Raw genomic sequence first — 144,179 nt, forward strand, 5'->3', positions numbered from 1 at the left:
CATACTGTAAACTCTTGATCAGAGAAAGTATGAGCACAATTATCATAATCTAATCCAGTTCACTTTAAATAAACCTCTTCCTGAATAGGATTTATAGACCTTAGGCTGGTTGCACAAGCTGGACGTACACCCGGTCGTAAGACTAAGCTTAAAGGGATAGTTCACCCAGAAATAAAAATTTGATGTTTATCTGCTTAACCCCAGGGCATCCAAGATGTAGGTGACTTTGTTTCTTTAGTAGAACACAAATGATGATTTTTAACTCCAACCGTTGCAGTCTATCAGCCGTATAATTTGTGTAAATGGGAACACAATCTATAAGAGTAAAAAAAACACAACAGATAAATCCAAATTAAACCCTGCGACTCGTGACAACACATTGATGTCACAAAACAATCGGTTTGTGCAAGAAAACGAACAGTATTTATATAATTTTTTACCTCTAAAACACCACTATGTCCAACTGCCTTGAGCAGCCGGTTGGTGAGGTCAAAAAACGTGTTCTGATGACAGAAGCGATCTCTCACGCTTTGCTTCAATGAGTGCAAGACATTACTTCCGTTATCACAGCACGTTCAGACCTCACTAACCGGATGTGGAGGGCAGTTGGACATAGTGGTGTTTTAGAGGTAAAAAATTATATAAATACTGTTCGGTTTCTCGCACAAACCAATCGTTATATGTGTAAAATTAATACCTGTTGCACCATCTGGGCGTAGCACATGTCTGAGACTAAATCTTACGCCTGGTCAAAGGTAGGTGTAAAGTGAGAAGTCTTGACTTGTTTCCATGGTGAAAATAAAGATAAATAAAAATGTTGAGATGATGGCGCGTCTGGTATACAGGCTACATAATCAGCGGGTTTTCCGGTGTAAAAGAGTAATGAGAGACCGGACCAATCCGCTAGATGCTAGATGTATAGAGACAGAAAGGTTTATTTTCAGCAGGTTGCATATACTTTCCGAATAGCTCAATAATTTTTCTTGTTTCACAATCTGAGTAATCTTTTTTTTCGGCTCAGCAATCATTTTTTATCTATTTGTTGGAGCCAATAAATTCAAATTGATAACCATAGTAACGAGAACAGCGTCTCAACTAACAGTGCTTTAGAACATGTCGGTGTGTACGCGCATCGTCTACGCTAAGCGTACCTGCGCCTAGTCGTAGTTTTAGATGGTGCAACAGGTGTAAATATTCATCAGAAAGCTGGACGTAACTAAGTCCAGCGTAGAGCTTACACCCAACTTTTTTATGTCCAGCTGGTGCAACCAACCCCTGATGCTCTGACAACTCTGAGAAAAGATGAAAACAAGGATTGAGTCTAATCATCATGAGTTCAATCCAGATCACTCAGAAATATATTAGGAATGAAAGAAGGAAAACTGTAAGCTGAACTCTGAAATCAGTCCAGATGAATCACATCATTACTGTAAATGTCAGAATTGCTGGAGTTTCTTTGTTCAGTGGTTCATGCTGCTCGTCCTGATCTAGAAAGTATCCTGACATGATAAACCATGTTTTTCTACATGAACTGTGGTAATACCATGCTCTGAATTCATCATGTAGTGTTGTGGAGAATAATGTCAGTGTTTTCTTCCTATATCTGTCATGTGATCGTCCCGCTGCTGCTCTCAGTGCTGTAATGAACACAAATAATTCAATATATTAATATACTTCACTTTCATCAGAGCAGAGAGAGTCAATGATGAAGTGTTTCAATAGAGGACGTCAAACACTCTCATGAGCTTCTGCATCGAGCAGCACATTCATAGACGAGCGACCTATGCAAGTTATAGATGACCTTTCATCTTCCTGAAAGATGAGCCAATCTATCTCGATTATGACCTGTGAGTATTTCTACATTAAATAAAAACCTACTGTTTCTGCAAGACTTAATTTAATTTCTGTCTTTGTTCTGTTTTTGTCCTATTGTCTAAGACATGCACTAACATGTATTTTAAACTTGTAACCCACATTTGTATTTGAATATTAATACTGTAATATCAGGTATAAATGGTTTCTACACCCAAACATTATTAGACAGAATCTCACACTCTTTCATTAGTAGTTATTAAAATTGTCTTGGGTGTATACAGACAGAACGTGTGAATAGGACTTTTATTTTGGTCTGGTTTTGTGACGTCATAAAGCGGCGCCGTGCTCCTGCATCTGTTGTGATTCGGCTGGAGAAAGGTTTGATTCTCTTTTACACATTTAAAGTTTTTTAATCAATTCAAACTGTTCAGTCAATTTATTTTTTACAAGTTATGTACAGTTAATTAACCATTCTTGAATGTAACGTTGCAGTGCTTTATTTAACACTGAGCGCTTATTTTTGGTAGTAAATCCCACTTTTGAGTAACAGAAAATGAGCGTCTTGAATCAGTTAAACACCGCAATCTGACGTTACAAGTAAATGAACGAGAACAACAAACACAATGTGTAATGGCAGCTTTTACAAACCAACAACAAATGTTTTCATAAAAGTGTAATTTATTAAATGTGATGTAAGAATAGTTGAATACGAAATATAAATAATAAATATTCATTTTATATATATCATGGGCGTCTCAGTAGGATAAGAAAATAATCCATATTACATATAAAACCACCACAAATATTATAAATTATGACATTTAAAAGAGAGCAAATTGTGCGATAAATCCAAATTCAGTTTGACTGAACAAATGATGTCGTCAATGGGAAGACTAATTAAAAAGTAAGTAAACAGATCACCTAGTTATATATCACCACTTTATGTCACGTTAAAATCAAACTTGAAATGGACTGAAAGCTTGATGTCTGCAGTGTTTTTAGTGCAATCAGCTTGGTGAAATTAATAATACATCTTTGTGTCTGTGACAGACGGTGTTTACAGAGCATGACTGATGATCCGAAATAGCCTATTGTTCTTTTTATAATTTGACTATTAAAAAGAAAAACATCAATACACAAATAAAATATATCGTTTAAATTATTATTGTCTTTAGTTATTATTTTGGAATGAATATAGAAATGCTTAAAACACTAACTTGATGAGATTGACTTGGTTTTGATAAATTGAACATTACATTGTTAATGTAAAATTACAAAATAGAATTGTCTTTGGTTTCTTTTTTGATGTAATGTAATGTTCATTTAACAAGAAAGATGTGTCAACGTTAAGACTAATGCATGAATTCACATTGATTCATAAATAAAAAATGTGCCGCCTCATTTCAAAACGCCACTGGTATATATGATATATATAACATTTTAATCAGGTGATTTAAGTCCATTAACTTACTCTGACTGACTCTCTTGCCAGCGATTGAGACGCACTTATTTAGTTTGGAATTATTTTTCTTCCTGTTAATTATTTCTAAACAGGACAAACACAGCAAACCTCCTGTTGAAGTAACTAAGATATATGTGACACTATTATAAAGATGGAGTTTATTAAAGAGGAGAGTGAAGACATGAGGATTGAAGCAACATTCACAGTGAAACAAGAAGAAACTGAGGAACAAACAGGTTGGTTTCATTTTCAAAACATTGTCATTTCATCCTTATCATCAATATGATAATTGTACATGTTCATACCATGATCTACCGCCATATAATTACCCCTAGAAACAAAGAAACAGAAAGCAATATGGGTCTTCCTCAGATGTAACGTTTGTTCAGGGGTTGGAGGAATAACATGCTTTGCGGTCAAAAAAGGTGCTCTCATGTAGCCTACACAGGAAGGGAAACCACTTCAACGAGACATTGAATTAAATCACAGCTTTTGTCTCAATCAGCTGTTCTGCATAAATAGGCAACTGGCCCTGATAATGATAACATACTGCTTGTTACATTTCAGTGAATAATTTTTTGTCAAGGAATTACTCTCTCTACCTGTTGCTCTGGTCATCACAAACACCCGCTTATAGGGCTGTCGCGATAACCGCAATATTGTTATACCGTGTTATTGACGAGCCAACTGCAATATTTGCAAGTTTTCTATTTTTTGAAAGGTTATGACCTTCTCGTTTTACACTTCATGCATGTGTACTAAATAATAAAGGTGCCCTAGAATCAAAAATTGAATTGAATAACAAGAGTTCAGTACATGGAAAAGACATAAATTGAGTTTCAAACTCCATTGTTTCCTCCTCCTTATATAAATCTCATTTGTTTAAAAGACCTCCGAAGAACAGGCGAATCTCAACATAACACCGACTATTATGTAACAGTCGGGATCATTAATATGTACACCCCCAATATTTGCATATGCCAGCTCATGTTCAAGGCATTAGACAAGGGCCGGACGTCTGGATGTGCACAGCTGAATCATCAGACTAGGTAAGCAAGCAATAACAACAGCGAAAAATGGCAGATGGAGCAATAATAACTGACATGATCCATGATATCATGATATTTTTAGTGATATTTGTAAATTGTCTTTCTAAATGTTTCGTTAGCATGTTGCTAATGTATTGTTAAATGTGGTTAAAATTACCATTGTTTCTTACTGTTTTCATGGAGACAAGAGCCGTCGCTATTTTCATTTTTAAACACTTGCAGTCTGTATAATTCATAAACACAACTTTATAAATCTCTCCAACAGTGTGCATTAGCCGTTAGCCATGGATCACAGCCTCAAACTCATTCAGAATCAAATGTAAACATCCAAATAAATACTATACTCACATAATCCGATGCATGCATGCAGCAGGCATGACGAACATCTTGTAAAGATCCATTTGAGGGTTATATTAGCTGTGTGAACTTTGTAAATGCACTGTATAACTGCACTTATAGTCGAGAGTTTGAGGGGCAGGGAGCGTGCGATTTAAAGGGGCCGCAGCATGAATCGATGCATAGTTAATGATGCCCCAAAATAGGCAGTTAAAAAAATTCTATGCGATATTTTGAGCTGAAACTTCACAGACACATTCAGGGGACACCTTAGACTTATATTACATCTTTTGAAAAGACGTTCTACGGCACCTTAAATTAATAATGATAGCATAATGTGTACCATGGTGATTTGTACAGAGGCTCCGTAGATTTGCACTAAACAAGCCTAAACAGACAGTGAATGTAAGAGAGATCGACTGCGTGCATGCGATTACTTGCATCTGTCCTTCAGGCCGAGACACATTTGTGAAAAAAGGTTGTCCTCTCCAACGATAGGAATCTCTCCCTTAGCATCAGTGCGTTACTAGTCAGCTGTGCCTTATAAAGTGGAGTTCAAATTATTTCAACAGCTTGTTTCATTACATCTATCTTTAATTGAATCAGCATTTTGTGTAGTTGAATAAATGGTTTAAAGACTCAAAGACAGACCCTTGCCGCCACCTTGTGGCACAACAATGTAACTGAACTGACTGTCAGCCCGTCTAGAACGTGCAGAGCCACTCGAAAATACCGCAAGGGAAATTCTTACAGCACCTGCTGAAGATTATGTATTAATGCTCTACTTCTATTCCTGCATTTTCCAAATGTGCAATGTTTGAATATTCTGCCAATTTTGAACCTAGTATAAGTGAATTTTTATAGCAACATAAAATGGACTGTTGAATATTGTTGTTTTCAAACTTAGTTGATATGAAAACATGTATGTACACAATAAGTGGATTGTATCAAATGATTAATTTAAATGTAAGTTCATAGTAGTTAAGGCCACTTATTATAAAGTGGGACCAAAAAGAGAAAGGAAAAAAAAAACATTCAATAATAAGAGCATCAATAATAAGAGATTAAACATTTTTCTGATAACAATAAATGGTGATACATACAGTATTACAGAAGTAATACTTACAGAAGTGAGTACACCCCTCACATTTTTGTAAATATTTTATTATATTTTTCCTGTGACAAGACTAAAGAAATGACACTTTGCTACAATGTAAAGTAGTGAGTGTACAGCGGGTGTGCGTCATAAGCTGCAGGCTCTTTGATCGCCCCCCTGGAGGCTGGATGCAGTACAGGTCATAAACCTGCATCAATGCAAACGAATGGGACTTGAGTCAAAACATAAAAATAAATTACGCTTCAAATAAAAATTTCCAAAAAGATGGTTTTGGTCATTTAATGTACTTGTTATCATGCTGATATATTCAATTGTTAATTTTTGTGATAAGTTTAGTTTAGAAACAGGACATGTCGTCATGATTGACCGTTTTGACTGATCGCTTCTCTGAGGACTGTCGGAGCTTCGAGGGGAGACTGAAGATATATCTGACTATTAATTTTCGATGTCTGTGTTATTTCACACAGACAAAATGAGTTGTTTAGCATTAAATTGTACATTAAACTGTACTAACCAACCTCCAGGATCTGACGGACACTGAACTTTTTTCGAAAACGTTAAATGTTGGCTTTTTAAGCTAATTAATAAATGTTATTAGTTAAGATAACACGCCTAACGTTAGCCATGACGGGAAAAAGCAGGTGATTGTTATCTGGCAGTTACTAATTATTTTTATGGGTATAAAATAATAATTAGCAGGACAAAACTAATGATAGCCTACTTTAATTGCTGTAGACAGTGCTCTATAATTAATCGATCTCCTGTAACGTTAGTTCAACTTGATTTAAATTGGAAGGACTGTTTCTGACATTTTAGAGTTGTTTCTAGTGGCTTATTATATTGAGTTTATCTACTGAATTTTTGAGTTTCAAAAATATTATTGCTCTAGAAACAGAACAGCCTATTATTTTATAGGTAGAATTTTAAATTGTGTTTAATTTAAAATACATCAATGATGACGCAGTCGTCTGGGAGGAAGTTTGATACAGCGGCTCCGGGCTCCATTAACGATTCCTTCTACACATGCTCAGGCTCCAAACTGACGTTTTTGTGTAACATGTCAACGCCAGGCATGTGACGGTATCAAATTTTCATGTTGCGATTAATTGCTGAAGCTTTTATCATACGGTATTATCACGATATTGAAATAATTTGCACAAAAAAAGGTGTTGTCATAGTACAACAGGTTTTTTATCTTTTTTTGTAATAACAAAAATAACTAAATGTTTAAATAAAGTCAAATTTTCAAACAGATTAAAGTGCAAAAGAATTAGGCTATTAAGAACAACAGGTTACACTTTACAATAAGATCTCATTATTTAATGCATTAACTAAGACTGAGCAATAGCTACATTTGTTACAGAAAGTATTATATTTTGTTAATGTTAGTTAAGAAACACAACTGATTGTTAGTTTTATCTTAGGTTCATTAAATAAGTTCTTTTGATTTTAGTAATGTTATTAAACAGTAACTAAGAAATTAATGCTTTATACGTATTTTTCATTGTAAGTTTGGTAATAATTAATTCTTTAAGTTTTACTGAACAATAACAAATTATCAGAACATTTCTAATCATTAGGGCATGTTGAGGTCCAGATTAAAATATATGTTTGAGGCATTTTAAAAACTTCACCAGCGCAGTTGCTTTGTTTGTGGTGTTTCCAGGGTAACCGTTGCATTCTGCTGTTCAATCAGCGCCCTCTGCTGTCAGAGAGTGAACGCGCACTTTCATTCAGCGCGTCTCCTTCACTCGTTCCGCCATGTGCTTCTCATGCATGTTGGGCTTGTTTACATCTGAGCGCGTGTTCTTTTGACGCAGAATACAGCGGTGTTGTGCATTTTATACGGATTATGGGGAAAGTATTCTTAAATGCATTATAAGAATTGTAATAATTGGTAATAAATTATTATTTACGGTATTTTGAAATGCCCACGATAACAATATCGTGCATATTCATTATCACGATATATCGCATTACCAAATATTGGCACAAGTCTAGTCATTGCCCATCGTTGTACATTTTACATTCAGTTTATTACAATGGAAAGTGTAATGAAACGGGACTCATGGTAAGATCCATCTGCAAGCTTTATTACAAAAGTAAGCGTGGTCGTACAGGCTGGGTCAAAGCAGGGGCAAACAGGAACAGCAAGGGATAGGCTGGATCGTGGTCAGGATACAGGCAATGGGTCAGGGCTGGCAGATAAACGTAAATCCAAAACAGAGCAAAGGGTCCAAAGGGCTGGCAGTAGAGTATCGTAAACGAGGAACAGACAGGATCAGAAACAGGAAGACAGACAAGACTCAGGAACGCTCAGAAATGTAACAACAGTTAACAAGACTTCGCCGTGAGGTGGTGTGAGTGAAAGTCCTTTATAGTCCTGTTAACGTACTGCAGCTGGGTGTGGTGATTAGTGATAGTGATTGGTGGAGTGAGTGCAGGTGATTGGCAGAGAGGATTATGGGTAATGTAGTCCGGGAAGTGACAGGAGCAGATGGTGATCGTGACATAATGTCCCCCTCCCGGAAGGTGCGTCCTTGTGACGTAAATGGAACAGCTAGGGAGGGGGGGTGGGTGCATTGGGGACTAGTATGCAGACAGGAACAGGGTCCCCAATGCAGGTTCCAGGGCAGCCACGGTGGATCAGGTGCCACGGGTAACCATGTCGGGTCAGTTGCTACGGGCGGCCATGGTGGGTCAGGTGCCACGGGCAGCCAGGGCAGGTCTGGAGTGTCAGGAATCCACGGTTGATCAGGCGGATCGGAGCGCCACGGTAGGTCAGGTGGTTCAGGCAACCATGGCAGGTCTGGTGGCTCAGGCAGCCACGGCAGGTCAGGTGGTTCAGGCAACCACGGCAGGTCCGGTGGCTTGGGCAGCCACAGCGAGACAGAGTCCGTAAATGACCACGGTGGGTCAGAGTCCATAAATGGCCATAAAGAGTTATAGTCCTTAAACGGCCATAGCAGTTCAGAGGCAGTTGCTGGCCGTGGCCGGGCAGGGTTCCCACCCACAAGCTCCCCACACTTAGGCATACTGCCCCCCCCCCAAAAAAGTTCTTGGGGATTTCAACGGGGTCCGTAGTGGGTTCGTGGGAAAGGAGTTTGGGTGGCGCCGACAGGGCAAGGCGTTTGGGCGGCACCGGCAGGGCAAGACACTTGAATGGCGCTGACAAAGCAAAGAGCTTGGGCGGCGCTGGCAGGGCTAGGAGCTTGGGCGGTGCTGGCAGGGCTAGGAGCTAGGGAGGTGCTGGCAGAGCACGACGCTTGGGCGGAGCAGAAGAGACCTCTGGAGTGGTCTCCGGGCCCACAACGGGCTCTGGGAAGGCCTCCGAGCCCTGACAGATGAAAGGAGCCTTCTTTCTCTTACGTGGACGAAGCGGCGGCTCTGTGTTCACCTCCGCGGTGGGCACTGCAGCGAGCTCATGGGCTGAAGCGGATTCAGGAACGGACTCACTGGCTCGAGCGGACTCAACAGCTGGAACGACCCCTACGTCCACAGACACCGAAGGGGCGGCCATCTTGCCCATAGGCACTGGCAAAGCAGCCATCTTGTCCAGGACGCTTGAGTGCGTTGCAACCGGCGAACTTGAATGCGTTGCAACCGGCGAATTCGAGTGCGTTGCAGTCGGCGAATTCGAGTGCGTTGCAACTGGTGAATTCGAGAGCGAAGCGTCCGGCTGGCTTGAGAGCGAAGTGTCCGGCTGGCTTGGATGCGAAGTGGCCGGCTGAGGCTTAGGAATGCCAACTGCTCGTGTTGAAGTCAGTGGGGGATCAGCCACACTGGAACGCAACCCTCTCCACTCTTTGACTGATCTAGAGACGTGACGTGGCTCTGGGCAATCAACGAAGGCGTGACGTTGCTCTGGGCGATCAGCGGAGACGTGGCGTTGCTCTGGGCGATCAGCGGATGCGCGACTTGTGGTTGCGGCCACCATTTTGTGCGTGTTCTCTGGCATGGCAGCCATTACGGGATTCACCGTGGTGTCGGAATTCTCCGCGACACCCACAGTAAAAGTCGAACCAACTGCAAGCAGGGCAAAGTCCAGGAATTCCATGAACGATCCACGGGGACCATTGGTAAGTAGATAGGTCTTCAATTGTTCATTTAATCCGTAACCAAAGAAGTCAATGAGGGCACAGTCCGGCAGATCAGATAAATAAGCTATATCCAGAAAGTTCTGAATGTGCACCTCGAGGGTACGGGTACCTTGGCGGAGGCTGACCAGTTGTATTGTTGGGTCCATGCTGAGACTGGTAAACGCTCACCGAAGCTGCTGGATCTGGGTGTGGCGAAGCCTTCTGTAATGAAACGGGACTCATGGTAAGATCCATCTGCAAGCTTTGTTACAAAAGTAAGCGTGGTCGTACAGGCAGGGTCAAAGCAGGGGCAAACAGGAACAGCAAGGGCTAGGCAGAATCGTGGTCAGGATACAGGCAATGGGTCAGGGCTGGCAGATAACAAACGTAAATCCAAAACAGAGCAAAGGGTCCAAAGGGCTGGCAGTAGAGTATTGTAAACGAGGAACAGACAGGATCAGAAACAGGAAGACAGACAAGACTCAGGAACGCTCAGAAATGTAACAACAGTTAACAAGACTTCACCGTGAGGTGGTGTGAGTGAAAGTCCTTTATAGTCCTGTTAACGTACTGCAGCAGGGTGTGGTGATTAGTGATAGTGATTGGTGGAGTGAGTGCAGGTGATTGGCAGAGAGGATTATGGGTAATGTAGTCCGGGAAGTGACAAAGAAGCAGCGTCACGGCGTCCATCTTTATTTTTTTTTTTACAGTCTACGGTGTACAGCTTGTATAACAGTGTCAATTTGTTGTCCTCTCAAAATAACTCAACACACAACCATTAATGGCTAAACTGCTGGGCACAAAAGTCAGTACACCCCTAAGTATAAATTTCCAAATTGGGCCTAATTAACCATTTTCTCTCCCTGGTGTCATGTGACTCGTTAGTTTTACAAAGTTTCAGGTGTGTTAAATTTGGTGTTATTGCTCTCACTCTCTCATACTGGTCACTGGACGTTCAACATGGCACCTCATGGCAAAGAACTCTCTGAGGATCTGAAAAAAAAGAATTGTTGCTCTACATAAAGATGGCGTAGGCTTTCAGTTTGCTGAAGACAAGCAGACTAAGGACTTGATTTACTGGAACCATGTCCTGTGGTCTAATGAGACCATGAGTGCTGCCGGCACTGGGGAGCTACAGTTCATTGAGGGAATCATGAATGCCAACATGTACTGTCAAATACTTAAGCAGAGTATGATCTAACGTATTGGATTCCAACATAACGACCCCAAACACACCTCCAAGAAGACCACTGCCTTGCTAAAGAAGCTGAGGGCAAAGGTGATGGAGTGGCCAAGCATGTATCCAGACCTAAACCATATTGAGCATCTGTGGAGCGTCCTCAAATGAAAGGTGGAGGAGCGCAAGGTCTCTAACATCCACCAGCTCCATGATGTCATCATGGAGGAGTGGAAGAGGACTCCATTGGCAACCTGTGAAGCAAAAATGACCAATCGTTTTGCTAGATGAGACCCTTATTCCTCATCTGGTATCGTTTAAAACCCTTTGAAGCTGCACTGAAACTATAATTTTGGAAAATGTTATTTGAAAGTGAACTAATCCATTTAGGTAGTGTTGGAAAATAATGGTGGCCACACAAAATATTGACACTTTTTTTTGGGCCCAATTTGGACATTTTCACTTAAGGTGTACTCACTCTTGTGGCCAGTGGTTTAGACATTAATGGCTGTGTTTTGAGTTATTTTAGTGGACAGCAAATTGACAGTGTTATACAAGATGTACACTCACTACTTTACATTGTAGCAAAGTGTCATTTCTTCAGTGTTGTCACATGAAAAGATATAACATATTTACAAAAATGTGAGGGGTGTACTCACTTCTGTGAGATACTGTATGTTGGTTATTTTTATATCATTGTTTTGTATTTTTTTCTTCTTTTTTTGTCCTGCTGTGCTCGCTTGCAGTTGATTTTGATGCTTAACATATTAACATTTGGATGTCTGTTGCTTTATGGCATTAAATGGGTGTTAACATTTCTTTCTTTTTTGCCTCAGACCTGATGGCACTGAAAGAGGAGAATGAAGCACTAAATGAAATGGAAGAGAGAGATCAATTTAACAATCATCATGATTTCATTACTGGAGAAAAATCTTTTAGTCGCTCACAGATTGAAAACACTTCCTCAAGAAAAACAGCTCAAAAGGCTGGTACTAGAACTCATTTTATCTGCCAACAGTGTGGAAAGAGTTTCAGTACAACAGGAAACCTTGAATTCCACATGAAGTTTCACAGTAGAGAGAAGCATTACACCTGCTCTCAGTGTGGAAAGAGTTTCAATCATGAAGAACACTTTCAAGGCCACATAAGAATTCACATTATAGAGACGTCACTCACCTGTCAACAGTGTGGAAAAAGTTTCACACGAAAAAGGAACCGTGACAGGCATATGAACATTCACTCTGGAGAGAACTCCTACACATGCCTTGAGTGTGGAAAAAGTTTCAAACGTAAAGAACACTTTGAAAACCACAAAAGAATTCACACTGGAGAGAAGCCATTTGCCTGCCAACAGTGTGGAAAAAGTTTCAGACTAAAAAAGGACCTTGACAGGCACATGAATATTCACACAGGGGAGAACCCCTACACATGCCTTCAGTGTGGAAAAAGTTTCAGACAAAAAAGGAACCATGCCAGGCACATGATTATTCACTCTGGAGAGAACCCCTACAAATGCCTTCAGTGTGGAAAGAGTTTCCAACAGAAAGGACACTTTGAAGACCATAAAAGAATTCACACTAGAGTTAAACCATTCCTCTGACAACAGTGTTGAAAGAGTTTCAATATGAAAGGAAACCTTAAATTTCACATAAGACTTCACTCCTGGGAAAAAAACCCTACACGTGCCCTCAGTGTGGAAATTGTTGCAATCAGATAGGACTAGGGTTGGGAACTGAAAACCGGCTCTCATCTGGAACCAGTATTGTTTTAAGCCTGTGTGCACTGATGCACAAGATGTCTGTGATAGCATAAAATAATAGCTTAGCACATTTAACTGTGTAATGCATTCAGGTGACACATCAGATGATTTTTATAAGTCAAACATACAACAGAACAGCAGTTTGAGTAGCCACAGAGACATTGCACAACTTCAATGTTTTCATCCTCACTAATTTTGCACTCAAATTGAAATTGAAAAAGCTTAAGTTTTTGGGTATTAAGATTTGTATGCCTTATAAGATTACCATTGCCCCAAAGTAAACAGATGAAGAAGACATGGCTCTTGAGGAAGTTTTATTCGTCCACATTCTTCACAACTTCCCATTCTTTTCTCCTCTTATCGCTAGTAAAGACTTGACTGTGGACCTAACAAAATGGTGCCCCCCATTGTCCAAATATGTCATGGATTTTTTTAAATGACGTAAATCTTATTTACATTATTGCTTGTTACAATGAGAGGATTTGCAAGCATGCAGAATTCAGTCAGAATCCACTCACTTTTTTTTCAAAAACAGTTTTCCAATATTTTTATTATTGAGAAAACTGATCCTAGAACAGCAGTTATATCTTTTAAGTGCAATCAGAAGCAAATAGAAGCTTGTTTACTGCTACAGAATACATTTTTTTTAAAAAGATAATTGCTTTTTATCTCACAGTTCTGACATTTTCTCGCAATTGCAAGTTTATCTCAAAATTCTGACTTCATAACATGCAATTGGGACTGGATCTTAACTGTAAAATATCAAGCCAAATCATCTGCTCATACTTTAAACTCTTGATCAGTGAAAATATAAGCACAATTATCATAATCTAATCCAGTTCACTTTAAATAAACCTCTTCCTGAACAGGATTTACAGACCTTGGGCTGGTTGCACAAGCTGGACGTACACCCAGTTGTAAGACTAAGCTTAAAGGGATAGTTCACCAAGAAATGAAAATTTGATGTTTATCTGCTTACCCCCAGGGCATCCAAGATGTAGTTGACTGTTTCTTCAGTAGAACACAAATGATGATTTTTAACTCTAACCGTTGCAGCCTGTAAGCCATATAATTTGTGTAAATGAGAACTCCATTCAGACAAATCCAAATTAAACCCTGCGGCTCGTGACGACACATTGATGTCCTAAGACACAAAACGATCGGTTTGTGCGAGAAAACGAACAGTATTTATATTGTTTTTTACCTCTAAAACACCACTATGTCCAACTGCCTTGAGCAGCCGGTTGGTGAGGTCAGAAAACACGTCCTGATGACAGAAGTGATCTCTCGCACTTTGCTTCAATGAGCGCCAGACATCACTTCCACTGTCAGAGCACGTTCAGACCTCACTAACCGGATGTGGAGGGCAGTTGGACATAGTGGTGTTTTAAAGGTAAAAATTATATAAATACTATTCGGTTTCTCGCACAAACCGATCATTATATGCATAGAATTAATACCTGTTGCACCATCTGGGCGTAGCACACATCTGAGACTAAATCTTACGCCTAGTCAAAGGTAGGTGTAAAGTGAGAAGTCTTGACTTGTTTCCATGGTGAAAATAAAGATAAATAAAAATGTTGAGATGATAGCGCGTCTTCCGGGTTTTCCGGTGTAAAAGAGTAATGAGAGACCGGACCAATCCGCTAGATGCTAGATGTATAGAATTTATTGAAAGGTTTATTGGTTTAATTTCAGCAGGTTGCATATACTTACCGAATAGCTCAATAATTTTTCTTGTTTCACAATCTGAGTAATATTTTTTCGGCTCAGCAATCTTTTTTTATCTATTTGTTGGAGCCAATAAATTCAAATTGATAACCATAGTAACGCGAACAGCGTCTCAACTAACAGTGCTTTAGAACATGTCGGTGTGTACGCGCATCGTCTACGCTAAGCGTACCTGCACCTAGTCGTAGTTTTAGATGGTGCAACAGGTGTAAATATTCATCAGAAAGCTGGACGTAACTAAGTCCAGCGTAGAGCTTACACCCAACTTTTTTTTACGTCCAGCTGCTGCAACCAACCCCTGATGCTCTGACAACTCTGAGAAAAGATGAAAACAAGGATTGAGTCAAATCATCATGAGTTCAATCCAGATCACTCAGAAATATATTAGGAATGAAAGAAGGAAAACTGTAAGCTGAACTCTGAACTCAGTCCAGATGAATCACATCATTACTGTAAATGTCAGAATTGCTGGAGTTTCTGTTCAGTGGTTCATGCTGCTTGAAAGTATCCTGACATGATAAACCATGTTTTTCTACATGAACTGTGGTAATGCCATGCTCTGAATTCATCATTTAGTGTTGTGGAGAATAATGTCAGTGTTTTTCTTCCTATATCTGTCATGTGATCGTCCCGCTGCTGCTCTCAGTGCTGTAATGAACACAAATAATTCAATATATTACAGTTTTTCTCCATTGGTTTGACTCATTTCTTGAAACAGAAATTACATTCTCAAAACAACATGGACAAACCTCCAAACCACTTGGCAATTGTTCACAACAGAATTGATTTTCTCATTCATTTCATCAAAATTGCAAATGTCTAAGTACATGTCTCAGTGTCTCAGTACATCTTTGCAAATGATTAAGTACAGGTAGCCTACATTTAGCACAATTTCCAAGTGAATAGATCTTGTTGATCTAAACCGATTGTTGATTCTCAGTCTAATGGTTGTTCACTCCAAAACGTGTCAGCGTCATTTCATTGTATAAGTCGTCACATGCACAATAGTCTGTTCAATTGTCAAAATTAGTCAAGAACATAATACCATGAATACCATATATGAATCCTTGGAATATTTGATAAATTTATTACAGCAATTAACAGTCAGGAGAAACTAGAACTTGACTAACATGTAAAATGTAAGTCAGTTTCTGGTTGCCCATCACAACCTTTTTACAATTAAGCAGTGGTTATCAAAATTTTTTGGCTTCAGTACCCACTTTACCTGATTTGTGTATCCAGGTAATCCAGGTATGAAAGTATTTGATTTATCTGACTTCAACATTTTGCCTAAAAACTGCAATTATCATTATAATCCTTATTTTGAAGTATATAACATACAAAAAGAAAAAGGGTCAAAGAGCTGCAATTAGTGCCTCTCATGTAAATCTATCTAATACTGTGGGTTTTACTGTAACATTTCAGTAAGTCTAGTCATTGATGATTTCCCCCTCCCCTTTCTGTCAAATACCCCCTGTAGTACCTCTGCTTAGGGGTACATGTACGCCAGGTTTGGAACCACTGGAGTAGTGGCCAGTAGTATATTGAACTTGTGGAGAACATAGAACATTCCTATGTAATTGTCTGTAACTGTAGCGTATGACTCTTCTGTATGACGGATTTGATGTTTTATTTTTTAACGCTATTGTAGAGAATAATGGCATTGGAAGGAAACAAGCGACCAGTGAAGAACTGTTGTTTGTGAAACTCCAGCTTTATTTACAGCACTGTAGGCTGCGTATAATTTTCATTGTTTTTTGTTTGTGTTTTTACATTACAGTATATTATGCTGTATACATTTTATTTTTGTGAATGATAATGGTTACAATTTCCTTGGCAGTATGAGTGCAGTGTGTGATGTCAAACCTTGGAGGCTATCTTACCCTAAAATCCTATTTCTTTTTTTCAGTTTTATACACAATTGTATTCTGTTAGCTAGACAAAAAAACAGTACAGTAACCATTGTCAATGAAGGACTGGACTAAGACTGAAAGGTGGACATGAGGGATATTTCACTGGTCCTCTGCCATAGTGACAAAACATCTAAACATTTTGACTTGCAGTGCTTACACAATGCCAAAGGGACGAAGCATTTTGGGGGCACTGACTGTTTAAATGAGAAGGAAATTTAATTTTGACACATGAGTGAACAGTTTTGGGAAAGGTATGAGCTTTTGCAAGTAAGCTATAGTGTTGTGCTGAACTGTAAGATGATCTTAGAGTTTTGAGAATGTAATTTCTGTTTCAAGAAATGAGCCAAACCAATAGAGAAAAACTGTAATATACTTAACTTTCATCAGAGCAGAGAGAGTCAATGATGAAGTGTTTCAATAGAGGGCGTCAAACACTCTCATGAGCTTCTGCATCGAGCAGCACATTCATAGACGAGCGACCTATGCAAGTTATAGATGACCTTTCATCTTCCTGAAAGATGAGCCAATCTATCTCGATTATGACCTTGTCAGTATTTCTACATTAAATAAAAACCTACTGTTCCTGCAAGGCTTAATTTAATTTCTGTCTCTGTTCTGTTTTTGTCCTATTGTCTAAGACATGCACTAACATGTATTTTAAACTTGTAACCCACATTTGTATTTGAATATTAATACTGTAATATCAGGTATAAATGGTTTCTACACCCAATCATTATTAGACAGAATCTCACACCCTTTCATTAGTAGTTATTAAAATTGTCTTGGGTGTATACAGACAGAAGCGTGTGAATGGGACTTTTATTTTGGTTTGGTTTTGTGACGTCATAAAGCGGCGCCGTGCTCCTGCATCTGTTGTGATTCGGCTGGAGAAAGGTTTGATTTTTTTTTTAACACATTTAAAGTTTTTAAATCAATTCAAACTGTTCAGTCAATTTATTTTTTACAAGTTATGTACAGTTAATTAACCATTCTTGAATGTAACGTTGCAGTGCTTTATTTAACATTGAGCGCTTATTTTTGGTAGTAAATCCCACTTGATTAACAGAAAATGAGCGTTTTGAATCAGTTAAACACCGCAATCTGACGTTACAAGTAAATGAACGAGAACAACAAACACAATGTGTAATGGCAGCTTTTACAAACCAACAACAAATGTTTTCATAAAAGTGTAATTTATTAAATGTGATGTATGAATAGTTGAATACGAAATACAAATAATAAATATTCATTTTATATATATCATGGGCGTCTCAGTAGGATAAGAAAATAATCCATATTACATATAAAACCACCACAAATATTATAAATTATGACATTAAAAAGAGAGCAGATTGTGCGATAAATCCCGCCTCTTGTTTACATGTGCGTTCACCCAGTTAAATATCACCGCTTTATGTCACGTTAAAATCAATACACAAATAAAATATATCGTTTAAATTATTATTGTCTTTAGTTATTATTTTGGAATGAATGTAGAAATGCTTAAAACACTAACTTGATGAGATTGACTTGGTTTTGATAAATTGAACATTACATTGTTAATGTAAAATTACAAAATAGAATTGTCTTTGGTTTCTTTTTTGATGTAATGTAAAGTAATGTTCATTTAACAAGAAAGATGTGTCAACGTTAAGACTAATGCATGAATTCACATTGATTCATAAATAAAAAATGTGCCGCCTCATTTCAGAACACCACTGGTATATATGATATATATAACATTTTAATCAGGTGATTTAAGTCCATTAACTTACTCTGACTGACTCTCTTGCCAGCGATTGAGACGCACTTATTTAGTTTGGAATTATTTTTCTTCCTGTTAATTATTCCTAAACAGGACAAACACAGAAAACCTCCTGTTGAAGTAACTAGGATATATGTGACACTATTATAAAGATGGAGTTTATTAAAGAGGAGAGTGAAGACATGAGGATTGAAGCAACATTCACAGTGAAACAAGAAGAAACTGAGGAACAAACAGGTTGGTTTCATTTTCAGAACATTGTCATTTCATCCTTATCATCAATGTGATAATTGTACATGTTCATACCATGATCTACCGCCATATTGTAAACCCTAAAAACAAAGCAACAGAAAGCAATATGGGTCTTCCTCAGATGTAACGTTTGTTCAGGGGTTGGGGGAATAACATGCTTTGCTGTCGAAAATGTAGCCTACACAGGAAGGGAAACCACTTCAACAAGACATTGAATTAAATGTAAACACAGCTTTTGTCTCAATCAGCTGTTCTGCATAAATAGGCAACTGGCCCTGGTAATGATAACATACTGCTTGTTACATTTCAGTGAATCAGTTTTTGTGAAGGAATTACTCTCTACCTGTTGCTCTGGTCATCACAAACACCCGCTTATAGGGCTGTCGCGATAACCGCAATATTGTTATACCGTGTTATTGACGAGCCAACTGCAATATTTGCAAGTTTTCTATTTTTTTAAAGGTTATGACCTTCTCGTTTTACACTTCATGCATGTGTACTAAATATTAAATAAGTTAATAATGATAGCATAATGTGTACCATGGTGATTTTGCACTAAATAAGCCTAAACAGACAGTGAATGTGAGAGAGATCGACTGAGTGCATGCGATTACTTGCATCTGTCCTTCAGGCTGAGACATATTTGTGAAAAAAGGTTGTCCTCTCCAAGGATAGGAATCTCTCCTTTAGCATCAGTGTGTTATTAGTCAGCTGTGCCTTATAAAGTGGCGCTCAAAGTTCAAATTATTTCAACAGTTTGTTTCATTACATCTATCTTTAAATGAATCAGCATTTTGTGTAGTTGAATAAATGGTTTAAAGACTCAAGGACAGTCCCTTGCCGCCACCTTGTGGCACAACAATGTAACTGAACTGACTGTCAGCCTGTCTAGAACGTGCAGAGCCACTCGAAAATACCGCAAGGGAAATTCTTACAGCAGCTGGAGATTATGTATTAATGCTCTACTTCTATTCCTGCATTTTCCAAATGTGCAATGTTTGAATATTCTGCCAATTTTGAACCTAGTATAAGTGAATTTTTATAGCAAAATAAAATGGACTGTTGAATATTGTTGTTTTCAAATTTAGTTGATATGAACTTAGTAGATGTTGAAAATGACATCTGTAAAATGAATATGAATTGTTGATTTTTTTGTTTATGAAATTGTGTAAAATGTTTTCAGTAGAAATATTCATAGCCTAAATAAACAGCCATGTAGAATTTCAGCCTCCAAAAATGCAAGCACTGATAATTCAATGCATTTTTTGTGCAATTCAACAGGCTCAACATGCTATTGTGTTTCAAAGACATCTGTCATTATCAGATGGCATAAGCATATCATTTGTAACTGCATCAAGCAGTTTCTATGCAATGATGGAGCTTAAAGGTCCTGTTTTTCATGGTTTTTTGAAGCTTTGATTGTGTTTATAGTGTGCAATATAACATGTGTTGATGTTTCGCGTGTAAAAAAACACAGTATTTTTCACATACTTTACTTATCTGTATACCGCTGTTTCCACTGTCATAAAAACGGGCTGATGACTTCCTTGTTCTATGAAGTCCCTCCTTCAGAAATACGTAACGAGTTCTGATTGTGCCAGCGGTTCCTGTGTTGTGATTCGACAGCAGTTTAGCGCATCTTGCCCGGAAAGGTCACGCCTCTTACCATAACGTGGAGATGCACGCGCTCAGTGTTATTGTAATCATGTCTTTAATTTTACCCTATCAATTTGAGCCGGAATCAGACCCGGTGATTGGACTGCGGGATGAAAATAACAGCGTTTCGACGACATGGCGACAAACACACTCTACAAACGCAACTCTTGTGTATTCCTGTGGGCGGAGGTTAGTCAAAAAACTGTTTTAGTGACGTCATTAAAGAAGGAAGTAGAGGGATGTAGTCCAAACTGGCCATTCGATGTAGGCGACTTCTGTTAAATAAAATATCTCGCTTGGCATTGAACTTGAGCTTTACAATTTTACAGATTTTATTTATACTCTAACAACAACATTACACACTAACTAAAGTTTGAAACATGGGATCACGAAGAACGGGACCTTTAAATCCTGAATGGAATTTATCACAAATACCACTTCTCTGAAAAAAAGGGCCCCACTTTATATTAAGTGGCCTCAACTACTATGTACTTACATCAAAAAATAAGTACAATGTACTTATTGGGTTCATATTGAATTGTAAAACACTTTTGCTTCTTTTGAGGTGGGATACGGGTGAGGTTAGGGAAAGCTTTGGTGGTATGGGTAGGTTTAAGGGTAGGGGTAAGGTGTAAGGGATGGGTCAACAGTGTAATTATGAATGTAATTACAGAAATTAATTACAGATGTAATTACATGCAGGTGTTTTTAAAATATAAGTACAATGTAAAAATAAGTGGATTGTATCAAATGATTAATTTAAATGTAAGTTCATAGTAGTTAAGGCCACTTAATATAAAGTGGGACCAAAAAAAGAAAGAAAAAAAACATTCAATAATAAGAGCATCAATAATAAGAGATTAAACATTTTTCTGATAACAATAAATGGTGATACATACAGTATTACAGAAGTAATACTTACAGAAGTGAGTACACCCCTCACATTTTTGTAAATATTTTATTATATTTTTCCTGTGACAAGACTAAAGAAATGACACTTAGCTACAATGTAAAGTAGTGAGTGTACAGCGGGTGTGCGTCATAAGCTGCAGGCTCTTTGATCGCCCCCTGGAGGCTGGATGCAGTACAGGTCATAAACCTGCGTCAATGCAAACGAATGGGACTTGAGTCAAAACATAAAAATAAATTACACTTCAAATAAAAATTTCCGAAAGATGGTTTTGGTCATTTAATGTACTTGTTATCATGCTGATATATTCAATTGTTAATTTTTGTGATAAGTTAAGTTTAGAAACGGGACGTGTCGTCATGATTGACCGTTTTGACTGACAGCTTCTCTGAGGACTGTCGGAGCTTCGAGGGGAGACTGAAGATATATCTATTAATTTTCGATGTCTGTGTTATTTCACACAGACAAAATGAGTTGTTTAGCATTAAATTGTACATTAAACTGTACTAACCAACCTCCAGGATCTGACGGATCACTGACCTTTTTTCGGAAACGTTAAATGTTGGCTTTTTAAGCTAATTAATAAATGTTATTAGTTAAGATAACACGCCTAACGTTAGCCATGACGGGAAAAAGCAGGTGATTGTTATCTGGCAGTTACTAAATATTTTTATGGGTATAAAATAATAATTAGCAGGACAAAACTAATGATAGCCTACTTTAATTGCTGTAGACAGTGCTCTATAATTAATCGATCTCCTGTAACGTTAGTTCAACTTGATTTAAAATGGAAGGACTGTTTCTGACATTTTAGAGTTGTTTCTAGTGGCTTATTATATTGAGTTTATCTACTGAATTTTTGAGTTTCAAAAATATTATTGCTCTAGAAACAGAACAGCCTGTTATTTTATAGGTAGAATTTTAAATTGTGTTTAATTTAAAATACATCAATGATGACGCAGTCGTCTGGGAGGAAGTTTGATACAGCGGCTCTGGGCTCCATTAACGATTCCTTCTACACATGCTCAGGCTCCAAACTGACGTTTTTGCGTAACATGTCAACGCCATCCATGTGACGGTATAAAATTTTCATGTTGCGCTTTTATCACGGTATACGGTATTATCACGTACCAAGTATCAAGTGTTGTCACAGTACAACAGGTTTAAGAATTCTTTTTGTAATAACAAAAATAACTCTGAATGTTTAAATACAATAATACTATACACAAAAAAGTGCAAAAGAATTAGGCTATAAAGAACAACAGGTTACACTTTACAATAAGATCTCATTATTTAAAGCATTAACTAAGACTGAGCAATAGCTACATTTGTTACAGAAAGTATTATATTTTGTTAATGTTAGTTAATAAATACAACTGATCATTGTTAGTTTTATCTCAGGTCCATTAAATAAGTTCTTTTGATTTTAGTAATGTTATTAAACAGTAACTAAGAAATTAATGCTTTATACGTATTTTTCATTGTCAGTTTGGTAATAATGAATTCTTTAAATTTTACTGAACAATAACAAATTATCAGAACATTTCTAATCATTAGGGCATGTTGTAGTCCAGATTAAAATATATGTTTGAGGCATTTTAAAAACTTCACTAGCGCATTTGTTTTGTTTATGGAGTTTCTGGGGTAACCGTTGCACTCTGCTGTTCCATCAGCGCCCTCTGCTGTCAGAGAGTGAACGCGCACTTTCATTCAGCGCGTGTCCTTCACTCGTTCCGCCATGTGCTTCTCATGCATGTTGGGCTTGTTTACATCTGAGCGCGTGTTCTTTTGACGCAGAATACAGCGGTGTTGTGCATTTTATACGGATTATGGGGAAAGTATTCTTAAATGCATTATAAAAATTGCAATAATTGGTGATAAATAATTATTTACGGTATTTTGCAATGCCCACGATAACAATATCGTGCATATTCATTATCACGATATATCGCATTAACGAATATCGGCACAAGTCTAGTCAACGCCCATTGTTGAACATTTTACATTCAGTTCATTACAATGGAAAGAAGAAGCATCACGGCGTCCATCTTTTTTCTTTCTTTTTTTACAGGTATGTTGTACAGCTTGTATGACAGTGTCAATTTGTTGTCCTCTCAAAATAACACACAGCCATTAATGACTAAACTGCTGGGCACAAAAGTCAGTACACCCCTAAGTATAAATTTCCAAATTGGGCCTAATTAACCATTTTCTCTCCCTGGTGTTATGTGACTTGTTAGTTTTACAAAGTTTCAGGTGTGTTAAATTTGGTGTTATTGCTCTCACTCTCTCAAACTGGTCACTGGATGTTCAACATGGCACCTCATGGCAAAGAACTCTCTGAGGATCTGAAAAAAAAGAATTGTTGCTCTACATAAAGATGGCGTAGGCTTTCAGTTTGCTGAAGACAAGCAGACTAAGACCATGAGTGCTGCCGGCACTGGGGAGCTACAGTTCATTGAGGGAATCATGAATGCCAACATGTACTGTCAAATACTTAAGCAGAGTATGATCTAACGTATTGGATTCCAACATAACGACCCCAAACACACCTCCAAGAAGACCACTGCCTTGCTAAAGAAGCTGAGGGCAAAGGTGATGGAGTGGCCAGGCATGTATCCAGACCTAAACCCTATTGAGCATCTGTGGAGCATCCTCAAACGAAAGGTGGAGGAGCGCCAAAAGTGAGTAAACCTTATGGGTTTACTCACTTTTGTGGCCAGCGGTTTAGACATTAGTGGCTGTGTGTTGAGTTATTTTGAGGGGACAGCAAATTGACAGTGTTATAAAGCTGTACACTCACTACTTTACATTGTAGCAAAGTGTCATTTCTTCAGTGTTGTCACATGAAAAGATATAAAATATTTACAAAAATGCGAGGGGTGTACTCACTTCTGTGAGATACTGTATGTTGGTTATTTTTATATCATTGTTTTGTTTTGTTTTTTCTTCTTTTTTTGTTCTGCTGTGCTCGCTTGCAGTTGATTTTGATGCTTAACATATTAACATTTGGATGTCTGTTGCTTTATGGCATTAAACGGGTGTTAACTTTTTTCTTTCTTTTTTGCCTCAGACCTGATGGCACTGAAAGAGGAGAATGAAGCACTAAATGAAGAGAGAGATCAATTTAACAATCATCATGATTTCATTACTGGAGGAAAATCTTTTAGTTACTCACAGATTGAAAACACTTCCTCAAGAAAAATAGCTCAAAAGGCTGGTACTAGAACTCATTTTATCTGCCAACAGTGTGGAAAGAGTTTCAGTACAACAGGAAACCTTGAATTCCACATGAAGTTTCACAGTAGAGAGAAGCATTACACCTGCTCTCAGTGTGGAAAGAGTTTCAATCATGAAGAACACTTTCAAGACCACATAAAAATTCACATTATAGAGACGTCACTCACCTGTCAACAGTGTGGAAAAAGTTTCAAACGAAAACAGAACCGTGACAGGCATATGAACATTCACTCTGGAGAGAAGCCCTACACATGCCTTCAGTGTGGAAAGAGTTTCATTCAGAAAGGACACTTTGAAGACCACATAAGAATTCACACTGGAGAGAAGCCGTTCGCCTGCCAACAGTGTGGAAAAAGTTTCAGGCTAAAAAATGTCCTTGACAGGCACATGAATATTCACACAAGAGAGAACCCCTACACATGCCTTCAGTGTGGAAAGAGTTTCAATCGTAAAGATCACTTTCAAGACCACATAAGAATTCACACTGGAGAGAAGCCGTTCACCTGCCAACAGTGTGGAAAAAGTTTCAGACAAAAAAGGAACCATGCCAGGCACATGATTATTCACTCTGGAGAAAAACCCTACAAATGCCTTCAGTGTGGAAAGAGTTTCCGACAGAAAGGACACTTTGAAGACCATAAAAGAATTCACACTAGAGTTAAGCCATTCCTCTGACAACAGTGTTGAAAGAGTTTCAATATGAAAGGAAACCTTAAATTTCACATGAGACTTCACTCCTGGAAGAAACCCTACACGTGCCCTCAGTGTGGAAATTGTTGCAATCAGATAGGACTAGGGTTGGGAACTGAAAACTGGCTCTTATCTGGAACCAGTATTGTTTTAAGCTTGTGTGCACTGATGCACAAGATGTCTGTGATAGCATAAAATAGTAGCTTAGCACGTTTAACCGTGTAATGCATTCAGGTGACACATCAGATGATTTTTATACGTCAAACATACAACAGAACAGCAGTTTGAGTAGCCACAGAGACATTGCACAACTTCAATGTTTTCATCCTCACTAATTTTGCACTACAAATTGAAATTGAAAAAGCTTAAGTTTTAGGGTATTAAGACTTGTATGCCTTATAAGATTACCATTGACCCAAAGTAAACAGATGAAGAAGACATGGCTCTTGAGGAAGTTTTATTTGTCCACATTCTTCACAACTTCCCATTCTTTTCTCCTCTTATCGCTAGTAAAGACTTGAATCACTTCTCTTGTTGCCCAACGACTGAGAATTACGACTAAAAGCGCTGCACAATGTGGCATCATATATTATATTCCAAGTTGTGTTGTGGTAAAAATAACAACAGGATAGTGTCAGTAGCTCACTGAGAGCAGCCGCTTGACGTCATTGACGTGGAACGCACTGTGGACCTAACAAAATGGTGCCCTCCATTGTCCAAATATGTCATGGATTTTTTTTAAATAACGTAAATCTTATTTTCATTATTGCTTGTTACAATGAGAGGATTCGCAAGCGTGCAGAATTCAGTCAGAATCCAGTCACTTTTTTTTTTCAAAAACAGTTTTCCAATATTTTTTGTTATTGAGAAAACTGATCCAAGAACAGCAGTTATGTCTTTTAAGTGCAATCAGAAGCAAATAGAAGCTTGTTTACTGCTACAGAATACATTTTTTAAAAAAAGATAATAACTGTGCTTTATATCTCACAGTTCTGACATTTTCTCGCAATTTCAAGTTTATCTCAAAATTCTGACTTCATAACATGCAATCGGGACTGGGTCTTAACTGTGTAAAATATCAAGCCAAATCATCTGCTCATACTGTAAACTCTTGATCAGTGAAAGTATGAGCACAATTATCATAATCTTATCCAGTTCACTTTAAATAAACTTCTTCCTGAACAGGATTTACAGACCTTGGGCTGGTTGCACAAGCTGGACGTACACCCGGTCGTAAGACTAAGCTTAAAGGGATAGTTCACCAAGAAATGAAAATTTGATGTTTATCTGTTTACCCCCAGGGCATCCAAGATGTAGTTGACTGTTTCTTCAGTAGAACACAAATGATGATTTTTAACTCCAACCGTTGCAGCCTGTCAGCCATATAATTTGTGTAAATGAGAACTCCATTTATAAGAGTAAAAAAAAAAACACAACAGACAAATCCAAATTAAACCCTGCAGCTCGTGACGACACATTGATGTCCTAAGACACAAAACGATCGGTTTGTGCGAGAAAACGAACAGTATTTATATTATTTTTTACCTCTAAAACACCACTATGTCCAACTGCCTTGAGCAGCCGGTTGGTGAGGTCAGAAAACACGTCCTGATGACAGAAGTGATCCCTCGCACTTTGCTTCAATGAGCGCCAGACATCACTTCCACTGTCAGAGCACGTTCAGACCTCACTAACCGGATGTGGAGGGCAGTTGGACATAGTGGTGTTTTAGAGGTAAAAAATTATATAAATACTGTTCGGTTTCTTTCAAACCGATCATTATATGCATAGAATTAATACCTGTTGCACCATCTGGGCGTAGCACACGTCTGAGACTAAATCTTACGCCTAGTCAAAGGTAGGTGTAAAGTGAGAAGTCTTGACTTGTTTCCATGGTGAAAATAAAGACAAATAAAAATGTTGAGATGATGGCGCGTCTGGTATACAGGCTACATGATCAGCGGGTTTTCCGGTGTAAAAGAGTAATGAGAGACCGGACCAATCCGCTAGATGCTAGATGTATAGAATTGATTGAAAGGTTTATTGGTTTAATTTCAGCAGGTTGCATATACTTACCGAATAGCTCAATCATTTTTCTTGTTTCACAATCTGAGTAATCTTTTTTTCGGCTCAGCAATCATTTTTTATCTATTTGTTGGAGCCAATAAATTCAAATTGATAACCATAGTAACGCGAACAGTGTCTCAACTAACAGTGCTTTAGAACATGTCAGCGTGTACGAGAATCGTCTACACTAAGCGTACCTGCGCCTAGTTGTAGTTTTAGATGGTGCAACAGGTGTAAATATTCATCAGAAAGCTGGACGTAACTAAGTCCAGCGTAGAGCTTACACTCAACTTTGTTTTACGTCCAGCTGCTGCAACCAACCCCTGATGCTCTGACAACATCATGAGTTCAATCCAGATCACTCAGAAATATATGAGGAATGAAAGAAGGAAAACTGTAAGCTGAACTCTGAAATCAGTCCCGATGAATCACATCATTACTGTAAATGTCAGAATTGTTGGAGTTTCTTTGTTCAGTGGTTCATGCTGCTCGTCCTGATCTAGAAAGTATCCTGACATGATAAACCATGTTTTTCTACATGAACTGTGGTAATACCATGCTCTGAATTCATCATGTAGTGTTGTGGAGAATAATATCAGTGTTTTCTTCCTATATCTGTCATGTGATCGTCCCGCTGTTGCTCTCAGTGCTGTAATGAACACAAATAATTCAATATATTAATATACTTCACTTTCATCAGAGCAAAGAGAGTCAATGATGAAGTGTTTCAATAGAGGACGTCAAACACTCTCATGAGCTTCTGCATCGAGCAGCACGTTCATAGACGAGCGACCTATGCAAGTTATAGATGACCTTTCATCTTCCTGAAAGATGAGCCAATCTATCTCGATTATGACCTGTGAGTATTTCTACATTAAATAAAAACCTACTGTTCCTGCAAGACTTAATTTAATTTCTGTCTTTGTTCTGTTTTTGTCCTATGGTCTAAGACATGCATTTACATGTATTTTAAACTTGTAACCCACATTTGTATTTGAATATTAATACTGTAATATCAGGTATAAATGGTTTCTACACCCAAACATTATTAGACAGAATCTCACACCCTTTCATTAGTAGTTATTAAAATTGTCTTGGGTGTATAGGCCTATTTAATGTTTGTAAACATTCGGGATGCGCGCGCATCATGGTTGCAGAAAACCCGGGAGTGATAACCAGTATGACTAGAGAGTTACGACGAAGCGGTTCAAAGTAGTTAAGATTTAGAAACATTATAGCATATTTTGATTTTTCTTTTTTAAATGTTGTCGGCATATCACAGCAGCTTCACCCAGCGATAAGCACTGTTATTTAAAAAAAATAACATTACCGAGTGGGATACAGCTTACGGATCCGTTTGCTATAGCACCTTGTCAGTGGTTAAATGACGAAATGAAATGGCCAAGCATCCAGTGGCCAGAGATATATATTTACCTGATTGACCCCTCAAGTGTAAAGCCTATACTCAGGAGAAGCTAAAAGCGTATAAGTCTCTTGATGCGTACAACTTTGTTTTTTGTTTTGTTTTTGTTTAAGTCACGAATTAAAAGAATAAAAAGCTAATTTCGAGTTTATATCTCACAATTCTGACTTTTATTTTTCGCAAATCTGAGTTTATATCTCACATTTCTTACAAAGAAAAACAAAATTGTGAGATAGGCTATACGTTATTCTGTCTTTTCTGAATTGCAATTTATCCTGCAATTCTGACTTTTTCCCCCTCAGAATTGTGAAATAAACTCACAATTGCGAGTAATAAAGTCTGAACTGGGAGTAATAAACATGCAAATGCAAGAAAAAAGTCAGAATTGTGAAATTAAAATTGTAGACTGTTTAAAAGTTATCTATGTGAAATGTTATAGGTTTAAATATTATTTCAATGCTGTAACTGCTATGTATGTATGCCCTCTGAACTGCATATGTGAATATTATGTAGACTTTCTGTTTACATCAAATTCCTGCTTTAATAGTAGACTAAACCTTGCAGGTGTCATCAGTACAGTCTGTGAAACGTCTCCGTTTAGCTTCAAATGACGTTTTCAACGATGGTTTTCTTTAAAAATGAAGACTATATTTTTTGCATTCCGATTCCAACATCCAGAGGCACAACAAAACATTTTTCTCTTATTCTGTGGATTTTGCACATTTTCCTCCAATTGCTACCTATATTTTTCTGCAACCACTATGCGCGCGCAGCTGCAAGTGACGTCTGCTCCAAAGTGGTCTATACAGACCCTGCCAACACACCCATGTGGGGCCCATAAGGGTTGGATATGGGCTGGTGAGTGCCAGTTAATTTTGTCCGGGGGTTCCATGGTGGCCCCATGTGGGCAAGCCCAGATGGGCTGAAGTTGGGCTTCACATGGGCCCTAGCTAAAACCCACACGGGCAACCCATGTTTCTCCCATCTGGGGCCCACACTACCTGGGCCCCATGTGGGCTGATCATGGGCCCCTGCTATTCTACCTAAGGGTAATAACCATTATTATTATGGGCTAACAAATTCATTTTTTGTGATTTATTTTACAGTCAGCCCATACAGTTCTTTAACCTGTGTTCAATTTTTTTTACACAGCCAATATTACCGGGTCTGGTGGACCCACCTAATTTTTAGGCTTTTAAATCAATACAGCCATAACAATTCATGTAAAAAATACTTAACAGATAGCTCAATTACCAACAATATATACATCATGGTTCATATACGCCATTTACCCCTGTGAGATCACATTTATGATTGTTTTCATTTTTTGTGAGAAACCAAGGAAATTCAATTAAAAAAACAACACAAAAAAAAACAAATAGAAAAGATTTTATCATTATTAGTGATTATAACTTAATCAGAATAGGTGAAAGTGCTTGAAAGTAATAATTTTGTAACTTTGTGTGGGAATAGCAGGTGCAGAAAGACAACATTCCCGCACACAGACATCTACGCTCAGACACGCACACATACAGGTGCTCAAACACACACAGAGATGCAGACACTTAGACACACACGCATACACAGCCGGCCCAGTTAGAAGGAGAACACAGTTAAGTTTCATAGCACCTACAATTACACTCAGGTCCAGTAGACCCGAACACCTCATATGTAATAGTTGTGTGTGTGTGTGGGGGGAGGGGTGTACTGTGTGAAGTCATTGAAAAGAAGTTATTTTTTATGTTCTTCACCGAAAATGAGCCAAGGCCAATGAGTTTGTGTTAAAAGAAAAATATGCTATTATTTCTTCTAACAACCTTTAAAACGGGTCCCACAGACCCAAACACCTTGGGTTAAACAAGCTAAAATGACAACGAGACCAGTAATACAATTAATGAACTTTTTATTTAAGTAAAATTAAGAAAAACATTTTGAAAAAAATTGATGAACCCGAAGCCTGAAGTCCTTATTGAGGGGTTGGCTGTCGGGCCTGTCTATTCCCCCCCGGTCCCTAGCACCAATGAGCCACTTGGAGACCGCCTTCTCTGCATCTTTACGTGTGATTTGGCTGGTCATGGCGTTTTTCTTTAAGCCTCCTGCAAGAAACAAATATAACGGTCACTTACTTTATATGTGCCAACACAACTCTCAGCCAGGACTGTAAAGACAACTATGTAAAGAAAAGTGCTATATAAATTAAGATTATTATTAGAACTAGACACATACTCTTAAACATACAAGTTAGGCAACTGAGAGACATGTGCGAACACACTGCTCAACAAGCGCTCCATACACAAATAATGTTTACAACGTTGGGGTATTGTGACACCTTTAAAGGTGTCACAATCAGCTAACAATGACCTGGCGGTCCGCCAGCACTTTTCGGGCGGCACAAAGTCAGCGGCTAGACATGGTAGGACCATCGACAGCACACCATCGGCAAGCCGACCAATCTGAAAATGCAGATGGTCTGACAGCGGTTTTTGGGTGGCACGCCACCAGTGGTTTGCCACTGCTGGACCACCGTTGGTACACCAGTGGCAAACTGATAGTCTGTCCAGTTTCTTCACAATTGTCCCACTATCACGTGCTGGGGTAGCATTTTGCGCCTAAGATCGGGTCATAAAACTACAAGATGAGTTTTAAATTCATGATTTAATATTAATGAGGTTATGTAATGTTTTAATTCTAGATGTTTATTTAAGTAAATACTGCATGACTATGACGTGTTTTAACGCGTGCGCGCGCTGAACATTTGAACCATTTTTAAACACTGGAGCGGCGCAGAGTTGCCATGGAAATGGAGAAACAACAACTGACAAGCAGCAAAAACAGCAGTCTCTCGCTGTTGTTTTCACTTCTTTCAGGTGAGTTTAGTAGCTAAAAATCACACAAATACAAACAACTGTTCTTGACACTTCTACAACATGTAATTGACATACTTCTGTTGAATATTTACTTTATAGAAACAATTTAGTGTCTTCGAAAAACTCTGTTAGCATCTCCGTTAGCATACCTCTTCTGAAAACGGGATGCTTGCTAACTCTATCGATTGATTTGATTATGATAGTATAGGCTTTAAATCACATCTTTATATATGTAGATGAGAGGATTTGATAGTTTTGTAAAGGTTTTTCTGTCAATGGGTGATTAGAATCTGGCTAATTTATAACATTTGTAGCCTACTGTTAGTCTGTGACGTAACTTGCATGAAGCACAATTTTTCAAAAGTGTTTTGAGCTCTTAGGGTAAACAAATATTGATAAACTTTGTTCTTTGATTTCAGGGGAAGCTCTGAAAATTTCAACATTTCTGAAGGAAGCTGCTGACAGGAGGAGGAAACACAGGCGAGTAGAGGAAACTTGCCAAATATCTCCATATCCATTTTTTCCCACAATATTTTTCACCTATACCATGCATCTATTTTATTTTTTAGAACTACTTTCTTATTTTCTCTAATTTACATTTTTTATTTATTTCATTTGTTTTTAGAAGGCTTTGCCATCCAAATGTAAGTGACACTGTATGAGCAATATTTAATAAATAAGTAAACCTAAAAACATAAATTCTGTTTTCTGTGTATTCTTTTTTTCTGCTGTAGCTTCTTTTCTTTTAATTAAACCTGACATTGTATAATAATATTGTTGGCTCTGTGACAAATTGTTTGTTCCTAGATACTTCCCTGCTGATGCCTTGCACCATAGTGTTGGAGCAGACTATTTTAACCATGAAAACATGGTTAAAATAGTCAACATGACTACAGTGGTACAAAAAGTATTCTCGTCGCTTCTTAACAATAAGATTGAACCGCTGAGTCACGTTGACTATTCTAACTACGTTTTTAACTATCTTTTTGGATGTCAAAAGGTGCAATGACTTTGCTGCCTATGTGTGGATAAAAATAAAAATTTAAGATAAAAATATCTTAATTTGTGTTCCAAAGATTAATGAAGGTCTTACAGGTGTGGAACGACAAGGGTAAATAATTAATGACAGAAATTTAATTTTTGGGTGAACTAACCCTTTAAGCCTTGTCTGTAAAACGGGGCAAGTGTCTTAAAAGGAAAGTTTGCTTGACAGTTTTGCTGACAAATAAACAGGGATCTCTCTATGGAAGCTTGTTTCATCACTAAATAAAAAAAAGGTAATTGTAGGGCTGCGTGATTTATTGCACAATATCGCACAACTATGTGGTTTTTTTTTTTTGTTTTTTTTTTCAAACCATGGTTCTACTGTTGTAACATTGCAGTAATACTAGAGTAAAAGTATGGTTATCATGACTAGTAACCATAGGTTTTGAAACCATGTGCTTGGTAGTTATGCTTTTACAATGACAATAATAGATAAACCATAGCTGTAGTAAAACCATTTTGTTTTTACTGCAAATGCTATGGTAAAACCAAGGTTAATTTAGAAATAAACGTGAATTTAAAGGGTTAGTTCACCCAAAAATGAAAATTATGTCATTAATGACTCACCCTCATGTTCCACACCTGTAAGACCTTCGTTCATCTTCGGAACACAGTTTAAATATTTAAGATTTAGTCTGAGAGCTTTCTGTCCCTCCATTGAAAGTGTTTGTACGGTAGACTGTCCATATCCAGAAAGGTAATAAAAACATCATCAAAGTAGTCCATGTGACATCAGTGGGTTAGTTAGAATTTTTTGAAGCATCGAAAATACATTTTGGTCCAAAAATAACAAAAACTACGACTTTATTCAGCATTGTCTTCTCTTCCGGGTCTGTTGACAAGTGACGCTGCTTCTTCTTTCCTGTTTTACGGCGGTTGGCATCCAGCTTATTGGTGGCATTCATCACTCAATTTATTATTACCCATCATTTTAATTTTTATCTTTTAATTATAATAACACATTGTAAGGTCTGATCACGCTCTGATAACGGCAGTGATGACTCGCGCATATACTTCATCATTTGATGCTATGACAGTGAAGAGCATGACTAAGATCATTATCAGAGCGCAGTATGTCGGGAGATGGAGTGGGTCTAGACATCAAAGTTTTGTTACTGCCCTCTGTCAGCAGCGTATCTGGAGAGAAGGGGGTGAACGCACCAATGACCAACCACCAACCGCCGTCAGAAAGAAGCCGTCACTTGTCAACGAAGAGAAGACAATCGAGTGATGAATGCAGTTGGACATAGTGATGTATTAGAGGTAAAAAATGATATAAATACTGTTCGGTTTCTCACACAAACCGATCGTTTTGTGTCTAAGGACATCAATGTGTCGTCACGCCGCAGGGTTTAATTTGGATTTGTCTGTCGTGTTTTATTTACTCTTATAGTCCAAGTTCCCGCTGACTTGCATTATACCACTGACAGACGGCAGCGGTTGCAGTTAAAAATCTTAATTTGTGTTCTACTGAAGAAACAAAGTCACCTACATCTTGGATGCACTGGGAGTAAGCAGATAAACATCAAATTTTCATTTTTGGGTGAACTATCCCTTTAATGCTCCTAATTTACTTGACTAATATTCACGTTGGATAAAAACATGTATGTATTTATTTAATCTGTTCATTGAACATGTATTTAAAAATAAATTTGCAATTGCTATTGAGAGTGATGTACATTGATTCATTATAGTGTGGAAGGACAGTGGTAATATAAGTAACTGATTATAAACCGTGGACCGACTGCGGGCCGCCAGAAAACCTTTATTATAAACCAGCGGCGTGATAGCGGACCACCATCAGAAAAGTGGCGGGAAAACGCCAGTGGCCCGCTGGTCTGATGTTAGCTGGATAGTATCGGTACAACTTAAAACATTATCCACATGCACACCTACCATAAATTACTTCATATAGTTTTAAGGCCTTGAACTCCCTCTTCCCGTTTCGGCCCACAAAGTTGTACTGCCTGGATAGGCCATGGTCTAGGAGGAAGGTCATCATCCTTCTTGTGGCCTCGTCAACAGTTGCCCCCCCTATGTCAGTCACAGCTGCAACCTGAAGGGGAACAAATGCAATACAAAGCAAAATTATCTACAGTATAATGCTCACTGGAGTACACAACTAAACATGAAAGAACTTCCAGAAGCATGGGTGTGAGCACACCTGGGAAGTTTCAGATCAAATTCGCTGCTAGCCTCCCAATAAAATTTAATTGAGTTGCACTACGCTAGACTTAACATACATACCAGTTCGGACATGAAGTTTGGGTTTGCCAGTTTTTCCTCCATGATTTCCACATCCCTAACTGTCTTTAGGGGAAAACCCTCTGGGGTAGAAGAGACGGTGGTTCTGATGTTGTCACGCTGTTGTACAAGCATTTGTAGCATCCTCCCTTGGATTTTTTGTGTCTCTTTCATCTCCTCAAGGAGAGTTAAGATGCGAACAAACATGATGTCCCTGATTTGTCTTTGAGGAGTTTCTGGTGACATGGTGACGTGGTGATGGGTTGAAACATCGGGCAAACTAAGGTTACCCAGAGGGGGTGGAAGTGTAGGCCTAGCAGATGGAGGCAGTGGAGGTGAAGACCTGAGGTTGAATGGAGGCCGTGGAGGTGTTGGCACAGATCTGAGGGTTGATGGAGCCGGTGGAGGTGTTGGCACAGATCTGAGGGTTGATGGAGCCGGTGGAGGTGTCAGCACAGATCTGAGTGTTGATGGAGCCAGTGGAGGTGTCGGCACAGATCTGAGGGTTGATGGAGCCGGTGGAGGTGTTGGCACAGATCTGAGGGTTGATGGAGCCGGTGGAGGTGTCAGCACAGATCTGAGTGTTGATGGAGCCAGTGGAGGTGTCGGCACAGATCTGAGGGTGGATGGAACCGGTGCGCTGTATAAAAAAAAAAAAAAAAAAAAAAACAATTTTGAAATGACTAATTTTGTTGTGTTGGTTCAGCAAAAATCCACACTGTAAAAATCTTGTACAACAAAAAAAATCTTTATATATATATATATATATATATATATATATATATATATATATATATATATAAAATTTAAATTCTTAAGTACTTCTGTATCCTATAGACACAAAATGTTGAATTGGCCCAACTATAAAAGATTTGCTACAGAATAGTTTTCTCCAGAAAACAAATAATGTCAAGTTGACTCAACTAAACGTTTTTGTTGTTTGTGTCACAGACAACTTATTTTCAGTTTGTATGACTGTTATTTACAAAAGTTAAGTCAACAATAAAAAGCTAAGGGAAATTAGTACTAAGATTTTTTTTGTTGTACAACCTTACTTTTTTTTTTTTTTTTAGTGGAGATGATGACCTGAGGGTGGATGGAGGTGTAGGCCTGATGGGGCTGCCGGACCAATTGTCATCATCATCCTCATCCTCACTGGACAAAATCACTCGCCTAGAAATGTACAATATACAAGCACAATCAATGAGTTTAAGTCAGGGGTAGGCAAGTTCGGTCCTAGAGAGCCGCTGTCCTGCAGAGTTTAGCTCCAACCCTGAGAAAAAAAAAAAAAAAAAAACTTCACCTGCCTATAGCCTTAGTAATCCTGAAGAGCTTGATTAGCTTGTTCAGGTGTGTTTGATTAAGGTTGGAGCTAAACTCCGCAGGACAGCGGCTCTCTAGGACCGAACTTGCCTACCCCTAGTTTAAGTATTTTCAAAACAGTTGGTTTAAAAAAAAAAAAAAAATGTATACATTTTGGACAACAGGTGACTCTACACACAGGGTTCGTACATATTTCCACCAGAGAATTTCCATGACTGATCTATATACAGTATGACTACACTCTAGATGCCAGAGAGACCCTCACATTGATCCTTAACATCTGTTCCAACACCCCATGCTCCCTTCAGGCATGCACACATCCATTTGTATACATCTCTTTTCCCCCCAAAACATGTGATTGTTACTTTTATTAACTGATTACATTTATTTATTATTTATTTGTTAATCGTGTATCTGTTGTCTACCTCCCTCGTTTTGACAGCTTTGAGACAAATATACTTAACAAAACTTCCACAAAACATGTCCTTCCTGTGTCATTGGGAAATTTTTCACCATCCATTTATCATCATCCATCACAATTTTTCATCATCCATTTAGTAGTAGTGATTCAAATAGCCTCACCTCTTTCTGCGCTTCCCCCTTCCCATATTCTCTGCAGAATCGGACTCAGTTGGTACATCTGTGTTCTGTTCATACTCAACTAATTTTGTTCGGGCAATTTCATATGTTGCTGTGGGAGACAGAGTGGCAATTAGTTTAATTCAGAGCAAATTTGAACAATCAACAGTGAACTCATGTCAGATAATATCATACACATGGACACTTTACCAATTTTTCTCTTGACAGTCAACTTGTATGTCGCCCAGTCAGTGTGAGGGTCCTGTTGCTCTATGACCGCCTTTGCCATGTTCATCCTTGCTGGTGGCCAGTAGCATTCATCCTCCTCAGGCCCGATAAACCATTTGGTCGGTATAACTGCCAATCCTCCACCATTTATAAATTCAACAATTGCGAAAGGTAACATGCTTAAAGAAAAACAAAATACATACATAAAAACACATAAATTCGTAACTTAAAAAAAAAAAAGAAGAAAAAAAAAGCGCACTAGTGCAGGAGTGGTAATGCCACATATCCAGCCTTAAATGGCAACAACACCATTTTTGTTTTTATCTCCTCCACAGGTAACAGCTGCAACTGTTCAGATAAATTGAAAACAAAAAGAATTCCAAGACGTGATGAGTCCATTGGATAGGTGAAAAAGGATTTGGCAGTTTCAAAGAAATTACACAGGACTTTAACAGTTCCAGAATGTGACAAAATGTTCCGCACAATAAGAATCCTTCCCCCTACAGAAAAACAGTCATCGCCACGAGAGGAGGAGATCAGTGTCTGTCCATCATTGTAACGCCTGTATTGTTCCCATGTTGCAATTGAATTAATCATTGGTCCAAAATAGTGGAGCTGTTTAAGTGGGCTGAAAACTGATGTGGTCTTTTGGCTTGCCACTTTCTGTTTCTCATGGATCCGCCTGACGAGTTGTTGGACAGGGTTTTGAGGTCGACGGACAAGTTTTTTCAGTTTACCTAAAAATGTCTCAAAGGGAAAAGCTGAAACACTATCCAACGGGCCGAATTTTCGTGCATCTTGAGCTAGGTGGATCAATGAATGCATGTTATAGCTGACAAATTCAGTGCCATAAATTGCAGCAAAATCTGTTACAAAGAGTTTCAAAATCTCCTCAGCATAGTCACAATTGTCAGGAGAACATAAGGCAGGACTCAGAAGAATTCTCATAGATACAGACAGAAGTAAAAAGTTTCTGTACATTCTACTGGGTATATTATTGAGGAGAACAACAGGGCCAGTGTAAAGTAAAAATTGCCGAAGCTCTGTAGCTTTCCATGTGCTGAATTCAAACAAGGACCGTGGTTTCCTTGCAAAATTGCTAGGTAAATATTGCCTGATAGAAACCAAATATGCTGACATTACAACAAAAAACTTCATAGATTGCCTGCATTTCAGCGGCCCTTTCAACCATAGAAATATTAATTTGCGCATTGCCCCCAAGCACACAAGGTGCATATAATCTAACACAAAACTGGTAACTAAACCTATACCCAGATCATTTAGGGGGGATGCTGACAGTTGGTGCTGTTGATAGCCTTGCCTACCAAATTGCTCATCTGTCCTGACCTCTGCTGATATTTCAGGATAAACCACCTTCCCATTAATGTACTGGCCTTTTTGATTGCACCTCTCACACCCATAATAGCCTGTATGTCCTTTTGTGCATTTAAGAAAGGCACGAGCAGGTGCATCACAAATAAAAGCATCTGGTAATGGCACCCTGAAATGTACACCATTGTACACAATACCACTCTGAGAAACGGCTTTCATATCTACAATGAATTCTTGTAAATATTCTTGAACATTTGCGGGTTTGGACGCACCCGAGTACACTCCAATTACAAACACACTACACCCTGGAATTTCCTTAATCCTACCCAGAATAGGCCACAGACTCTTACTAGAGCTACGGAATAAGGGCAATCCATCAATGTTAATTCGAAGTGTGAGAGTATCAGTCACATTCGCTAAATGTCCTAAAGATGTTAGTTCAGCTATGAGAGCATTTTCAATTCCAAAGTGGTAGTAGGACCCCCCAGCCATATTCGCCACATTGCAAGATCTGTCAGTAGACATAAGAGTTCTGCCATCCATTGGGATATCAAGGCCCTTCTTCCTTAGAATTTTAAGAAGGGCAGACAGCGCTGTTTGTGGTATGTTGAATTCTGCAGCCCACTCTGCAAGCCCATGTGAATCATCATCATCATAATCTTCCAAATCAGAACATTCATCTCCATGCAAATCACAGTCACTATCACAACCAGGCACCCAGTTTTCAGAATCCAAATCATCGAATGAGGAAATGTTACAATCATAAAAAATATCTGAAGAATTTTCATCTTCTAAATCATTTGATGTATTCTCAAAGCAGTTCTGATCAGAAGCATCGTAGAAAGTGTCCGTGGAATCTTCTCTTTCAGTATGTTCTAAATCATCCAGTGGGTATTCCTTTTCAGAATCATGTGCCAACAAATCATCAATCATATCAGACTCCTTTTCAAGGAGACGCAAATGTTCCTCCACTTTTGCTGATATTTTCCTTCTTTTAGTTCTTTCTGAACACTCCATTATTTCTATAAAAAAAAAAAAAAAAAAAAGCATTTAGTTTTTAGCTATGATTACAGGGGATTGGGAATGACAAACTCTAGAGTACAATTGCAAATAATATAGTTTGCTGAAGCTGGTATGAATGTGACTGTTCTTCTAGTATCCTTCAATGTGATCAGCTCACAATTTTTTTTTTAAATATTGAGATGTAACGTTAGCCTACCATCTCTCTCGTTCTGAAGTGTTGCGCTCACATCCAGCACTTATCTCAGCCAGTTTTTGCATCCCCTGGCCACGCACTCAGGGACGTCCGCGTTTGGTCCGCTTTTTAACGTTCGCTGGCGGACGTTCGCCGGACGTTCGGGGGACGTCCGCGTTTGGTCCGCTTTGTAACGTTCGCTGACGGACGTTCGGAGGACATTCAAGTCCTTGCCAATTTGCGAAAGTCCTACTGACGTCCCTCATCTGGTATTTCCATAACAACACTTGTAAAAAAAAAAAAACAGCGTTGCCTTTTATCAACAGACCTTACACCTTGAAACTCAGACAAAGGGCAAATGAAACTAAACCTACTGGATTTAAAGGAGGTTGTGTTCCTTAAAAATCCCTTTAAACATGATAATGGATTTACAGAAACCATGATTGTTTTGTTGTGCAGGTTGATATTATGGTTTTACTTCAAGTAAAAATAGTAGTTGAATTCTGGTCATTCTACAGAAAAGTCCACTTTTGGTATGACAAAATGTCTTAAAATGTATTTCTTTTTCTAACGTTTAAACTTAGACCACATTATTATATTACACATTGACTTTATGAATACAAATGACAGCTTTATGATTTATTATTATTATTATTATCATTTTGTGCATTTAAAGACAGCATGTACCATTTTTTTTTGTCACTGGTGTTACCATACTTCTCTGGCATTTTAAACATTTTTATGAAATGATATTTCTCAATTTTTTTTCAGCACATGCAGTCAGAGTTACAGAAAAAAAGATAATGAAAAAAATAAGGAGATTATGTGTTTTTTTTTTCAATCAGGTTAGTTAAAAGTGATTGAATTATGCTAATTTAATTATGCATGTATTTGCTATAACAATGGAAATATTTGAAAAACAGTCATAAACAAGTAATGCAATCCTTTACATCTTAATTCTTGAGTTTAGCAGAATTCAATGAATGTAAAAGTATTATCATGTCACATATGACACATTTTATTTAATGAGACAGACAAAAAACAGTAACAACAGTGACACAATGAATCACCAGTGACAGATACGACCAAAGATAGCCTACTTATTCTTCAACTATAATCAAGGAGAGGAGACTAAATTTTTTGCATTTTTTATAGAATCAAAGACTTTTCATTGACACTTAGTGAAAGCAGTCAGTAAAAGATCATAAACAACATTTTAAAAATGTCTGTAAAATACGCTGTCCGTAATGTCGCTGTTTCTCAGCTTCTCAGTTTAGCCAAATACCCTCAATTTAGCCATATCTGACCAAAGGAGGATTAACAATAGGAAAAAAAGTTAGAATCACATTATTTAGTGCTATTTTATGCAAAATAACTAAATAAATAGCTTTGAATAAAGTTTTTTTTTCTATAAACAACACCAGTGACAGTAACACCAGTGACATTTTTCATGAAAAATGTTGTCAATCATGGTATATTCACTAAATTAAGTAGTTTAATCCATTTGTATTCTAGTTTTTTAAAATTCCCTAATAATAAAGTAGGTCACACCAGTGACTTCAACTAAAAGCTTCATATGAAATTATGATTTTCTAATTAAAATTTCTGATAACTGAAAAGAGATAGTGGTCTTTCCATGTGTCTTTCTTCGTGGATCTTCAGGAAATAGGAAGAAGGTAGTCAATTGATGTCAACAGTGTGATTTTTATTTCAAAATAAGAGATTTTTGTTAAAGGTAACACCAGTGACACAACACCAGGGTTTTTTTATATATATTTTATAATATTTATTCAGCATTTGTTTTTGTTTTTTTATGTCATTTACATAATATATTTGACAGTTATGCATACATTATTGTATTTAAACCCTGTTGCTGAGCTCAAAATAAAGCACTTTCCCACATGACTGTGGGGACGAGCACTTCTGTGGTGTTTGGAATTTTTATAATTAAAAAACAAATACTGCCACATTGATGCGCAAGAAGGTTTAATTGTTCAAATATTGTTTCATATTAAAATATAAAAAAAAAAAATTTTCAATATAAAAAAAAAGTGTTTTCAAGTGTAATATTTCTGTAAAGGGACAGAAAAGTTGACTTTTCTGTAGAATGACCCATTCATTGTAAAATGAAGCAGTAACTTCAACCTACTACTAACTAATTAAAGATGTCATCAGATCATGTGTGCTTTCAGCAGTTATCATTTTAAACATCAAAATCATGATGCCCCCCAACAGCAGGCTACTGAATATAAGATGTGGGATAATATAAGAATGGGACATTTTATCCAAGTCATCTCAATGGTAAAAAGTGTCCCAATCACCCTGAACTGGAGCTCTAAAATAATGTTATTGACTTCAACTGATGAATGCAGCCAAAGAAAAGATGAAGAATGGAAAAGCACTTTGCTGGCAAAGAAATTGGAAAATAACACAGGTAAGACAATTCCTATACCCATAAATACCTGTCAAACATGGTTTTATTAAAGAAAAGTTATTTAAAAAAATTACTTTAATTTTTACACATAAGAAAGGTATAGCATGTGGCAAAAAGTGTAATATAGCCACACTGTGAGATACAAGCAAGTGACGATCGAGTGACGTCATTCTTTAGGTTACGCGCATGTATCCATGGCAACGCTCGGCTGCGTCGACAGTTAACGGTCCTGCCGGTGATTTTCTCAGATGAGGCCTTGAGTTTTCTCTTTCGTCGGTCGAAAAGGTATTTTAAATTTTAGTTTAGCAGACATTAGCTACCATAACCACTGTTTATCTTGTAAAGTTTAAATTATATGACAAGATTACATTTACAAACGCTTGCTGAAGTTGTTGTCCGTCGCGGCTGACCGTTACGGCCTATTTTCAAATGTACGCTAATCTTGGTCTCACGAATCCAAATTGTCAGTAACAAATGTTTCTTAATAGACAAACGATACCTGAAACATTATTGAATGTGTTCATTTTGTCGTTTTAGGTTAGAAGCCATCGAAAAAACTGCCATCGGACTACGTACCACAGCTGACAACGAGAGACGCGCGTGCACAACTGCATAACACACACACGGAAAGAGCACAACAATTATGAAACTGCTCATTTATTATAAATAAATAAATGTATTTTTCTCCTTACAACTTGTTTGTGTTCTTTTGTTAACCTAGAAGTAAAATAAAAAAACAATAAGAGGACTTAATCGAAAGTCCCCTAAACGTCCCGAATGGCCGCTGAACGTCCTGTGAACGTCCCCGTGAACGTCCGGAGGACGTCTTTGCGGACGTCCCCGGGACAGCCAGAGGACCCTACACATGGACGTTCGGGGGACGTTCGCAGAGGCCATTCAGGGGACGTTCTGGGGACCTTTTTTTGTTAGCTGGGGGGAAAAAAATCCTATAGTATATATGTTGAAAAATCCAATGAAATATCTGCGTTATTTAAAAAATCCATTATATATTTGGACAATGGGCAGCACCATTTTGTTTGTGTTCTAGGGCGATGGCGTAGAATGGTTGCACTCCGTAATCAAATGGCGCTACCGTAGCTATTTTTACCACAACAAGTAGAAAAATGTTTCAGAGTTAAAAAAAACAAAACAATTAATTGCTTTGTAATTGCATTTAAAACACACTCAAACACACGTGCACACAAACTCTCTCTCTCTCTCTCTCTCACACACATCCCAACAGATGGGCGCGAGCACACACACACACACACACACACACACTGTGCAGGCACACACACAAGCTCAATCAGCTGAAATGTTATATACGTGGATGTGTGTGTGTGTTGACTTGCCTAATCTGTCACCTGGTTCCGATTCGGCAGGCCAGCACTCTCCAAGGCTGAATCCGAAATCGCCCCCTAAACCCTCATTCACGATTCCCTACTTAATTTCACTACAGTTCACTTGAAGGAGTGAATGAAAACAAGTGCGTGAAATCAGACGGCTGTTGAGCGTATTGGCTGTACACTCGTTATTGCGGTGCAATGGGGGATTGAATGAGTGCACTCAAACATGTCCGCTATGGTTTCGGACACCACTTCAAATGGCTGTCCCCTCAAACAGTGCCCTATTTAAGGGTATAGGGCAGCGATTTCAGAGCAGTCTGTCAGGTGTGTGTGTGTGTGCTCGTGCCGATCTGTTTGTGTGTATGTGTGATTGAGTGTGTTTTAAATGCAATTACAAAGCAATTAATTGGTTTTAACTCTGAAACATTTTTCTACTTGTTGTGGTAAAAATAGCTACGGTAGCGCCAGTTGATTACCGAGTGCAACCATTCTACGCCATCACCCTAGAACACAAACAAAATGGCGCCGCCCATTGTCCAAATATATAATGGATTTTTTAAATAACACAGATCTTTCATGGGTTTTCTACTACATATTTCAGTAAGAAACATAATTTATGTTATATTAAGCCATATAAGTCTTAACACCAGGGGATCCCTTTAAAAAAAATTGCCATGTTTTATCAATAGCCTGAAAATTTTTGCGATTTTTTTTTTTTTAAACAGTAAAATTACCTACAACTCAGGATAGGAATGATATATCAACAAATCCCTCTAGACAAGCTTTCAGAATATATTTCAGTATAAGACTGAGGCCCCGTCCACACGGAGACGCGTTTCAGTGAAACCGCACAAATTTTTTATCGGATAGGCGTTTCGTCCACACGGATCCGGCGTTTTCGAAAGGTGAAACCGGTATTTTTTGAAACCGGGTCCCAGAGTGGAAAAATTTGAAAACGCCGGCTTGGCGTTGTCGTGTGGACGGGGCAATCCGTATATTTTCTGAAACGATGATGTCATCACCCCACGTGTCGACCCTAGTCAGACGCGCTAACACCACAAAACAGCACCAACAACAGCAATAGCAGACTCTACATGTTTGTGTTCGTGCTGCAGAAGCTACTGAACCAAAATAAAGTGTTATTTCTAAGCTTTGCTAAAGTTTGTATTCAGCGCGCAAGGTTTATGCGCATGCTCCAAGTCTTCTTTGCTGCTTTAAGTGCATTTCTGCGGCAGAATTACAGCGCCACATAATGGTCTGGCATGTATACTACATCGTTTTGAGTCGTTTCAGTGGTTTCGTGTGGACGCAGATATTTTTTGAGACGAGGAAAAAAAAAGATCGGTTTAGGGTAAGCTCCGGCTTCGTGTGGACGTAGCCTGAAAAAGCTGGTGCTTGTAGGTGCTACTGAAGTGGATAAATCTGACTCTGAGTGTGAGAAAAAAAACTCATTTTGAGAAAATGGCCTTTAAAGTTTTATATTGTACAATTTCATACATTTCTATTGACACCCACAACCTACAAACAAAATATATTAAATTAATTAATATCAGTAAGTGTATAATATTTAAAACGCATTTAAATAAATGAATAAACTATTAATAGCAATAGAAGATAACTACTTCTCTTGTCAGAGAAGAGTCAACATTTTTTGAGTGCAGTTCACACCCACAAAATTGTCTGAATGCACCACGTGCAACATGGATAATCCAGGATTCCCACATAGCAAACTGACATAGAATCAACGTAGAAACGACGTTTCTCGTGACATCGAAACGATGTTGTTCTCCGACGTTGATCCGGCATCAGTTTGCTCATCGGGTAATGTTGAATCAACGTCAGACACTCCATTCAAATCTAACGGAAAATCGACGCAATTGGTTTGCTTACCTAACGTCGAAACGATGTTGATTTCAGCTGAGTGAAACGACGTTGTAGATCAACACGAATTCAACATGAAATCGATCTAACTGGTTTGCTTACCCAACGTTGATGTTGATTTCATTTGGGTGAAATAACTCTATACAATTAACACATTTTCTACTTATTTTAAAAATCTCAAACACTTAATACTAAAAGATAAGCCTGTTTACAAAATAATCACACATCACATTCAGTTAACATTGCTTTAAAGGGCACCTATTATGCAAAATTCACTTTTACATGGTGTTTGACCATAAATGTGTGTTGGCAGTGTGTGAGCAAAACCACCCTAGAATGAGAAAAATCCACCCAGTGGTTTTTTTACAATCTCAATAATTCATAAGCACTGTCTCAGAACGCCCTGTTCTAAGATTGCGCTCACTGTGACGTAGAATTGCGCTAAGCCCCACCCACGTGGTTTGACTGACAATCTGGTTTTGGCATAGACCCCGACCTCGGTGATCTGTCAACCATCCTCCATTGTTTCAACGACAGCCGGTAATGTCTCCTAAGAAACATAAGTGTTCTGTTGTGGGATGTAATAATGAACATAGTAGTTTTCACTTACTTCCGACATCAGAGCCACTGAAAACGCAGTGGATGGATTTTATTTACGAAGGAAAGGCGGCACTCAAAATTCCAAAATACGTTTATGTTTGCGCGAATCATTTTTTGACTGACTGTTTTGAGAACGAGGGTCAATTCAAAGCAGGTCTTGCTTCAAAGTTAATCCTCAAGTGTGGATCGTTGCCTACTGTTCGCGATCCAACGTCACCTCCAGAAGAATAAGTGTATTTAATGTTTTTTGAAGCAAATAGTCATTTCAGTCGATGTCAGCCAATTCAATAACAAATGCGTCTAAAGTTGTTGTCGTCGTCGTAGAATGTCTGTGTATATAATTTAAACCTTGTTTGTATAGTGTGTATCCACACGTATATATATACAGCTATGGAAAAAATTAAGAGACCACTCCAAGTTCAGAAATCAATGTTAAGTGGTCTCTTATTTTTTTCCATAGCTGTATATATATATATTTAAAGATATTGTATTAAAAACTGTGTATGTTTACTTAGCAAACGTTATCACAGTATTTGTGTTTGTAGTTTCAAAAAAATTGCGCGAACGTTATCACAGTGTGTGTGTGTGTGTTGCACATCCATAATTGCAAAGGGGGCGCGATTAAAACTCTATAAGTACATAAATGTATCAAATAACCATTCAGAGACGTCCTGCTCCATTCTCAATTGTGTTTCTTCTGCCGGAGTCTCTTCATCATCTGGGTCTGATTCCGGTTCAAACATGTACGACTGAATGCCATTCAAAACAGCGGGTCTCTCACTCTCAGCCATTCTGCTTCTACTGACTGTTTATTGCCATAGGTATGCAAGTTACGCCCTCATCCAAAGGCAGGGCGGGGATATGCAGCTCATTTATATTTAAGGTGGTACACACCAAAACAGCTCTTTTTAAAACAGGCCCCAAAAATGACATTTTCAAATGGTTATAATAAATTAACTGTGGGGTATTTTGTGCTGAAACTTCACAAATACATTCTGGGGACACCCAAGACCAATATTACATCTTGTAAAAAGGGGCATAATAGGTGCCCTTTAATATTTACAAAATACAGTTACAAATAGCCTACATCGTTAGAGCATACAAACCTTCTATACAAGACTAACATAGAAAAGGCATTTACACTCAAATACACACAAAGAGGTATACAAGTTAATTATTAGCTATTATAAATAGTCTCAAGCTACAAATTAAAAGCAATATTTACTCAAGTTTAAAACTGGTCATGTGCTTTTGTACCAAATGTGTTATTTTTATTGGAGCACAAAAGGAGATCATCAAGAGACTGACAGCCTGAGTCAGAATACACCATCAGTTTCTTTTCTTGCTGTGACTGAGACTTTACGACTCTCTCCTTTTGTTCAACAAAAATAAAGACATATGGGTCAGTAGATGATTTATAAAAAATCTTACCCTTAAAAATGGAGGACAGAAGAATATAGACGATGAATTGGTTTTCCTTTGCAATTAAAATGTAAGTTCCTTGCTCTTGTAACAGGAATGTAAACTCATCAGGGGTGAAAGGGTGACAAAGATGTAACCCACAATTTCAATACAATGGACAATAAAATATATATTTTTAATTACTTTTTTAATTTCAAGGTTTATGAATATTTAAATTTATTTCATAATTATTATTGACATTTATATCAAAATTACAATATTTCATATTTATCTAAATGTAAACCAGTGTCAATTCATGAAGTGCCCCAATGATTTAACAGATTCACTCCTGTAATTGGATAAATGCGAATGTCACTCCTGAAAATTTGCAGTGCAGGTGGTTCTCTAGCAGCGTAAAAATAAAACTGTGAATACAGAAAGCAATATTTATTATAATATTGCTCATTTATTATAAGTCTATAGCCCCCAGCTGTTAGAATAGCGACTCAGTTATGCACATGCTGTATTGTATCTGGCATTATTGTAGTGAAACAATATTTAGTAGACAATATTTCAGTGAAGTCATCAAAATGTTTTAGGAGTTGAAAACTTAGTTCCTTTCTCTCTCAAAAACACAACACAACAGTTACACCTTTTAAATTTCAGAGTGTCTATTTACATAAAGTGCAAATAGCATCCCTTGTTAGCAAACGCTATTTACACTAGCTTTTGGGCCACTTAAGTTTTAAAAAAGAAGCACAGAAGGCAACGTCTTCAGTCACACAGCAGTAGCGAGTAGGGAGTTCTGGCTTTTGATGCAGGTTCAAATCTGCCTTTTGCTAAGCTCACATTTATTTTCAATAAAAATGAAAATAATGTTCTAACAGTGGAAATAAACTGAACGAGTGTTTAATTATATTAAAAGTGTTTATTGGGTAGGGTTAGGAGAAGGTGTAGGGAGGGTTTTATTCTACCAATAAGGCAGCATCCATTTAATCATTTTAATAAATACAATCATTTACACTCTATATTATTGCATCCTGTTAATGTACAAAAATACTGAGGTGCAAATAGTATCTGCCAATATTAAGTAGGCCTATATATAGCATCTATTTACTCTTATTACAAATAACTGATACTTTACATGGTGTAAATAGAATCTATCTCTATTTTCACCTAGTGTAAGAAAATGTGCTATTGTCACTTAGTGCAAATAGCCGCTGCCTTTAAATTTTTCTCATTGCAGGTGCACTAAACCTACTCTACAAATCACAAATTAAGAAACTCATAGGCTCAATTTTTTTGTAGATCAGTAAAACTTTGGCCAATCATGCACATTTCTTAGTGTATGATTTTGTGAATCACCTACACTGTTTGGCTATTCTCATGTGGTAACATTAAAGAAATATTAAGTGCTAACTACAAACAAACAAACAAACAAAAACAGTTTGTAATAAAAAAAAAACATCATACATAAAAGAGACTTGTATCCCTTTAATATAGACTAAAATATTGAATGTCAAATAGTAGCATTTATAATAAATATTTAGCTACTGTTCATTTCTTGCCAAAACCATACTTCTACAGTGCATGTAATTTCAGGGTGGTGCAGTGTTGATTACTGATTGATTAATAATGACAAGATCAGATTGTCAGATTGTATATCTTTACATTTTGAATATATTACTGTTTGTTAAAATTTGAATTCATGTTAATAAAAAAGATGCTGCAAAGTGTGACATATCAGGACTGTTACAGTGTCCGAAGAACACGGCTTAAATGTGAGCATATTAATTTCTTAATTTGTGAAATAGGATTTGTGCACCTCCAATAAAGAATCTGAAAAGGTGTAACAGCTGTTTTTGTAACTGGAGAAAAAAAGTTTGCAACTTTTAAAAATTCTTTAAACTTTTTTAATAAAAAAAATAAATAATAATTTACTGATGTTTGACTATTCTTTAAAATTAGAAATCCCACTGTCACAGGTGCTCAGTTTTGCTATAGTAATACCCTCACAGAACATGGTAGTAATCAGCCATCCATTTAAAAGCAGAGGTCATTGTGGTTTACTGTTGGTACATCTGTCCAGGCCAACATCTGATGTCCTGATGCCTTCAACTGGGGATCCCTGAGATCCTGCAATAGAAATAGTACAGATCAAAATCATACATCATACATAGCCATTACAAAGTATCTCATCTGGTAACACAAATTATTCAAACTTTTTCAAAGACACTAAATCATTTCTTTTAAGTAAATATTCAACAGAAGTGTGTCAGTTACACTTAAGAAAAGTGTCAGGAACAGTTTTATATATTATGTGTGTGATTTTATGGACTAAACTTACCTAAAATCAGTGAAAACAACAGCGAGACTCAGATCCGCTACAGCATTTGAAAGCGATTCTAACGTTCAACGCGCACGCGCATTAAAACACGTCACAGTCATGCAGCATTTACAAACATAAACATACAGAATTATAACATTACATACAATTATTAAATCATGAATTTAAAATGCATTTTGTAGTTCTATCGACCCATTGTGCAAAATGAGAAAGTGAAACTTTAAAAGAACTTCTTTATATTTTTGGAAAACGTGCTTGGAGTATTTTTATACCAACACTTTACTTTTGTTATATATATATATATATATATATATATATATATATATATATATTTATAAAGCCAGTTTTTTGTGCTTTTCAGATTCTCTTTAACTGTAAAAAATAAATAAAATAAATGTACAATATATTAGATTTTATCATGTCCACTACAATGGGCACCAGGACGGAAGCAACAACAACAACAACAAAAAAACATATTTTAACCATACAGTATTATGAGCTAGAGTTCAAACACAGTATGTGTACTAGCGTTGAAGATTTTGATTATAACACATACTGAAACAATGAGCAATGGCAATCAGAATGAAAAAATGTAAGATAGGATGGAGTCTCAAAAAAGATTTTGATTCTTTTTGTTGGTCGAGTGGGTGAATTGAAGTATATGTACTTGCTGGTTTTGATAAATATGTGTTTGTGTGATTGATTGCATATAGCATCCAGGCATCAGTGTGTGTGTGTGTGTGTGTGTGTGTGTGTGTGTGTGTGTTGCTTTGTGTACACTCATAGTCATTTCACATTCGTTGTTTCACAATATTGTCTCTTGTTAAAAACTATACATAACATGATTCATGAATAGGCTATATTTTTTAAATATATTTTTACATATGTACACAGGCCTATTTATGCATGTAACATGAAGATCAATTTTTAAGCTTTATGTTCTATGCATTTTTACATTTTTAAAATATAAACAGTATATATATATATATATATATATATATATATATATATATATATATATATATATATGTGGTAGATTTTTCCCTACGCACCTGACTTAAACCTGGGTGTCCCTGACACCATAAAACCAATAAATTTATACTCTACTGAGCGTACTTCAGTACCTGTTCGAGTCGGCCGACGTCTCGGCCTGTTTTGGGGGCCTATCACCTGATACTAAGCTCTTTAGTGCTCCCACCGGCACTATCACCTGATAATAAGCTCTTTAGTGCTCCTCACCACTAAACACTATCACTATAGTATGGAAAGAGTTCTCTAGTGCTTAGTTGTTTGCTGCAGCCTAAAAACCAGACAGACTCCAGTCTATGCCTCAGAATATGCTTTAATCACGGCCGGAGAGTTCTCATCATTCCAGAGAATCTCTCTCCGAACAAAGGAATACAACAGGTTTTATAGGATTTCAGGTACACTTCATAGTCAGCATGGCATGATCTATTACTCATTATCATCAGTCTCAATATGATTAGTTTAGATTTAAGAAAAACATCTCAGTTCCTCTGTCCCGCTTACTGCCGGAGTAAATTTAGATTAGAACAACTGAATCACAGGATCATCAAAAAATATCACTGGGTTAATAGTTCAGATTACTCAATAGGTCAAAACAACCTCTCAAAGACTATTTTTTATCCCCAGAAGGATGCTGTCTAGCCAGCACAGCAGAATGTTTCTGAATCACAACACTCAGTCCTAGTGACTGTTTCTCTATTTCTAATTTAGATTATTGTTATTATTAGGCCTGTAGAAGAAAAGAAATGTTAGTTCATTATTAATTAGTTCAAAAATTCCATCACAATATATATATATATATATATATATATATATATATATATATATATATATATATATACAGCTCTGGAAAAAATTAAGAGACCACTTAATATTGATTTCTGAACTTTTTTCCAGAGCTGTATATATATATATATATATGAAGACTTCAGATGCAAAAGCCTCTAAATGCCATCTGAAATTTTCTTCTAAAATGAGCATTTTTATCAAGCTTATATGTTTATGTTCAGTTATTTTTACTTTAATGGCAATGAAAAGGATCTATTAATTGCCATTCAAGTGAAATTACTGAACCTACGAGCTTGATAAAAATTTCAGACGGTAGCTACTTAGTGGCTTTTGCATCTTAAGTCTTCATATTAACAGTGTTTCACATATATGTTGCATTCATGGTTTTCATTAACGCTCCTTCTTGTGTGTTTTAAGACCTGCCGATACCGTTTGAGCAATCTTCGGTAGGCTATGCTTTCATTTAATTTTAAAATGGATGCATCGGACAAGAAATCACGGAAACTTTGAGGACTGCTCATTTTATCAGTGTCAGAGTAAGAGCCTGCTAGATTTTGCTGCTCATTTATGTGGATTTATTATAAATAACCACTGCTATAAACTTTTTTAATTTACTTAAATAGGGTTTTTATAACGAATTAAAATTATATCAGTAAATAAGTCAAAAGACATGCACGTCCTAATAGTGCGCGCAATGTCCGATTCCTCTAACCAAGTTTCAACATATATTAGACGTTATGATTTCGATCATATGCGTCGGTGTAGCTATCTGTTGATGAAACAACCTCATTTCGACATTGAATCGATGTCATATTTTCGACGTAAAAACGTTCTGATGTACCGATCAAATAGTGAATGTTGAATCAACATTGAAATTTGATCGGCGACTGATACTGATCTTTACAACCAAAAATAAACGTTGAATCGACGTCCATTTGCTATCTGGGAATATTGCCAAAGAATTTTGATTTGATGCATCTTGTATTTAATGACTTGTTAATAGTTGTTTTGCAGTTTTCTGTACACAGCATAACCAGTGTTGCCAAGTCCGTGGTTTTCCTGTGGAATTTTAACACTGTTGCTGCAATTTGTGTTTCCATGTCCGTGGGTTGAAACAACCCCAAATAACATGATATTTAGCCCCTGGAATGCAAATTTTACTGGATAACCCCACCAAAAATGTGGATTTTCCTCTTCGGAACACCCCCTCTGAAATGCTATTGGGTTAGTTTTTGCCTAGTTTTGAGTAGCAATTGGGCAGGTTTTGTTGTGAAAACCTGGCAACCCTGAGCGTAACACATGTGTTGCCAGTTAACTCAATCAGTTATTTGGAGTTTCTTTGTTGTAGTCTTAAAAAATATTAAATGAATAGTTTCACAAATAACACGTGATCATTCAGTATCACTCAACTAACATCAAAGATAGTAATACTCAAAATTAAAAAAAAAAAAAAAAAAACTCAATTCACCACACGGGTTCACTATAACAGCGTATAATCTCCAAACTCGGATTTCACAGAAATATTAAAACAAAAACTTTAATAAACTAAAATAAAGTGTAAATTTTTACAAATTTTCTCAAATTACAAATGTTAGGGCACACATCCAGGGTGAAACAACATACTCCAGAGCCACACAAACACGGTAGTGGCACCCTACACAAACACAAAACCCACTGTCAGCATTTTCATTGCATTAATTGAAATACCAATCTATAAAAATCAAATATAACATGTTCATGATCTTATGCACATCATTCTCACACGTTATGCACATGAACATCACATTGAACACTTACCGAATTCTGTTTTACAGAGAACTCGTAAGACCCCTCAATTGACCCTTCGCTAAGCCACGCCCGAAAACCGCCACAGGCCAATCGTGGTTTAGCAACAGTTACTAGGCACGGGAGGTCTGTCAAGCTTTCGAGCGAGGGAACATGCCGAAGCGTTGTGCATATGGATTGTGTAAATCTGTTACCCGGTATCCTAAAAGTTTGGACGGGGTGGTGGTGGAATTTTTTCCCTTCCCGAAACCTAAAACCCAAAGGGAGAAATGCCGGTGTTCTGACAATTTGTGCTACCGTCAAATTTTGCTACCTCCTATTGAAACAGTAGGTAACGTTAGCAAAATCTGACAGCGAAAAATGCTAACGTTACCTATCAGATTGTGCTTCCAGTGTGATATTAACGTGGTTTATGGCTTTATTAACATCTACACCTACCCCAACACTAAACCTACCCTTACAATAATGCAAATACAGTAATTTTGTGTTATTTATCATGACAACAATGATGTAATTGATGTGCACACATGCAGGTAGGACAATCTGACGGGTAGGTTAGCTATAGCTAACTTAGCACATCGTTGCTCGGAAATAATGACCGTTCTTTGTTCATAATGCATAAATATGAACGTAAAATAAGATGACTAAAGGCAAGACGGAGTAACGTTAGCCTGGCGTGCTAAAAATATAAGCGGGAGAATATGTTATCATTGCAAAGTGGTCAGTCTAATGTCTTGTTTATTTCCCAAAACTTATAAGCTTATAAGCTGTTTGATTTATAATTATTAGGTTATTTTTACACATTTCACTTAACCTGCTGTGGATGAACAAAGCTTTTCCTCATTTTGTGTTTCCCATTTGAATGGTCAGCGTATGAGGCGGCTGCTGCTTGTGCTAGGAGCTTTAGCTTCATTATTATCTAAATTATTTTATAATCGGTTGCATTTTATGTCGTGGATATATCCCTTGAATGCATACTGCTGTCCCTTTTGTCTTGCTCTCTCAGATATTTCACCTGTTCGCCAAAAATGACTTATTATCTCCTTGAAAATGTCTGACACCGGTGCATACATACTGTAAATGACTTGCCAGACTGGAAAGCTTGACAGGCGTAGCAACAGTAACTAAGGAGGGCGGGGCTTAGCGAAGGGTCCAATGCACACAATCTTTGACAATCTCGAATCCTAACAGTAAAACATACATTACATAAACAGGGTGAAATGAGGACTATTACATCAAATTAAACGATTAACATCACATTCACTCACACAAATCATGGATTTTCTCCAGGATTGGTCTCATGTACTGCTTAGCCGTCTGTCTCAATATCGCACACTTAGCGCGTCATCAGCGGCCGATCTCTTAAAGGGGAAGTACTGGTGGGAGGTTTATTTTCTAATACCACCCTGTTACACATGTACACATTAGAAAATCATGAATGTAGGGATGAACACATAGCACTATCAGTTGCAGTAGATGACAGTGATGAATGAGGCTGAATCCAGCTTCTTATTCGCAGCTTCTTATTGACGCTATCCGGTCCACCTTAAAAGACGCGACGCTTCCGCGTTTGTAGCTTCTTATTCACGCTCTGTTTAGGGACAGTGCAGTTTTTCTGTTTTCTGCTTTTTGTGTCTATTTTCAGAATTAAAGGAAAATAAACTATTATGAAATGCAAATAGCACTGATATATCAGCGAAAATATGCTGCAAAAATGTAAAGGCACTTAAAATATAATTATTGAAGGACCGTGTGGTTTTTCTCTTATTCACGCTTTTTATGCTATATTGTCTATTTTTAGAAAAAAAGAATAAACTATTCTGAAATGTAAATAACACCGAAATATCTGTGAAAATTACTGTACAATTACAAAGGTATATAAAAACAATTACATCATTCTTTTTGCACGACATCATTTGAATGCATTAATGAATCAATTGAATAAAAAATTTATTCATGCAAATATTACAGATTTCAATATCACAAGGTAACTAGAGACTATCAGCTCCAGCTCCAGCTCCAGCTTGGATCCAGCCTGTTATGAAGACTTCAGATGAAGGACTCCAGAACATCAAACATGGATGATTATACAAAATGATCATGTTATCATTGCTTTGCATGCACACTACTTTTGCTTAAAAGAAGTAATATCTTAATATCTTAATAAAAGAAGTAATATCTTAATATCTTGTACGTTCTGATATCATCTCATAAAAGAAGACTATTGTGTACTTAAATTACCTTTCAGGGTGCGTTAAAACTTGCACTGGGCATTATTCCCAATGTACTTGAATGTCACCATGCACATTTTCAGACATTTTACTGTAGCATTATTAAGTTATGGACCCATGATTTTGACAAATGTGACAATACATTTACAGGAGAAATTGGACTTTTGGCCCAGTTGGAGGCGTTATATCTCAGCTGCCTTTAAGGGTGCGTTCAAAGTTGCACTTGGGCCTTATTCCAAGTACACTTGACTGTCACCATGCACATTTTCAGACATTTTTACTGTAGCATTTTAAAGTTATGGACCCATGAATTTGACAAATGTGACAATACAGTAACAGGAGAAATTGCACTTTTGGCCCAATTGGAGGCGCTATATCTCAGCTGTCTTTAAGGGTGCGTTCAAATTTGCACTGGGGCCTTATTCGAAGTGCACTTGACTGTCACCATGCACATTTTCAGATATTTTTACTGTAGCATTTTAAAGTTATGGACCCATGAATTTGACAAATGTGACAACACATTTACAGGAGAAATTGCACTTTTGGCCCAATTGGAGGCGCTATATCTCAGCTGTCTTTATGGGTGCGTTAAAAGTTGCTCTGGGGCGTTATTCCAAGTGCACTTGACTGTCACCATGCACATTTTCAGACATTTTTACTGTAGCATTATTAAGTTATGGACCCATGATTTTGACAAATGTGACAATACATTTACAGGACAAATTGCACTTTTGGCCCAGTTGGAGGCACTATATCTCAGCTGCCTTTAAGGGTGCGTTCAAAGTTGCACTGGGGACTTATTCCAAGTACACTTGACTGTCTCCATGCACATATTCAGACATTTTTACTGTAGCATTTTAAAGTTATGAACCCATGAATTTGACAAATGTGACAAAAGTTTCATGAGAAATTGCACTTTTGGCCCAATTGGAGGCACTATATCTCAGCTGTCTTTATGGGTGCGTTAAAAGTTGCTCTGGGGCCTTATTCCAAGTACACTTGACTGTCTCCATGCACATTTTCAGACATTTTTACTGTAGCATTTTAAAGTTATGGACCCATGAATTTGACAAATGTGACAATACAGTAACAGGACAAATTGCACTTTTGGCCCAGTTGGAGGCCCTATATCTCAGTTGCCTTTAAGGGTGCGTTCAAAGTTGCACTGGGGCCTTATTCCAAGTACACTTGACTGTCTCCATGCACATTTTCAGACATTTTTACTGTAGCATTTTAAAGTTATGAACCCATGAATTTAACAAATGTGACAAAAGTTTCATGAGAAATTGCACTTTTGGCCCAATTGGAGGCGCTATATCTCAGCTGCCTTTAAGGGTGCGTTAAAAGTTGCACTGGGGCCTTATTCCAAGTACACTTGACTGTCTCCATGCACATTTTCAGACATTTTTACTGTATCATTTTAAAGTTATGGACCCATGAATTTGACAAATGTGACAATACAGTAACAGGACAAATTGCACTTTTGGCCCAGTTGGAGGCCCTATATCTCAGCTGCCTTTAAAGGTGCGTTCAAAGTTGCACTGGGGCCTTATTCCAAGTACACTTGACTGTCACCATGCACATTTCCAGACATTTTTACTGTAGCATTTTAAAGTTATGAACCCATGAATTTGACAAATGTGACAAAAGTTTCATGAGAAATTGCACTTTTGGCCCAGTTGGAGGCGCTATATCTCAGCTGCCTTTAAGGGTGCGTTCAAAGTTGCACTTGGGCCTTATTCCAAGTACACTTGACTTACACAATAGTCTTCTTTTATGAGATGATATCAGAACGTACAAGATATTAAGATATTACTTCTTTTATTAAGATATTAAGATATTACTTCTTTTAAGCAAAAGTAGTGTGCATGCAAAGCAATGATAACATGATCATTTTGTATAATCATCCATGTTTGATGTTCTGGAGTCCTTCATCTGAAGTCTTCATAAAAGGCTGGATCCAAGCTGGAGCTGGAGCTGATAGTCTCTAGTTACCTTGTGATATTGAAATCTGTAATATTTGCTTGAATAAATTTTTTATTCAATTGATTCATTAATGCATTCAAATGATGACGTGCAAAAAGAATGATGTAATTGTTTTTATATACCTTTGTAATTGTACAGTAATTTTCACAGATATTTCGGTGTTATTTACATTTCAGAATAGTTTATTCTTTTTTTCTAAAAATAGACAATATAGCATAAAAAGCGTGAATAAGAGAAAAACCACACGGTCCTTCAAGTTGAGCTGATGACACGTTCAATAAACAAAGAATACTATAATTATATTTTAAGTTCCTTTATATTTTTGCAGCATATTTTCACTGATATATCAGTGCTATTTGCATTTCAAAATATTTTATTTTCCTTTAATTCTGAAAATAGACACAAAAAGCAGAAAACAGAAAAACCGCACTGTCCCTAAACTGAGCGTGAATAAGAAGCTACAAACGCGGAAGCGTCGCGTTTTTTAAGGTGGACCGGATAGCGTCAATAAGAAGCTGCGAATAAGAAGCTGGATTCAGCCTCCTCAGTGATGACCACATTGACTTCAGCAGGTAAGTCACCAAATTCAACGTGCCAGTTGACTTGCTGGCCGATGTCCCAGAATGTAGTGGAACCGGCCCAGGATTTTTTTTTCAGTAGAAAAGTGAAGCCCGGTTCCAAATTGGGTCCCGGCTCCGGCTCCAGCACCAGCTAAAGTGGAAAAGCATTATTGCAATAAAATAATTAACTACAAGCACAACTAAGCAATATAATAACAAAATCTTTAACATTTTTTTTATAATATTTGAATAAAGGGTAATGTCAATCTTTTGGCCACTACTGTATTTAAATATAATTTTATTGAAAAATGTTCATCCCTAATATAAACCATTTAGGAGACACCCTTGTACAAATGTAATTATAAATGATGAACATGAGGAATATGGTGAAGGGGGTACATATTTTTTGAGCTATATATATATATATATATATATATATATATATATATATAGCTCAAAAAATACTATAAAGACTATATATATTTTTCTTTTTTTCCTAATCCACCCGAGTGTATTACAGAGCCCCTAAAGGGAAGGGACATTGGACACAAATTTGGGATGGGAGGAAAAAATATTTTTCAAAGCTTTTGTGTTCCCTTCCAAAACTTCCAAAAAGAGCTTTCTCTCTCAAAACCTGTTGTGAGATATGACAAACACTTCCTGTTTAATTTCCCGCTGGGAGTGGTTCAGAAAGCTCTGTACATTCACAATGGAGCAGTTTGTTGTTTTATTTTGAACTTGGACTCAAATAAAAGAAAATGCTTTTATTATAGGGATCACTGTTCTCCCACCATTCTGAAAACAAAACATTGAACAACTAAACAAAATAACAAGTAATTTACTTGAGGGTTCTGTCCAAATGTTTTTTATAAATATCTAAAATGTTATAAATGCGTATGGGCCTATATTTAAAAAAAATATTCATTTAAATGAATTTGTTGTTTTAAAGAAATGAATTGTTGAAATTTTAACAGTTGCTAGTCCCCACCTACTGATGTAATAATGTAATAGATACAATCTTTATTTGAAGCATAACATTAGTTTCAATTACTCATTTTGACGCAGCTGCCACAACATCAGTGTTTATATCTGGATGATAAACTTTTATTACAATACTTTTGTTACTGAGGTTTGCAATGCAGAAATAACTACTGTTTGTGAAGCGGTTTCAGACATATTGCTTGCCACTGCTCTCTTTGGCAGTGGCAGTGCAAAAGTTTAAATAGGCTATTCCAGTTTGATCATAATTTAATAGATATAACGGAATCACTATCATTTATGAATAGGGTCGCATATGAGTTTTAATTGAGATTGCAATCTTGCATACATATGGGTCTATAACCTGTTCTTTTTGTATGTAACCCGATGAACCTGATGATGATGTGCACTGAATATCTGTTTGGACATTTATTGGGAGTGTTTTTTTGTTGTTGTTGTTGTTGTTGTTGTTGTTGTTTTCTCCAGCATTTGTTTCCAGGTCTGAATTTATTTATAAAAATGTATATATTTTCAAAATTATTTATTTTATTTCATTTATGAAAACCCCACTTCATATTAGCTATATTTAATATTTAACCTCTCTTCTGTAACAGTGAATATATAGTTATTTGAGAGTTGCAGGTCACTACATTGTCTGCAAGTGCATTAAATCTATAGAATACAATTCTATGAGAATACTACAAATATGAGACATTTGCTATGGTTGTATATTTAGTCCCCTCATTTTAAGTATTTAGGGAATAATGATCTGACCCTGATCTACATAGTCTTAAATCAGAATATATATATTTTTACATATATTTCAACACAATTAATACGTATGACCATGTTAACTCTAAGATATTTTGTTTGTTTAGATAAATCGTTCAGAGGAATTTGACCTATAATATGATGCAGATAGACTAGGTTAATTATATGTACTGTAGCCTACAAGTCATCCAAGCGCCCCATTCTGAGCTAATTCTATGAAAAATTGTCAAAGAATTCCAGGTGTAATTCACTCTCAGCCAATAAGATTCCATGTAGAATTTCAAAAGCGTAAGCATGTTAAATATTTCATGATTCATAAGGTTCATAAGGTATTAATGTCAGTATAATATATGAATAACAATAGTAATTTCTTTGCCATTGTGATGTATATCTGAGCGAAACAGCTTCTGGAACAAGAACAAATGTAGGCCAGGGCATAGTTTTTGACTGCGGTCAAGTGGGCCGCGCGTCGAAAATACATGGTCAAGCCAGCCGCACTTTTTTTTTTGGTTTGCGCGTCTATTCCTGCACTTACGGTATGGGTGCTGGAAACGGTCTAAATGCATTTAAAGACGGCAGTTTCCTTTATACTCTTGCAGTTAACCGTAAAAAGGGCAATAACATAAAGAGACATCAGATAAGTTATGTATTGCTTTTTCCCCCATCTTATTGTGACTCAATTTTTTTTTTATATAAAAAAAAGACTTTTATTTTCGAATTTGTTCTTTGTATATGTGCTATACATCATATGTTAATGTTAATATTAATGGTAATTATTATGAATCATTTATTAATTTGATTTTTTAAATTATTTTTTTTATTATTGATTTTAATGTTTTATAAATATTATACATTAATTATTATACATTATGAATATTAATTAATGTTAATATGAGTTTTATACATAATTTAATAATTTTATTACTTTTTTTGTTGTAATGTTTAATATTCGTTTATTGTTCTACATTATTAATGTTAACATTAATCTTTATAGTAATGTTAATTAATATTGATCATTAATTTTACTATAAACTAAATTACTTAAATTTTTGATTTTAGTGTTTTTATATATACAATAATTATTTAAACATTATTTATTAATTTTAATGTTAATTATCAGACATGCTTAATGTAAATTGTTTTATTTTTATATATAAAACATACATACATCAAAAATAAAAATTGTAAAAAGTACCTTCATAGGTTAGCTCATTCTGTCAACTGATATTTATTCAGGGTCACCCTGGCTATTACTGTACTAATTTTCATATCATTTTACTGTACAGTTTGCGAGAAAAGTAAAGTCAAACTCACCCACAATATCCATTTTCAAACACTCATAAAAAAAATTCTTTACATATTTGCTCATTCTGTCAACTGATATTTATTAAGTGTTACTCTGGCAATTACTGTACTCATTTTCGTATCATTTTACTGTACAGTATGGGAGAAAATTAAAGTCAAACTCACCTATAATATAAAAGTGCATTCAAGCACTTGCACTGTAGCCCATATTCAAACACTCATAAAAATCTTTTCTTTTATAGGTTAGCTAATTCTGTCAACTGATATTTATTCAGGGTCACCCTGAATATTACTGTGCTCATTTTCATATAATTTTACTGTACAGTTTGGGAGAAAATTTAAGTCAAACTCACCTATAATATCAAAGTGCATTCAAGCACTTGCACTGTAGCCCATATTCAAACCCTCATAAAAATCTTTTCTTTATAGGTTAGCTCATTCTGTCATCTGATATTTATTCAGGGTCACCCTGGATATTACTGTGCTCATTTTCATATAATTTTACTGTACAGTTTGGGAGAAAATTAATGTTAAACTCACCTATAATATCAAAGTGCATTCAAGCACTTGCACTGTAGCCCATATTCAAACACTCATAAAAATCTTTTTTATATAGGTTAGCTCATTCTGTCAACTTATATTTATTCAGCACACTGTTACTGCTCATTTTCTATCATTCTGTACAGTTTGGGAGAAAATTAAAGTCAACCATATTCAAAGTGCACAAGATCATAGCCCAATTCAAACACTCTAAAAATTTTTCTTTATAGGTTAGCTCATTCTGTCAACTGATATGTTATTCAGGGTCACCCTGGATATTACTGTACTTATTTTCATATCATTTTACTGTACAGTTTGGGAGAAAATTCATGTTAAACTCACCCACAATATCAAAGTACATTAAGCACTTTGCACCATGGCCCATTTTCAAACACTCATAAAAATATTTTTTTTTATAGGTTAGCTCAGTTTGTTAACTGATATTTATTCAGGGTCACCCTGGCTATTACTGTACTCTTTTTCATATCATTTTACTGTACAGTTTGGGAGAAAATTAAAGTCAAACTCACCTCCACTATCAAAGTGCATTTTAGCACTTGCACTGTGGTCCATTTTCAAACACTCATAAAAAATCTTTTCTTTATAGGTTAGCTCATTCTGTCAACTGATATTTATTCAAGGTCACCCTGGCTATTACTGTACTCATTGTCATATTTACTGTATAGTTTGGGAGAATAATAAAGGCAAACTCACTCCAAAAAGTGCATTCTTAAACCGCATGTATTTATTAAAAATCAAATAATTTAAAAAAATCAAAAAAAAAAAAAAAAAAAAAAGTTTCACACTTGGGAAAAATATCTTGATTTCTTTTAAGTTAGAACATAAATAGTGATCTGTATTTCAGTCTTTACAGAACTTTACTTTTTTAAATAAAACAAACAAAAACAATAGAAAAATAAATGTAAAATAAAAATAAATTAAATGGACGTTAAAATACTGCAGTACTTTACAAAAGTAAAAATAAATTAAAAATATTCCTAAAATAAAAAAAAAATATTCTTCTTATTGCACTCTTTCAGGTAATAAAGATTTCTTCTTATTGCACTCTTTCAGGGTTCCATCCAATGTGGCATTTCTTAAAATTTGTTTTAAGAAATGCAGCATCATATAATGTCCATCATTGGCATGTGGCACATTGCCAGACCTGATCATTACCAATTACAATTCTTGGTATATGTACGCATGTAGGGTGATACCACTGCTGGCATTTGGAGCACTGTACCATGAGCTCCTTGTAATGAGCTGTTCGGCAAACACAGTAAACTGGTACTTTAGTTTTGGTCACGTTTGCCTCAGCTTCACCCTCTCGAGTCTTCATGCTAAATGTGATGCTCTGTTTCGTTAATGATGAATACAGCTGTGCCCTGAGCCTGCCCTCATTAAACATGCACAGCTCTGGTGGATGACCCTTGCAAAGAGCATATGCAAATGCTATTGAAAACAGGCCACAGTTGCTGAAATTTGACTGCTGCTGCACAGCTGGCTGCAGGACATCAAAATGGTCTGACTGTGGCCTCACCATCCAGGACAGTGTTTGAAGGGTTCTTGGGTCCAGAGGGGCACTTTTACTGTCATACACAGAGAGCTGATTTTCATCACAAAATATATTGCTAACTGTGATCCAGTGGTTTTGCCGAATGTGCAATATCTGCACAAATTTTTTTTTGTGGTGTTCCCACAATCCCTCCATTTGCAATGGCACTAAAGGGCAGAACTGACTGAAACCCATCAATGTGCTCATTTTCCTTTGCCATGATGTAGCCGGCCAGGTCGATGACATCAGAGGTCAACCAGAAATCTTGGTGAAGGATTTGTTGCAGCATGCTTACTTTTGGTGGCCTGGATAGTCTTCTTGGAGCAGTTATTTCTGAAGGATTTAACTGGTTCCAGATTGGCCCCTCAATTTTTGACTGTCTTCTCCTGATGTTCTTCACTGGACTTTTCTATAAATATAGAAGATACAATTCATTACTTAAAATTTTCATGCAACTTACAATTCAAAATTGATGCTATGTAAACATAACATATTTTAACTGTTTAATGTTGTGTGTGATCTTAGTCTATTAAGTGTCTTTTTAACATGGCACAGCAGTGTCAGTGTTAAGTTTGGATCAGGACCTTCTAGAAAACCACAAGATAAATGTGAGGGCCCATGACATTAAAATAAGTCATAATCATGAAATAATAAACCATGTAATACAATTATGCCATAGTATTAAAGCATAAATTCAATTGTTATTTTAATTATTCAAATTATTTCACCTTTCTCTGTTTTTCAGTCTGCTCAGGTGTTTTGGGCTCCACACACATTTGATCAGCATTATCACCTTGCCTCTCTGTCTGTGATGTGAAATGGTGACATTAATGAACATAGCAAATATGCTTCCCTATAACCAATTTGACAGTAAACAATCATACAATTTTTTTTTCTTAGCAAGCTGTGAATGTTGTTTTAAGAGATTATATTGTAAGACATGACAGTTCAAATGCATGTATCGACACAACTTGCTGACAATGTCTTGAAAGGCTATACTGGTATCATAGTTACACCATTCACTTGCCACCTGATCAATTACAGTCTTTTATTTCAGATCTGAAAGATATTTAGAAAAAAATACCTGATTTTGGATCTCAACTTCTTGTTTTTCCTCATGTACTTTTGGGGGTGCCTTCGAAGACTTCTCCTGACAAACACACACACACACACACATTTTTATTTATATGATTTGTAGCATATACATCATTGATTTTAAACAAATAATTGTAAATAACACAGCAAATTCTTCTAGACTCGTAACAGTTCATTATTATTATCATCATTATTATTATTATTATTATTATTATACCCTCTAATTAAGAGTACCTTGCTTCTCACATGTTTGAATGGCAGACCCTTCACTAGTGGAGAAACGTATACTCCTTTACGTTTTTGACTTTTCTTTTTCCACTGTACATTTCCACTCGAAATGACTGGAAGAGATGTAGTATATGCACATGTAACAGACATTTTTTTCTATTTTTAAGAAATTTTTACTCAAGCATTTATGGGACATTATATTGACAATGTTTTGTAAAAGGTACAAATACCAAAAATATTTCCTTACTTTCTTTCTTTCTTGATCTTTCTGTGTCTTCATATTCACGGAGCTGTGCATCATGCATCCTTTGATATATCTTCACAAAGTCATCCAGGCGTGTGAGTCTCCTTCTCTGGAACCTAATTTTTTTGAGGTCCCACTGACTTTTTTCCATAATGGCCTGAGTTCGATTGTCTAGAGTAAAGTTCTGAATAAAAAAAAAAAAAAAAAAAAAGTTATTTCAGGCAACATATTAATGCACAAATTAACTTTTTTATCAGTGAAACATTTTTACCTGTTTATTGGACTGACTGACTTCTTTATAAATCTTGCTGAAATGCTGGTATGCTGAGCCTGTACCATGACGGCCAATATCGCCTAAAGCATTACGAGATAGTAAAATGAGATTATAATAGTACTATATATATATATATATATATATATATATATATATATATATATATATATATATATATATAATTACACTTTTACACTTTACACTTTTTTTTTTAATTATCAACAATAATAAGTTTAGAAAAGACTCATAAAACCTACCTAGCATCAGACCAGACCACAGAGTTGCATGCGGGAGGAAATACTTGGCCAATCTTGCAATGAATGCTGGTGCATGATAATTGTTTTCTTCGCCATCAAGGTCAAGAGGTGCTCTCTCTATCACCTGCTGGAAGTGGCTCTGGAGAGGTGTGTTTCCCACATCATTCTTGAAAGAAAAGTTTTTCATTTTATCCAATTAAATTCTAAAGTTTATGTACTAGCACACTACGTTCTGTAATTTGACATAGTATTTGTTTCAAACATAAATAAAAATGTGTCTATGATTTTGTAAGAAATTAAACATTTATGCACATGTACTAAATATAGGTAATTATACTCATGTAAATAAACAGAAGGAATTAATAATTCAGCATCAAACTGTGGATCAGCTACTCCTAGAAGCATTAAGCAAGAGGTAGGGAGCATCCTGAATAAAATATTTGGTAACACTTTAAAAATAAGGTTCGTTTATTAACATTAGTTAATGTATTAAGGAACATGAACTTACCATGAGCAATACATGTGTTACTGTATTTACTAATCTTCATTAACATTAGTTAATGAAAATAAAGTTGTATAATTTGTTGTTAGTTCACAGTGCATTAATTAATTTTAAAAGTCCACCAACAATATTTTAATAATGTGTGAATAATAATGAAATTAACATTAACAAAGATTAATAAATGCTGTATAAGTGCAGTTTATTGATAGTTCATGTTAACTAATGTAGTTAACTAATGTTAACAAATAAACCTTAACTGTCATGTCTTGTCTTCAGGTATATGATGTAAGACACACATGCTTGTGAATGCAATGTCCTCAAAAATAATCCACAGCAGGTCAAGGCAGAGATTACAGACCATACTGCATGGCTGTGTGCTGTCAACATTCTATATGAATAAAAGTCACACTGTGTTGACTACCTTGTAGTCTTCAGCAACAATGTTTTGTTCCTCAACTTCCAGTGTTCCTATTTGTTGCATAAGCACTAGTAAGTTGTTGTAATGCTTCGCCACATTGTCGCCACCGCAGGGACTACAAAACACCACTGTGGCACTGAGAAGCACCTCATCCATCTGCTTCAGATTTGTTGAACATGCAAGTAGCCCGAATGTGTGCATTCCAAGCTTGTAATTTTTTTGCATACTAAAATTACATCAAGAAAAGGCAAAATTAGTTAATTTTATTTCATAATGCATTATTAACTACACTCCCTTCCCAAAAATACCTACTGTTTTTTGCACAGATCCTTTGCATTTTTTATTATGTGGCTTAAGCATCTATGAATGATGGGAAGATCAAACTTTTCTGCCTGGTATTGGCCAGTGATGACTTCAAAATACTTCTGCAGAAGATCCTCCAGACTTAGTTTGCAGAATGTAAAAGAAATAGAATTTAGAAGTACAAGGGAGCCATCACAAATGATCATAATTGGCCTTTTGACTGCTTTTTTCCCATACAGCTTGATCATGTCCGTTTGAAAAGCCTGCAAAAAGTATGTGACAGATGCTGTGGTGTGGTCACAAGTTAGGTAGGTTGCAACTGGAAGAGGAGATGCCCCCTTGGAAAGATTACGCACAACTAATTCATACACATAGTATGGTGGACTTGTGGAGCTTCCTTTTTGAATTATGCTTCCAGTTGCATCCAGATAGACAATGTCGTCCTTGCACCTTTTGTAAAACACTGACAGTGTTTTCTTTGACCACAGCATTATGCCCTTTGGGTGCATCATGACCCTCTGCAGGACTTCACTGTCTGAGCCCTTCTTTTCATTTATTAATATTTGGAGACTCAGAAGTTCATTTGAATGAGGTCTTTTAAGTTGTCTTTGGCTCCATGCTATAGTTTTCAGAACCTCTTTTGTTGGTGCTTCATCTCTGCACCCAGACTGCATCACCTTCTCTGGGAGTTTTTGCATGGAATCCAAATACACACTTCTGGGTAGTTTGGTTTCCAGAGTTTCTCCAACAGATGTACGTGAATCTGCACGCACTGGCCTCCTTTTTAGTTCAGTGGTACTGTGGCACACATCTCCTCCTGTGAATTGCACAGCTGCCTTCAGGGTGACCTCATCTGTGACTTCCACAGTAACATTAATGGAGCAGTCTTCAAACCGGCAGTAGCCTGTACATTTGAATTGTGTACCTGTGCCTTGGATTGCTCATCCTTTTTGCAGAATATGTGCATACTTTACAGACGTTTCATGTGAAGAATTGACTCAATCCACAAGCAGTCAAACAGCGCAACTGACAGAAATCTGTGTTAAAGTACTTAAAAAAAATAATAAAAAAAGTCGCTATAGTATAGCCTATTAATCGATGCACTAACGGGTCCCAGGTCATCACAGAAAAAAAGTGATTGACAGCTTGTGAAAGCCAATCACATTCTTGGAAAGGTGACTATCTGTCATACACAGTAAAAGTTGCTTAAAAACATGCACAACAGTAAACTAAATAAATGACTGAAATTAAATTATACTAAACTTAACAGAAACATATTTATAGCCTACTGTAAATTAAAATATGTAAGTTTCAAAACAATGTTAAGAAAGCTAATAAAGTAAGGAAAGATATTTTATATTAAAATAAAACAATTGACCTAAACTAATTTGACTCTTGCACCCTGTAAAATACCCAGATGGAAATGCATAACTTTAGATCAAAAAGATATTAAAAATATTATAGTTTGCTATTATTATTATTTCAGTGTGAATAGCAGAAAACAGTCATGCTCATGTTTTGATTGAAAAACATAATTTATTTTTTTGAGTTTTCATGTTTTTTTATTGAGCCAAAAGCTTGTAACCAGTGATCCTCATTGCTTTGCAGAACTCCTTGGTGTCATTCTGCAACAGCCTCTGCTCCAGCTTACTCCTGTAATATTTTAATGATAAAAATAATACATTTTAGTAAAAGGCACATTTCAAGACTTAAAAAAGATAGGCCTATCTTACAAAAGTAGACTGGTTAACAGAAGACTGTAGTACAACCTAATGCAATTTAAACGAGTTTTATAAAGACTGAATTACAGAAAGATGGTGATACATAATACCTGGTGATAGGTATTATGTAACCTGTGTTATGACATTTCCCAACAGATACAAATGCAAATGTGTAATTTTTTTAGCAATAAAACAAAAACATAATATGAGAATATGATTGTATTAGGTGTGTGCAGTAGTGTGCAGCAGAGAGTCAATAATTGTCCTCAGGAGCTGTAGCCACAGCACACACTTTTGTGCAGTCTTGTGGGTTATAAATGAGTACAACAGCATGCTGAAAGTGTTGTTGTTCTTCAAGATGCACATAGTTGTTTCCTGAAATAACAAAAGAAAAAAAATTATAAAACTGTGATCACATTCAAAGAAGACATGACACTGCATCACTTTTATTTTTCTTTGTGTTATTAACTGTCTTTCCTTATGTGATCGGTCACTTGTTGTATCTAAATTTTCATTTAAATAGATAAAGTTAATACTATAATACCATATAAAACTGTAATGATTCAGTCAATGATGAGGAGATGTGAGGAATTCCAGCTGAGCAGATTTATTTAATAGACTGAAGATTAAGGTCAACTTAATAAAACAGCTTTGCAGGCATAATCAACATAAATAAACAGAACTGACAACCAGAGACTAAACTGTTAGGCTATAAAAACGTAGACATAAGAAACTAAGCTGAAGAAATTAGTACCCATGGCCACAAATAAGGCGTTCTCAAATGAATTATGAACTTAATCAGTTCTCAGCATTAAAAACGTTTTCACTACATTAAATGGCAATAAGATGTAAAATGCAAAAAAGACTATTTGTGTATTGTGTATTGTTGATATGAAAATGAGTACAGTAATAGCCAGGGTGACCCTGAATAAATATCAGTTGACAGAATGAGCTAACCTATAAAAAAAAGATTTTTTATGAGTGTTTGAATATGGGCCACAGTGCAAGTGCTAAAATGTACTTTGATATTATGGGTGAGTTTGACTTTAATTGTCTCCCAAACTGTACAATAAAATAATATGAAAATAAGTACAGTAATAGCCAGTGTGACTCTGAATAAATATCAGTTGACAGAATGAGCTAACCTATAAAGAAAAGATTTTTATGAGTGTTTGAAAATGGACCACGGTGCAAGTGCTAAAATGCATTTTGATATTGTGGGTGAGTTTGACTTTAAATTTCTCCCAAACTGTACAGTAAAATGGTATGAAAATAAATACAGTAATAGCCAGTGTGACTCTGAATAAATATCAGTTGACAGAATGAGCTAACCTATAAAGAAAAGATTTTTATGAGTGTTTGAATATGGGCTACAGTGCAAGTGCTTGAATGCACTTTGATATTATGGGTGAGTTTGACTTTAATTTTCTCCCAAACTGTAAAGTAAAATGATATGAAAATAAGTACAGTAATAGCCAGGGTGACCCTGAATAAATATAAGTTGACAGAATGAGCTAACCTATACAAAAAAGATTTTTATGAGTGTTTGAAAATGGACCACGGTGCAAGTGCTAAAATGCATTTTGATATTGTGGGTGAGTTTGACTTTAATTTTCTCCCAAACTGTACAGTAAAATGATATGAAAATAAGTACAGTAATAGCCAGTGTGACCCTGAATAAATATCAGTTGACAGAATGAGCTAACCTATACAAAAAAGATGTTTATGAGTGTTTGAAAATGGACCATGGTGCAAGTGCTAAAATGCATTTTGATATTGTGGGTGAGTTTGACTTTAATTTTCTCCCAAACTGTACAGTAAAATGATATGAAAATAAGTACAGTAATAGCCAGCGTGACCCTGAATAAATATCAGTTGACAGAATGAGCTAACCTATAAAGAAAAGATTTTTATTAGTGTTTGAAAATGGACCATGGTGCAAGTGCTAAAATGTACTTTGATATTGTGGGTGAGTTTAACATTAATTTTCTCCCAAACTGTAAAGTAAAATGATATGAAAATGAGTACAGTAATAGCCAGGGTGACCCTGAATAAATATCAGTTGACAAAATGAGCTAACCTATAAAGGTACTAATTACAATATATATATATATATATATATATATATATATATATATATATATATATACATTAATATTAACATTAATTAATATTCATACTATATAATAATTACTGCATAATATACATAAAACATTAAAATTAATAAATGGTTCATAATAATTACCATTACTATTAACATTAACATTAATATATGATGTATAGCATATACAAACATTAAATTACAATAAAATAAAGTCTTTTTTTTATATAAAAATAACTTATCTGATGTCTCTTTATGTTATTGCCCTTTTTACGGTTAACTGCAGGAGTATAAAGGAAACTGCCGTCTTTAAATGCATTTAGACCGTTTCCAGCACCCATACCGTAAGTGCAGGAATAGACACGCAAACTAAAAAAAAAGTGCGGCTGGCTTGACCGTGTATTTTCGACGCGCGGCCCACTTGACCGCAGTTGATTTTGTCCATGGGGAACTGATTGGATGGTTGTGGTTTGCTATTGGTGGATCTCATGTGAGTGACAGGTTCCCCCTGCCCTCATTCCAGAAAACACATAATCAGAGAGGAGATGTTGCTGCAAGAGGAAGGGGAAGTTATTTTGATTTAAGATTACAAGCGCACATGAATTTAACAAAATGATGTGCATGGATAAATCATTTATAATAAATACTGTGATATTCAATAAAAAAAGAAAATTTGGCAAATTTGATTTCATGGTGACTTTAAGGAACTGAAATGGGACTATTTTTTCAGTCCCACGCATCACACAAACACAGAACCAGGAAACCAGAATCACATGAGTTCAGAGAAACTGAAACCGAAGTGTAGTTGAGCTGTTGTATGTTTGTGTCTCTCTCTTCATGCAGTAAAATGGCAGAAGCCAGAATTTCAGTGTATCAGAATGAGTTCATGTGTTCAGTGTGTCTGGATCTCCTGAAGGATCCAGTGACCATCCACTGTGGACACAGTTACTGTAAGATCTGTATTACAGGCTTCTGGGATCAGGAGGATCAGAAGAGAGTCTACAGCTGTCCTCAGTGCAGACAGACCTTCAGTCCAAGACCTGCTTTAGCTAAAAACACCATTCTGGCTGAAATGGTGGAGAAACTGAAGAAGACTAAACTTCCTGCTGACTGTTTCGCTGGAGCTGGAGATGTGCAGTGTGACGTCTGTACTGAAATAAAAGACAAAGCCGTCAAGTCCTGTCTGGTGTGTCTGAACTCTTACTGTCAGAATCACCTTGAACAACATGAGAGTTGGTTTAAAGGAAAGAGACACAATCTGACTGAAGCCACTGGACGACTGCAGGAGATGATCTGCCCGAAACACAACAAGATCCTTGAGGTTTTCTGCCGCACTGATCAGAAGTGTATATGTCTGCTGTGTATGATGGATGAACATAAAAACCACGACACTGTATCAACTGCAGCACAGAGGACAGAGAAACAGGTACGAACTTTTTAGTAAAGTATATACTTTTTAATGTGTAGCAGAAGAATAGGCAAGTTTTGGGACATACTACTTTATCATAATTGTGTCTTCAACTCTCTGGAGATGGGCCGTTTTGCAGGATTTTTTTCAAATTGCAGCAAAACAGACTTAAAATACTCCGTCATTTTTTGTCATAGAGACATAAGTAATATATCAATTGAAACTATAGAATATCTTCTTTCTTTTGTGTACACTCAGAGTAAAAACAAAATGTTGTGCTTTTTGCAAAATAAAGACAACTAACATGATGCGTCGTCTCCCTCTGAACGAAGTCCAATCTAATAGTTCTCAGCAAATGTGTCTAAGTGTAACTTAGTGAATACTAATCATAAAAAAATAAGACTTATGTCTAAAGAAACGTTGAAATGTCAGGTTTTAAATCGTGTAAGTCAAATCGAAAACAAATATTCTCTGTTTATGTAATCTGTATGAAAAAAGAGCCATGTCAAACGTCCGTGATTCAGCTCATTTTCCGCTAATTTGGCCACACCCACGGAGCGAGCGCTATTCAGACGCAAATTCTGAGGCAATACATGTATACATCGTCACAATCGTGTATTTATTTCCTTCAAAAGTCTCTATCTGCATGTTATAGCCATGGTTAGCGATCTCTGTAAGCCTCTGTTAGTTCCTGGAAAGTCACATGGTATGCCTGTTCTTCTTTAGATTAATTTGTAGACTAAAGGTGTACAGAGCGTCCTCCGGCTGCAAATATGAATTGAAAACACAGTATCCAGTGCTCATAGTGATGACTAGAAATATTGAATAAATATTACTCCTCTGTATAGAAAATTGACATAAACATTTGAGAATCCATCAATATTTCTCCAAATGTGCATGCTTTTAAGCTAAAAGCCTATATGAAATGCCATAGATGTAAAATGAATGTTCAGACACTTAGCATCACAGAAATACATTATATTTTAAAGTAAATAATAGAATACCATTATTTTAAATTGTAATAATATTTCACAGTATTGCTGTTTTTCCATGATGAGCTTGAGACATGATCACAGAGGGTTTTTTCACATAGCCTATCTGACTGAAAGAGCTCATTATTATGCAGGTCATTACAGGTCAATATGCAGATCTTTTGTCTTCTCAGGTGTGAATCATGGAATTTTTCATGAAGATTCTGGCCTCCATGCATACTGTGTTTCCTGACAAAAAGTGTCTTAAAATATTTAAATTAATATATTGTATTGTGGGTCTTTCATTTGGAAAACTCTCCTCATGTTTCCATAATGATGCATTTGAAAGATAAAGACCCCCAAAGTATCTTTACAAAAGTTCACAATGCTATTGCAGATGAAATATTATGTGGATAACATTGACTAAACATCTTTCCCTTTTGAGAGAACTCGCGCTGCGTCCTATAGGTCGCTTTGGTAATACAGTTGGTACGGAAAGTATTCAGACCCCCTTAAATTTTTCACTCTTTGTTATATTGCAGCCATTTGCTAAAATCATTTAAGTTCATTTTTTCCCCTCATTAATGTACACATAGCACCCCATATTGACAGAAAAACACAGAATTGTTGACATTTTTGCAAATTTATTAAAAAAGAAAAACTGAAATATCACATGGTCCTAAGTATTCAGACCCTTTGCTCAGTATTTAGTAGAAGCACCCTTTTGATCTAATACAGCCATGAGTCTTTTTGGGAAAGATGCAACAAGTTTTTCACACCTGGATTTGGGGATCCTCTGCCATTCCTCCTTGCAGATCCTCTCCAGTTCTGTCAGGTTGGATGGTAAACGTTGGTGGATTTTTAGGTCTCTCCAGACACTGAGTTGTTGTGAAGCCACTCCTTCGTTATTTTAGCTGTGTGCTTAGGGTCATTGTCTTGTTGGAAGGTAAACCTTCGGCCCAGTCTGAGGTCCTGAGCACTCCGGAGAAGGTTTTCGTCCAGGATATCCCTGTACTTGGCCGCATTCATCTTTTCCTCAATTGCAACCAGTCGTCCTGTCCCTGCAGCTGAAAAACACCCCCACAGCATGATGCTGCCACCACCATGCTTCACTGTTGGGACTGTATTGGACAGGTGATGAGCAGTGCCTGGTTTTCTCCACACATACCACTTAGAATTAAGGCCAAAAAGTTCTATCTTGGTCTCATCAGACCAGAGAATCTTATTTCTCACCATCTTAGCAAACTCCATGCGGGCTTTCATGTGTCTTCCACTGAGGAGAGGCTTCCGTCGGGCCACTCTGCCATAAAGCCCCGACTGGTGGAGGGCTGCAGTGATGGTTGACTTTCTACAACTTTCTCCCATCTCCCGACTGCATCTCTGGAGCTCAGCCACAGTGATCTTTGGGTTCTTCTTTACCTCTCTCACCAAGGCTCTTCTCCCTCGATAGCTCAGTTTGGCCAGACGGCCAGCTCTAGGAATGGTTCTGGTCGTCCCAAACGTCTTCCATTTAAGGATTATTATTTAAGGCCACTGTGCTCTTAGGAACCTTAAGTGCAGCAGAATTTTTTTTGTAACCTTGGCCAGATCTGTGCCTTGCCACAATTCTGTCTCTGAGCTCTTCAGGCGGTTCCTTTGACCTCATGATTCTCATTTGCTCTGACATGCACTGTGAGCTATTAGGTCTTATATTGACAGCTGTGTGGCTTTCCTAATCAAGTCCAATCAGTATAATCAAACACAACTGGACTCAAATGAAGGTGTAGAACCATCCTTGAGATGGTTCTACACCTTCATTTGAGTCCAGTTGTGTTTGATTATGTCTCTGAGCTCTTCAGGCAGTTCCTTTGACCTCATGATTCTCATTTGCTCTGACATGCACTGTGAGCTGTAAGGTCTTATATAGAAAGGTGTGTGCCTTTCCTAATCAAGTCCAATCAGTATAATCAAACACAGCTGGACTCAAATGAAGGTGTAGAACCATCTCAAGGATGATCAGAAGACATGGACAGCACCTGAGTTAAATATATGAGTGTCACAGCAAAGGGTCTGAATATTTAGGACCATGTGATATTTCAGTTTTTATTTTTTAATAAATCTGCAAAAATGTCAACAATTCTGTGTTTTTCTACCAATATGGGGTGCTGTGTGTACATTAATGAGGAAAAAATGAACTTAAATGATTTTATCAAATGGCTGCAATATAACAAAGAGTGAAAAATTTAAGGGGGTCTGAATACTTTCCGTACCCACTGTATCTGTCCCCGGGCTCAGCATCATCCCTGAAGGCCCCCATGCTTCCCACTAAGCCATTAAAAGCAACATCAGGGCTAGTGGGTAAAGCATATACGGCGGCAGGTCAGGCTGGTGCATGCTAGCATACGATGGCTATCTTGCAAGCATACCAAGCCGACCTGCTGAAGGATTTGGATGGCGGGGAGGGGATTGGCCCAGATGCAGTTCACAGACGAGCCACAGATTTGTCTCTGAGAGCCACCAAGGAGACCGCCAGAGCAGCTGGGCGGTCCATGGCAACAGAGCGGCACCTGTGTCTCAATCTGTCTGATTTAAAAGACAAGGACAGGGCCTTTCTCCTCGACGTTCCGCTTGCACCATCTGGCCTGGCAGAGGCATTCAAAAAATATCTTCCACGCCACCATCCATCCTCTGCCGTACAGCTCCTCAGTCGCCTCTTGTGCTCCACCTCAAAGACACGGTGGGCCGGGACGGCACTCTCAGCCCAAGCCTTCCAAACCGAAGATGGACCTGAGGGTCTTGCTCAGGCGAAAAAGGCTGGGTAGAAGAAGTCCTGACGCCAGTAGTGTCAGACTTCTGAGGGCAGCCCCACACGGGGTGGAGCGGTGTTCACCTCAGTATACGGTGCTCGTCCCACCTCATGGCCCTCATTCTGTCACGAAAGGGGAATCACATTTTTGAGAGTCTAAACATGCTTGAAAACTTATGAAACTTTGCAGATGCGTCAGAAGTGGCGAAAATTTATGTCTGATATGGGTTGCAAAATTGGGCATGGCAAAATGGCTCAATAGCGCCACCTACAAAATTTCAACAAAGTGCCCCTGACGCTACATTTCACGTACGAGTATGAAATTCAGTCAATACATCTATCAGCCCAATATCTACAAAAAAGTCTCTTGGAGCAAAATCGGAAAACCAACAGGAAGTCAGATATTTTGAATTTGCTTAGCAAATTTTGTGCAATTTTTGCCATTTCTATACGTTGTACTTTAACAAACTCCTCGTAGAGCTTTAATCATATCAATGTCATATTTGGTTAGTCTATTCTAAAGGTCTTTGCGATGTTAAATTGTGAAGATCTTAAGTTTTCACTGAAGGGCGTGTCCGTGGCGGCCTGACAAAATTCTATGTTTCGCCATGAAACGGGAAGTTGTTGTAACTCATACAATGTCTGATCTGCTCCAAACTTCACATGTGTGATAATAGTCCTGGCCTGAAGACATCTACATGGCAATATTCAGTTACAGTCAAAGTGCCACCTGTTGGCAGCAGGAAATGTGGCACTTTGAAATGACTTTGCCATATTTCCCTTGTATTTACTCGCTAACATGCATGTAGCTCACTGTTCACTGTTTTCCTAAGGCCAACAGGTGACGGTAAGCCTGGGTGTGAGGGCTCTTTCATCACTGCTTGCAGCTTTAATTTGTGTTTGTAGTTCTACTGAAATCCTCATCTAACAATGCACAATGGATTGTGGCTATATTAGCCAGAGTGTGCGCCGATCTTCACTTTGGATTCTAAACAGTAATAGTAGACCACCTGGGTATCTTTGAAATACTTGTACTATGATTTGGGACACCGTCATTCTAATTTCGAATACTATTTAGGATGCATAGTATGCAAATTGAGACACAGCATAAGTCTAATGAAACGATAACAAAAATCAAATACGTTGATATGTTTAGTCATGTGACATGCATGAGCCAGTGAGGTTTGATGTTATTGACGTATCACCATATTTGATTTGGGCTCTAGAAACAGAGACATTATTCAGTGTAAGATTATCCATGAACGAAGCCCACCAAATGAACACGACTCTACTTGCCAGTGAACCCATAGTGAGCTATAAAACTTAGCCCATGGAGCTAAATTAGTGAAAGGATTGGTGAAACGTACCCATGCCTATGTAATTTTAAACCCACTGATTGTAGTAACAGAGCCAATCGACAGAGGAGACCCTTTTGTTCCACATACTTAAGAGCAGACGTGTACTCTTATCAGGAACTGAAGCTTGCGGACACATCTCAAGGTGCAAATCACAACAGGCCCCCACAGAAACAATCACAGGACACCCCCTCTTACTTGACTATGCATTTCAAAGACATTCCAGAGTTTCCCGGCGAGACAATGAATTCACTCTTTTTGTTTTAAACAGAAACAGTCTCAGAAATGCTGCCAATGGTATGAATTAATCACCAGCAGGTGCCATATATATATATCCTAATATATTGTGTGTTTTATATAACCTATGGAGTTCTTTCTGTGTTTTTAAACATTTATTACAGGTAAATTCTTATTAAAGTCTACCTCAATTATAGGAAGTATATGCTATTTGGTATCTGTGTGATGGATGAATGATTTCCAGTATTTTGATGCAAAGTAGATTTCTGTAGGATGAACTGGAAAGTTTATTTCTTAAAGTGCTGACCCAAAACTCTAAAAAGTTTGGGCACAAAGGACAATGTGGAAAGTTGGGCATAGGACCCTCCCAAAACCACATCTGACTGGTGGAAACTCAAAAGAGTGGAGCTGACAGAACAGGGTAAAAACCCATGTCATGCAGTTTAGCTTTGCTTTTTGCCTTAGCTTTCATTTGTTTCGTGCTCAGTGCCGCTGCTAGCCATTTTGGTGCCCTAAGCATAATTCCTTTATGATGCCCCCCACCCCGACCCAGAGGAAAAAAAAAAAAACGTTTGTTTTTGCCAGTTTAACTTTTTATTACCAAACATAACTCAATACCAATAACACACAATAGCAGCATCACAGTATAAAACTTAAGAACACTAAAAAGAGAAAGTAAAATCTTCACAGCTTTGCTGACTTTGTAAACAGTAAACAGAATAGCAAAATAAAAAAATTATCAAAATAATCCAGGCTTTTTTTTTTTTTTGCAATTTCAATGTCACAGTGAATAAATTAAATTAAATAATCATCAATAAGTACAAACAAGAATAGTCAGTCTTCTTAAATAAAACAAAGATTTAGAGGACTAAAAGTCACAACTTTACTTACTTTGTAAACACAGTAGGCTATGTAGAACAGCTAAAAACACACATTCAAGTAAAGTGCAAAATCTTCTTAGACCAAATGTTGTCAAAATAAACCAAAGACATACATTTTGAGGGAGCCATAATGCTATTCTGTATGGATCAAGCATTTCCACCAGTTTTGGGAGGCTCTATAGAACCACAGTAATGTTTGCTTTATATCATTCATAATGAAATTTTATATTTTATATATATATTTAACAGGAATTGTTAGCCTACCATGTGCACCGCACTGACTGCTAACTGTTAACGTTACTGAGAAAGTATTAACCACCGTCACGTCAAAATAAACCATAAACTACTGCTCAATATCTAAAGAAAGATAGTAAAAAAAAGACTTTCTAGACTAGACTAGAGCAATTATTAAATATCTTTCTTGTTCCCCCTTTTTTGTTACATATACATGGCTAAAATGTGACTAATATTTCTATAGGCTAATGAAATAATACCGGCATTTAAAAAAAAAAATTCATTAGGCTATTTTTGGTGCCCCCTCAGCACTTGGTGCCCTACGCACAGTGCGTGATGCGCGTGGTGGGAGCGGCGGCGCTGTTCGTGCTGACCTACCATCATCCTGCCTACACGTTTGTAAGGAATCAGCTCAAATGGGTGAAATATATATAATTAAATCAGAATGTGTTATGATCAATTATAAATACAAATCAACCAAGAAGGGAATTTTATAATATATATATATATATATATATATATGGATAATTATAATTGGTTCTAGTTTTAGAATTAATTTTAGAATGACTGGTCTTGTCCAGCAAAACTCTCAGTCCGATTTTTATCAAGAAAAAGGAGTTTTCTTCTGGCCAAGAAGAAAACTCCTAACCTAGTACTTTACAAAAGCATATACTGTAGCTAGCGAAACCAAACGTTAAAATGACTTGGGTTCATTTATGAGCATCGACAGGACAATCAAGCGTAAATATAATGGATTTAATATATGAACTATGAATGTATATGACTAACTCTAAGCAAAGATTACATAGACAGGAAAAACAGAGGTGATAAAAGAATGGCAAAGTACAAAGAGTAAAAACCTTTTGAGAGCCAGCACGAAATCACATCAGAGAATGTAAGCTTAAAACGCATCGGAAGAAATGGTTCTATACTTGCTAATAATATTGCTAATTTTGGATGCTGTGGTTAATGCGCTGTTCTGCAGAAGCATCCGATTGGTCTTTTCCTGGGGTGGGGTCTTCAGCAGGATTTTTAAATAGAGTTTGATGGCTGGAAATTTAGAGTAACACAATTAAAAGTCGTAACTTATGCTTATAATAGGGAGACATGCATACACGAAAGGAATACATAATATACATTCTGAAATGGTTAACTTATGAGTTAAATTCAGGGAGCTTCTCTATGTGTTTGTGTGTATTGGCGATCATCTGGGGGTTTTGTCCAGTTTGTGGCCACATTGCCCTTCGCTAACCATGGGGTGAACTAGGTGCTCTTTGAAGTTGTTTTAGGTGCCATGAGGCTAGGGGAGGGTTTCTGCTTAGGATCTCTGAAGTAGTTAAGGTGACAAAGGGGGATATTTGGCCCAGACATGTCAGAGCCAATTCAAGAATTACATGAAGGGTTCAAGAAGCTAAAAGCTTTCTTAAATCCAACACTGGTTTGATGATCTTGATGCCGTCCAGATGCTACACGTTATACCTCTTCAAGAGCTCACTCAAAACTCATCAACTACTCTGTATGAGCCTTCGTTGAACTTTGCCGAAAAAAAATACTCTCCAAGTCCTTTGCTACCAGCAACTCATCGAGATGCAGAGAAACTTGCACAGCAATGCATAACCCGCCAACCGACCCACGAGGCTTCCCTCCAGCAAAGCCAACTTCTATTCACCATCAAGTGTTGTCCCTCAGAATACAACAGCAACCGACCTCCAGCAAATCGGCACTGAAGAGATTTCGTCCTGCAACTGTCACGGTAGCACACAGAAACAAGATGTTAGGATCCAAGCGCAGCGTTTATTTGGTAATCCACAGACGTATATCACAAAACAGGCAAGGGTACAACTCCACAGCACAGTCCACATAAACCAGAGAACCAAAGTGCACATAACAAATTATAACAAACCATAACCAAGGACAGAAACAACTGAGTATAAATAGACAGACACTAATAACATAATACAAGACAGCTGGGTGCAATGAAGTGATAATGAGTCCGGGAAGTGTGTTATGGGTAATGTAGTCCAAGGGGTGAAACAAGAGTCTGGGATAGAGTGCCCTCTAGTGGCTGATAGGGCACTCTCACTGGTGATCATGACAGCAACTACGCCACAAAGGGAACACGCGCTCAGAGGAGCATCCAAACTCAAGTACCACAGTCTCCTCATTTTTGCTGAGCTGGTGCAACCTTTATTAAGCATATGAACTAAGGTTGAATTGCTAGTATGTTAATTCTCTCAGGTTGGGGTCAAAGAAAGAGTGTTTAATGCTAGACATTTAAATTCATTCACCTTCTGTTAACAATATCGCAATTCCCTGTCACTGTATGAATGAATGCATGTGTGTGTGTTTTCGTTACTTTAGTTTGTGTATTAGAGTAGTTCAATAAAGTCTTGTTTGATTTTTCACATATATCAGTGTCTTGTGTCATGTGTGCTTACAAGTTACTGCCTTAAACTGATGATTTTTGTTACCTTGCTCATAATCAGTAATCATAACTTTATATTATTACCATTGGTCATGGGATAATATTCTGTCCAGAATTAGTAAAATACCCTAACCTCAATTTATCGGTGGACGAATAGTTGAGAAAGTGTTAAATATTAATTTTGTGTATGTATGTTTTCTTGCTTCTCTGTAAAGCACTTTGGTCAGCCTGGGGGCTGTTGGAAATGTGCTATATAAATAAAATTGAACTTGAACTTGAACTTGTTCTTATTCAATCACCTTTGAGTTATATTGATCCGAGTTTCCTTTAAATCAAAATATATTGTTTTGTGTTATGCAAGAGATAATCATATACATTTGAAAAGACATAAGGATGAGTAAACAATGAAAGAATTTTAATTTCTGGGTGAACTATCCCTATAAAACGAGGCAATACGTCTAAATAATGAAATAATGAGACATTTATGAATGAACCTATAACCTATAAGATCTTTAACCCCTCAATCTCAGCACTTCACTGATACTGGATTCATATCTGTTTACTTGATTTATGTGATGTTTCTCCTGTCATTGGTTTGTCCTTTAGCACCAGCTGAAGGAGATGCAGAGGTCGTTCCAGCAGAGGATTCAGCAGAGAGAGAAAGATCTTCAGCAGCTGAGAGAGGCTGTGGAGTCTCATAAGGTGAGTCTGGAGAAGAAGAGAAGTTTGAGAAGTCTCAGTCAGGACTCACTGAAGCCACTGTGTGATTGTGATGTGTGTCCTAACAGCGCTCAGCACAGACAGCAGTGGAGGACAGTGAGAGGATCTTCACTGAGCTCATCCGCTCCATTGAGAGAAGCCGCTCTGAGGCCACACAGCGGATCAGAGATCAGGAAAAGACTGCAGTGAGTCGAGCTGAAGGACAACTGGAGCGACTGGAGCAGGAGATCAATGATCTGAGGAGGAGAGACGCTGAGCTGGAGCAGCTTTCACACACACAGGATCACATCCATTTCCTGCAGGTAAGGCTGGCCACACACTTGAAGATTTTAAGCCAGATTTTCACTCCTGAATGTGTGCGGCCCAATTTGAGGCTTGTTGCAAATAATTTTTTTGTCCAAAAAATCCTCTATTGTGTGGAGTCATTACGATTATTTAACTGCTCCCCATCGAGACGGAGCATCCCCGATCTCAAATCGTAGAACCTGAGTAGATCAGACAGAAATTCTTCAAACAGAATATTCCATAGAATTTTGAATCAAGACTCAGGACCTTAAATCAGAGGATCTTTCATTTGGGGCGCCATCAGTCTAGAAACCCCTGCTAAGTACTTTATGGCAATGCATGCTGCCTAGCTAAGGAAGAACATTATCAACTTTGGGCAGTAAACCCAAGACTAATGGTCGAAAAGACAACACATTGTGACTCACAGCTTGAGCCCCACCAAGATAACGGCAGAGGTTTTATAGAAATTATGTTTGTAATCTTTGTACTCTGCACTCTCTGTATTCTCTGATAAGATCAGGAAAGTTAAGAGACCAGGTGATAACATAATTTATAGTGAGAAGAGGAGAAAAGCCACCTCTGAAACAAAGATGATACCTAATTGGTCAGAACTCCTCAAAGAGGTTGGACAAACACCTCAGTTTAAAAATTCAGGACACAAACAAAGAATGAGACTGAGACAGAATAGAAGATCGAAGCAGATCAGATTTGGGAGATGTAAATGGGTTAATAACAAACTGTTTCATTCAAATTCATTATGAATTAATATATATATATATATATATATATATATATATATATATATATATATATATATATATATATATATATATATTTTAAAATAAATATATAAACTTAAAAAAATGTTACCTTACTAATAAATATTGCTTTCACTATAGTTTGGATATTCATATCCGCTACAGAGCTTATAGTTATGGCCCGTTGAAATGAATGCTGGATGATTCATTTGCTCAGTCATAAAATAAGTAACTCTTTCAAAATTCCCTATAAATTAATTAAACTATTATAAAATAATCTATTTGCCAGAATGCATGAATTTGGTAGTGAAGTCCTCAAACAGGAAGTCTGTATATTAGCAATGCCTCTGCATATTTTCACTACAAAACATGACCTTGGGATTGTGAGTCCCTGTGAATTTCATAGCCACTAATCCAGAGCCACTAAATCAAAGAAGGTCAATCTACTTGTTCCCTTTGAACTGATTTTCCTGATCAAATCTACTCAACCTTGCCATGTGACGCCATGATGCACTTGATCTGTTACGTTTATGTTATTTCAAGATGTTTGATCATACAAGAGTTTTGATCATCCACGATTACATATAATGCAAGTGGCAAACTTATAACTCTAACATCATATAATGAATATGAGAAGAATGAAGCTGATGCTGTGAAAGTGCTGGATTGAGGAGAGTTACTAAAGATCAACAAGAGCTGCTCAAATCTGACAGTAGTGCAGGTTATTGGCTGAAGTGTGGAGGTGATGAGCTTTGATTTCTGTTTTCTGTAGAGTTTCCAGTCTCTCTCAGCTCCTCCTGAATCTACAGACGTAAATGACGATCCCTTCAGTTCTCTCTCCTCTTTTGATTTCGTGAGAGAATCTGTCCATCAGCTGAGAGACAAACTGGAGGATTTCTGCAAAGAGGAGCTGAAGAAGATCTCTGACAGAGGTAAAGTCCTGGAGATTCATCTGCTCTCAGAAATGATCCTCCATCATCTCATATCATGTAGAAGATCATATTAGAAATGTCTTAGGAACGGATGCAGGGATCATGTTCTCTTGACATGATAATCACCAGTGATGGGAATAACGGCGTTATAAATAAACGGCGTTACTAACGCCGTTACTTTTTTCAGTAACGAGTAATCAAACAAATTACTTTTTCTCCCGTTACAACGCTGTTACCGTTACTGACAAAAAAAATGCCGCGTTACTATAATTGAGCTCACTGAAGCGGTTTTCATCCGAGTAAGCTCTCTCTCAGCCATAGGACCTGCAAAGTTTTTTTCTCTGGTGTGTGCTGCGGTAAGTCATACACAAATATAATTTTAAACTGATAATAATGTACGATGCGCTGTGTGTGTGTCTGTCAGAGCATGCGCGCAAAGCGCGAGCTCAAACCAGAATACCCGGCCTTTTTGATGCTTGATCGAAAATATGTGAAATTAGTTTTTTTTTCTAGTCGACTAGTAGTTGTTCATTTAAGCTATTAGTTGACTAATCACATTTATATTAATTTAATTTCTTAAATACTGGAGAGAATAAACCATAATAAGGAGCGTTTACATAATAAAGGCTATATAGCACTCAAGGGCACGCATAATTGCCATAAAGAACCGGCAAAAGTAATGATTATGAGTGTGACAAAAACAGTAAGGAGACATTTTAATTGTTTATTAATAAAGTAATGTTTCTGAATCAGTGTCGGCTGCAAAGATGAAGTTGACATTGCTGATTCTCATTGCTGATCATCTGCTCATATGGACGCTCCTAGAGAGATAACGCACATTTCATTCGGATTAGGCTACATAATCAGAGTAGCCTCTTTCTTTTCGTTTTTAATAACTTCATTTTCGTTAAAGTAGATATTTCAAGCATTCTATAGATATATTTCTCATGTTTGCGAGGCAAGCAGCCTCTGAGTTTCAGTTCATTTAGCCTATAAGACGCGCTCCAGTTCACGCACCAGTGATCGCGCCCGCGCCTCCATGTCATGATTTTATTGTCTGCTATATTTGCTTGTTATATATTAAATCAAAGCAATTGGTAGATGAAACATTGATTACAATTAAGATACAATTTTTACAAAACGAAATTCACTTTAAAGAAAGGCTTTCTACAAAGCAAAACTTAATGAAGTGTTTAAAATCATGTCTGACCCACTTCATGTCTCCCGATATATTTGCGCATCTTATGATGCATCTTACTCATGCTGTTCACTAACTTTTCATAATTGAATAAATGGATTTAAAACATAACATAGGACTATTTAAACATAAATATGAAACTACGTTTTCTTTAATGGCTACCAACACAGTACAGAGAAATTTCATGTCGTGAGCAAGAGCGGATCATGAGTCAGGAGTCGCATCAAGAATAATTTATTCTTAGACTTATATGTAATATTGGGGGCATTCAATTTATTTGGCATATTTTTATTTTTATTTATTTTTTTTAAAGTAACGCAATAGTTACTTTCCCTGGTAATTAGTTACTTTTATAATGATGTAACTCAGTTACTATTTGTGAGAAGTAACTAGTAACTATAACTAATTACTTTTTTAAAGCAACGTGACCAACACTGATAATCACACTCTTCATGTCCGTTGATTTCCACAGTCACTTTCACCAACATTGTTCACTGGACCAGGAACGACTTCCTACAATGTAAGTCACTAAGAAAAGCAGAAAAACTCACTGAAAGCCAAATAATTTCACTGAAAGACTTGTTTTGTAACAAGTCTCTTTAACCTTTGGGGCAACAGATAGAAATATGAAATATAAAATATAGCTGCAAGCAGCAATTACGGGGCCAAGCACAAAAACGGCACAAGAAGCCAGCCAACATGGCTGGGAGCATCAGACCAACAGCAGCAGTGAGCAATTAGAAAAAAAAGTTATTAGCATTTTTGTCAATTTTGTCATAACTTTTGACCACAAGGTGGCGCTGGTCCGAAACTTCTCAGGCTCCTTCAGGGCATTGTCCTGATGACCCATACCAAATTTATGAATTTTGGTCAAACCCATCAGAAGTTATAAGCAAAAATAGACATTTTTCATATCTCCACTCCAGTAGGTGGCACTGCGCCGAAACACTGTATGATGCCTCAGGTCATGCTTGTGATGACATGTACTAAGTTTGGTCTGAATATGATAAAGCATTACAGAGATACAGCTTCAAGAGTAATTTTTGCATCATGCCTCAAATTCATTGCTCTGGTATACAAAAACGGTTTGACGAATCGACTTGAAATCCATAACTTTTTGTCGGCATGGTCTGAAGATGATACGGTTCGATTTTGGTGAAAATCGGAGCAACGGTCTAGGAGGAGTTCGAAAAAGTAGGTTTTTAAGGAAAAACAATATGGCGGACAGGAAGTTCACCTGACTATGGCAAATTTGATATCTATGTTCTCACCATGACCCAAGGCATCTAAAGAGACCAGTTTCATTACAATCGGTTAATATAGTCAAAACTTATTAGCATTTTTGTCAATTTTGTTATAACTTTTGACCACAAGGTGGCGCAGTGCCGAAACTTCTCAGGCTCCTTCAGGCATTGTCCTGATGACCCATGCCAAATTTATGAATTTTGGTCAAACCCATCAGAAGTTATAAGCAAAAATAACAATTTTTCATATCTCCACTCCAGTAGGTGGCGCTGCGCCGAAACACTGTATGATGCCTCAGGTCATGCTTGTGAAGACACATACCAAGTTTGGTCTGAATATGTCAAAGCATTGTAGAGATACAGCTTCAAGAGTAATTTTTGCATCATATCTCAAATTCTTTGCTCCGGCATACGAAAACAGTTTGACATATCGACTTGAAATCCATAACTTATTGTTGGCATGGTCTGAAGTTGATACGGTTCAATTTTGGTGAAAATCAGAGCAACGGTCTAGGAGGAGTTTCGAAAAAGTAGGTTTTTAAAGAAAAACAATATGGCAGACAGGACGTTCAGCCGACTATGGAAAATTTGATATCTATGTTCCCAGCATGACCCACGGAATCTACTGAGACCAGTTTTATTTCAATCGGTTAATATAGACAAAAGTTATTAGCATTTTTGTAAATTTTATTATAACTTTAGACCACAAGGTGGCGCTGGTCCGAAACTTCTCAGACTCCTTCAGGACATTGTGCTGATGACCCATACCGAGTTTTGTATCGATATGCTAATGCGTTCGTAAAGTACAGTGTTTTAGCACAAAATTCAAATTGGATGATGGCCAAAATGGCCGATATGGAAAAATTGGATATCATTCGACTCAACATGATGCCCCGAATCTAATAAGACCAAATTTATGATTTTTGGTCAAACCTATCAGAAGTTATAAGCAAAAATATTCATTTTTCATATCTCCACTCCAGTAGGTGGCGCTGCTCCGAAACACTGCATGATGCCTCAGGTCATGCTTGTGATGACATGTACCAAGTTTGGTCTGAATACGATAAAGCAGTGCAGAGATACAGCTTAGAGAGTGTGTTTTACATCATGCCTCAAATTCATTGCTTCGGTATACGAAAATTGTTTGACGTATCAACTTGAAATCCATAACTTTTTGTCGGCATGGTCTGAAGATGATACGGTTCAATTTTGGTGAAAATCGGAGCAACGGTCTAGGAGGAGTTCGAAAAAGTAGGTTTTTAAAGAAAAACAATATGGCGGACAGGAAGTTCAGCCGACTATGGCAAATTTGATATCTGTGTTCTCGGCATGACCCAATGAATCAACAGAGATCAGTTTCATTACAATCGGTTAATACAGTCAAAAGTTATTAGCATTTTTGAAAATTTTGTTATAACTTCTGACCACAAGGTGGCGCTGGTCCGAAACTTCTCAGGCTCCTTCAGGGCATTGTGCTGATGACCCATACCGAGTTTCGTAATGATACGCTAATGCGTTCGTAAAATACAGCATTTTAGCACAAAATTCAAAATGGTCGACGGCCAAAATGGCCGAAGTGGGAAAATTGGATATCATTCGTCTCGGCATGATGCCCCAAATCCAACGAGACCAAATTCATGATTTTTGGACAAAACCATCAGAAGTTATAAGCAAAAATAGCCATTTTTCATATCTCCGCACCACTAGGTGGCGCTGCGCCGAAACGCTGCTTGTTGCCTCAGGTCATGCTTGTGATGACAGGTACCAAGTTTGGTCTGAATACGATAAAGCGTTGCGGAGATACAGCCTTATGTCTATTTTAGCAAGCACTACGTACAATTCGTTCGCGTGTTTTTCGAAAACGGTTTGAGGAATCAACTTGAATTCCATAACTTTTTGTCGGCATGGTCTGACGATGATCTGGTTCAATTTTCGTGAAAATCGGAGTAACGGCCTAGGAGGAGTTCGAAAAAGTATGTTTTTCAGAAAATTCAAAATGGCGGAAAAATTTTCATGACGGAAAATGACGTCATAGGGTGCGTTCGATTCGTCTTGAGCCAAGGAATAAGAGGAAAAAAGAATTGTGTTTCTAGCCCTTATGGTTCAAAAGTTATTAACATAAACATAAGTGCAACTTTGGACAGCTGGTGGCGCTAGAGGGATTGAGTTAGAGACTCCAAATTTGCTATGGGCATAGTTCAGACTGTCCTCTAACTGTGTGCCAAATTTCACAACTTTCCCGCAAGCGGTTCTATGGGCTGCCATAGACTTCAAGAGCGGAAGAAGAAACGGAAGAAGAATAATAATAAGCGTACGGAACGCCAACAGATACAATAGGTGCCTAAGCACCTTCGGTGCTTGGCCCCTAAATATAGCTGCAAGCAGCAATTACGGGGCCAAGCACAAAAACGGCACAAGAAGCAAGCCAACACGACTGGGAGCATCAGGCTAACTGCAGCAGTGAGCAATTAAAGACCTATTAAGATCATTTTAGGCAAAAGAGCTGAAAAATGATAAAAAATGAGGATTTACTGGTTCATCACTTTCGACCAATAGGTGGCGCTGTGTCCAAATTGTTGTGGTATGGTCAGAGTGAGGTGACAATGACACTTGCAAAGTTTGGTGTCAATATGTCAAAGCACTGAAGAGATACAGCTTCAAGTGTCGTTTTTGCATCATGCCTCAAATTCTTTGCTCTGTTATACAAAAACCGTTTGACATATCGACTTGAAATCCATAACTTTTTGTCTGCATGGTCTGAAGATGACACTGTTAAATTTTGGTGAAAATCGGAGCAACGGTCTAGGAGGAGCTCGAAAAAGTATGTTTTTAAAGAAAAACAATATGGTGGACAGGAAGTTCAGCTGACTATAGCAAATTTGATATCCGTGTTCTCGGCATGACCCAAGGAATCTACTGAGACCAGTTTCATTACAATTGATTTATATATTCAAACGTTATTAACATTTTTGTAAATTTCATAATAACTTTTGACCACAAGGTGGCGCTGGTCCGAAGCTTGTCAGGCTCCTTCAGGGCATTGTGCTGATGACCCATACCAAGTTTCGTAACGATACTTGAATGCGTTCATAAAATACAGCATTTTAGCACAAAATTCAAAATGGCCGACGGCCAAAATGGTTGAAATGGGAAAATTGGATATCATTCGACTCGGCATGACTCCCCGAATCCAACGAGACCAAAGTTATGATTTTTGGACAAACCCATCGGAAGTTATAAGCGAAAATATCAATTTTTCATATTTCCGCACCAGTAGGTGGCGCTGCTCCGAAACACTGCATGATGCCTCAGGTCATGCTTGTGATGACATGTACCAAGTTTTTGTCTGAATAAGATAAAGCATTGCGGAGATACAGCTTCAAGAGTGTGTTTTACATCATGCATCAAATTCATTGCTCCAGTATACAAAAACGGTTTTACATATCGACTTGAAATCCATAAATTTTTGTCGGCATGGTCTGAAGATGATACGGTTCGATTTTGGTGAAAATCGGAGCAACGGTCTAGGAGGAGTTCGAAAAAGTAGGTTTTTAAAGAAAAACAATATGGCGGACAGGAAGTTCAGCCAACTATGGCAAATTTTATATCTATGTTCTTGGCATGAACCAACGAATCAAATGAGACCAGTTTCATTACAATGAGTTAAAAAAGTAAAAAGTTATTAGCATTTTTGAAAATTTTGTTATAACTTTTGACCACAAGGTGGCGCTGTTCCGAAACTTTTCAGGCTCCTTCAGGGCATTGAGCTGATGAGCCATACCGAGTTTCGTAAAGATACGCTAATGCGTTCGTAAAATACAGCAGTTTAGCACAAAATTCAAAATGGCCGACGGACAAAATGCCCGATATGGGAAAATTGGATATCAGTCGAATCGACATGATGCCCCGAATCTAACAAGACCAAATTTATGATTTTTGGACAAACCCATCAGAAGTTATAAGCAAAAATGACAATTTTTCATATCTCTGCACCAGTAGGTGGCGCTGTGCCGGAACACTGCATGATGCCTCAGGTCATGCTTGTGATAACATGTACCAAGTTTGGTCTGAATACGATAAAGCGTTGTGGAGATACAGCCTTATGTCTATTTTTGCAAGCGCTACGTACAATTCGTTCGCTTGTTTTATGAAAACGGTTTGAGGAATTGACTTGAATTCCATAACTTTTTCTTGGCATGCTCTGAAGATGATCTGGTTAAATTTTCGTGAAAATCGGAGTAACGGCCTAGGAGGAGTTCGAAAAAGTACGTTTTTCAGAAAATTCAAAATGGCGGAAAAATTTTCATGACGGAAAATGACGTCATATAGTGCATTCGATTCGCCTTGAGCCAAGGACTCAGGGAAAAAAGAATTTTGTTTCTAGCCCTTACGGTTCAAAAGTTATTAACATAAACATAAGTGCAACTTTGGACAGCTGGTGGCGCTAGAGGGATTGAGTTAGAGACTCCAAATTTGCTATGGACAAAGGTCAGACTGTCCTCTAACTGTGTGCCAAATTTCACAACTTTCCCGCAAGCGGTTCTATGGGCTGCCATAGACTTCAAGAGCGGAAGAAGAAGCGGAAGAATAATAATAAGCGTACGGAACGCCAACAATAACAATAGGTGCCTAAGCACCTTCGGTGCTTGGCCCCTAAATATAGCTGCAAGCAGCAATTACGGGGCCAAGCACAAAAACGGCACAACAAGCCAGCCAACATGGCCGTGAGCATCAGACCAACAGCAGCAGTGAGCAATTAGAAAAAAAAAAGTTATTAGCATTTTTGTCAATTTTGTTATATTTTTTGACCACAAGGTGGAGCTGGTCTGAACCTTCTCAGGCTCCTTCAGGGCATTGTCCTGATGACCCATACCAAATTTATGAATTTTGGTCAAACCCATCAGAAGTTATAAGCAAAAATAGCCATTTTTCATATCTCCACTCCAGTAGGTGGCGCTGCGCCGAAACACTGTATAATGCCTCAGGTCATGCTTGTGATGACACGTACCAAGTTTGGTCTGAATATGATAAAGCATTGCAGAGATACAGCTTCAAGAGTCATTTTTGCATCATATCTCAAATTGTTTGCTCTGGTATACGAAAACTGTTTGACTTATCGACTTCAAATCCATAACTTTCTGTCGGCATGGTCTGAAGATCATACGGTTCAATTTTGGTGAAAATCGGAGCAACGGTCTAGGAGGAGTTTGAAAAAGTACGTTTTTAAAGAAAAACAATACAGCGGACAGGAAGTTCAGCTGACTATAGCAGATTTGATATCTATGTTCTCAGCATGACCCAAGGAATCTACAGAGACCAGTTTCATTACAATCGGTTAATATAGTCAAAAGTTATTAGCATTTTTGTAAATTTTGTTCTAACTTTTGACCACAAGGTGGCGATGGTCCGAAACTTCTCAGGCTCCTTCAGGGCATTGTGCTGATGACCCCTACCAAGTTTCATAACGATACGCTACTGCGTTCATAAAATACAGCATTTTAGCACAAAATTCAAAATGGCTGACAGCCAAAATGTCCGATATGGGAAAATTGGATATCATTCGATTCGGCATGATGCCCCAAATCGAACAAGACCAAATTCATGATTTTTGGCCAAAGCCATCAGAAGTTATAAGGAAAAATATCAATTTTTCATATCTCCGCACCACTAGGTGGCGCTGCGCCGAAACGCTGCATGTTGCCTCAGGTCATGCTTGTGATGACAGGTACCAAGTTTGGTCTGAATACGATAAAGCGTTGCGGAGAAACAGCCTTATGTCTATTTTCGCAAGAACTACTTACAATTTGTTCGCGTGTTTTTCGAAAACGGTTTGAGGAATCAACTTGAATTTCATAACTTTTTGTCGGCATGGTCTGAAGATGATCTGGTTCAATTTTCGTGAAAATCGGAGTAACGGCCTAGGAGGAGTTCTTCAGTTTTTCAGAAAATTCAAAATGGCGGAAAAAATTTCATGACGGAAAATGACGTCATAGGGTGCCATCGATTCGACTTGACCTAAAGAATCAGAGGAAAAAGGAATTTTGTTTCTAGCCCTTATGGTTCAAAAGTTATTAACATAAACATAAGTGCAACTTTGGACAGCTGGTGGCGCTAGAGGGATTGAGTTAGAGACTCCAAATTTGCTATGGACAAAGGTCAGACTGTCCTCTAACAGTGTGCCAAATTTCACAACTTTCCCGCAAGCGGTTCTATGGGCTGCCATAGACTTCAAGAGCGGAAGAAGAAACGGAAGAAGAATAATAATAAGCGTACGGAACGCCAACAATAACAATAGGTGCCTAAGCACCTTCGGTGCTTGGCCCCTAATAAAGCTCAACATGATGATTTGTACAGGATATCAGACAGATGATTTATCAGACTGGATATCTGACTGTGTTTTATCTCCATCAGATTCCCATCAGCTCAATCTGGATCTGAACACAGTGAATAAACACCTCCATCTGTCTGAGGGGAACAGAGTGATTACTTACACTGACACACTCCAGCCGTATCCTGATCATCGAGACAGATTTGATTTTTATCTTCAGATGTTGTGTAGAGAGAGTGTGTGTGGACGCTGTTACTGGGAGATTGAGTGGAGTGGGAATAAAGTGCGTATATCAGTGTCATATAAGAGCATCAGCAGGAAGGGACGGGGTAATGAGTGTTTGTTTGGAGGTAATGATCAGTCCTGGGGTTTGCTCTGCTCTTCCTCCAGATACTCATTCAGACACAAAACCATACAGACTGATCTCCCTGAAAAGCCGATCAGCAGTAGAATAGGAGTGTATGTGGATCACAGTGCAGGAACTCTGTCCTTCTACAGCGTCTCTGGAGACACAATGATCCTCATCCACACAGTCCAGACCACATTCACTCAACCGCTCTATCCTGGGTTTAGTGTTGGTACTGGATCATCATTGAAACTGTGTTTATGAATCAGAATAGGCTGTAGAGAGATTCTACCCATAATGCTATGAGCTGATGATAAATCAATAACAGTGAGATGTTACAGATTCTCATTACATTATTATTACATTAATACTACAGCTGAACTTCTGTCAGTGAAATAACATGTCAGAATAAATGTGTGTAATAATGAATCCTCATATAGACAGTGAGATCAAGAGCCTCATTTATAAAATATTGTGCAGAAACTGTCCTAAATTTGATCTTACGATCATTTCTCAGATGTGCGTACATGAGATTCATAAAATCTGTGCATATGCATGCTTTATAAATGTTTTAAGGGTATTGTAATTAGACCCATGCATCCATATGTTTTGTCTAGGTCAGTGTGTTCCCTATTCCAGGATGACAATGCCTATATTCATCAGGATTAAAAATGTGAAAAATTGTCACCGAGTCAACTCAGTCACACACTCAGACACTACCATCATCAATCATTACGTTCACCAGATCACAATCACAACCTTGACCCCAGCCCCATATATACTGTACTCCACCCGTTCACTCACTGTCTGGTCTCAACCTTACCTTGTTGTGTTCCTGGATTTTACCTCAATAAACATGCTGTTGTTTTACATCACTTACCTCTGTGTTCCTCGTCTATCTGCTGACAGAAGACCCAACTAATATACTCAAGAGATGGAGCGCCAGGCGTCTGCGGCACAGAACCCGATCGAAGGGCTGGTCAGCGCCCTTAAAGTCGCTCTCTCTCCGGATCCACATCACCAATCTGCCTCTGCCAGTCCCATGGCTCTTCCATCTAACTACTCGTGTGAGGCAGTTGAATGTAGCGGTTTTCTCCTGCAAGTATCACTGTGCATTGAGAAGCATTCTCATAAATTCAACAATGAAAGATCTAAAGTAGCGTTTCTAATCTCACTGCTCAAAGGACGTGCACTGATCTGGGCACAGGCAATCTAGGATTGACATCCTGAACTGATTAATTCATTTGATGATTTCTGTTCTCACTTCCAAGGAGTTTTCGGCCTCGCCACAGGATCGCTCTCTGTGTTGGATCAGTTATTCAGTCAGTGATTATACACTACAATTTCGCATTCTAGCGGCCTCATGCGAACATGTGCGTTTATAAAACATATACAGTTGTATTTTTTACAAAAATGACCGATTGTTTTGAAAGACATGAAGAAAGAAAGACATGAACATCTTGGATGACATGAGGGTGAGTAAATTATCAGGAAAATTTTATTTGAAAGTGGACTAATCCTTTAAAGTTAGGACTCAGCAGTGCCCATTCATGTGTGAAAATGATTCTTTGTGCTCTGTGAACCATTCTTTAACCCTGATGAATCTTGGCATTGTCATCCTGGAATATGGCCATGATACATATTCCAACATGGTTGTTTAAGAAATGAAAAGCTACACACTCCATCTGTTTATAGTTTATAAGATTATAATAGTTTATATAATATATTTGAATAGTTAATACTTGAATTAAGAGATTTGTGTACCAACAATATTAATACTAACAATACTAAAAATGTAACTGATGCTCATATGCCACCCACACTGAATGATATAGACATCAATAACACACCTGGGATGACCTTTTAAAATGTTTGCATTTTATACAGATAAATGTGGCTAAGTTTGACACCTAATCTGTCATCCCTGTTACCCACATGTCAAGACCTGTTGCTCTGAAAAGTAACAGGGTTGACGGTAACAGGTTCGACAATTTAAAGCTAATTTGCTATTTTCTAGCTAACAGACCAGATCACAAAACACATTTTGTACACTTTGAAGGGATATTACTTGTAGATATTGATTGTTACATTAAATAAATAAATGTTTAAATGTATACTTTAAAAATGATCTCCAGTGTATGATTCTTGAGCTCACTCCTAGCAATTCTGCAACATGGCAATCAGTTCCTTTATACGTTCCTCTTATAAAAAATTCTTGTCTAAAGTTGATCTCAGTTGTATATCCATTAAAGTATGTGGAAAGGAGTCCTGGCTTGACAGTACACATAAAAAACTAGCTACTGGGAACAGGCAAACTCCAAAAAAATCGAAATCAACTGGTGGTCGATTGAGCAGATGAGACAGTCGTGCATGGAGCCTATGCAATATAGCGTTCATCAACAGTTCCTTACAAGAGATGCATTATAACAATTAGCAGCATACACATTACAAGTTTTAACTGGCAAAGATTTGGTGTTTTAATTATATCATTTAGCATCAGCTCAATGGTCTAAGCAGATTATATGATACAGAATTTCAGTCACAATGCCAAATCAATCCAATAATAAGCTTTATGGTATACAACTTGTAAAGGATTTGTGCATTTAAAAGCACCATTCTAGTGGCGAGGACAATGCTGAGCCAAATTAGAGTCGGGATGTCTTCAGCGCTTGGCTTGTTTATTCAATCAGGTAAAAGTAAATGTAGTGTCAATGGTATCCTAATTTGATTGGCTACAAGAAGGTAATCCCGCCTTCCCTCTATCGCTTGCAAAACTCCAATTAGTGAGTGTCATGGAATGCTCTAAGACTCCACTTCCATTTTAATTAGGAAATCCAAAATCAACTTCATATGCCAGACAAAGAGTCAAAATATTTATAGAAAAATCAGTCCCTGCCCTCCAGACTCATTCGTGCTGCTGCTGTGACATCATGTGCAAACAACCTATTAGAGTTGCAGCTAAACTCTGCAGGACAGTGGCCCTCCAGGATCAACATTCCGCACCTCTGGTTTAAATAGACAGAAGCTAACAATGAAATTAGTTACAGCTGATTGCAAAAATGATGAGTCCATACAAAGGATTATGGGAGTTGAAGTTCACGGCTGAGGGAAGGAGCGTCAGGGAAGGAGTGCCCTCTAGTGGCCAACCTGGGCACTCCAGCAAGTGACTATGACAGTGAGAGAATCCTGCCAAAACTGTAAGCACAGTTAAAAGAAAAACTGAACTGTACACATCGGGTTATTTCGGGAGCATTTACCCTACGCATACAACAAGTCATTTACACATTTGCAAAAGATTAATTTTTACGCATACAGATTGGTTTTACACTTTTAAACCATTTTGCAAAATGCTGTTCACAGGTTTGCAGTGCTTTTGGCCATATTTGGGTGAAAAAAATGTAACAAGTGTAAGCGTGGAAAAATGTCAGAAGAATACAGATCATATTTATTTTTTGTTAGCATGAAGTTTTATTTGGTGTTAACATTCTTGCATTATGGCAAGTTGTCAACAACAACCAGAAATAACCTTTTTTTTTCTTTTTTTTTTTACCTTATTCATCACTTAAAAATGTATGTCAAGTATATTGCTTTCCCTGTGAATTTTCTGATGTATCAGATAATCTGAATCACCAAACTTTGATGAAATGTATGTATGAAATCATGTCCATCCATCTCAAGAAATGACTCGCAGCAAAAATAACTAACACAGCAAAATAAAAGACTTTTAAGGAACATTAATTCTGGACACAGTTTTCAGTCCTGCAGTTCCAGTGTTGTATTTAGGATTCAGAATTTCGGAACTTTTAAGAATGTTGTTTCTTTCTTTTTTTTTTTTTTTCTTCTCTTGCCACTGTCTAACCGTGGCATATTTTTATTATCTTATTTTATTTTAATATTATATCATTATTATCATTATTATTATTTTCATCATCCTTTGTACTATTACTATTAATGAATATCATGTAAGGCAGATTGTTCTGGGTTGGTTGGGGAGGGATTGATAATGTAAAAAATACAGTCTCTGTACAAGCAATAGCATTTGTCCTTGAAATAAAAAACATTATACAAAAAAAAAAAAGAATGTTGTTTCGCTTCTCTCTAAATTATATTGTGTTTCTGAGACTGATTAAACACAATGTGTGTGGGAACACCCATGAAAACTAGAAACTTAGCAGCAATGAGACTCTTCAGGACCAGGAATGAGGAAGCTGCTTTACAGACACGCCTGTTTTGCACACGTCACTCAAACACAGAACCAGGAAACAGGAATCACATGAGTTCAGAGAAACTGAAACTGAAGTGTAGTTGAGCTGTTGTGTGTTTGTGTCTCTGTGTTCATGCAGCAAAATGGCAGAAGCCAGAATTTCAGTAGATCAGAATGAGTTCATGTGTCCAGTGTGTCTGGATCTCCTGAAGGATCCAGTGGCCATTCCCTGTGGACACAGTTACTGTAAGATCTGTATTACAGGCTGCTGGGATCAGGAGGATCAGAAGAGAGTCTACAGCTGCCCTCAGTGCAGACAGACCTTCAGACCAAGACCTGCTTTAGCTAAAAACACCATTCTGGCTGAAATGGTGGAGAAACTGAAGAAGATTAAACTTCCTGCTGACTGTTACGCTGGAGCTGGAGATGTGCAGTGTGACGTCTGTACTGGAAGAAAACACAAAGCCGTCAAGTCCTGTCTGGTGTGTCTGAACTCTTACTGTCAGAATCACCTTGAACAACATGAGAGTTTGTTTAAAGGAAAGAGACACAATCTGACTGAAGCCACTGGACGACTGCAGGAGATGATCTGCCCAAAACATGACAAGATCCTTGAGGTTTTCTGCCGCACTGATCAGAAGTGTATATGTCTGCTGTGTACGATGGATGAACATAAAAACCACGACACTGTATCAGCTGCAGCACAGAGGACAGAGAAACAGGTATGAACTTAAAGGTGCCCTAGAATGCTTTTTCACAAGATGTAATATAAGTCTAAGGTGTCTCCTGAATGTGTCTGTGAAGTTTCAGCTCAAAATACCCCATAGATTTTTTTTAACTGCCTATTTTGGGGCATCATTAACTACACACTGATTTTTTCAGCGCGCCGCCCCTTTAAATCGCGTGCTCCCTGCCCCATGAGCTCTCGACTATATTACAGTGCATTTACAAAGTTCACACAGATAATATAACCCTCAAATGGATCTTTACAAGATGTTCATCATGCATGCTGTATGCATGCTTCGAATTATGTGAGTAAAGTATTTATTTTGATGTTTACATTTGATTCTGAATGAGTTTGAGGCTATGCTCTGTGGCTAACGGCTAATGCTACACTGTTGGAGAGGTTTATAAAGAATGAAGTTGTGTTTATGAATTATACAGACTGCACATGTTTAAAAATGAAAATAGCGACGGCTCTCGTCTCTGTGAATACAGTAAGAAACGATGGTAACTTTAACCACATTTAACAGTACATTAGCAACATGCTAACGAAACATTTAGAAAGACAATTTACAAATATCACTAAAAATATCATGCTATCATGGATCATGTCAGTTATTATTGCTCCATCTGCCATTTTTCGCTGTTGTCCTTGCTTGCTTACCTTGTCTGTGCACAGATCCAGACGTTAATACTGCCTTTCCTTGTCTAATGCGTCGAACATGGGCTGGCATATGCAAATATTGGGGTTGTACATATTAATGATCCCGACTGTTGCGTAACAGTCGGTGTTATGTTGAGATCCGCGTGTTTTCCGGAAGTCTTTTAAACAAATGAGATTTACATAAGAAAGAGGAAGCAATGGGGTTTGAAACTCAACGTATGTCTTTTCCATTTACTGAACTCTTGTTATTCAACTATGCTGAGGTAAATTAAAATTTTGATTCTAGGGCACCTTTAAAGACATTCCATTATGATCATTTACAGGTTCATCATTTTGTTTATGGGGTCATCTAGACCCCATCTGGACTACAGCACACCATGGTCGCGGATCAACGTCACCACCAACAAGCTTCCTCAAACTTTATTTAAAAAAAAACTTTATTTTAAAACATTCTCTCTGATTATGATCTGCGCTGTGTATGAATACTTATCCACTTTTTCATGAGAAATGCTGTCCAAATGTCCCGTTTGTCATGATGACGTTTAAAGTCCCCGCCAAAGGAAGTAGTCCCTTTTATCACTTTGTTAGCAACCGCCGTTTTTAATGTTTTTATGTCATAGATCAAAACGTGAAAGTATTTAGAGGCTTTGTTAACCACAGACCTTATTTCAGGTGATTTAGCAAAAACCCATTCAAAAAACCCATAGACTTTACGGCCTACAAAAATGCGTCATCCCTGAGGTACTCTATTGTAATGCAGTGTTGTAACTGCCCCCGACTGTAACCACCCCTTTGCCACGACTGTTACCCTGTTAGCCAGAAACAACGAAGTTAATGTTTGATAAAGATATCAAATGTTAGACAATAGAATGGTCATCAAAACAAGACAGATTTAAATTAATAGCCATTAATGCTTAAGACGGTATGATGGAAATACTCTAGATGAAAAAATTACTTTTATACCTCAAAAATTTCTTTGTAGAAAAACTTTACTAAGAATGATTTAGAAGCTTGTCCTTTGGCATGCAGAGAGGGATCTCCACTGAGCACATGCAAAATGAGTTTCATGGTTCTGTCTCCTTTCTGATTGGTGTAATTTGAGATGTTACAATTGCCCCCAGTCTCCCCTACATACCATAGACTGTGTAGCAGAAGAGTAGGCAAGTTTTGGACATACACTACTTCATCAAAATTACAGCTCTGTCACTTAGTTACATTAATCCCCTCACCGTTTATAGTGCACTGATAATCATCTTGTCACAGTCACAATTCTCAACATTGTTTAATTTAATTTCCTACTGTTTCAGAGAGAAATCTAGTAGCAGGTTGATCTGCCAGCAGTGGGTCTTTCATGAGGAGAACTCTTCTCATGTTTGCATCATGATGTAAAAAAAGTTAATGACCAAATGTATCATTACAAAAGTTCACAATGTTGTTGCAGATGAAATATTATGTGGATAACTTTGAATAAAGATCAGGTTATATACTATTGGACTTGCCCATCTGCCATATTTGTAGTTTTTCAACACTTTTTATTTGTGTTTATAGTTCAAATCCTCGTCCAAAACACAGTGGTTTGTGGGCAAAATTAGCCATTAGAGTCTTCACATCTTCACTTCAGACTTAAACAGTAATAGTAGATCATCCAGGTATCTTTGCAATAATTATACTACGACTTGGGACACAGTAAAATGACATTGACAAAATGACATTGATGAAATAATGCTGACACTTATGACTGAATCTATAACCTTATCATGAAAGATCTTTAACCCCTCAATCTCAGCACTTCACTGATACTGGATTCATATCTGTTTACTTGATGATTTATGTGATGTTTCTTCTGTTATTGGTTTGTCCTTTAGCACCAGCTGAAGGAGACTCAGAGGTGGTTCCAGCAGAGGATCCAGCAGAGAGAGAAACATCTTCAGCAGCTGAGAGAGGCTGTGGAGTCTCATAAGGTGAGTCTGGAGAAGAAGAGAAGTTTGAGAAGTCTCAGTCAGGACTCACTGAAGTCACTGTGTGATTGTGATGTGTGTCCTAACAGCGCTCTGCACAGACAGCAGTGGAGGACAGTGAGAGGATCTTCACAGTATTTTGAGAGAAGCCGCTCTGAGGCCACACAGAGGATCAGAGATCAGGAAAAGACTGCAGTGAGTCGAGCTGAAGGACGACTGGAGCGACTGGAGCAGGAGATCAATGATCTGAGGAGGAGAGACGCTGAGCTGGAGCAGCTTTCACACACACAGGATCACATCCATTTCCTGCAGGTAACAGAGATCTAGAAGAACAGGATCATAGTGGACTTGAGCAAGAGACTCACAGAGAAACATTTCATGAGAGCAGAATGAGCCGTTGACTGAAGTGTTGATCTGTGTGTTCGGTTATTATATAATCATCAGTCAGACTCTCATCTGATCTTCTTCTTTTGAAAGAGATGCACTTACAAATGCAGTTCAGCTCTGGAAATCTCTTAAACATTTTCCTGAAAGATATATTGAGCAAAATGTAAAAAATTTTCTAATAATTAAACTTTTTTTTTTTTTTTTTTTACAACAATGTGAAATCCATGAACATGATGGTACCAGTTTCACCCAGCTAGATTTCCCATTCTCTTTTTACTCATATTTTTATTTTTTCAATGTTTACCTAAGTCAGATAATCTTCAAACCTGCTGAAACTTTTTATAATAATTTTTCAGTAACACATTAATGAATTTGACAGTGAATTTCAAAGCTACTAAGAGCTCAAAATTTATAATGGTCAATCTACTCGTTGACTTTGAAACTCTTTTCCTGATCAAATCTACTCAAGTCAAGTCACCTTTATTTATTACGCACGTCCTGATATTGCTGAGTTAGATGCGTTCCTAGGTCAACATTCTAGTCTGAAAATTTAGTCTTAACCCTATTCCTACCCCTAAACCTAACCCTACCCATAAGTTATCCCAAAAATCAGATGGAAATGATAGATGAATAACACTGATGTAGAAGCACCAATTCATGATTTTAAGCCTAAACCTGACATAATTGGTAAACTTGTCCCTCAAATCTGTAGAGTTTCCAGTCTCTCTCAGCTCCTCCTGAATCTACAGACGTAAATGACAATCTCTTCAGTTCTCTCTCCTCTTTTGATGGTGTGAGAGAATCTGTCCATCATCTGAGAGACAAACTGGAGGATTTCTGCAAAGAGGAGCTGAAGAAGATCTCTGACAGAGGTAAAGTCCTGGAGATTCATCTGCTCTCAGAAATGATCCTCCATCATCTCATATCATGTAGAAGATCATATTAGAAATGTCTTAGGAACGGATGCAGGGATCATTTTCTCTTGTCATGATAATCACACTCTCCATGTCTGTTGATTTCCACAGTCACTTTCACCAACATTGTTACCAGAACCAGGAACGACTTCCTACAATGTAAGTCACTGAGAAAACAAGCAGGAAAATCACTAAGTGTGTTCATGTTCTTCTGTAGAAGTAGAAAGAAAACATGACAGAAGAGTTTCATGAGTTTTCATGTGAATTAGTGTTTCTTAAAGGGGCTTTTATTTATTATTATTATATCTTTATATCTTTTCATAAATAATTATACCCAAAGTTAAAAAATGTATTATATTTGCAAATTTTGAAATTGGTTGTTTGTCTTGTGTTTTAATGCATTATACTTTCTGAAAGTCAACAATGAAATCCAGCTAATGGAGTAATCCCCATATAAAGAACAGACCCCAATATATTATTTCTATCACCACAACTGTTTACTTCAGTGTTTCTGTCAGCTTTCTGTAGCGCAGCTGCTGAACTTCCAGTGAAAACAGAAAATTACATATTATAAATAACTAGAATGTACATTTCCTGAAGAAAATGTGAATGGTGCTTGCAGTAGCAAAATTCAACACTCGGTTGCTAGGGTGTTTCTAGGCAGTTGCTAAGGTGTTCTGTGTGGTTGCTATGAGGTTGCTAGGGTGTTCTGGGTGGTTGCTAGGCGTTGCTAGGCAGTTGTTAAGGTACTTGGGGTGGTTGTTAAGGTGTTGCTAGGGTGTTCTGGGTGGTTGCTAGGCAGTTGCTATGGTAACCTGGGTGGTTGCTAGGCGGTTGCTAGGGTACTTGGGGGTCACTAGGGTGTTATGGGTGGTTGTTAGGCAGTTGCTATGGTAACCTGGGTGGTTGCTAGGGTGTCGCTATGGTAACCTGGGTGGTTGTTAAAGTGTTGCTAGGTGGTTGCTAGGGTGTTCTGGGTGGTTGCTAGGCGGTTGCTGTGGTAACATGGGTGGTTGCTAAGGTGTTGCTAGGCAGTTGCTAAGGTAGTTGGGGTGGTTGCTAATTTGTTCCTATGCGGTTGCTAGGGTGTTTGGGGCAGTTGCTAGGCGGTTACTATGGTAACCTGGGTGGTTGCTAGGTGGTAGGTAGTTGTCACAGATAGTTACTATGGAGTTTCTATAGCGTTCTTAGCATGTTCTCAGCCCACTTTAGCACTTAGCTAATCACTATTAGCATGTAGTTATTCACTACTAGCATATGTAGCATGTTAGAAGTCCAGTTTGCTAGCATGAGTTAAAAGAGCCAACCGCCATGTCTATACGATGCTCTGATGCAGAGATATAGGTCTCGCTAAACGGTTGCCAGGGTACTCTGTTTGGTTGCTAGGGAGTGGCTTGGCAGCTGCCAATGATGATACTCCAAAGGCTGCTTGACAATATAAACCAAACCCCATGACTCTATGATATTCAGATGTGAAGATATCCCTCTATGCTTTGGGTTGCTAGGGTGCTCTAAATGGTTGCTAGGGCGTGGCTATGAAGTGTTGAAGGTGATTTGTGACTGCCTCGAGTCAAATGAGCCCACCCTCATGTTTCTATGACACTTTTATCCAAAGATATTCCTTTGATCTTTTTCAATGGAAGTCTATGGCGCTTGTTACTAAGGTGCTCTATATGGTTGCTAGGGCGTGGCTTGATAGCTTCACAATGATCCTGAGAGACTGATTGGTCATCTGAGTAAAATGAGCCCACCCCCTTGTCTCTATGACATTGTGATCCAGAGTTATGTTCAATACAAAATCCCTATGGAATTTCCCATAGTAGAAAAAACACAGTCACTTCCTGTTTCAAGGGTTGTCCTTCACCATAGTATGTCTATGGGGCAACGTTGGGCAGCTCTTGTGCCCCAGGGGTACAACTTACATCCCACTGTGAGGTATGATCTTACAGAGCCTGACAGCCTCTTCAAAACGTGGTGATCCACATGTTTCTACAAAATCCTCATTTGGAGTTATGACTCGTCAAAGTTTGTCGCAATGTAAAGTCTATGGGATTTTGCCCATCGTACACCCGGTCGCTTAGAAAAGTCACATCAAACCATTCTCGAATAATCCGCACGATTTGACACCTCATTTGTGGGTCTGTGACAAAAACTGTGGGACAAGTTACGTGCCGAAATTTTAGTGGAAGAAGAAGCAGAATAATAATAATAAGTATTTAGAATAACAATAATGGATGCTTTGCCTTTGGCAAGCACCAGTAATAATCTTATAAATATTATAAATAATATATCTGTATAATATATCTTGAGATATATATCATGACATATAAAATGTTTGGGGTTCGTAATTTTTTTTAAATGTTTTTGAAATAAGTTTCTTCTGCTATTTGATCCAAAATACAGTAAAAACAGTAATATTGAGAAATATCTCTATGATATTAATGAACCATTTTCTTGGGTTGGGTAAAAGACATAGATGATGATGATGATGATTTGTACAGGATATCAGACAGATTGATAATTCCTGATTCTGCTGTGTTTTATCTCCATCAGATTCCCATCAGCTCAACCTGGATCTGAACACTGTGAATAAACTCCTCCACCTGTCTGAGAGGAACAGAGTGATTACTGGCACTTACACAGTCCAGCCGTATCCTGATCATCCAGACAGATTTGATTTTTATCTTCAGGTGTTGTGCAGAGAGAGTGTGTGTGGACGCTGTTACTGGGAGATTGAGAGCAGTGGAGATGTGTATATATCAGTGTCATATAAGAGCATCAGCAGGAAGGGAGGGGGTAAAGAGTGTGGGTTTGGATCTAATAATCAGTCCTGGAGTTTGTTCTGCTCTTCCTCCAGTTATTCATTCAGTCACAATAACATAGTGACTGATCTCACTATAAAGTCCATCATCAGGAGAATAGGAGTGTATGTGGATCACAGTGCAGGAACTCTGTCCTTCTACAGCGTCTCTGGAGACACAATGAGCCTCATCCACACAGTCCAGACCACATTCACTCAACCGCTCTATCCTGGGTTTTATGTTTGTCCTGGATCTTCAGTGAAACTGTATTGATGAATCAGAATAGACTGTAGAGAGATTCTACCCATAATGCACTAACACAATTCAATCAAGCCTCACCCCTTTATTTTGCGCATGCCTTGGGTGGGAATTATTTAAATGAGGAATATTGTGATGTGTCTGTTCCTGGAAAAAACACTCAAGATTACAATTAAGGTGTTTCAGAAACAGTGACACTGATATAGAGAATAACTCCCACTGGAGGGACTTTGTGCTTTGTAACTTTGCAGATCTTTGTCACGCTCAAACAGCAACAATACACACTAAAGAAAGATGAAAATGTAAAAAAAAAAAAAAAAAGCATAAATAGATCCTTTAAATCTTAAAAATGTAACATTAAAATAAATAATGATAAAATAAAAATAAAACACGTTCTAAAAAGATTAAGTATTTATTTGTTTACCTGCATGTCATGTGACAATTAACTGACATCAGAGAACCATCAACATGCCAATGTGTTGTTGAACTACTTATTTATTAACTTAAAGGCGGGGTCTAATGCCATTTCATGTTTTCTGAATTATTTACACTGTTAAAGAGTTGCATTCTCATGTTAAACATGGTCATATGTAGAACTCATGTTTTGAAACTTTGACGAGTATTTCTGTGACAAATATCTATATTTATCATGTAATAAAGGGCGGAATTCCTTGTATAGGCAGTTCTCCCTAATAAGCGTGTGCACACACATCGACCAGAGCGAGAAGCACGCCCACCAAAGCGCTTCGTTCAGGTTATGGAAGACAAGAGATTTTTCAACTGTGTCACCGAAGGAGTGTGTTTTTGGTTGTGAGGGAAAGATAACCCTTTTCAGCTTCCCAAAGAACCCAGCATTAAGGGAACAGTGGATTAAGTTTTTTATCGCGGGCAGTGAGTAAAACTCCATCAGATGTCTGTGTTTTGTTGGCAATCGGCATGCAATTGCATATGATATACTCCACTGTTAATCTGTTATGCCACTGTAGCAGACTAGGTCAAATCAGTTATATAGATGAAAACTGTCCTTGTATATTAAGACTTGGCAGGTTTACTCATTTATTCTTGTAACAGGGCAGGTATGCGCGCGCTGGCGCATTTGTGCATACAATTCTTGAGTGCGCGTCGTGAGCAGTCGTGTTAATTTTACCAACATACCGACATAGCAGTTTACTGTTGTTCAACTGAAGCTCACTCGTAGTCACCCAACACCTTTTCCACGCTCGTTTGACTGGTGCCTGGCACTGAGGCGAAGTCGGAATGCGCGTCTGAAAAGTGTCCTGTTTGTTGTGGTCGTAAAGAGACAGTTCAGTATTTAACATAGTATAAACGCAGTGTTTTACCCACAATGTTTTTTTTTTAAAAAAAGTATTATTTTTGGTATTTTTTATGCTCTGTTGGTGGTTTGTAGGCCTAGCAAGATTTGTCAATTAAAAAAAAATTATAATAATTTGGGGGTACATGTACATTTAGTCATTTAGCAGACGCTTTTATCCAAAGCGACTTACAAATGAGAACAGTAGAATCAATCAAATCAACATGAGAACAACAGTATGTAAGTGCTGTGTGAAGTCACAGTTATGACAGTAAAGTGCTCGTAGCAAGGATTTTTTTTTTTTTTTTTTAAATATATACACAAATAGATGGAATGAAAATAGAAATCAAGAAATCAAGGTAAGTGCTACTATTACTGGGTCAAGTGCTGACGAAAAAAATATGTCTTTAGCATTTTTTTGAAAGTGGGTAAAGTTTCTGCTGCTCGGATAGAGCGTGGCAGGTCATTCCACCAGCCAGGAACAGACCTGGAGAAGGTCCGTGAGAGTGATTTTGTGCCCCTTTGTGATGGCACCACAAGGCGCCGTTCATTTGCAGAGCGCAAGTTTCTGGAGGGCGCATAAGACTGGAGTAGCGAGTTAAGGTATAGCGGTGCAGAGCCAGCAGACGTTCTGTAGGCAAACATCAGAGCCTTGAATTGGATGCGAGCAGATACTGGCAGCCAATGCAGACTGATGAAGAGAGGAGTGACGTGCGCTCTCTTCAGTTCGTTGAAGACCAGTCTTGCTGCAGCATTCTGGATCAGTTGTAGAGGCTTGACAGTGCATGCTGGAAGGCCAGCCAAGAGAGCATTACAATAGTCCAGTCTGGACAGAACAAGAGCTTGGACAAGAATTTGTGTGGAATGCTCTGATAGGAAGGGTCTAATCTTCCTGATGTTGTACAAGGCAAATCTGAAGGACCTACCTGAGAGGTAAGACGTGAACCACTGGAGTGTAGTTCCCGAAATGCCCTTCGACTTGAGTGTTGACAGGAGGATCTGGTGGTTAATGGTGTCAAAAGCAGCAGACAGATCCAGCAAGATGAGTACTGATGATTTTGAAGTCGCTCGTGCCAGTCTCAGGGCTTCAGTGACTGAGAGCAAGGCAGTCTCAGTTGAGTGGCCACTCTTGAAACCAGACTGGTGGTCATCAAGGAGGTTGTTCTGTGTGAGATAAGTAGACAGTTGGTTGAATACAACTCTCTCCAATGTCTTCGCAATGAAAGGAAGAAGGGATACTGGTCTGTAGTTTTCTAAAAGTGCTGGATTCAGAGTGGGTTTTTTAATTCTAGCCTGCTTAAAAGCTGTGGGAAATGTTCCAGTGTGAAGGGAAGAATTGATAATGTGAGTCAGTGCAGGTAGAATTGAGGAGGAGATGGCCTGGACAAGAGGAGTTGGGATAGGGTCTAGGGTACAGGTAGTAGGGTGATTGGAGAGGATGAGTTTTGAAACATCTGCCTCGGAGAGCATGGAGAAGGAGGAGAGGGTTTGTGTGTTTTCCGTTAAGATGTTATTGTCAGTGTGTGGTGTGGAGAATTGGCCGCTGATGGATGTTATTTTATGTGTGAAGAATGTGGCAAAGTCATCAGCTGTAAGAGCTGATGAGGGAGGGAGGGGAATCAAAAGTGTGCGGGAAAAAAAAGTTTTGAAAAGTGTGCGGGAATCAGTGGAATTGTTAATTTTAGTGTGATAGTATGTGGTTTTAGCATTGGAGACATCAGTAGAGAAAGAAGAAAGGAGTGACTGATATAAGCTAAGGTCAGTAGGATCTTTAGATTTGCGCCACTTCCTCTCTGCAGCCCTGAGTCTCGACCGATGCTCACGGAGAGCATCAGAGAGCCAGGGGGCAGAGGGGGTGGCGCGGGATGGTCTGGTTAAAAGGGGGCAGAAGTTATCTAAGCAAGATGTTAGAGTGGTGCAAAGAGTGTCAATAGCATTGTTAGTGTCCAGTGATGAGAACTGGTTAGGGGGAGGAAGTGTGGATGAGACCAAAGAGGATAGTTGAGATGGTGAGAGAGAGCGTAGGTTTCGCCGAAAAGTAACATGTGGTGGAGTGTGTGTTGAGTTAGGGGTCAGGTTGAAATTAAAAGTGATGAGAAAGTGGTCTGAGGTGTGTAGTGGAGTAACCAGTGCATTGTCGGTGGAGCCACAGCGTGTGTAGATGAGGTCCAGTTGGTTACCCTGATTTGTGGGTAGCTGAAGTGGCCACTCGCTTGAGATCGAATGAGGCAAGCAGAGCGTGGAAGTCAGCAGCCTGAGGTTTGTCTAGATGGATGTTGAAATCTCCAAGTACTAGCAGAGGAGTTCCATCCTCAGGGAAGGATGAGAGTAACACATCTAACTCCTCCAAGAAGTTACCTAGCTGACCTGGGGGGACGATAAACAACTACAACATGGATTTTAGCAGGGTAGGTGATGGTAATTGCATGCGATTCAAATGAGCCATTGTCACAGAGAGATGGTAAAGGATTGAACTTCCATTCACTGGACATAAGCAAACCAGAACCACCACCCCTCCCAATCTGGCGTGAGGTGTGAGAGAAAGTGAAATTAGAGGAGAGGGCTGTTGGTGTAGCAGTGTCCTCTGGTTTGATCCATGTCTCAGTCAGAGCCATGAGATGGAGATCTGAATAAGTAGCAATAGCTGTAATGAAGTCTGCTTTGTTTACAGCAGATTGACAATTCCAGAGGCCAATAGAAATAGAAAATAATGTATTAGATGACCTGGGTAAACTACACAGGTTGTTATTTTTACACTGCCTCCAACGTGTAGCACGCGATTTACGAGTGTTAGTAATAGTGGGAATTTGAAAGCACATATCTAAGACAGGACAAAAGACAGACAAGAACACACTATATAAAGAAGAAAGGAAAAAAAAGAAAAGTGCAATACTCAAGTGCTTTGCCGGTGTCATTGCTCGGTGGAGTCGCACAGGTAGAGTCGATCGTCTTTACACTCTTCGGTCTCCACACGAGGGCTGCCGCGGAAGACTTACACACTTATACCAATGCTAATAAGTTCCGCAGGCCACGCCTTGCTGACTCAGAGTCAAACGAGAACAAACGCGATTTGCAACGCGACCACACTGTAAACAGAACTTCCTAGCAACTACACAGTACTCAAATCAAACTAGAAACAACACAAAAACACTTACAGTATGCAGATCTCCTTGCAGCTTGAATGATTCTCTCTAATGAATGCTAAATTACAATTGTTTATATACTAAACTGGCTTTGGACACGCCTTGCTGACTCAGAGTCAAACGAGAACAAACGCGATTGTTCTAGTCTAAGGGTAGTCTAACACTGCTTACGCGGCCCACTAGATGGCGCTCCAAGGCCCACTAGTGGGCTGCGGCCCACCGGTTGAGAATCACTGGACTAAAGGACAGAAATGATAGTTATTGCATTAAAGAGAATAAGGGGTATTACATTAAAGTATTAGCATTTAACTTTAAATGTGTATAAGAAGAAAGAATATTTAATTTTGATAAAAACTATATCAACATGTTTAAAAAATATGTGACTCCTTGACAGAGCAAATATCGTTGAAACTTTAACACCCCCAAATCTTTTTTTAATGTAATTAATTTGTTAAAGGAAAATCATTTCATTTTGTTACTGTCACATGTCTGTTTTTGTTTGACTTTCATTGGTTCCTGTGTTCCTTTGTTATAAGTTCCCGCCACTCATCAGTCTCTATGGTCACCATCACCAATAGTTCATATTTATCAGCTGTGTCTCGTTAATTTGTTATCCACACCAAAGAGCTTAAGGCTACGTTTACACGTGGGCGGCTATTTTCATAAACGGACATTTCAACCTCTCCGGTTTCAAAAATAACATTGTGCACACGTCAGTTTTCAGAAAAGTGTTCATTTACACGTACCCGTGTATATATGACGTCAAGAGTGTAACGAGAAGCTCAATCCCACGTAAGCCAATCAGAATCCCGAAATAGCAACGAATCACTTCCTCTTGAAGTGATTCGAAGTTGTTGCAAAATTGCTGACCTCCGAGCATTCATTCGTCTCTGTTCCTCGACATAATGGAGCAGCTGTATTTGCAAATGCAAACACACGAGAAGAGTTTGCACCAACATAAATGCGACTGCTACTCTAAACGCTTCCATGATCACATGTAAACATAGGTCGCACTTTTGACATAGGTGCGAGCTCTGGCGCATACTGTGACGTTGGCTGCCTAAACACCCGTTTGTCTCAGTTTACATGCAAACGTGCAAACAAAGATTTTCAAAATCTCCACTCTGGCCGGAGTTTTTAGAAAGACTCGTTTTCAGAGGCGAATTCTCCGTTAGCGTGTAAACAAAGGGCGCAAACGAAGGGAAAATGTCTCCGTTTTTCAAAATAACCATGTACGTGTAAACGGGGCCTCAGAACCCAAGAGGTGACACTTTGATGCTTTTTGGGTAATAGCCACTAGATGGCACTCCGGTAACGCGGCCGCCATTATGGGGTGTAAATACTAACTGGACCATAGAATCCTTCACATCTTACTGGCCAGTAACGGCTCTGGATCGGTGCATCTCTATATAACACCTAAACCATTTGTTCCCAACCATGGGAATGGGTATACAAGATAACTTAAGATTAAACAAAACAAGCATTAAAATGACCTAAACAACTAAAAAAAAAAAATCATGGTATTTATTTGGTTTCACTCCAACAATTTTTTTATTTTATTTTTTTTTAAACCAGGTGATGGATCCGAAATGATCAATATTCATATTCATGCATTTTATTAATATTTATTTTAATCATTTATGGCTTATGATTTATCAATTTTACTTTTGCTTTCATATATTCATGTACTTCTATTTTATATATATTAATTCTTATCATGTTTTCAAGTATTTACTTGATATTGTATCCTTATGGTCATTATTCTTTTATATTTAAGAGTATGTATACTCGTTATATATTCAATCGTCTTTAAAGTGTTACAGTGTGACAGGTCACGCTGACACAATTGTGCAAAACATGTCTGTTATTAATTCTGATGATATTTGATTTGCAAAATTCCCTAAGGGTTAAAACAACTATTTTTGGCACTGGACTAGTGGACAACGTAATGGGTGAAATTAACCTTTTTCATTTTAACAAAAACATCAGTTTGAGTGGGTTGGGAATTTCCCTGTATGCTTATTGTATAATATGGACTGAGTTGTTGATAATTTAGCTTTTTCTCTCTTTTGCTCTCCTGGGCTTCTGCTTCTTTCTTATCTGAATGTCTTAATGTTTTAATTCTTTTTGATCTTCATCTATTAGACACAATACTCTGGATTTTACAATACTCTAAATTTATCATTAACTATTGACTACTCCTTTATGATGGGTATTTTACCTTTTGGTTTTAAGTATTTTCATTATTGATTGAAGTTTGCGTGTGAGGCGAAATTTAATTGTAATGAATAAATCAACTTTATCTACTGCCTGGATCTCATTTTCCCAAGTTTTTGCATCACCAGGGTTTCCACTGTTTTGGAAAAAAAACAGGATATATGAAGTAGTTTAATTCATTAATTAATAAAAAGTAAATTAATAAAATCTTCAAACTCTGAGGGCACTTTTATAGGGAATATACATAAACAAGTGTAAAATATTTTATTTGACAGAAATTAGATTTAAAACAAACAAACAAACAAACAAAAAAATCTTCCAGGTAGCCAAAATGATGTGGGCCAATAATGGCCCAGATCCAGCAAGATAGAAGAAATAACTTCAGTTGTGGTTGTCGGACTCTTGTGAAACGTGAATGAATGAATGATGTGCCAGAATTATGCCCGAGTCCGGGTGCCGAAACTGAGGTGCCTTGCCTGCATAGGGCCACAATCACTACAGCATAAATTGTACATTTGGCTCTGTACTGGCCCAAATCTGGGTTCCAATGGGAAATATATATGAAATACAAGAACTACAAAAGACAATGTACAAAAGCAATATTAGCTTGTTTGCTAAATTAAGTAGACCTATAGACGTAGATAAGTAGTTCTTGTAATTAAATGGTTTCAAAAAAACTACAAAAATATATTTTTAAAGACTTAAAGAAATAAATATATAAACATACTATGCAAATATTTTTATTTAATTCGGAAGTTGAATTGCAGAATGAAAGCTTTTTTCAAAGGCTTTAAGTGTCACTTTTGTACTGTAGGTGTTGTGTCGGTCAAAACAATACACTTACAAAGCCAAAGACGCACTGTGCTGTGGCTCTTAAAAGTCTTTGGGTGTCCATCCAGCTATTGACACAAAAACAGGGGAGGAAAAAATGAGAAAGAGAAAAGGCATTACTGAATTTGAGTCAGATACTGCATTTGCCTGTTCAAGTTGAAATGTGTTGATTTTTCATCAATGATTGACTAAACAGTATTTTAAGAACATGGCAAATCAGACATGCAGGATGACTGCTAGATTGATCACTCAATCAGATGACAATCGACACAAAAAAAAAAAGAGGAAATAATTATTTTCATGGTAAAAACCATAAAACTAATAAAAGCTGTGATTTATGAATATACAATAACATCTGAAAATGCACAAAAAGACTAACAAATAAGAAGGCATATTAAGTCACAATACGACGTATCATTATTGAAAATAATTATAATTTTACTTGCATATGAGTAATTATTTTATTTTCCCTGGTTTTATACAGGCCTAAATGTTTTACCTTTACTATAAATTTTTATTGTATAAAAAGCGCAGATATTATTTTCTGACACAGGTAGGCTACATAGGTTATTTCTGTCTCTCGCTCGCTCTTTCAACTTGTGAAAATGAAAATTCTGTCATCATTTACTCACCCTCAGGTTGTTCCAAACCTGTAGAAATATCTTTGTACTGCTGAACGCAAAGGAAGATATTTTGAAGAAAGTTTGTAACCAGGCTGCTTTAGGCCACCACTGACTTCCATAGTAGGAGGGGAAAAAAACTTGCCCGTGTCATTAAAGAACATCTTATTAGGCGGACAGGAACTGCAACTTTTATATTGTTCTTCAGTACTGGCCAACACGAGCACATTCTATACACAAATGTAGGAACACAGTCACATGGAGACAACGTAAATCTATCGCTGTGATGCTGAATGCAAACTCTGAATACAAAACTCAGTTAACAAGAAAGTCCAAAGCACAGTGCAAGAGAGTGAATCCAGGGATTTCACACAGCCTTCATGCTTATCATTACTGAATTTCAGGCGAGTATGAATGTTTTTTTGTTTTTTTTTATTGCAATACAATTAAAATGTCAACATGAACTTCACACCTTCAAAATAACAATGTTAAGTGTAGCCCAGGGCCAAATTAGGGCAAAATGAACAACTACAGATCCAAGAAAATAACAAATAAAACTATTAGTTTATTACATAAATCGTTTAATTTCTTTTAAATACAATAATATTTAAATTATATTAATCGGAATATAATTAAAACATACTGCAGAAAAACTTGTCCAATGAAATTTCACTGCAGATGTAGATCAACCAATTAGCTTGATTCAGTGATGGTATCTCCGCCCACCAGTTAGCCGGTGTTATGAAATATTCGGTGTCTGAGATTTTCGGTGACACTGGGCGGAGCTTACATGAATATTTACGAGTTTCCTGTTTTGAGTTAAAGCGACACTGAAAATGTTAGTGCTGTCCTTGGATCACAGAACTGTTTTCTGTAACGTGATTGTGTTTCCGCGCCGAATGAATTTATGATTCTTTTTTATTAATAATGTTTATGTATGCTCAATAGTTTGTAGGTTACATTGTGTCGTGAGATATTCTTTAGTAGTGATTACAGCCACTGGTGCTCTATCGTTAGGAAATGAGCCAACATCGAGTTTGTTTGTTTTAGTAGGCTACAACTGTTTTGATTTTATTTTAGTTCGTATGAGAAGATAACTGGTATAAATGTATCTGTGGTTGCATAATAAAAGTTTCAGTTATGATTGTGTCATTCCCTATTGCTTTCTCAGATATCCTGCATAACTTTAACCAATAACTAGACATTATTATTTTTTAAAACACATTGAGAGTTAGATTTATGTTCCGTTTATGTTTTTGGCTTGCATGAATTAATGTAAACCTTCTTTATCCTTTTCTGCAAAACACACAATGCTCTCTATGAATAGAAACATGAGACAGTGATATTAGCTTCCCTGCAGCACTTTCACAAGGTTTTATTTTAATGCACTTTCCACAACAATTAAACTGTTAAAATTGAATTACAAGTGGTTAAATTGATCAGCTACAAAACTAAAAGTTACTAATGCAGGTTTTATTTAAAAATATTTAGGCTATATAGAGAAGACAATTGGCAAAAGTATGAGGAATATTATTGTTATGTGGATAACCAGACATATATACTGTGATTGTTCTGTCATTTCTTAATTGCTTGCTCAGTTGGTAAATATTTTTAAAGAGACTTTATTAAATCCTAAAGTTGTGTTATTTTTTCATATTATTAGGAAACATTCTCAATCTTGTTTCCCACAAAATGATGCATTTCATTGACAAAAAAAAAATTTAATGTGGAAAAAACATGAAACACTGTGAACCAGGATTCAGTTTAACACAGTTGATATGAAACTATATGGAACTAAATGATCAATCCTGCAGTATATTCACAATGAAATGTATTAGTTCTATTCTACAAGCTTTCCATAACAATTCAAATTTTATTTATGTTAAATTAGCTGCTAAAATAATAGACCATGTAGTAATTTGCATATCTGTAATATCAAAGATGAAAGTAAATAATGAGAATAGTTTCACTTTGAATAAAAAAGAGCAACTGATCCTGTGTTGGAATTTTATTCACAAATGAGAAGTCACGACATATGACATATGACATATTTAATTAGCCAAAACACTTGTATTTAAACACACATTGACACACTTTACACAGGGTCTTGTGATCCCAGACAGATGAAAGTTTGGTCTGCTCTTGTGATCCCAGTGATACCAGCCTTTGCTACTGACACATTCAATCTGAAATATATGATAAAATGACATTACAACAAACATGCATTATTAAAATTTTTAATACACTGTCATGTTCAAAACAAAGTGAAAAATAAAAGTGTCTGCTTTGTCTGGTGTACAGGGATATTTATTGGCAAAAGTCATATTTGGGAATGAAAGAATATTGGCTATAGATATTATATTAGTTATCACATGCATAATTCACTGTGGCCTATTTGGATAATAAATAAACTATATTTAAAGTACATTAACATGTTTTCTTTCATGTGTGCATTTTTTTAAAAACATAGGCCTATTAGGCTACATATAGAAATTCAAGTCTACCCAGATTAGAAGTGCTTCTGCAAACTAGGAAAGTTCACTGCTGCCTTCACCACAGGAGTTTACAATTAATATTATTATGCTACCATACATGTTGGCAAACTTTCAAAACTATATGCTTAAAAGACTCAAGGTGATACAGAAACAACAAAAATAGGCTAGTTTAAACGCTATTGGCTCGTTTAGCGAATCCTAACGACACATCTGGCGAATCACTGGCTGTGTTCATATCAAACATAGCTAACACACGACACGACATAGCACAATATAGCTTATATATAAAATCTTGTGCATCAATAACAGAATATAAGCTTGACTTCGTTTAACGCTGAAACATATGCTAATTACCTTTAATGTAAGCCGAAGAGCGTGCACTAACAATTTCAGTGTCGCTTTAACTCAAAACAGGAAACTCGTAAATATTCATGTAAGCTCCGCCCAGTGTCACCGAAAATCTCAGACACCGAATATTTCAGAACACCGGAGGCGATTTGGTTGAACTTGAGAGAATGATGAGTTTCTGCAGAGAAACCTAGAAAACAAAAGAATATCGAGTAAATAGTAGTAAAAACGAGATCTGAGTTGTTAAGGAAAACATTGTGGATGTAATTTGATGTTTGGAGCTAGATTTACACTCTTAAAGCCAAGTTTAGAAACTTTGAGATCGGATCGATCAACATAATAACAGCTGCATCACACGGAGGAAACAACATAACCTGAGTGTTTACCAGGGAATTGGTGAGTGCAGTAATCAAATACAGTTGTGTTATTTGAACTAATTTACTGTATAATATGAGGTAATGAATGTATTTTGTAAAGTAAAGTTTCATGATTTATGTTTGTGAGGACATTTATGATGTTAACAACTGATTATATGCTCTGGTAAATTGTTAAGTGAACAATACGGATTCAAAATCTTGAGCATGTCAAATGTCAAACTATACAAAAATTCTTATTCAGATATTTTATAAGGACCCCCTGGCATTCTGTCAAGGACCACTAGGGGTCCATAAGGGGGGTTGAGAAACACTGCTATAAAGGACTGTTCATTTACGGAGAGGAAAAACAGATGGCGGGCCACCCAAAGAGCGGAACGGATTGAAATGTCTTGTATTCGCATCGGAAAACTGGTTGGATTTTTTTCAATTTTTTTACACGCACTGCACTTCAAACTGGGCGGACCAAAACATTTAATTGCTGCTTACTGATCGAACTGAGCGCCAAGAACAGTTCAAAAGAGACGTTGTTTATTGGTTCTTACGGTTTCATAAAGACTTGATTTCACTGACATCATATGGACATTTTATAATTGTGTTTACAGTTCACACGATGTGTTTTGATGATGTTTGAGATTTGAGCAAATTTAGTTTTTTCCTTTCATTTTATTTTTTTTGAGTGTGTTATTTACCTGATAATTTCAGTGCCACTGAAAAAAGTTGAGCTGTTCAAAAGGGTAGTTAATTTGATGTAACCTGCAAGAGAGGGAAAAAAACATACAAATTAAGAATATCCAAATAACAATTAAGTAAGTGTGTGGGAAGACACAAATATAATTCTGTGAAATAAGAAAGAAAAACTGGTGTTCAAGAAGGGAATTTCCAATCATTTATTTCAATACATTTTGTTTTTTCTGAAAAAAAAAAAACCTTTTCTTTTCCTTCAATTTTCTGCAGTTGAAGGATTGAATTATTCAAGGTTTGCATATTGCTATTAAGTTTCATTTAGTTGTATTTTGGTACATTTTATCTCTATTTCCCTAAACTTAAATCTATAAATTCATTATTTTCCAAAGTTCTAGTGTGCGTGTTTTCTGCCTCCTGGGAAACCTAAACTTCTGAGGGCCCAATGAGGTAAACTTCTTACTGTATCACACAAGTGTTACATATGGATTTGTGCACATGCATGTTGCAACCTGACACAAACATACAATAAACTATACTGTTCAGAGGTTTGGCCTCTTTGCATGTAGTTGAAAATGCACTATCCAAACTTAAATGGTTATACTTCAAGAATGCTTGCATAGAAAAAACACTTAAAGCAAACTGTATTAAAAATAACAGAAATTTTATTTAAATGTAATATTAATGTGAACATTAATACAAATTTAAAAAAAAAAATGGAACCAGTAAAAAACAACAAAGTCAAATTCATTCAAAAAATTTCCTCCATAACATCCCCCAACTGCTCAATACTCTTGACAGTGTAATAGGTTTAAGCGTGATGGGGGTTTCATCAGCATTGGTGTCCATGGCTAGAGCTGCAGGGACATAGGTGCATAGGTGTCAGACAGCAGTACCATGGCACCTCCATCTTCCTCTGAGACACCCAAGATGGTGACCACCTCGACTGGTTGAGCTTCAGTCCTCTGAAATGTAATAAAATAAACAGAAGTCTCAGTTAAGGCATTATATAACAATAGACATGAACACTATTAACGTTAGTTGACTACATAAGTTAATATGATCTAACAATGAAAATACCAATTAATCTTACTATAACAGTGAAAGTTGTGGAACTGTTGTATTTTATTAACATTAACATGATCTGTAACAAATATTATCAAGTACTGTAACAAATGTGTTGCTCATTGTTAGTTAATACAAGTCAGTGCATTAACATTAACTAATACAGCCTTACTCTAAAGTGTTAACAATATTATACAATTACCAATGAAAGTATTAAAGTTCAAAAATGTGTATCCACTTGGTACAAACTCACAAGAGTAGGAAGATGAAGAAAGATCAATTCAAGAATAACCGGCTCTGTGATGGATGAGTTGAATTCGGCAGAAGGTCTGAATCACATTGAGAAAGAATCTTAACTTGATCTCCCAAGCTGAGCTCAACCAGGGCCTCGTCATGCCAGAGGGACACCTCAAAAACCTTCTGTCCACACCTGAGAGACGAGTCCCTCTCCATCAGTGACCCGCCTCATCCTGAGCAACTGCATGATCACAATGATAAGATTGTTTTTAATGCACTGCAAATGAATGATTATTGCCGACGTTTAATGCAAAAAAGGCAGGCATAAAAGCATAATTAAAAAAAAAAAAAACTGATGCGTCGTGTTAACTGGCCGACCCATGAGATGCATACAGATGATCACAGTGATTTCAACTATCATCTATTACATGCATAATAGCATTGAATGGTCAGTGGTCTTAACTTGGCAGCAGTCCAAACAGAAGACGTCACCAAGACACAGATCTGCAGCGTTTTACATCTGCATGTATACTGACAATGCTATTGCCAATTTTTGCTTTGAAAATTTTGCCAGAGGTAGATTTAATTTAGCGTATTCACACACTAATTTAAAAGAAAATATCTCCCTTTGCTTTGAACTTTGAGCATCCTAACTTTGCAAATGTTTATGCTCTAACAGCAACATTACACACTAAATGATGTTTTATTAACAAAATTCAGAAGGAGCAGGTGCAGATAATTAGACTAATTATCACAGGTGGAGAGCATTCAGCTAATCAACCAATAGAGGTGTATATACTGCAAACTTACCTCTGTTCGATTGACAGTTTATCAGCATCCCTCCACCACCCCATCTCCTCACTTCTAGTTCTATCTCTCATAACCACATCCGGGGGGAGTACTCTGGGTTCGGGCCAAAATTCCGAGCTCGGAGCCCTCCCCCTGAACAGCACGCCAAATACGCATTACTTTTCTCTAGTTAAAGTTAAAGTGAAATCATAATCAACCACCCCTTTTAGTGAAATCAACCTTATATAGCTGCTGTTTGTGTCATTAATGTCAATCAAACAACAGGAGAAAAAAAAGTAGGCTATTTAAAAATGAAATTTCTGTCATTAATTACTCACCCTCATGTCATTATACACCTATCTCATTCATCTGCAGAACATAAATCAATATATATTTGCTGAAATCAGAGAGGTACATGACTCGTCCATAGACAGCAATTTAAAGGTGCGATGTGTCAATTTTAGCGGCATCTAGTGGTGAAATTGCGAATTCCAATGTAGAGAAGCTATGGTGGCCAACACAGGACAAAGATGTTGTCTGAGACAGAAGAGAGTAGTCAGTCAAGCAAACACACTCTTTAGAGCAGTTTGTCCATTTAGGGCTACTATAGAAACATGTGGGCATTGAAATGGCGACTTAAAGGATTAGTCCACTTTTAAATAAACTTTTGCTGATAATTTACTCACCCCCATGCCATCCAAGATGTTCATGTCTTTCTTTCTTCAGTCGAAAAGAAACAAAGGTTTTTGATGAAAACATTCCAGGATTATTCTCCTTATAGTGGACTTCATGGCCTCCAGATGGTTGAAGGTCAAAATTACAGTTTCAGTGCAGCTTCAAAGGGCTTTAAACGCTAGGGTCTTATCTAGCGAAACGATTGGTCATTTTCAAAAAAAAAAAAAAAAATGCAACTGTATATGCTTTATATAAACAAATGATTGCCTTGAACTTACTTAAGCTTTCTGTATTTTTCAAAACGCTTACGCTGTATGTCCTACGCCTTTCCTATTCTACTTACGGAAAAAAAACGAAACTGGCGCCACGTTCGTTCCATAAGTAGAATCGCTAGATAAGATCCTTATTCCTCGTCTGGTATTGTTTAAAGCCCTTTGAAGCTGCACTGAAACTGACATTTTGATCTTCAACCGTCTGGAGGCCATTGAAGTCCTCTATAAGGAGAATAATCCTGGAATGTTTTCATCAAAAACCTTTGTTTCTTTTCGACTGAAGAAAGAAAGACATGAACATCTTGGATGACATGTGGGTGAGTAAATTATCAGGAAAAGTTTGTTTAAAAGAGGACTAATCCTTTAACATGTAAGGGGACCCATGGTGTATGTAGATAGAAATGGCTCATTCTAAGGTAATAAACACAAAATGATTCATTATGTAAGGTCTTTATACAAGTATGACTATTGTGCATCTAACATAATACATTATCTGGTAAATGTAGTGTCCTAATGATAAATAAAGCTCCACACACATAATCAGTCATTTTGATTGCAAAATTTGATTGATAAATACTCATGAAAATATGAGGAAAAGTAAATGCCACAATGTCTTTTTATTCTCTTATTTATTTATGTAGGATAAAGAGATACAGATCAAATAACAAGCTACACTTAAAAAGTTATTATTTAACTTTATATAAAGTTACATTTATAGACAGCTGAGACTTTTATACAGTAATCTATTGCAAATTTCAAACAAACATTAGTCCTTATTAATACAGGTTCATTTGTTAATGATTCTTCATGAGCTTCATCTTAAAGGTCCCCTAGATTATGTTTTTAAAAGATGTAATATAAGTCTAAGGTGTCCCCTGAATGTGTCTGTGAAGTTTCAGACCAAAATACCCCATAGATTTTGGGGCATCATTACAAACGCGCCGATTTTATGCTGCGGCCCCTTTAAATCCCGTGCTCTCCGCCCACGGAGATCGTGCTTGCCTTGAACAGTGCCTTAACAAAGTTTACACAGCTAATATAACCCTCAAAATGGATCTTTACAAAGTGTTCGTCATGCGTGCGGCATGCATGCGTCGGATTATGTGAGTATTGTATACTGTTATATTGTTTACTTCTGATTTTGAATGAGTTTGATAGTGCTCCGTGGCTAACGGCTAATGCTACTCTGTTGGAGAGATTTATAAAGAATGAAGTTGTGTTTATGCATTATACAGACTGCAAGTGTTTAAAAATGAAAATAACGACGGCTCTTGTCTCCGTGAATACAGTAATAACCGATGGAAACTTTAACCACATTTAACAGTACATTAGCAACATGCTAACGAAACATTTAGAAAGACAGTTTACAAATATCACTAAAAATATCATGTTATCATGGATCATGTCAGTTATTATTGCTCCATCTGCCATTTTTCACTATTGTCCTTGCTTGCTTACCTAGTCTGATGATTTGGTTGTGCACATCCAGACGTTAATACTGCCCGCCTTGTCTAATGCCTTTTATAATGTTGGAAACGTGGGCTGGCATATGCAAAGATTGGGGGCGTACACCCCCGACTGTTACGCAACAGTCGGTGTTTTGTTGAGATCCGAGTGTTTTCCGGAAGTCTTTTAAACAAATGAGATTTATATAAAAAGGAGGAAACAATGGAGTTTGAGACTCACTGTATGTCATTTCCATGTACTGAACTCTTGTTATTTAACAATGCCAAGATAAATTCAATTTTTCATTTGAGGGCACCTTTAAATCATATGTTGAAGGTTCAGAATTATTAAAAACACATTCTGCAAAACCCCTTTTATTTTAAGGGAAACAGGAGGAAACCACTGAAAGTGTTGTGGTTATTGTGATTCTCATATAGTCTTGCATTAGCCCGAAGTCTCACATAGACAGAATCTCCAACATTCAGGATCAACACAACTCCATTTGAGGCATTAGCCCGATCTATACCCTGAACATTATATGCTATAGCCACATGATGTCCATTCTTATAAATGGAGGCAGATGATGTTTTTGGGGCATGACCATATACAGAGATTCTGAACATGTACGCTCCTTTCAGTGGGGCTGTGAAAATACCTGAATCAAATAACAAGAGATACAGAATCAGCTATTTCCTGTATGATTGCTTCATTACCAAACACACTGTGTAACAGTTTAGAAAGATGGCAGATCATTTAATGGAACACTCCACTTTTTTTTAAAATAGGCTCATTAGCCAACTCCCTTAGAGTTAAACAGTTGAGTTTTTCAGTTTTCAAATCCATTCAGCCAATCTCCGGTTCTGGCAGTGCCACTTTTAGCATAGCTTTTGGTCAAAAATGACCAAAGAGTTTCAATATTTTTCTATTTAAAACTTGACTCTTCTGAAGTTACATCATGTACTAAGACCGACGGAGAATGAAAAGTTGTGATTTTTTTTTTAGGCCGATATGGCTAGGAACTCTCATTCCAGCGTAATAATCAAGGAACTTTGCTGCCGTACCATGGGTGCAGCAGGCGCAATGATATTACGCAGCGTCTCACAAAAATGTCTCCATGGTTGCAAGGCACGCTCCCTGTGCAAGCAGGGGGTCACAGGCGCTGCATAATATCATTGTGCCTGCTGCACCCATTTTTGAGCTAGATGCCAATGGTCTCATCAGATTCAATGAACTATGCTAAAAGTGGTACCGCCAGACCCGGAGATCGTCTGAATGGATTCGAAAACGGTAAAACTCAACTGTTTAACTCTAGGGCAGTTGGAAAATGAGCCTATTTTCAAAAAAAAGTGGAGTGTTCCTTTAGTTCTCTTATACACATTACACAACTGCAGAGAGATTTGAATGGAGCAGAAGGTTTTATGACTCCATTTCATTGATAATTACCTGTAGATGGGTTGTAGGCGTTTCCTATGTTTGTGAAGACTCTCTTGTAGGTTAGTGTGGTCTCAGATTTATAAGGACCAGTATATCCACTGCCAGATTGCCTCAGTGCAGCTGAAAAAGCTATTTCTCTGTCTGTTATTGAAAAACATAAGAAATATTGTGTTATATTACTGTATTAGACTGATTTTAACATCATTCAAGCAGTTTTACCTTTATTTTCTTTTCTTATCTCACGCACTTGACTCAGAGTAAGATCTGAAATTTCTGTGAAGGAATAAAGATTCTGTTAAATGACAATATTACTAAATTATGCTGAGAATGTATACACTGAATTTCTCATCATTCAAGCAGTTTTACCTCTATTTTCCTTTCTCAACTCCACTTGACTCTGTGGGATTACAAATTTAATCATGTTTAAGATCTGTTGATTCTACATCCTGACATCACCTCACATGAATTACTAAGGTGAGGTATATTGTGTTTTCCATTTTGAAGTAAAGATAATGACATTCTAAAGGAGATCAAGGCAGGCAGCCCAGATGTCTGAGACATTAACCTTTTGTCTTCCTGACCATTTGGCATGACAAGCTCAAGATACAGCGGTGCTTTTGTCTCTATGATAATGTAAAGGTATGGGTGATACTGTCAGACTGATTGGATTAGCACCTATGCATTTGAATGACACATTTATGCTGATTAGATCATGGCTGGGAAATGTAGGGAATGATCTGATTCCTGTACTGCATTTGCATCCTTTGTTTAGATTGTCCACACCTCTACTCTATGTATCCCTCCCCCTTGAATGTATATGAACTACCAAGTCACTGCCTTAGTCAGATTTTGGATGACCACAGCGACGCACAGCGTGTTTCTCAATAAAGAGTAACTTCTGCTTCAAGAGATCCCAAAGTCTCCTGGTCTATGCTTCTGAGATTTCCAACAACTCAGAGTAAGATTTGAAATTTCTGTGAAGGAATAAAGATTCTGTTAAATGACATTTACACTGATTATTGTAATAGATAACACAATTTACACAGTATATACTCAACTTTACACTAACATTTACACTATACAATGTATTGCACTGGTGTTTTTATATGAGGATCATTGATAAAAGAGTGAATGTTTTGGTGAGGTACCATAATTTTTCTTGTTCAGCTCTTCCAGGATAAGCGTCTGTTGTTCCATCAGTTGTGTCTCTAAAGCTCTGTTCTTTTCTTTCTGCTCTGTAACGGTGGCGGTCAGTTCTCTCAGAGCTGTATAGATGTCAGGGAAGTCCATGTTGTAGTTTTGTTGGCTGTCAGCTTCATCTCTCAAAGTGTCAGTTTGAGGTGGATTCTGTCTTTCGTCCTCAGAGCTGATCTGTTGACTGATCTCCTTCTCATTGAGTCCTCCATCTACCTGCTGCTGAACGACAAACACAAAGGTTTCCAACAGCAGCAGTATACATACTAAAGCCTTCATTCTTCACTGATGTTTGTTTCTAGCTCTTGCTCTGTCATTCCCACACTCTTGTGTTTCTTTTATAGTGTCCTGATTTATTGTGTTTTGTACATGATTATATTGCTTCAGATAATAAAAGTAATTCCAAGTTAATTGTTAATCATAATCAAAGGGATGTTCCAGGCAAATGATGTTTCTCTGTTTACAACATTTGTGGCACTATGTTGATCTCAACAGGAAATAACTTTGAAAGTTTATACACACACAGTATCTCACAGAAGTGAGCACATTTTTGTAAATATTTTATATCTTTTCGTGTGACAACACTGAAGAAATGACACTTTGCTACAATTTTAAGTGGTAAGTGTACAGCTTGTATAACAGTGTAAATTTGCTGTCCCCTCAAAATAACACACAGCCATGAATGTCTAAACCACTGGCCACAAAAGTGAGTACACCCCTAAGTGAAAATGTCCAAATTGGGTCCAAAGTGTCAATATTTTGTGTGGCCACCATTATTTTCCAGCACTGCCTTAACCCTCTTGGGCATGGAGTTCACCAGAGCTTCACAGGTTGCCACTGGAGTCCTCTTCCACTCCTCCATGATTACATCACAGAGCTGGTGGATGTTAGAGACCTTGCGCTCCTCCAATAGGGGTTTAGGTCTGGTGACGTGGTTGGCTAGTCCATCACCTTTACCCTCAGCTTCTTTAGCAAGGCAGTGGTCATCTTGGAGGTGTGTTTGGGGTCGTTATCATGTTGGAAATACTGCCCTGCGGCCCAGTCTCCGAAGGGAGGGGATCATGCTCTGCTCATTCATGGTTCTCTCAATGAACTGTAGCTCCCCAGTGCCGGCAGCACTCATGCAGTGTATGATGCGGTGTATGGTCTGAGCACTGACAGGCTGACCCCCGCACCCCTTCAACCTCTGCAGCAATGCTAGCACTCATATTTCTATTTCCCAAACACAACCTCTGGATATGATGCTGAGCACATGCACTCAACTTCTTTAGCCAACCATGGCAAGGCCTGTTCTGAGTGGAACCTGTCCTGTTAAACCGCTGTATGGTCTTGGCCACCGTGCAGCTCAGTTTCAGGGTCTTGGCAATCTTATACCCTACGCCATCTTTATGTAGAGCAACAATTGTTTTTGTTTTTTTCAGATTCTCAGAGAGTTCTTTGCCATGAGGTGCCATGTTGAACTTCCAGTGACCGGTATGAGAGAGTGAGAGCAATAACACCAAATTTATCACACCTGCTCCCCATTCACACCTGAGACCTTCTAACACTAATGAGTCACATGACAAATGGTTAATTAGGCCCATTTTGGACATTTTCACTTAGGGGTGTACTCACTTTTGTGCCCAGCGGTTTAGACAGTAATGGCTGTGTTGAGTTATTTTGAGGGGACAGCAAATTTACACTGTTACACAAGCTGTACACTCACTACTTTACATTGTAGCAAAGTGTCATTTCTTCAGTGTTGTCACATGAAAAGATATAATAAAATATTTACAAAAATGTGAGGTGTACTCACTTCTGTGAGATACTGTGTGTATAATATATAAAGTTAACATTTATAAAAAAAAAAAAAATTGAACAGGTACCAGCAGAAACATTTTTCTTTCATCAGGGAGCAGCATAAACAGTCTATGTTCAGTAGCAAGCATAGCTGTGAATACAAAACTTTTGTGCGTGGCGTGCAATGAGTAAGATCTGCATTTGTGGATCCACTGAAATGCCTGCTACCACTAGATGGCAGTAACCTACTAAAACAGACAACGGCAGCGTAATCAAACGTTCTTCCCCATATTGGATTCTTTAAGTAGCTTAAGAAAGTGATATTAAAGCACGAAATTCAGTAAACACCTTAATTATAAAACATAGCATAGGGGGAGAGGGGATTTCTCATAACAAGAGCCAATGGATATCACACAGGAAGCAAGAGTTATTCCGGTGAAAAAGTCTTAAAGGGATAGTTCACCCAAAAATGAAAATTTGCTTATCTGCTTATCCCCAGGGCATCCAAGATGTAGGTGACTTTGTTTCTTCAGTAGAACACAAATTATTATTTTTAACTCCAATCGATACTATACAGTATACAGTCGTATAATGCGTGTCAATGGGAACTCCATCTATAAGAGTCAAAAAAACATGCACAGCCAAATTAAACCCTGTAGCTCGTGACGACACATTGATGTCCTGAGACACGAAATTACCGGTTTGTGCGAGAAACCGAACAGTATTTATATCATTTTTTACCTCTAATACACCACTATGTCCATCCGGTTTGTAAGGTCTGAAAACTAATGCCGGAAGTGATCTCTCACGCGTATCCGTCAATGAGTGTGAGTGCTCACTTCCGTTGTCAGAGAGCGTTCAGACATCAATGTGTCATCGCGAGCTGCGATGGAAGTGACTTCCTTATGGGATGAGGAGGGATAATCACAAAAACAAAACAAAACTAATGACTTTATTCAACAATATCTTCTCTCCCCTGTCTTTCTGCTATGATGCTTAAGTAAGAACGCAGGCTCAGAATTGGCCCACTCTATACACGTGTACTCTGTACAAAGTTGCCCTGACACACCAGATCAGATGACCGATGAGCTCAGACGCCGATTCAATGTCGAAAAAATCCTGACGAACAAAAACTGCCTGACGGCCGACCATTCCTGCCTTATAGGAGATAATAAAAAAAAACTTCCAGATTTCATCAAAAATGTCAATTTGTGTTTCTAAGATGAAGAAAGTTTCATGAAACTGAATAGAAGTTTCATTTTTGGGTTAATATATTTTTTTCAATAACTAACCCTTTAAGTCTTGTGGCTATTGAAACAGTGTGTATTTCAATATGTCCTGCTTGTCCCTTTTACATTGATTGTAAGTGCCTGACAAATTGTTTCTTTTTTTTTTGATTGATTTCATGGCAAAAATGTTGCTGATGGAGTTTAACTTATGTTGAATCCACAAAATTACTTTAAATGTTATTTTTCCTCCACATGCAACAACATCCTGTATCAACAGTTGTAAAACTAAATTTAAGTTGACACGTTTTGTGCATTTATTCAATCACGTGTATAAAAACATCAAATATAATTATTAACATGATTTACAACTTTTCACTAGAAAGAATGCCCTAGATTATGGCAAAGTGTATGCACTTGTGATAATGTTGACATTGGCTTGTTTTATGGTATCATAATATGATCTGTGTTTTTGTCTCTTTCTGTCAGAGAGTTCAATCAATTTTACATTTATACTTTTGCCACATACTTTAATCCAAACCAAATGTAAAGAAGAGAAAATAGTCTTTTAAAACACAAGCTGCCAAAGGAAAAAGTGCCAAGGAAAATCCTTAAGATATTTACGAAATAAAGCATTTTGCAATTTTCCATCTTGTTGTTTGTCAGCATTAGCAATGTAAATAAGTGTGTGCACATCTCCTTTGGTGAATTGGTGCAGTGAGCTGATTATGGCATATGGTAAGCATTCATAAGGTGGTTCCTTAAAAGTTCTCTATTTTGGTTCATATGCAGTAGTCTGTATGTAAAAGTACTCTGTATGTAATACTACTGTTTGTTTGTGCATATCCATTTCCTTTTTGTACTTTACTCTTTGTTTGCCATAGCTGTGAATTAAGATTCTAGTCATATGGTACAAAATGACTAAGTGGTTTACAGTCTTTTTCTTTTTTATTTGTTTTCTTTTTTTTTTTATTTTAGACTGGATTCAGTCCCCATCACAGCACAGAAACTGCAATCATTAAAATTATAAATGACTTCTAGCTTCTGACCAAGGCTGTATCTCAGTACTAGTTTTACTTGATCTTAGTGCTGCGTTCGACACTATAGATCATAAAATACTCTTAGATCAAATACAAAATTATACTGGTATTCATAGGATGGTATATAGCAGGGATCTGTGTAAGAAAGAAAAAAGAAAAAGAAAAGCTTTTCTTACTTAATATTTATTGTCTTGTTTCCAGTCCAAATATCTAAAATAATAAAAATAATAATAATAATCAGGAAGCATTTACTAGATAAGTAAAATGGTGTAAGATATTATATCTTGTTTTCTGAAAGAAAAATCAAAATTAAGTGAATTTTTGCTTAAAGGGGTCATGAGTTGAGAAATAAAATTTTCCTTGAGCTTTTGATATATGAGGTCATCATACTATAAGAATATCCTGCACGTTTCAGAAATGAAAAATTCCTTGTTAGTTCAATAAAAGCTTTTATTGACACCAGACCCAGCAAACAACTGATACTGAAACGTGCCTATTGTTGTATTATATCAAGGCAATTATCCTGCCTCATTATTTTAGATGCCTGTTGTTTACCATTTGGCCAATGTATTAAATAGGCATTGCTTACAACAGTGTTGTTATTTATTTTAGTTTGTTTCTAATAAATGCGGCAGATATGTACAGTTATTGTTAGTTATGTGTGTGTGCTTGTCCATGAGGAGGAAGGGAGGAACAAAGGAGGAACAAAACTGGACAGAAGTATATGCTGTTCTATGTGTGTGCTCAAGGACACAAACTGTGGAACCTTATAAGGACATCAGCCATCATGGCTGAGTTTACTGGAGTTCAAGGACATGAAAAGGCAGACAGCATGAACCTGTGAGGCCTTGAGAAGGATCTGGGAAACTTTGGGAAAATTACAACTTCTGTCAATCAAGAAGATAACATCTAATAAACAACACAAGTATAAAAAGACTGATGAGCTGATTGCCTATTTAGATACTGATACGTCAGTACCCCCGACACCGGGAAGCCCACCTTTGGTGTGTACGCCATGGGCGTAGGTTTAGTCTCAGCTTTGGTGGGGACACCCCCCCGGAATTCTTTTGTTGTAAGATACCAGTGATTTAATGGTGATTTCCTTTTTTATTTCAGATCTGTTGTGGTTTGATGCTGTCTTTCCTGCATACAAAATGGTTAATTAATTTTGTAGTCTATCCTATGGCTAGCAAGTTTAACCCTCCTACCAGATAGTGTTATTGGATATTATCAATTAAATAATGATTCATTATATTTGAATAACCAACAGTGTTAACTTTTGCCTTTTTAACGTTGCCAACACGTTTTTCCAGCACATGTGTCTAGCAATGTCAGTTCTTCATTAAACTAACTGTGGGTGGTTTCCCTTTTATTTCTCTGCATGTAGGGTAGGCTACACTCACAAATACATTAAATAAACAGAATGTAGGAAACGAAAAATGTCTCAGATCCACCGTTTATGTTGACTGCAAGATTCTAAGTTAAGGTACAGGCTAATTGACATTCAGTTACTTGCTAACGTAGCATTCTATCATCCTGGGTAACACATCACCAATCCAGTTAATACTATTTTCCACAGTAGAATCTGCATTTGAAAGCCTGGTCAGTCACTACTGCTAGTTTATTTGTGTGGCTAGTTATTTTGCCTACTTACACTCTGACTCTGCTTTATGAAAAAGCTTCTTATGTCCCCTTTCTTCTTCTTGGGTGGCATCTACAAAGTACAAAAAGGGGCAAAAAAAACGGAATATTAAAATGTTTTTACTCTGGCCTTTGTATGTGGCAGAGAGACAGCCCTGGTAACTTACCGTCGGCGTCGTCAACATGCGCACGCACGCACGCACGCACACACACACACACACACACACACACACACACACACACACACACACACACACACACACCACCACCCGCTCGCTGCTAGTGCAAGCACAAAAGTAGTCCCGGCCCGCGTGTAGCCTGTCAGATACCCTGCCGCCAATCAAATTGTGGCGTTTCTTGTACTGTCGTCGTCCTGGGTAGTGTTTCCCAAAAGCATCGTAAGCCTAAGTTGATCGTAGCTCCATTGGTGGCAATGGAGCTACGATCAACTTAAGCTTACGATCCTTTTGGGAAACGCAGCCCTGGCCGTTAGAATCGATCCAAATAGCAGTTCAATGGAGCTTGCTAAATATTGGTGGGGACAAATTTGTCATCTCAAAATATTGATAGGGACTAGTACGTAGCGTCCCCCCCAAACCTACGCCCATGGTGTACGCTGACTACACCTTTCACTCAAAGCAGACATCCCAAGTCTCCCGGAAGTTCCGGGAGTCTCCTGCATATTGATAGCGACTCCCTGATACCCGCAAATTAGTTAAAATCTCCCGGAATCTAGAGCGAGCGAGCAAGAGCGCATACAAACCTGCGTCTCAATCAGCTCCCTAGCTCCCTAGGTCGTGAATTAGTATTAATGTAAATGAATGTAGCTGATTCCCTGATCAGTGCCCTGACTACTGAACTAGGGAGCTGATTGATACACACCCAGAGACCGCGTAGCGCGCGCACGGCAGAGAGGAAGAGGGAGCGAGAGACCTTGCGTTTGTTTGCTAGTGGGCTTGTGTGCGAAGGGCATGTAAAACAGAGAGCATCCCGATTGGCCTGTTTCGGCAAATCAACCAATCAATTGTCAGTGTGGGCGGGCTTTTATCTCTTCTCCCGTACCAAATTAATCAGTTATGTCTATCTAGAAACAGGAGCACCATAGCAGAGGGAGAGTGCCACCAAAAAAAAAAGTATAAGACACATTTTATGGCAGACTACACCATAGTGTACCCCTGTTTAAAGTTGCAATGGAAAATAAATAAAAGCAGTTTACATAAATAGTATAAGCAGCTTATATAAATAGTAAAAGTAATCTACATATTTAAACATAATTAACAAATAATTTCATAGGCCTTTAGCATATAGAAATAATATTTTATGCTTTTATATCTTTTAGGGATCACAACATGTTAAAACAAAGGCATAGGAAATAGGCCTAGGCCTACATGTAGCCTACATTTGGCGTGTATGTAAATAGTTACTTCATTGTTCTGTTATATTCAGCTGTATTTCGTATACAAGTAAAGTCATGTTTTTTTTTTTTTTTTTTTTGTTGAAAAAGCTCAAACATGCATTTTAGTCTGGGACTAGCTTAAGCCTTGTCTGTGAAACTGGGGATAGTGTTTTAAGACTTTGAACAAGAACATACCACAGAAGCCTTCTGACGAAATTGTAAATCATTTAAAATGCTTATAATTTAGGCCAGATTGGACTTACTTTAGACAATAATAAATAAGGTTAAAGGTGTTAAGATCAAAATACACACCGCAAAACACTATCTATAAATAGATAAAATGCTGCTTCTGCAGAAGAAATCAACACCTACTTCATCATTGCAACATTAGCCCCGCCCACTGGTGTGTTAGTGAGATGAGGAGAAGAAAAGAACAAAAATAACATTACCTTTTTTTTCAAAGGATCCTAATACTAGGAATATGGTTATTTATTTTCAACAATGTGAATGTCTCAGTTGAGCTTTATTTATTAGTATTCAGTATTTCACTGTGGATTCTTTGGTAAATCAATCACATTTCGCAAGAGCGTGTGAGTGTTTTGCTTAATATCTGTTCTGGGTCAGTTGCTTCGTTTATTCTTTGCTGCTAGGAAGGATTTAATTCGTATCTGTGTTTGTCCTATTTCCTACCTCGACTATATAGAATTGTATTTTATTGTACTTGTTTAGAATAACAGCTGCGTTTGCAGACTTTATTGGTGTTATTGCCCGCACTTAAGCTTTAGTTAGTTTCGGTTTTCAGCCATTCACGGGTTTAGGCTTTTGCACTGCTGATTTGCAAGGCGGGCCTGGCGAGGGTAAACATACTTAAACTCGTGTAATTCAGAAGTGAGCAGGACTAGCGAGCTGGCAGTGGTGACGGACGCAAGAGCGCGTGAGTGTTTTGCTTAATATCTGTTCTGGGTCAGTTGCTTCGTTTATTCTTTGCTGCTAGGAAGGATTTAATTCGTATCTGTGTTTGTCCTATTTCCTACCTCGACTATATAGAATTGTATTTTAATTGTACTTGTTTAGAATAACAGCTGCGTTTGCAGACTTTATTGGTGTTATTGCCCGCACTTAGGCTTTAGTTAGTTTCGGTTTTCAGCCATTCACGGGTTTAGGCTTTTGCACTGCTGATTTGCAAGGCGGGCCTAGCTCGTTTCAATCACGTGTTAATAAGGAGTATATTAATTGTGTGTGCGCGCTGTCGCGGAAGCGTCAGCGGGAGCGTTCAGCCTCCTCGTGTGAAGACCGACTCGGGTAAAGACCTGCGACTCTACCTGCGCGACTCCACCGAGCAACGACACCGGTAGGCACTTAAGTTTCTTCCCTCCTTTCACACTTTTCGTTCTTCCTCAGCATTTGCTTTCAACTCATTCCTGTTGTCTCTCGGCAACGCTCCACTAACCCACGTAAAAGGCAGTGCAATATTTCTAACCTGCGTCCTGTTTACTCCTCTTCTAACACTAATACTCCTCTCTCTGTCTCTGTGGGTCTATGGAATTGTCAGTCAGCAGTTAACAAAGCTGACTTCATTCCAGCCTTTGCTACTAATTCTTCTCTTAATATCTTGGGCTTGACTGAGACCTGGATTCGTCCAGAGGACTCAGCAACTCCTGCTGCTCTCTCCAACAACTTCACTTTCTCTCATACCCCTCGCCAATCTGGTAGGGGTGGGGGCACAGGTCTTCTCATTTCTGACAATTGGAAATACTCGACTCATTCCTCTCCTTGCAACTACAATTCATTTGAGTTTCATGCTATTACAATCGCAATTCCTGTCAAAATTCATATCGTAGTAATTTATCGCCCCCCAGGCCAACTGGGTACCTTTGTAGAGGAACTGGACATGCTGCTGTCCTCATTCCCAGAGGATGGTAGCCCACTTGTAGTTTTTGGCGATTTCAACATTCATCTAGAGAAGCCTTATGCTTCAGACTTCCACTCTCTTCTAGCCTCATTCGATCTTAATCGGCTCATCACCACAAGTACACACAAATCTGGCAACCAACTTGATCTCATTTACACACGCAACTGCATCACCGACAACATTCTTGTAAAACCTCATTTTTACATTTCCGATCATTTCTTCATTACTTTTAATCTACAACTCCCCATTTGTTCACCACCAACCCCGCTACCAGTTACCTTCAGACGAAACCTGCGCTCTCTTTCTTCTTCTGATCTTTCCTCTACTGTATCATCCTCTCTTCCCTCACCCTCACAATTCGCATCTCTAGATGTGAATACAGCAACAGACACTTTATGTTCCACATTAACTTCTTCTCTAGATAGTATCTGTCCTCTGTCATCCAGGCCTGCACGTGCCACTCCCTCTAATCCCTGGTTATCTGATGTTCTTCGTGAACATCGGACCAAACTCAGGGCTGCAGAGAGGAAGTGGCACAAATCAAAAGACCAATTTGACCTAAGTAGCTATCAATCTCTGCTCTCATCCTTTTCTGCTGAAATTCATGCTGCTAAATCTTCCTATTTCCACAACAAAATCAACAGCGCTCCAAACACACACACACTTTTCAAAACATTCAACTCTCTCCTCTGCCCCCCTCCACGCCACCCACCTCATCCCTTACTGCTGATAATTTTGCTACATTTTTCACTGATAAAACATCTTCCATCAGCAGTCAGTTCTCCGCTCCACACACACAGGAACTCAGACCAACCACACACACAGCCACACACCTCCTCTCTTCATTCTCCCCCTCACTGAGACAGAAGTATCCAAACTTCTCCTCTCCAGCCATCCCACCACCTGCCCTCTAGATCCCATCCCCACACACCTCCTACAAGCCATCGCTCCCACACTTTTACCAGCACTGACACACATCATCAACACATCTCTCCACACTGGCACTTTCCCTAACACATTCAAGCAGGCTCGGGTAACCCCACTGCTTAAGAAACCCACATTAAACACGTCTCTTGTAGACAGCTACAGACCTGTTTCTCTCATACCATTCATAGGAAAAACACTTGAACGAGTTGTTTTCAACCAGGTGTCATCTTTCCTCTCACAGAGCAACCAATTGGATGTCAATCAATCCGGTTTCAAGAGTGGCCACTCGACTGAGACTGCACTGCTGTCGGTCACTGAATCCCTGCGGATTGCAAAGGCTGATTCCAAATCATCAGTTCTCATTCTGCTCGATCTATCTGCTGCCTTTGACACGGTGAATCATCAGATCCTCCTGTCCACCCTCTCATCACTGGGCATCACAGGTACTCCGCTTCTCTGGTTTGAATCCTATCTCACAGGAAGGTCTTTCAGGGTTGCCTGGAGAGGGGAGGTATCCAAAGCTCATCAACTGACCACGGGTGTTCCTCAGGGTTCAGTTCTTGGACCCCTCCTCTTCTCCATTTACACTACATCACTTGGTCCCATCATTCAGGCACATGGTTTCTCCTACCATTGCTATGCTGATGACACACAACTCTTCCTTTCATTCCAACCAGATGATCCCACAGTAGCTGCACGAATCTCAAGCTGTCTGGCGGGCATCTCGGCATGGATGAAAGAACATCATCTACAGCTCAACCTGGCTAAGACTGAGCTTCTCGTCTTCCCTGCCAATCCGACTCTAAATCACGATTTCAGCATCCAGCTAGGTACATCCTCAATTACCCTGTCAAATTCGGCCAGAAATCTTGGAGTAATCCTTGATGACCAACTGTCCTTCAAAGACCACATTGCAAAGACAGCTCGGTCATGCAGATTTGCACTATACAACATCAGGAAAATCAGGCCCTTTCTAACAGAACATGCAACACAACTTCTGGTCCAGGCCCTGGTCATTTCTAGGCTTGATTACTGCAATGCACTTCTGGCTGGACTGCCATCATGCACAATCAAGCCTCTACAAATGATTCAGAACGCAGCAGCACGTCTCGTCTTCAACGAGCCCAAAAGAGCCCACGTCACGCCTCTCTTCATCTCTCTTCACTGGCTACCACTTGCTGCTCGCATCAAATTCAAGGCGTTGATGCTTGCTTACAGATCTGCCACAGGCTCAGCACCCTCCTACTTCCACTCACTCTTACAAGTCTACACTCCTACCAGAAACCTGCGCTCATTAAAGGAGCGAAGGCTTGTGGTACCATCACAGAGAGGCACAAAATCACTTTCCAGAACGTTCTCGTTCACTGTTCCTTGCTGGTGGAACGATCTTCCTGCCTCCATCCGGAATGCGGAATCCCTGGCAATATTCAAAAGACAGCTGAAAACCCATCTCTTTCGTGAGCACTTAACCTCATCTTAAAAAAACAAAAAAAAAAAAAAAAAAAAAAAAACCTTCTTATTCCTATCCTTTCACTTCCTCTAATCCCTCTCTATTGTATCTTAGGATAATCTGAGCAATGCCTATAACTTGTATTATGAGCACTTCTTATCTATTTGCCTCGTCATGACGACTCGCTTGTTGTATTCCTCACTTGTAAGTCGCTTTGGATAAAAGCGTCTGCCAAATGAATAAATGTAAAATGTAAATGTAAATTTCAGCACAGGCTTTACAAACAGACTTTTACAATATGGACTCGACAGTAATGCAACAACATTTAAGTAACTGTGTTCATTCTAATGCCTGATCTGATATAATGATTCATACAATCATATTTTCTTTATCTATGTGCCAGTAAATCAAACCAGTGACTAAATGGTCACAACTTCCTATTGTTTCTCTCAGAAGGATGAAAATAATCTGTTAAAGGTGCAATGTGTAAATTTTATTGGCATCTAGTGGTGAGGTTTGAACTGCAACTAATAGAGCTCACCCCTCACTTTCGCAGGAGCTAGGGATGCCGTCTAGCCGACACAAAGATGTCATCGCTGCTGCACATGTAACATACATGAATTAACCCAACAATATTGCTATACACTGTAAAACACTTTTCATCTTACAGTTAATGGGAGATTTAGACAATACAAGTGCTATGCATGTGCTTTTGAGTGAAAAACAAGCTGCTGCATCGACAGATATGCATAAATCTGCACAATGATGACATGGACAGGAAGAGATAGAACAAATACCCCCCAAAACAGCACTTCAAAGCTTTAAATATGACCCAATTTGAATGTTATTTTTAAATATGATGTCTAAAACATTATTTGTTCATTCATAAACCTAAAAGTTTCTTGATGTAGGAAAGTAAACACTTATTTAGGCCTTTATATTTTTAATATTTATTAATAATATTAAATTGACAAAAAGATCAAGATGGCGCCGCGCCGCGCCGCGCATGGCAGCCACAGTGCTTAGCTCTTCAGTGTTTGTTCTGTTTTTGTTAGTTTTTCCTGTTTTCTGTTTTTCAAACACCATCAGTTTTACCAGGGATGAACTGCTGAACATTCGGCAGTACACACCACAGATTATTCAGACGTTTTGTTGAATGTTGTAGTCGGGGGAAGCGCGCCGGCGCCCTCGTGAAGCTCAGACAGCGCGGATTAAGAACGCCGCTGCCTAGCATCCATCTGGCGAATCTCCGCTCTCTGCCCAACAAAACGGACGAACTCCTTCTGCCCTCCCGGACAAATAAGGATTTTTCAAACTCGGCTGCTCTGTGCTTCACGGAAACCTGGCTGAACGACGCCATTCCGGACAGCGTGTTAAGTCTGCCGGGCTTTCAGCTGTTTAGATCAGATCGCGACGCAGAATCAACGGGGAAATCGCGCGGTGGCGGGACGTGCTTTTACATCAACGAAAGGTTGTGTTCAGATGTAACGGTGTTAAAGAATATGTGCTGTCCAGATCTTGAACCACTCATTAACTGCAAACCGTTCTATTCGCCGCGGGAGTTTTGCTCATTCATTCTGGTGAGCGTCTACATTCCTCCACAAGCGCACGTGAGCTCGGCTTTACAGATACTCGCTGATATGATCACAGAGAGCGAGCAACAACACCCGGACTCTGTTCTTATCATTCTCGGGGACTTTAATAAAGCGATTCTCTCACGTGAACTGCCCAAATACAGACAGCATGTTACCTGTCCCACCAGAGACAGTAATATACTCAACCATTGTTATACAGCAATAAAGGATGCATATCACTCTGTCCCACGGGCAGCTTTGGGGCTCTCTGATCACTGTTTAGTTCATCTCATACCAACCTACAGGCAGAAACTGAAATCAGCTAAACCTGTAGCAAAGACTGTAAAGAGATGGACCACCGAAACAGAGCGGGCTTTACAAGCCTGTTTCGAATGGACTGATTGGAGTGTTTTTGAAGCTGCTGCCACCGATCTGGACGAGCTCACAGAGACTGTTACATCATATATCAGTTTCTGTGAGGATCTGTGCATTCCTACAAAGACTCATTTATCTTACAACAACGACAAACCCTGGTTCACTGCAAAACACAGCCAGCTCCGTCAGGCCAAAGAAGATGCTCGCAGAAAAGGGGACAGAGTCTTGTACAAACAGGCCAAATACACACTGGAAAAGGAGATCAGAGTGGCAGAGAGGAATTATTCTGATAAACTTCGGAATCAGTTCTCTTCTAATGACACAGCTTCAGTGTGGAAAGGTCTGAAAGTTATCACCAACTACAAGACACCATCCCCCAGCTCTGTGGAGAATCAACAACTGGCAGACGATCTGAAAGGGTTTTATTGCAGGTTTGAAAAATCACCATTCACACCTCCATCAACCCCCCTCTCCCCCACACCTGCAATTCAGTTCAGTGAAGATGACGTGCGCCAGGTCTTCAGAAAGAACAAGAGAAGAAAGGCACCAGGCCCAGACAGCGTTTCACCAGCCTGTCTGAAAACCTGCGCTGACCAGCTGGCCCCCATCTTCACACAGATTTTCAACAGATCACTGGAGCTGTGCGAAGTCCCCTCATGCTTCAAACGCTCCACCATCATCCCCATCCCAAAGAAACCCAAAATTACTGGACTAAATGACTACAGACCTGTGGCTCTAACGTCTGTGGCCATGAAGTCATTTGAAAGACTGGTTCTGGCTTATCTGAAGGACATCACTGGACCCTTACTGGACCCCCTGCAGTTTGCTTACCGAGCAAACAGGTCTGTGGATGATGCAGTCAATATGGGACTGCATTATGTTCTCCAGCAACTGGACAGACCAGGGACTTATGTGAGGATCCTGTTTGTGGACTTCAGCTCTGCTTTTAACACCTTGTCCCATCACTCCTCCAGCCTAAACTAACTCAGCTCTCCGTGCCCACCTCTGTCTGTCAGTGGATCACCAGCTTCCTGACAGACAGGCAGCAGCTAGTGAGGCTGGGAAAATTCTCATCCAGCACCCTCACCATCAGCACCAGCGCCCTTCAGGGCTGTGTTCTCTCCCCACTGCTCTTCTCCCTCTACACAAACGACTGCACCTCTAAAGACCCCTCTGTCAAGCTCCTGAAGTTTGCGGATGACACCACACTGATCGGCCTCATCCAGGACGGTGACGAGTCTGCTTACAGACTGGAGGTTGAACAGCTGGCTGTCTGGTGCAGTCTTAACAACCTGGAGCTCAACACGCTCAAGACAGTGGAGATGACCGTGGACTTCAGGAGAAACCCCCCTACTCTTCCCCCACTCTCCATCATGAACAGCACTGTGGCAGCAGTGGAGTCATTCAGGTTCCTGGGCACCACCATCTCCCAGGACCTGAAGTGGGACAACCACATCGAGTCCATTGTGAAAAAGGCCCAGCAGAGGTTGTACTTCCTTCGCCAGCTGAGGAAGTTCAACCTGCCACAGGAGCTGCTGAAACAGTTCTACTCTGCCATCATCGAATCCATCCTCTGCACTTCAATTACCGTCTGGTTCAGCTCAGCTACCAAATCTGACCTCAGAAGACTACAGAGGGTAGTCCGGTCTGCTGAGCGAATCATTGGCACAACCCTCCCCACTCTCCAAGAACTGTACTTATCCAGAGTGAGAAAAAGGGCAAAGAAGATCACTCTGGACCCCTCACATCCAGCACACTCCCTCTTTGAACTGTTGCCATCCGGTCGACGCTACAGAGCCCTGAGCACCAGAACGACCAGACACAGGAACAGTTTCTTCCCTCAAGCAATCCATCTCATGAACACTTGACAAACACAGAACACACAACACTATTACACTTTATTTACTTAAAACACTTATTTATATCTCAATTTGCACACATAATTGTACATACAATTGTCTATAATATATATTGTCTTTTGCTTTTTTTGCACTTTGTCTATCTTGTAAATTTGTATATTATTATTTTATTCTTTTTATTATGTGTCTTGTCTTGTCGCTGTTACTCTGTTGCACTGTGGAGCTTCTGTCACTAAAACAAATTCCTAGTATGTGTAAACAACATACCTGGCAATAAAGCTCTTTCTGATTCTGATTCTGATTCTGAATATGTAACCCATGTTACTAAGAGCCCTGTTAATGTAAAATAGAAATAACACTCGTGAATATGTAAATCAGCACTTTATTTTAATAGCATTTGTGAAATAGAAAATAGGAAAATGCATAAATTCAAAAAGAAATAAAACTAATTTGAAAAATTATTCAAATAAAACAAAGTGAAGATTGGTCCAATGAGGAGAGTGAAGAGTTAGCCCTGCCCATGATCGGAGCTGTGCGAGAGAGAAACAGCAGGTCCTGAAAAAGAAGAAGAAACAGAATTAGAACACATAAATCAGCAGTTGTGTCAAGAGAAATAACAGATTTTGAAAGAAGAAATGTGAATTGAACATCGTCAGTCGATTATCACGGTTGATGCTAGCGCAAACTGTTATAGAGGAGAGAGAAACCCAGAGTTTTGTCTGTCTGGAAACTTCATAACTAGAAAATTCAAATTCTCTTGGTGAGTAAAGTTATTAAATCCTCAATTACAGAGGTTGTTTTGTATAAATGTTCTGTAAATGGTGTTTAACCATCAAATACGGTTGTATTATGTGCAGTAAAAGATGTATAAAAGCTAATCCTCTGTTTAAAATATCGAGGAATATTGAGTGAATGTGTTAAATAACTAATGTTCAGATTTAAAAGTTACATTACTTTAAGCAGTTTACAAGTGTTATTTTAATGGGTTTTTGTCGTGTATTCGAGCTATGAGAAATGGCTGACTGTGATGCACATATGAGGCCTAAGCGCGTCATTTGAAAAATGCTCCTAGCATGTCTATGCAAATTTCAATGTGTTAATGTGAAATGAGCATGGAGTTAAATATGTTGAAATGTTGTTTATTAGCAGATTAACTGCTGTAATGATGTATATCTTGAACGGAATGTCTAAGTGTATTTTTGGTCTTGTCTTTTGCAAGGTTGTTTTTTTTTCTGTCCTTCCATTCCCTGGCTGCGTCTGAAAACTGGAAAATGCTGCCTTCTGAGGACACATTTCAAGGAAGGAAGGCATCAAGGCACGTCCGAATCCAATGTTAGCTTCACTTCCTGTTTCATGAGATACCTTCATCTGATCGATTTTTGAAGGAAGCATAGATGTATCCTTAGCTGCCTTTGATATCCCACAATCCTGTGCTTTCCATTCTGTGACAGTTGAGCTAGAAAAATAAAGATGGCGTCCGAAAGTTGCGTTTGCTGCTCAGTTTGTGTATAAATGTACGATTTTGACCAACATATTTCAATTTTGATTTCATTTCTATCGAGAAATTACTACTGTAGTAATTAAATATTTGTTTAGTTCTCACCAAACTTGCGCTTTATTGCTGTAGATCATTAAACTGTTACACTGCCTCAGAAGTCTGTCTGAAATCAGTTTCATGAGGTGCCTTCATGCACAAACGCTGCCTTACAAGTCATTCACTTATAAGACAGCGAGGCAGCAAGACAGCTACCTAGGTTTTCGGACGCAGCCCCTATCTTCTATTTCCCATCATCTCGGAGTCGGGTGCAGCATATTTTCTGGAATCGGACGATCATTGAAGAAGGCTTTGAACTTGAACTGTCCCTGCATTGCACTAGAAAGAGCCTGCAAGCAGGAACTGGCGAGCCATGCCCATATAAGGATTGAGCTACGAGAATCAAGAAAGTGGTAGGATTCTACACTCGCTTTTTCTTCGTTTTTCTGACTATGTAAGCAGCACTGTACTGAGCTAAAGTTTGGTGAAACCCTATTCCACATTGGGACTGTTATTGTGAGCATTAAGGTTGATCTATTGTAATTTCTTTTCTTTTTTTTTTTTCTTTTTTTGATTTTCTACTTTCAAGTAAGTCAAATTATTTGGTTTTATTTTTATTTTATTTTTGTTGTTGTTTTTCTGAAGAACAAGAGTGAAAAAGGTATTTCAAAGTGTCATTTGGAAGAATTGTATTCATAGTCAAATTCAAAGTTATTATCTATATTAAATAAGCCAAATTTAGAAACGGTGTATTCCTTTTCCGCTCATTTCCGTTATTTACTGTTTGAGAGGGAGGGTTGCACTTGCGCCGCGACGCGCGTTACAAATACGTATTTAGACATTATGAATGATAAAAGTTCATTTTATCTGCATCTCAACTCAAGCTCGGTACTTCACTGTCAGTCCCACAGCGCTGCCAAATCAAGGCTGGTGCCACATTAGAAGTTAATGGAACTGGTGCTACTGCTCTCAAATGTTAGTCTGGAGCCCTGCAGTGTTTCTTGAGGTCAAAAAACTAGTAAAATTGTTAGAAGAATGTTATCTGTGGTATATTTTCACTGTAAAACAACAATAAATGCTGCAAATTTTGAGAAGTAATCTCAAATTCAGTCATTTTTTCAACAAAGTGTTTTCCTATGCTGCAATATCCATTTGCATATACCATAATCGTGCCTATATATGAGTATAGCCTGAAAATAAGTTTTTTTTTTTTTTGGAAATTGAACTGTTCTCTGAGCTTGTGTCAGTACCTGTTTGTTAAGACTTTTCTGATTTTTAGACCAAAGTAGTGTTAGAACTTAGTTTGCACTTGTTGTTAAAATGATTTTTTGTTGTTAAAATTTGTTCTGGTGTCACTTGATGTTTTGTGCACATGTATCAGGCTTAAATTAATTTCAATCCAATCCCATTTTGTATTGTTTGCTTATTCCACTTAAATGTTGCAATGAATTTGATAAATAATTTTTTAAATAAAGTAAATGATAAAATGTTTTAGCTATCAAATCTAGATGTCAACCAAAAATCATCACCAGGTGGCGCAATAGGACCGTTTGCAACATTGCTCAGTAAGGCTCAGATTTATACTTTTAAATGAAGATAACTAACTAAATAAATTACTAGTAATAACAATATTATTATAACATTTAATCTTATAATATTAAGCTAATTATGTATCATATACAGGTCCTTCTCAAAAAATTAGCATATTGTGATAAAATTTTCCATAATGTAATGATAAAAATTAAACGTTCATATATTTTAGATTCATTGCACACCAACTGAAATATTTCAGGTCTTTTATTGTTTTAATACTGATGATTTTGGCATACAGCTCATGAAAACCCAAAATTCCTATCTCAAAAAATTAGCATATCATGAAAAGGTTCTCTAAACGAGCTATTAACCTAATCATCTGAATCAACTAATTAACTCTAAACACCTGCAAAAGATTCCTGAGGCTTTTAAAAACTCCCAGCCTGGTTCATTACTCAAAACCGCAATCATGGGTAAGACTGCCGACCTGACTGCTGTCCAGAAGGCCATCATTGACACCCTCAAGCGAGAGGGTAAGACACAGAAAGAAATTTCTGAACGAATAGGCTGTTCCCAGAGTGCTGTATCAAGGCACCTCAGTGGGAAGTCTGTGGGAAGGAAAAAGTGTGGCAAAAAACGCTGCACAACGAGAAGAGGTGACCGGACCCTGAGGAAGATTGTGGAGAAGGACCGATTCCAGACCTTGGGGGACCTGCGGAAGCAGTGGACTGAGTCTGGAGTAGAAACATCCAGAGCCACCGTGCACAGGCGTGTGCAGGAAATGGGCTACAGGTGCCGCATTCCCCAGGTCAAGCCACTTTTGAACCAGAAACAGCGGCAGAAGACTGTTGCTCAGTGGTCCAAAGTACTTTTTTCGGATGAAAGCAAATTTTGCATGTCATTCGGAAATCAAGGTGCCAGAGTCTGGAGGAAGACTGGGGAGAAGGAAATGCCAAAATGCCTGAAGTCCAGTGTCAAGTACCCACAGTCAGTGATGGTCTGGGGTGCCATGTCAGCTGCTGGTGTTGGTCCACTGTGTTTTATCAAGGGCAGGGTCAATGCAGCTAGCTATCAGGAGATTTTGGAGCACTTCATGCTTCCATCTGCTGAAAAGCTTTATGGAGATGAAGATTTCGTTTTTCAGCACGACCTGGCACCTGCTCACAGTGCCAAAACCACTGGTAAATGGTTTACTGACCATGGTATTACTGTGCTCAATTGGCCTGCCAACTCTCCTGACCTGAACCCCATAGAGAATCTGTGGGATATTGTGAAGAGAAAGTTGAGAGACGTAAGACCCAACACTCTGGATGAGCTTAAGGCCGCTATCGAAGCATCCTGGGCCTCCATAACACCTCAGCAGTGCCACAGGCTGATTGCCTCCATGCCACGCCGCATTGAAGCAGTCATTTCTGCAAAATGATTCCCGACCAAGTATTGAGTGCATAACTGAACATAATTATTTGAAGGTTGACTTTTTTTGTATTAAAAACACTTTTCTTTTATTGGTCGGATGAAATATGCTAATTTTTTGAGATTTTGGGTTTTCATGAGCTGTATGCCAAAATCATCAGTATTAAAACAATAAAAGACCTGAAATATTTCAGTTGGTGTGCAATGAATCTAAAATATATGAAAGTTTAATTTTTATCATTACATTATGGAAAATTTTATCACAATATGCTAATTTTTTGAGAAGGACCTGTATGTGCTTACAGTGAAATATTACAGTGATGGCAGACAAAATGTTTGAATCTACATTTAAAGGTGCCCTAGAATGCTTTTTCACAAGATGTAATATAAGTCTAAGGTGTCTCCTGAATGTGTCTGTGAAGTTTCAGCTCAAAATACCCCATAGATTTTTTTTTAATTAATTTTTTTAACTGCCTGTTTTGGGGCATCATTAACTATGCACTGATTCAGGCTGCGCATAAAGTTCACACAGCTAATATAACCCTCAAATGGATCTTTACAAGATGTTCGTCATGCATGCTGTATGCATGCTTCGAATTATGTGAGTAAAGTATTTATTTGGATGTTTACATTTGATTCTGTATTAGTTTGAGGCTATGCTCTGTGGCTAACGGCTAATGCTACACTGTTGGAGAGATTTATAAAGAATGAAGTTGTTTATGAATTATACAGACTGCAAGTGTTTAAAAATGAAAATAGCAACGGCTCTAGTCTCTGTGAATACAGTGAGAAATGATGGTAACTTTAACCACATTTAACAGTACATTAGCAACATGCTAACGAAACATTTAGAAAGACAGTTTACAAATATCACTAAAAATATCATGCTATCATGGATCATGTCAGTTATTATTGCTCCATCTGCCATTTTTTGCTGTTGTTCTTGCCCCATAATGGTGCTAAAGCTAGCATGCTCCACAATTGGACATGACTAATTATTAAGTTAACTTTTAAATGTATGTGTAAAAAATACCAGACCAACAACTTTTTGAAAAAAAAAGAATATTTTATAAATGTAAAATATTTAAAACAAACATTTACACAAGTTAAAAAATGTTTCAAATGAACAGTAAATAAACATTTCTACTACTATTACTACAGTTAAACTAACTTATAAATATAATCTAATTGAAACAAATTGAACAAAATAACTAGTGTTAAAAATTTTAAACTTTTATTCATCATGAACAAAATCAACCTCAGCTACTCCAGTGTTTATGTGAGTGATTTTCAGGTGGACTGAAAGCTGAAGAATGAGGTCATCTACACTTCCCTGGTTCAGGTTATCAGGGATGATGAACTCGGCAAAATCAGCGCACAAAAGAATGAGGTTTGTGTCCTGCTCAGACACGCCGACAATTTCTGCCATTTCTGCCG

General features: G+C 37.9%; 4 protein-coding genes and 1 pseudogene across 7 annotated transcripts; 4 read left to right on the forward strand and 1 right to left on the reverse strand.

The window, feature by feature from the left end:
* Positions 1–730: 730 nt before the first annotated feature.
* On the forward strand, positions 731–13,089 carry LOC125245277 (gastrula zinc finger protein XlCGF7.1-like). Of its 3 annotated transcripts, none has more exons than XM_048155815.1 (3): positions 731–1,847; positions 3,370–3,513; positions 11,872–13,089. In XM_048155815.1, the coding sequence occupies exons 2-3, from the start codon at positions 3,429–3,431 to the stop codon at positions 12,633–12,635; spliced, it is 849 nt and encodes a 282-aa protein (XP_048011772.1). In that variant the 5' UTR covers positions 731–1,847; positions 3,370–3,428; the 3' UTR covers positions 12,636–13,089. The 3 variants fall into 3 exon arrangements, with proteins under 3 accessions (XP_048011772.1, XP_048011773.1, XP_048011774.1); XM_048155816.1 differs by lacking the exon at positions 731–1,847 and adding an exon at positions 2,142–2,193; XM_048155817.1 differs by lacking the exons at positions 731–1,847; positions 3,370–3,513 and adding an exon at positions 4,267–4,326.
* Positions 13,090–17,200: 4,111 nt separating this feature from the next.
* LOC125245276 (gastrula zinc finger protein XlCGF7.1-like) lies at positions 17,201–27,921 on the forward strand. The gene is made up of 3 exons (XM_048155814.1): positions 17,201–17,332; positions 18,297–18,440; positions 24,095–27,921. Exons 2-3 carry the CDS (start codon positions 18,356–18,358, stop codon positions 24,934–24,936), a joined length of 927 nt encoding a protein of 308 aa, XP_048011771.1. The 5' UTR covers positions 17,201–17,332; positions 18,297–18,355; the 3' UTR covers positions 24,937–27,921.
* A 2,422-nt stretch (positions 27,922–30,343) lies between these two features.
* On the reverse strand, positions 30,344–39,302 carry LOC125245234 (mucin-7-like). Of its 2 annotated transcripts, XM_048155771.1 has the most exons (6): positions 36,709–39,286; positions 36,502–36,610; positions 35,683–35,769; positions 34,600–35,236; positions 34,249–34,408; positions 30,344–30,537 (listed from the first exon to the last, which is right to left on the reverse strand). In XM_048155771.1, exons 1-6 carry the CDS (start codon positions 36,929–36,931, stop codon positions 30,359–30,361), a joined length of 1,395 nt encoding a protein of 464 aa, XP_048011728.1. In that variant the 5' UTR covers positions 36,932–39,286; the 3' UTR covers positions 30,344–30,358. The 2 variants fall into 2 exon arrangements, 1 of the variants encoding a protein (XP_048011728.1); XR_007179461.1 differs by lacking the exons at positions 30,344–30,537; positions 34,249–34,408; positions 34,600–35,236; positions 35,683–35,769 and having other exon boundaries at positions 35,896–36,610; positions 36,709–39,302.
* Positions 39,303–70,578: 31,276 nt separating this feature from the next.
* LOC125245241 (tripartite motif-containing protein 16-like) lies at positions 70,579–94,233 on the forward strand. Its single transcript, XM_048155779.1, has 6 exons — positions 70,579–71,357; positions 80,834–80,929; positions 81,016–81,249; positions 82,763–82,922; positions 84,593–84,640; positions 91,776–94,233. The coding sequence occupies exons 1-6, from the start codon at positions 70,749–70,751 to the stop codon at positions 92,300–92,302; spliced, it is 1,674 nt and encodes a 557-aa protein (XP_048011736.1). The 5' UTR covers positions 70,579–70,748; the 3' UTR covers positions 92,303–94,233.
* A 359-nt stretch (positions 94,234–94,592) lies between these two features.
* LOC125245248 lies at positions 94,593–104,244 on the forward strand (annotated as a pseudogene).
* Positions 104,245–144,179: the final 39,935 nt, after the last annotated feature.

The sequence above is a fragment of the Megalobrama amblycephala genome, linkage group LG14 (genome assembly GCF_018812025.1).
Source record: "Megalobrama amblycephala isolate DHTTF-2021 linkage group LG14, ASM1881202v1, whole genome shotgun sequence".
Classification (NCBI taxonomy): domain Eukaryota; kingdom Metazoa; phylum Chordata; class Actinopteri; order Cypriniformes; family Xenocyprididae; genus Megalobrama; species Megalobrama amblycephala.

Excerpts from the sequence above, each read along its gene's own strand:
- LOC125245234 (XM_048155771.1), bottom strand. The coding sequence starts at position 36,931 with ATGTATGTATTTTGTTTTTCTTTAAGCATGTTACCTTTCGCAATTGTT. Across the intron at positions 35,770-36,501 it reads AGGGGGAAGCGCAGAAAGAG|GCGAGTGATTTTGTCCAGTG; the intron begins GTGAGGCTATTT and ends GTACATTTCTAG. Across the intron at positions 34,409-34,599 it reads CAAACTTCATGTCCGAACTG|GTTGCAGCTGTGACTGACAT; the intron begins GTATGTATGTTA and ends GTTCCCCTTCAG.
- LOC125245277 (XM_048155815.1), top strand. The coding sequence starts at position 3,429 with ATGGAGTTTATTAAAGAGGAGAGTGAAGACATGAGGATTGAAGCAACA. Across the intron at positions 3,514-11,871 it reads AGAAACTGAGGAACAAACAG|ACCTGATGGCACTGAAAGAG; the intron begins GTTGGTTTCATT and ends TTTTTGCCTCAG.
- LOC125245276 (XM_048155814.1), top strand. The coding sequence starts at position 18,356 with ATGGAGTTTATTAAAGAGGAGAGTGAAGACATGAGGATTGAAGCAACA. Across the intron at positions 18,441-24,094 it reads AGAAACTGAGGAACAAACAG|ACCTGATGGCACTGAAAGAG; the intron begins GTTGGTTTCATT and ends TTTTTGCCTCAG.
- LOC125245241 (XM_048155779.1), top strand. The coding sequence starts at position 70,749 with ATGTTTGTGTCTCTCTCTTCATGCAGTAAAATGGCAGAAGCCAGAATT. Across the intron at positions 80,930-81,015 it reads AGGCTGTGGAGTCTCATAAG|CGCTCAGCACAGACAGCAGT; the intron begins GTGAGTCTGGAG and ends GTGTCCTAACAG. Across the intron at positions 81,250-82,762 it reads ATCACATCCATTTCCTGCAG|AGTTTCCAGTCTCTCTCAGC; the intron begins GTAAGGCTGGCC and ends TGTTTTCTGTAG.